This window comes from Protomyctophum parallelum (assembly GCF_964188405.1).
Source record: "Protomyctophum parallelum genome assembly, chromosome: 3".
In the NCBI taxonomy this organism is placed as follows: domain Eukaryota; kingdom Metazoa; phylum Chordata; class Actinopteri; order Myctophiformes; family Myctophidae; genus Protomyctophum; species Protomyctophum parallelum.
In genome coordinates this window covers 26664664-26808842 of record NC_139698.1, presented here as the reverse complement: position 1 = coordinate 26808842, position 144179 = coordinate 26664664, and the positions used below count along the sequence as shown (strand labels likewise).

The 144179-nt window shown below is 43.2% G+C and overlaps 9 protein-coding genes across 10 annotated transcripts in view; 2 read left to right on the top strand and 7 right to left on the bottom strand.

Moving 5' to 3' along the window:
* The window catches only part of LOC310855673 (vesicle-associated membrane protein 1-like), a 12530-nt gene extending 11940 nt beyond the window's left edge, over window positions 1–590 (bottom strand). Inside the window, exon 1 of the mRNA XM_083760774.1 lies at window positions 1–590. This exon is cut by the window's left edge and continues 107 nt beyond it. The gene's annotated coding sequence lies outside the window, so the exon portion shown is untranslated.
* A 1089-nt stretch (window positions 591–1679) lies between these two features.
* Window positions 1680–10447, bottom strand: mrpl51 (mitochondrial ribosomal protein L51). The gene is made up of 4 exons (XM_083760763.1): window positions 10319–10447; window positions 5961–6056; window positions 5516–5623; window positions 1680–2191 (listed from the first exon to the last, which is right to left on the bottom strand). The coding sequence occupies exons 2-4, from the start codon at window positions 6049–6051 to the stop codon at window positions 1995–1997; spliced, it is 396 nt and encodes a 131-aa protein (XP_083616889.1). The 5' UTR covers window positions 6052–6056; window positions 10319–10447; the 3' UTR covers window positions 1680–1994.
* Window positions 10448–13528: 3081 nt separating this feature from the next.
* plekhg6 (pleckstrin homology domain containing, family G (with RhoGef domain) member 6) lies at window positions 13529–31591 on the bottom strand. 2 transcript variants are annotated; one of them, XM_083760887.1, is made up of 15 exons: window positions 31450–31591; window positions 25282–25510; window positions 24730–24864; window positions 24135–24272; window positions 23847–23942; window positions 23701–23751; window positions 22204–22353; window positions 21270–21380; window positions 20304–20453; window positions 18838–18972; window positions 18376–18495; window positions 18015–18150; window positions 17606–17721; window positions 15654–17203; window positions 13529–14521 (listed from the first exon to the last, which is right to left on the bottom strand). In XM_083760887.1, the coding sequence occupies exons 1-15, from the start codon at window positions 31491–31493 to the stop codon at window positions 14323–14325; spliced, it is 3360 nt and encodes a 1119-aa protein (XP_083617013.1). In that variant the 5' UTR covers window positions 31494–31591; the 3' UTR covers window positions 13529–14322. The 2 variants fall into 2 exon arrangements, with proteins under 2 accessions (XP_083617013.1, XP_083617014.1); XM_083760888.1 differs by lacking the exon at window positions 31450–31591 and adding an exon at window positions 31051–31120.
* A 1841-nt stretch (window positions 31592–33432) lies between these two features.
* Window positions 33433–41138, bottom strand: tnfrsf1a (tumor necrosis factor receptor superfamily, member 1a). Its single transcript, XM_083760890.1, has 10 exons — window positions 41099–41138; window positions 40270–40372; window positions 40006–40117; window positions 39207–39335; window positions 38939–39094; window positions 38535–38613; window positions 37014–37075; window positions 36267–36463; window positions 36013–36124; window positions 33433–35292 (listed from the first exon to the last, which is right to left on the bottom strand). Exons 2-10 carry the CDS (start codon window positions 40333–40335, stop codon window positions 34976–34978), a joined length of 1230 nt encoding a protein of 409 aa, XP_083617016.1. The 5' UTR covers window positions 40336–40372; window positions 41099–41138; the 3' UTR covers window positions 33433–34975.
* Window positions 41139–71357: 30219 nt separating this feature from the next.
* LOC310855992 (uncharacterized protein) lies at window positions 71358–80697 on the bottom strand (the record flags this gene model as incomplete). The annotated part of the gene is made up of 4 exons (XM_083761207.1): window positions 71358–71371; window positions 71982–72134; window positions 75131–75226; window positions 80511–80697. The coding sequence occupies 4 exons, from the start codon at window positions 80695–80697 to the stop codon at window positions 71358–71360; spliced, it is 450 nt and encodes a 149-aa protein (XP_083617333.1).
* A 5184-nt stretch (window positions 80698–85881) lies between these two features.
* On the top strand, window positions 85882–90373 carry LOC310855991 (ubiquitin-like modifier-activating enzyme 1; the record flags this gene model as incomplete). Its single annotated transcript, XM_083761206.1, has 2 exons — window positions 85882–86745; window positions 87956–90373. 2 exons carry the CDS (start codon window positions 85882–85884, stop codon window positions 90371–90373), a joined length of 3282 nt encoding a protein of 1093 aa, XP_083617332.1.
* A 3443-nt stretch (window positions 90374–93816) lies between these two features.
* On the top strand, window positions 93817–99215 carry LOC310855804 (uncharacterized protein). Its single transcript, XM_083760953.1, has 6 exons — window positions 93817–93895; window positions 94630–94764; window positions 98062–98199; window positions 98479–98580; window positions 98775–98876; window positions 99053–99215. The coding sequence occupies exons 2-6, from the start codon at window positions 94701–94703 to the stop codon at window positions 99190–99192; spliced, it is 546 nt and encodes a 181-aa protein (XP_083617079.1). The 5' UTR covers window positions 93817–93895; window positions 94630–94700; the 3' UTR covers window positions 99193–99215.
* Window positions 99216–105066: 5851 nt separating this feature from the next.
* LOC310856373 (tumor necrosis factor receptor superfamily member 5) lies at window positions 105067–112042 on the bottom strand. The gene is made up of 11 exons (XM_083761755.1): window positions 112013–112042; window positions 111814–111920; window positions 110486–110525; window positions 108666–108782; window positions 108226–108384; window positions 108020–108113; window positions 107130–107188; window positions 106823–106939; window positions 105997–106019; window positions 105818–105905; window positions 105067–105603 (listed from the first exon to the last, which is right to left on the bottom strand). Exons 1-11 carry the CDS (start codon window positions 112029–112031, stop codon window positions 105305–105307), a joined length of 1122 nt encoding a protein of 373 aa, XP_083617881.1. The 5' UTR covers window positions 112032–112042; the 3' UTR covers window positions 105067–105304.
* A 3164-nt stretch (window positions 112043–115206) lies between these two features.
* Window positions 115207–139755, bottom strand: iffo1b (intermediate filament family orphan 1b). Its single transcript, XM_083760889.1, has 9 exons — window positions 138277–139755; window positions 131468–131528; window positions 127383–127478; window positions 126500–126637; window positions 125308–125489; window positions 124455–124581; window positions 122391–122483; window positions 121919–122052; window positions 115207–118524 (listed from the first exon to the last, which is right to left on the bottom strand). Exons 1-9 carry the CDS (start codon window positions 139362–139364, stop codon window positions 118422–118424), a joined length of 2022 nt encoding a protein of 673 aa, XP_083617015.1. The 5' UTR covers window positions 139365–139755; the 3' UTR covers window positions 115207–118421.
* Between the last annotated feature and the right edge of the window lie 4424 nt (window positions 139756–144179).

The window sequence follows — 144179 nt, the reverse complement described above, 5'->3', positions numbered from 1 at the left end:
GAGAGGAAGATCACAGATGACAGAGACAGGAGGTTTGTAGGTTGTGGTCCAAACAAAGTCCAAAATGTTCAATTGGGAAAGTAGCCTATAATTAAAAGTGGTGGAGGGTCTTTGGTGCAACGGAGCTTTTTATAGCGACGCGCTTATTGCAGCCCAAGTCATCACACTGACTGAAGTAGGCTACCGCAATACCGAGGCGCGCACTGGGCAATAACTCAATCGCACACACAACCACAGGAGCGGAACAAACGAGCAAACAGCAATCTCAAGCGAAAAAGCACTTCTCTCCTATAATCCGTTAGAGAATGAAAACCCCCAGGATGTTTGTAATATTGCGAGACCGTTATTCCAAAGGATGCGTAGACTAGACTGAGAGATGCTCAAGAAAGTGGGTGCAAAAGAAATCACACAAAAACGCACAGCTGTCTGTGGTCGTTTTGAGCACTATACCAAAGCGCTTGCAGAAATGTCCAGTCAGGAAAAAAATATTTTTTGTTGTTTAACACAAGACACCTCTGTGATTTGTATCGCCGGCTGTCTATCACCCCTCTCCCGGATGGACAAGTGCACGCACGGCGTCTTGTGGCGAAGTGCGGTAGTTGCGCTCGAGTGTGCGATACTGCAATAATGCGTCGTTCCCGTTCCCTTCTCCAGTTGGACTCGTAACGACGGTGCGGTACAGCCTACCTCCTTCCTACATCCCCTCCCTTCCTCTCTTCGCCTTCTCCCTCCCCCTCCCCTCTCGTTTCTCCCTACACTTCGCAGTACTGCAGCTTTCTGTGTCGGATGGGATGGGGCCGCAGGACGACACTGCGGTACAGTGGTGGTGGTTTGGTTGACTACAGAGTACAGAATGTTGACTCGGCGAACAGCCCCCCCCCCCCCCCCCCCCCCCCCATAACCAGTCGTGGACCTCGCTGGGTCTGAATGGGAGTACTATTGTATTATTGTAGTCTCCCTCCCAATTACCTCCATCCTCACGTTTGAATCATTTGCCATAAAACATAGCGTCGCTCTTTTTATTTAGCGTCCCAGCCCCCATGCCATATGAATGTAACTCCATGATGGAATGCATGAATAAGCGACCGTGAGACATGTGCACGTTACTGCATAGGCATCCATGAGTATAGGCTACAGAAGTGTCAGGTCTGTTTTGTCTGCAGGGCAGGCATATAGATGAAATGCACCTTTAATCAAAATGTTCTATTGGAGAAATCCATAAAAAAGGGACCAAGTGAAATATCAGTTGCTTGTGAATTTTTGTCTAATTGATAGTGTGTGACAGCCACCCACCACCCCAAGGCTAGTTAAACAGCTTTGCTGACACCAAAATTACCACACATCTAAAACAATACATCCCTCTACATTCCTGTGGGAAGCACAGATAAACTAATCAGAAAGAATATCACTGACCTGAAGTGACTTCCAAGTAGTTTTAAAATTGGTTTCCAGATTTGGCCGATTACTGGTCTCACCCATGGCTACATCTCATGCTTTTAATCCTCTCTGTGCTGGAGAGATACCAGAGAGCAGGGCTAGTAGCAGATCCAAAGCATCAAATATTTGGATCATGTCATCCTAAAAATCAGTGTCATTCTTCTTAAGACAATTTTACAGACAGTAAAACAGTGTCTGGTTAAATTAAACTTGTAGGGACAGAAACAAAACCACAGTAACATATCGAAGGAATTTCATTTAATTCAAATCGAATGCTTTATAAATAATATACATACAAAAGAAAACGTACAACATTGTGTCAGCTCGGCATACTGGTCTTATATATAGTCTCCGTCGGGTGGAAAGGAAACCTCATGATGTCCAAAAAATGTCAGGATTCGAATTCAAAAATTGGAAAAGTGGCAGATCGATAAGTGCAACATTTTCTGCATTTCGAGCTTGCGGATCTGCAACTTGTGATGCTTGTGTGTGACGCTGTGTAGAGTGATCAAGTATAGGTCATCCATTTGAGGATGACCAGCTCGGTTCAGCCCACATCAGCGGTGTTTGCCGTAACGGTTGAATCGTCGGTAGAGGAATTTGATTCTCTTCTGCAGGTTGTGTCTCTCCAGTGTCATCATCCTGTCGCCCACCAGCTTCTTCTTCCTGATCAGACGCTCTAGCTCGTTACCTTGGAAACCCTTCAGCCAGCAGGGGGCTTTGATGAGGTCTCGCGGGTGGGCTTTGAAATCACCTGCAGGCACACACAGCAAGAGGGTCAGGTCTGTGTGAGTGTGCGTGTGTAGTTTTTTCTCTTTTTTTTAATGTTTTTTGTGGCTTTCGCCTTTATTTTATATTTCTTTATAGAGGAACAGACAGGCCGACAGGAAATGGGGAGAGAGATGGGGGGTGACATGCAGTAAATAGTACAGCAGATAATAGGAACGATCTTTCACTTGGTGATACAAGCGTGACATTTGGCATGAACATGCCTCTGGGTCACATCTTTAACTTTTTTAACCGAGCCAACGAAAAATCCAATATGGCGGTCATTTTTCAAGATGGCCGCCAAATAAAAAAGGCCTTTTGTGGCGGTTCTGGACAACCATGGGTGCCGACTCGAGACCGGGCACTGCACTCCCTGTGGGTGTGTGGAACGTGTGTGTCGAATTTGAAGTCGGTGGGGCGAACGGTTCTCGAGTTACGTGGATTACAGATGTACACACGCACACAAAATTCGTGACAATATAGCAGATCATTGGAACGGTTGTTCGCTTGGTGATACAAGCGTGACATTTGTCATGAACCTTCCTTTGGGTCAACATTTTTAACCGAGCCATCCAATAATGCAATATGGCGGTGCTATTTCAAGATGGCCGCCACATCTAATTGTTAGCCTATGTCTACATTTCTTACAAATTTTAGGAAAAATTTCACCATTATAGATAGATAGTTTTTTTATTTCTTTTTATATTCTTTATATTATTTCTTTTATTTTTGTTATTATTTTTAGTTTTCATACTGAAAATGGTAGCATGCTAATGCTAAGTTAATGCTAACATGGTAGCATGCTAATGCTAACATAATAATGCTAACATGGTAATATGCTAGCATGCTAACATGATAATGCTAACATGCTAATTAGCATTAGAAAATGGTAGCATTAGCATGCTACCATTTTCAGTATGAAAACTAAAAATAATTAAAAGAAAAAAAATATATATAAAGAATATATATATATTTTTTAATTTAAATAAATCTATCTATCTATCTATAATGGTGAAATTTTTCCTAAAATTTGTAAGAAATGTAGACATAGGCTAACATTTAGATGTGGCGGCCATCTTGAAATAGAACCGCCATATTGGATTCTTGGATGGCTCGGTTAAAAAAGTTAAAGAGGTGACCCAGAGGCATGTTCATGCCAAATTTCACGCTTGTATCACCAAGCGAACAACCGTTCCAATGATCTGCTATATTGCACGAATTTTGTGTGCATGTGTACATCTGTAATCCACGTAACTCGAGAACCGTTCGACTTCAAATTCGACACACACGTTCCACACACCCACAGGGAGTGCAGTGCCCGGTCTCGAGTCGGCCGCACCCATGGTTGTCCAGAACCGCCACAAAAGGCCTTTTTTATTTGGCGGCCATCTTGAAAAATGACCGCCATATTGGATTTTTCGCTGGCTCGGTTAAAAAAGTTAAAGAGGTGACCCAGAGGCATGTTCATGCCAAATTTCACGCTTGTATCACCAAGTGAAAGGTTCTCTCACAATATGGCTGTTAGCCGCTGTACTAAAAGGCCACCGAGATCGGGAGTCGAACCAGCGGCACACTGCCAGACTGGATTACCAGCCAAGGTGCCTGGACCGCTGAGCCACGGCCCAGGCCGTGTATCGTTTTTTTAGTCTTTTCAAAGATGAAACACTTTGAAAATACACCCGAGACCCACAAACACAATAGATAGAAACACAAAACATTCAAAGAGAAAGCGAGTGACGTGAGAGGAAGTGAGTGAAAATAAGATGGGGACGGGGACAGAGCACAAAAGAAAAGCAAGAGAGAGCAAGAATACATGCGGGTGGGTGGTGCAGCGGTCAAAGACAATAAGAAAATAGGGAAGGGTTGACACATCCAAACAGGAGCCAGGATGTTGAAACTGGTACTGGCACACATTTTATCTACATACACTGCTGATGCAGCGCTGAGAACGGTCAAGAACCGTCCCATTCCATATATATTACCCAAAGAAACAACAAAGCAATGATTGCAACACTATTGAATTGTGGAAGTCCAAGTCATTGGGTGCATGCACACAGCTAGTGGATTATTTTTGAGTGAGCAAAATGTGAACCCAGGCAGCACTTCAGCCGTTCCTTTGATATCTTCCGGGACTTTGAGCAGCTGGTTGTGTAGTAGATGTATCCATCCCAATGGTTAGTGCCCATCACTGCCGTGTGATAGTTCACCAATGCTGAACCCGACGCGTCATTCTTCACGCTAATGAGCTGCTTCAACTTGTCGTGCTTCTTTCCGGTTTTCCCCCTTATAATGGGAGTGGGTGGAACTTGGTGCCACTTTAAGCGTATGTCTGCCCGTGCGCATTTAGCAACATTTAGTTATTATTGGTATACTCTTAATGATTGAGTGTGTATTAAGAGCTCGGGCAACTACTTTGATTGTGGTACTTAAGATTTCATATTGTTTTTATTGGTCATATTTTACGGGTAACAAAATCAGCTCCACCCACTCTGTTGCAACGTGAACCATGGCGAATTATGAGGTTGTTGGATGCCGCCATCGAATGCGGCGCAATGCAATGCAACGTCAGCAGTGAAGCATCCATCATTAATTAAAAATCAGACCGTCTGAAGTGAGTTGTGCTGTACGTACTGTACTGTACTAGCCCTCCTCCCTGGCCTGTGTGTGTCTGTGTTAGGCTGTGCAACAGTGACACTTGGTGGTGAACAAATGCTATAACGCTATTTTCGTGCTCGGACACAGCGTTGACGCTGATGTGACGCCTGATGGCTGCAGTGGAGCTTTGGCCTTAGGGATGTCTGACCAAATAATGTTCGGGAAATCCACTGCTATGATAACTTGTCCCCCCAAATATCCGCTTTGGCACTGCACAGCTTGCATTTAACCTGGTTATTTTCTCCTATTCTCCATTCTCCTAATAGTTACACACATCTTCATAATGCGATGTGAAAGTGTACCTGTGACGAGTGACTGAGAAAGTGAGTGAGCATTTTGCTTCTGGCTCCACTGTAGCACCCTCTCTTCCTCACTCACAGTTTAAATTTAATATCCAGCCAGCAGTGTGAACATGAATAAATAAATTGGCATTTACAGTACAAAAGTATTATCCTAAACATATATATATATATATATATATATATATATATATATATATATATATATATATATATATATATATATATAATATATATATAGGCCTAGGAAATTAAGATATTTGGAGATTGAAAGGAACAAATGATCTAGTCTTCACATCCAAAGCCAGTACATAGCCAGCTATACTTTCATGCTTTGTCGGGTTGAAGAAACTCACCAAGGATCCCTATGTTGTCATAAACCCCAAACATACTCCTCTTCTCTGTCCATCTATCCACAACCTTCGGAGTAGGGATGGAATGCATCCGGACTCTGCAGCAGACACCTGAGCACAACACATTGATTTGTTATGATCGATGAGATAAGGTCAGAATTTCAGAACTGAATTGATGTTTAAATACCCATTCACACTTTAAAGCTACATACTAACTAGCGGACAGGCCGGATTGATGAGAACATGTTAAACTTAATTTATGCATCGCAGAGCCTTTGGCAAAACACAAACTTATAGATATGGCTAGAAACAAAGCCAGCCATACATGATCCCAGTAAATATGTTAAGAAACTGACACACATTATGTGTCCAGAAACACAGCCATCACTAGATGTATCTACAAACACAGCTATATGTATGTATGTGTTTAGTACAAGTCCATACATACCAGTAGATATGTGTCTAGCGGTCTGTAACAGAGTCAAAGAAGACTGACAGAGAGAGGCTCCAGCTCTCAGAAACCCTCCCAACACCGACATGACACCTGGAACAGAAGTCAAGAGCAACAAAAGGAAAATGTTGGCTTTCTCAACAAGGCCACACAATGAAATGAAAATATGCTTGGCTGCATGCTGCTTGTCACGATGACGATGCCAAGTCGTCTATATCCATATATTATGGAGTTCTACATTGGCATGATGTCAGCACTAAGTGTCTGTCATTTCCATATATAGAAGTCTAGATGAGCCTGGTCCAAATATGGGGTTTGTGATGTCAGACTTGGATATGCTAGTAACATTATATCGGATATATCCATATGGAATACCAATATTCACTGGGGTAACTCTGGCGATCGACCAATCGAATTCCCATATATGACGTGAAGGTGAGTGAAAGCCTTCGTTACAGTCCTGATATACACTCAAGGTTGTGGGTTCGAACCCTGCTTGGGGTCAACGTCAGCAATGGGCATTTGGTTATAGAAGTGTATATTTGTACATCTCTAAATGTTATGGTTTACAATGGTGGACCCTAGCCCCTCTCGGAACCCTCCATAAAGCTTTTCTGAAATGTTGATGTCGCTTTGTGTAGGGTCCCTGTTCATATTTATATTTTCGTATGGGAATTTTGGACATAACGCGGACATAAATATGCCCGCTAACATCGTATCTGCGGCGTTTGACTGCCTTTTTTTGTTTGAGTTATTCTGAATTCGTGAACTATAAGTACCTATACATCCCGATATGACAAAATCTCATATCACGATATAGAATTTATTTTATCACGATAACGATATACTCACGATATAGCATATTTTTTACGATACCTATTTTTTTATCTAAAAGAATTGATTTTTGTTCAGGTCGAGAACTTTACTGTACTTGGGCTGTACTGTACTGTACTGTACTGTACTGTACTGTACTGTAATGTACTGTACTGTACTGTACTGTACAAGCTCTCCTCCCTGGCCTCTGTCTGTGTTAGGCTGCACAACAGTGACACTTGGTGGTGACAATAGTTATGCTATTTCGTGCTCGGATACAGGGACAGGGACACACATAGCTGTCTATAATGGTTGCACCACTCAAAAAACAATTAAATTCACATTATCTAGTCTACTTATATGAATATAATACTGATGCCCTTCCCATGCACAGACAGGCCCAAAGCAAGTACAAAAATATTACAAAATAAAATGTATATAATAATAATTAGAGGCTGAACTCAATTGTTCAGCCTCTGTAGACATTTTTAAAGCACAGCTCAAGACCCACTTCTACAACATTGCTTTTAATTGATCTTTTATTTTTTGTTATTCATGTCCTCACTGTATTGCATCACTGCTTGTTTTTTAATGTCGTTGCCTTGCTTTTCTTTTTTTCTCCATTGCTCTGTAAAGCACTTTGAGAGCTGCATTTCATGTCATGAAAGGTGCTATACAAATAAAGTTTTATTAGTATTATTAATAATAATTATTATGACAATTAAAAAGAAAAAAGAAAGAAATAAGACGTTGCCATTCAGACACAGAAGTACAGGCCTGTGTCTGCATTAAATTGGCTTAAGGAAAAAATAAATATCTCATGTCACAGTTTGTCACTACAGTTGTTTCAGTTCATTTAAGCTCTGTATAGGGAATCAACATGTTCTGTTGTAGTTATAGTTTAGTTTGTTAAAGACGTTGGGCAGCTTAACGATGTTTAATTGACTACAGGCGATAGAGTGAGAGAGAACGCGATCTTGTCGTCAACTCTCCATGCCCACAGCTGTGCGTATATGGGAGTCTGGGACGAGTGGGGCTTTTTCTTTTCCTTTTTTTTTGATGATCACAACAAAGTCAGCGTCTTGTGTTGTTGTTGTAAGCTGTTGCTGAATTAAGGACTTTTCAAATGGAATAATTTATTTGGAACAATAAAACAAGACAGACGCAGCAGGAGGACTGCACAGGTAAGAGGAACGTCTTCGTCTTGGAAGAAGTTTGCAGTGCACCCGACGACGGACAAGCTTATTGTTCAACTGTGTAAAACATGCGTGGCTCACGCAATTTATCAATTTGACCCAACATGAAACCTGCATTTATAACAGTGAATGACCGGTTACTTTAGGGCGCGTTCGGAAATAGCGCACTAGGCGCACTGTGCAATGCAAACTGATAGATGAGTTCGCTCCGGTGTGGTATTTCCGAACGTGCCCCTTACACCACTCTGAATCTCGTCAGCCATCATCATCATCTCCCTCTTTTAGGTGCAAGCACCACCTCGGCTTGTGTTGTGGTCGTGTTGGCCTTAGAGTATATAATAGAGAAGACATCCGAAAGGTGTTGGCTCACTGTTTTCAGTGCGCGCGGTGGGCTGCTGGGCATGCCGTATATAAGCGCTGTGACGTAAAATACTGCCGTAAAGCGAAACGGCGATATAAGCGATATAGCTTTTTTTTCGTGATAGACATTTTCTATCGAAAATACGATATATATCGTCATATCGCCCAGCCCTAATCCCGCTGCGAATATCTCCTGTGGCGCGGAAGCCGTTAAGTATTTTTAATCTTTGTTTGACCGATTTGGTCGCTTTATTTCTTCTTGTTTGTTTACCGTTTATTGTACCGCCTCCCGGTGTGCGGTTGGCTTGTGCGGCTACGTCCCTGCCTCTGATCTGCTGTCATAGCTATAGCGCCACTAGCTAGCCAGATAGGCGGTACAATGAGGTGTCAATAAACAAGGAAGGAAGAGAAGAATCAAAGCGACCAAATCGGTCAAACAAAGATTAAAAATACTTAACGGCTTCCGCGCCACAGGAGATATTCGCAGCGGTATGTATAGGTACTTAAAGTTCACAGATTCAGAAGCCCTCAGAGGAAAAAAAGCCGTAAAAGAGCACAGACAGGCCGTATTCACGGTGTTTATGTTTTATTTATGTCCGCGTACCAGGTGGCACGGTACTGCTGGAACAGGACCCCATGGTCTGGGTCGTCAAAAATGTCAGAAACTTCAGTACCATTGGGTTCTGCTTGGAGGGCTAGGTGGACCCTATTGTAAACCTATCGTCAACAGTTAACAGTTTTGTATTGAGTTGTGCTTGTAACTGTAATTCTCCAATCTGTTAATAAATACTTCAATCAATGCGGGTTGCAACGGGTTCCTATAACGCCAAATCAAATTGGTTAAGATCTGAGCAAAGTCTCCTGAGGAGGCCAGTCTGGAGCCTGTCCTGGACGATCGAGGTATCCGGCCGTAAATACAAATCCAGACTGAAGTGTATAAAAATATGTTGTGTGTGACGAGACAGAGATAAAGCAACATTTGCAGTGCAATTATGAGCAGGAAGCTGGGACTCCTGGGAGACAGTGAGGACTCCACGGATACGTATGGATGATGACAATGTAGCCCCTCTCGGAACCCTACATAAAGCTTTTCTGAAATTTTTATGAGTTTTATGTAGGGTCCCTGTTCATGACTATATTTCCGTATGGGAATTCTGGAACGCGGACATTAATATTCTCTCTAAGCTCATATCTGCGGCGTCTGACGGCCTTTTTTAGTTTAAGTTATTCTGAATTCGTGAACTTTAAGTACCTATACATTCCGCTGCGAAAATCTCCTGTGGCGCGGAAGCCGTTAAGTTTGTTTGACCGATTTGGTCGCTTTATTTCTTCTTGTTTGTTTACCGTTATTGTACCGCCTCCCGGTGTGCGGTTGGCTTGTGCCGGCTACGTCCCTGCCTCTGATCTGCTCTGTCATAGCTATAGCGCCACTAGCTAGCCAGATAGGCGGTACAATGAGGTGTCAATAAACAAGGAAGGAAGAGAAGAATCAAAGCGACCAAATCGGTCAAACAAAGATTAAAAATACTTAACGGCTTCCGCGCCACAGGAGATATTCGCAGCGGCATGTATGGGTACTTATACTTCACATATTCAGAAACCCTCACACGAAAAAAATTCGTCAAAGAGCACAGACAGGCGTTATCCACGTTGTTTATGTTTTATGTATGTCCGCGTACCAGGTGGCATGGTACTGATGCAACAGGACCCAATGCACTGGGTCTAACAAATGTCAGAAACTTCAGTAGCATTGGGTTCTGCTTGGAGGGCTAATGACAATGGTGTGTTGGTGTCGTCTTGAGGTGATATTTCACTAATTACAGAACAAGCTTTAGCAGGCTGTGTGTGTAGTTAAATTGCAGTGTACTAGTCTGAAATGAATTGACCCCTACTGTTAGCCTATTAGCCTATCGGATTGTCCAGCAATATATTGAGTATCTTACCCGTTTTTAAGTCTGAACATAGCCTATATAATCGTACACTCACCGAATCGCTCGTGGCGGTCGCCAAGGCCACAGAAGACACAATAAAGCAATACAGTTCTGAATTAAAATAAGTTATTAACAATCTGACACGCTCGCTGTGGTCGCTTCCATTTTACAAGATATCCCAGAAAGCATAGCGCCGTTACCGTAAACGACAGAAGAAGCGAAGGAAAAAACTGACATATATTATTCATGTTGCGTGAAGCTTTAACACACGGATTTGTGTAATGCATAGAAATGCGTATGGTTGTGTTTCTAGTAGAAACAGACAAAAAAAAAACGCATTTGTGAAAATGTAATATCAATCGTCTAGCGGCCCCACGGTCAGTTCGAAATACCACTGGGATGGGATGTCTATCTCTATTCTTGAGATCAAACGCCTTGGATGTTTGTGTTTTTCACATGATTGAATGCAAACTGCAGCATTTGCGAATGGTAATTTTGAACCGCCAGGGGGAGCCAGTGGGATGACTTGATCTGTACACACAGGCCTAGCCCCTAGCTACAGACTGTATCAGATGAGTATACTGTATACTGTATTATACAGTATACTCATCATTGATACAGTTTGTAGGGTGACCAGATAGGGTGTAGGGTGACCAGATTTGTACTGTAGGGTGACCAGATGTCCCCCTTTGTGTGGGACAGTCCCTCATTGCCAGGACTTTTCAGGCGTCCCACAAATTGAGACCATGTCCTACATTGTGACTGGCAGGCCTCACTGCTGAAATGCCTTAATAGTTAGTCCCCTAATAGTTGGCTCTCTTGCCTCTTTCCTGCAAGATGTGTTATGTCTGTTAAAATAACATGAGAAATATCCCCTAGGCTATGGTACCAAGTCGGCCATACCACCCATGACCAAAATTTGCATTTAAAACAAAACGTGAGACATCAGTTAGGATCAATTCTGGTCACTAAAAGGGCATCGAGGGCTTTCCTGTTGTTCTGTAGCTGCTGTCTATGAGGTCTATAGTGGCTCAGTGCAGGGTGACAGGTTTGAACTGCATGGCCAAAGTGTGTCTCTTTATAGACAGCTTGAAACAGAACCTGTATTCTCAGTTGAGATTCTGGTTGGTTTACATTACTGGTCAGGTCAGTGGTCAGGTTGCATTCAGGTGTTAAAATACCAACATAAATCAGAAGTCCATGAGCCAGAGCTCCAAATGTGGGCTATGATTACCTAATCTGGGTTCCCAGGAGGTTGAGATTACCAAATGAGTAGGCAAAGCCATAGAAGACATTTTTAAAATTTCGACGTCAGGCCTAAATGGGTTAATATAGATTAAACTGTTTCAAGTAAAGTACTGTATGATATTTACATGTTATTTTCACCTAGGTGAATTGGATGGCACATTTTAAGAAATTGTTATCACCATGAAACTTCCCCAGTTTTCCGAAATTGTACATTTAAATATGTAAATTAGGCATTATATAGGAAAACATGCCAGATTTTGCATAACTGATGCTCTTCTAATGCAGATTCACATACGGTAGGCTGTAATCTAAATATTCGTAAACTCTGCATCTCTCTCGTCTGCCTGCCTGCGCTTTCTCTCTCTTGCTATAAAACTTGCTAAACAAACTGCTGCAGCACGTTCTAATTTTGAATTAGAATATAGCTAATCTGAACTGTATTGCCAGTCTTCTTGATTCGTACAAAAGGGCACAGTCTTCTATGAAAGTCGTCTGTCAGGAGCTTAGCAATCGATCCATGAAGCAAACAACATAACTCTAGATGTGACATCAGCAAGGTGTGCTGAGCCGTTATAATCACAGTGCTCTGAAAATGGACCTAGGAAAATGCGTGAAACGAAACGGGAGAGGATGATTCAGTCAGTCTCATGATGAATCTACTTCAAATCAACATACAGTAATAATACTGTTAACCAGAATGGCCTATAATTCTATTTATCAACTTCAATGAAAGCTGTGAACACTTCTGACTGACAGCGAGGAAAGAAGGACAAGATAGTTTCAAATTGTTCTTCACATTTCCAAAAACGCTCTTCCAAACATCATGCGTTTCCTGTAAATAATGCAAAAGTAAATGAAGATGCACTACACATTGGAAGTTGCAATAACACTCAAGTTTGAATAAAATGGAGGGGTCTCATGGCATACACAGACAGATCATGTTTTTTTGGTTGCTTAACTTTTTAAACTTCAATAAATTCACTCTGTTAATTCCAATATACAGTAACATGACTTCTCATTACAGTTGAGAGCAAAACTCCATCCACCAGAGGAGGCTCAGAGACATTGACCTGTCACCATAGTGATCCTAGCGAGGTCACTGACTAGGAGTGGGCCCACATGACCTTTACGGTAAAGGGGAAGGTTTTACAAGAGCAACACAAGATGATTCTGGGGAATAGATCTGTCATTTCTACAGGGAAAAAGTCTTGCTGGAACAGTAACGTACCACATTCAACAGACAAGTAAGCTCACAAATATTGATGAGTCAGAGAAAGGTTGGTATTTGTGTTTTGCTCAAGGACACATCGAAAAGAGCCTATACATGTACAGTAGCTGTTGATTGAATGTTTGTCTGCTCTAACCACTGCTGTCATTTCAAATGCATGCAAAGTCTATTACGGCATATATTTTCATGTATATGAAAATGTACACTTTGAGCCTTTTTCTGGGGCGGTAATTATGGAAATCTAACTTCTGGAAATTAAGCCATCTTGAAAATGATGCCTTTTGCCAGCTTACCGGTAGGCTATAGGCATTTTAAACCACCGCAGATGCCATTTTGAAAATGATGCCTTTCTAGAACTTACATTTTCTTACATTGTTATGTTATTTAGTATACCCAATAGTAACAGAATCCATTGAAATACCTCTTCTATAAATTATTTGGTGTTTCAACCATATACTAATATTGGATTCATCGCAAACAGACCACTAGGGGGCAGCCCAACTCGTTTGCGATGGTGCCAAACACCATACCCAAAATCTAAAACTTGTGACCAAGTGCATAATTGTTATGATTTTGTACATATTAAATCCCAGTTTACAGGCGTTTTAAGCTTGGCATAATGGTCTCCTTCTGTGCAGAGGAAAAGGCTCTTGCGATACCCTGCACTGGAGCCTATTGTTCACTCAAATGAAAGAGAAGAGAGAGAACCCAGAACCAAGTTAAACACAGCTGTTGCAGCCAAATGTCACAACACTGTTGAATAAAGATAACGACCGTCCTAAACTCATATTGCCAGCAAAAACCTTTATAGATGTACAGTACATATGAATTGTAAACATGCCCAGCAGACATTTGTAGCAATATGCTGTATTTAGAAAAAATATATATCTGACATTTTGTGTATATATCATTAATTTCAAATTTCTTCCAGCCTTTTGTGTATATATCTGTACAGCCTGTAGTAGATATATCTTTTGAGAATAAGTTAATAAAAATAAAAAAATATATGTTCACAGGATTTAAACTGCTTTTCATTATTATATACAAAATGTACAATCTGGAATTTCTAAGTGAAATGAATAAGACAAAAGCGAAATTATTATACATATAAATAAAATAAAAGAAACTCAAATGAAAGTCACTGACTTTAAGTGTATTGGCATTTCATAGAAAAAAATAAAGCAATGAATATGTTACATTATTTGACATAGTGATGCATATTTACAGAGGCAGTGTTAGAGCGTTAGTTTGTCAACATTTCCCTTTTGATTATATACTGTACAGTAGGCTATATCGTCTGTCGGGTGGAAACCTCATGCGTCCAAAACCGTTACTTTTCAGGATTCAAATTCAAAAGTAGCAGATCAAGCTCACAGATTGAACTTTGGCACAGTGTGTAGACTTTAAACTGTCTCAGTGGACCTCATCAGTTGCATGACAGTGTGTATCCCAGAACACATATTTGAATCCACTGTGGGTGCACTAGCTGAGTCCCACAAGTAAAATCCTCATTTTTACACTCTTGTGCAGGTTAGTGCCCTTGCGAGAGAGTTCCCATTTGTCTCAGTATAGCCTCATCGGAACTAGACTTGGCTACACTCTCCTTCCTCTTGCTCTGTGAATCGTTTCATGTCCCATGCGGTCAGAGTTCTGCTGATGCCCTCCAATAGCCCCTCACCTCCTCCGAAGGTGTAATCGCCAGGGTTCAGGTGATCCATGACCTCTTCATCGTCAAAGCACCACCCTGACCAGTCCACATTTACGCCATCCGCAAAGACAGCGCTACAGAAAGGAGGGACATAAATGATATTCATGAAGATATTTATTCATACAATGGTTGAATATATCGTCGCTGTCAGGCAGACAGACAAACCTCTTATCTCCATATTCTAACTTTTGGTGTTAAATTTAATGTTCAAATGTGTTAAATGATGATCTAAATAGTTATTTCAAAGGCCTTGCCACCAATATCATTGTCTAGGATGTGTACATACAATGCATTGAGAATGTAAAATATGTTCTGAAGATAACAAATGTCACCTGAAGAAATATATCAAGTGTATTAAGTGTCAAGATTTTGGGGAAGAAAAACTTCTGTCTGTGTATTTGTCTTCATTAGACTTTACTACTATAGGTTACAGGTCTCCCGAAATAAATCTATCAGAAACCTGCAGTTGATTTAAAACGATGCTGCTCAAGTCCTTAATAGGAAAGTGGATTATATCACTTCAGTTCTCTACACTGGCTTACGATGTCTATTTTCTATACATTTTAATAACAGTTTTTATTATATTTAAATGACTGTGTATAATGTTTCTTTGGCACTGTGTTAAATGCTTTTAATGTTTTGAGTAAATCACTTTAATTGCATTGTTGAAATGTGCTATACAAATAAACTAGCCTTGCCTTCTTGCCAGAACACATCCGCCTCAGTAATCACATGCTGCACTGTACTTCAAATTAATTATTGTGTTACAAATGGCAAAACATGATTGAAAAACATGAAAAAAAACTTCTATTTAACTAATTAAAATCCAATTAATGTCTGTGATCCACAGTTATTCATCACTATGTGATGTAATGTGAAATGAAAATCCAAACCTGAGCAATATTAACAGAATATGTTTGGGAAATCGAGAATCAGATTACCTAGAAACAGGCAGTGCCACCAAGCAACTAAGATAGAAACTGTTTTGTTTCCATTCAAACAGAACGTGATAGCCTTATTGTCCACCCAATCATAACTCATTGCAAAAAACAAGATTTTACAGCTGACAACTGTTTTGTTCTACCAAAAATAAATGCATACACACTACACAGATGTACCATTATCCACTAAATTCATATATTGTTCTATTGAATAGAATAGAAAATGCCTTCCAAAAAAAAAAAAAGATCAGCGTCTCATCCTTACCTGCTCCTCTTCTCATCTTCATCCCCATCCCCGTCCACCAGCTGCTCTCTCCAACCTTTACTCACGGTGGGAGCTCTGCATCTCATGACCTCCACCTCCTCCCACTCTGTATCCCGCTCTCCTTCACTGGGTGACTGTGACGGAGTGGTGGAGAAAGAAGGGGACGGAGGCGGATTCCATGTTTTGACGTTGGCGTGCAGTTTCCCGTTTGTTTGGGCCCTCTCTTTGGCTCGTTCTAGAAAGCCCACCAGAGTGGAGGTGCGTGCTCGTGGATCCAACCCTAGGGCAGAATAAGGCCGGGCGTCCATTCTCGGCAGACTGTTCTTACGAGACTCGAGACGAAGTCCCTGTCCACCGCGAGTGACCAGGTCCGGAATGGAGGAGCTCCTCTGCGGCGTTAATTTGGGCCTCCTTGTTGTTTGTACGTTTTGCTCAGGCACTTCATTGGGCTCGGGAACGTTTTGGAGGTCTGGGGAAGCCCTCTGACCACCAACCGCGTCCCACAACGCCCTGTGGTCCAGCTGCTTCAAGGATCCCAGCTTGAGCACCAGGTGCGAGTCTGTTTTCTGGCTAGAGGAAGAAACGGAGTGTCCCTTGAGCTTGTGGTTGCAATCTGAGTCAGAGTTGGAGGAAGAGTTCCTATGAGCTCCTGACACTCTCGACTGCTGCTGGCTGGACGTCTGAGGAGGAACACCATGATGGCCGCTGTTTGGTCTCCTCCGCCGTAATTTGGGAGACCTCAGCTTGCCCGAGAAGCCCCATGAGTCCGATGGCGGAGCCTCTTCCGCAGAATGGCTGTGCCACGAGTCTCTCCTGGGCTCCTGGTACACTGGCGGTGTCTCTGAATGCCTCCGCAATGACCTCCCTCCTGCTCCCGCGGGGAACCCTTGAAACCCAGACGTCCCCACAGAGCTCACTGTTTGGTGCTCTCTGTGAGGAGGAAGTGAAGTGCCAGACTGGGGCATTGGGTAGTCTACGTCAGGGTACACTCCACCAATCAATAGAGAGTGCGGCCCACTGGGTTTGCCTCTGAAAGGCTTTGCCACGTCCGTAGGCAGGACGCCATTGCTCAAGTCAGGGGAGGATTGTCTGTTGAGGTTCCAGGTTGCCTTCTGCTCTTTCATCCCCCGATATTCAACCACAAACTCCTCTGGCTCCCATTGTTGATCCCTTCTCACGCCCATTTCTATCCATTCTCTGCCTTCCGTTTCTTGTCTCTTTTTGAGTGCTTGACGGGCAAAGCTCCCGTGTGCCGATTTGCGCTGAGCGTCACTGAACTTATGTTGTAACCCAGGACCGTTACTGGTGACCTGTAACGAGTGCCGATGTGCTGCCTCTGTCACTCTGGATGTCAACATCCCACTAACTGATTGGGCAAGAACGGTTTCTTCAATGAGGTTATCTACAAATGTTTCATTTCCAGATTTTTTAAGTGGGTGTTTAATTTGATCTATTTTGGTTTCCGTACTGAGCATGGTCTCAGATTGTTGGAGTTTATGGCTGTCCAGCTGTCTGTTGTTCTCTGTCTCTCTGAGTCCCTTCAGCGTCTCCTGTCAATTAACAAGACGCACAATACAATTTACAGCACGTAGACTTCAATTAGGCCTAATCTTTAATAAACAGCCCACCCATGTCCCCGCTTTCATCTAGTTTTGTATTAATGTGTTAATTTGATATAATTTAAGTGAATATTTTCAAGATGTAAATGTTGATTTCTGAACTTGAGCGACAATAATGCCACAATAGTTGATTGCCAAATAAAAAGGAGGATAAGGATTGTGTGTGATCACCCGTGCCGGGGACCGCACGTAATTCTGACGGAGCATTAGTCTGACATGCGTCTCGCATGTCGGACTAATGCTCCCGTGCTTGCGGTTATGGTCAGGTTAAGGTTTGAGGTAGGTTGTCGTTTGTCGGACCAATGACTAGTCTGAACTAAGTACTGCACCCACCTGTGCCTGGTGAATGGCGGAAACCCACGTGGAGCAGCTCTCTGGCGCGGCTGTCAAGAATATGTAGACGTTCATGGCACAGCCAAGGTCACTGACCTCCACGAGAACAAAGGAACCTGAGAGAACAAAACGAGGAGGTAGAGGAGAAAGGTTGAAAACATTTATGTGAGATAATAGGACTGATTTCTGGATTCCTGGATTCTCAAGATTAAGATGAGATAAAAATGGGCAAATGGTACATTTATACAGCACCTTTCTCCAAAACACTTTACAATGCATTTTCATACAGTATACTGTGCATGGATGCATATACTGTATGAGTGTGAAGAGGAGTGGTTTTGTGAAAGAATAATCTGTATTCCCCCCCCCCCCCCAGGATAGAAAAAGGTTAAATAAAAGAGTTTTATACTGCCGTCTCTGAGCGCTGAACAATGACTTCTGTCCAAGGCCAACGGGGGGCGCACTACCTTCAGCCTCTCCGCCTTCTTCTGAACTTTGGTTATCAAGAGGACATCTGAGAAGAGTAGAGCCACCACCACCTCCAGCTACATTATGCCACCGTGACAGAGTAAACACAGAATTATTACAGAGATTTAAGGTCTTAATTCATCCTGAATATATAGAACAGTATATAGAAACAGCAACAGCACGTTATCTGATCTGGGAGATCGGTTATCCTTTATAAGACATGTCCGATATAAAACGTTGTTAATTTCTGAATGTTTCCAATTTATCGAACAGTTATTAATTAGCAATTGAGTACATCATACCTTACTGTCCTTCCTAGCACGGACCTTTAGGTTTTCCTCTAGAAGCAGTTTGCGTACAATCCCAGGACCCACCCCTTTCATTGGGCACGTTAAGTCAAACTGACACAGCTCTCTGACATGCTGTGGAATGATGAAAATTGTATTACATCAATGATAAATAATTACCATTAGTGCAACATGGTGCAGTCATTATTTGCCCATTTTCTTATTCTATTTGTGCTTTCATCTTCTATTAATGATATTTATTGTGCCTGGCTGTCATTAGTTGCATGGTTAAGATGCCTTAACCATGTATGTGTCTATCTGCCATCAGATACACATACATGTACTGCAAGTACAGAAAGTGCATAACCCTTTCAAAATAACATATTGTTTTAGACTTGTCTTGTCTTGAAATTCTCATGTTCTCACCCCCCAATCCCACAAAGAACAAGGTGGGATGTTCTTCCTGAAATGTCTTACCTTGTCAATGTCCTCATTTATCCCTTCAACCACATATCCCTCCACTCTCTGGGCAGAAATAGAGAGAGCCAGCTCTTCATCTTTCAGCCTCAGGTCATCATTGATGCTCTCCAGAAAGCCATTAACACTGGACAACTGGAGGACAGACAAAGGAAGATGTGTTGTCAAGAAGGTGCTTCCCTGTCACTTAATTTCATCACACTTCAAACATTGCTTATTTGTTGTCGTTTTTATTTGCAGACTACATTTGCAAAGTACCTGTTCTCCGCCCTACGTACTTAACCCAAGCTCCCCAACTGAAGCAGTGGGGACTGGGGAGCTACTGAGCAGAGGACCAGCTCCAGATCAAAGGCTGATGCCTTACCCAAGGGCCCTGACAGGTATACAGTATCAGTATGTGTATCTTAGGGCTGTCCCCGACTAAGGATTTTTATAGTCTAAATTAATATGAATAAATTTGCTGTTAGTCAACTGATAGTCGACTGAGCACCGACTATGCTATGTACAAGTTGGATTTGTACATAGCAGAAACTACAGATAGGTAACGTAAGTGTTCTTATTATTGTCCGTCTACTCCGGGTTTTATAATGCAGCGTGATAGCCGATCTACAAGCTCACAACACGTTGCGACAGTGCACGTGCAGCAGTTACTGTATAAAACTATAATTAAGTAGGCTACTTTTTAGTGTGATGTCTGTGTGTTGCTGACTTCTTGTTCCTTAATGTGGGTTTTTCAGAGCGCCAGATAGTGCAGCTGTGAGTGAGTAGCTGCTGCTGCGTCCATGCACCAATAGAGCGACCCATGCTTGAAATATTAAATAAAAATATGTCTGGCTTCTCGGGCCGTTTCTGAACTTTACCAACGGGCTTAGGTCCTGGCCGACTGAGACCCGTTCCGAACGATTAGTCGACTATTCGACTAATCGAGGTCAGGAAAAGAGGGTGCTGTTTTGTGAGCTTGTAGATCTGCTATTTTCAGCATGCAACCAAGTGTAAAATGACTTATACTGGATCTCTTGTCCACTAGTCCCTTCCTAACATTTTAGTCTAGTTTTTATTTGTCGACGAAATCGTCAGTATATTTAGTCTTAGTTTTAGTCATCATAGCATAGTTTTCATTTAGTTTCGATTTAGTTTTCTTCAGTGGAAAAAGGTAGTCGACGAAAACAACACTGGTCCCTAGACCCTAACATGCACTGTATGTAATTTGGTGTGGGAGGAAACCAATATGGACACATGGAGAACATGCAGCCACACAGAGAAAGGCCCCATGCAGTTGGGTTGGAACCCAGGACACGTAGCAGGCACTATGCCACCCCTATTCCCTCTTGAAATGATGGCTTCTAGAAGTATGAGGTCAGTCCGTTGCTCTCCCCAGGTTGACAGACGGAGTGTAGCGCCCAGGATTAGACGCACGGGCGAACAAAATGGGTTACAAAGTCGTTGGATAAAAAGTGGCTTCTCACCATGTGTCGTATTGTGTGTTGTGCATGTGGGTCCTGGGTGGCTTTGAGCACAGCCTTCAACAGCAAGGGGTACTTGGTGATTCTCTGGTGGGGTTTGGCCTGCATGTCTCCCAGACGCATCCGCTCACACTGAGGGTGTGTCTCCACCCACTGAGGATAATCACATACTGTAAGCAAGTCCAGAGAAACCCTGAAGTTGCATCTGGTTGTCAGTGGCAGTAGCTACCTTAGATGTTCGTTCATTCATTCATTCATTCATTCATTCATTCATTCATTCATTCATTCATTCATTCATTCATTCATTCATTCATTCATTCATTCATTCATCCATCCATCCATTCATTCATTCATTCATTCATTCATTCATTCATTCATTCATCCATCCATCCATCCATCCATCCATCCATCCATCCATTTGGTCATTCAGTCATTAAAGCATTGCAAATTAAATCCACCATTCAAAAATACAGTTGAATACAGAATGATAATGAGTAATGACACCTGTTCTGACAGTGGTTAAAACAAGAGTTAATTGTTCACGGTTGTCAAAGTGATATCACCATTAGGTGCTAGATAAAAATAATATATACAGTATATACCAGACAATGTACTTCAGTTAAATAAAATGATTCAAGAGCTTGCCGGTGGCCCTTTGTCATCTGAGCGAAAGATGAAGCCACTAAAGAAACAGCCTGTTCAAAGAAAGTATTGTGTGGGTGCTTGCCTCACACTTTGTCCCTAAACTGCATAACTCTTGAATCTTTGTTTACAGAAATTATGCCTATTACCAAAGCAAGCTGAGTCATTGTGAGAGAATGTTGGTGTGACAAGCAGCTGTCCTTAAGGGACTGAATGGCTGACTCATATTTATGTAACCCATGGTTATGAACAAGTTGAATAATTATGCTTTTTTTTTTGTGTACTACTATTTTTGAATGCATGCAGATTGAATGCATATACTGTTACCTGGACGTATGTAAAGAAGTGAGGTTTGGTATCCATCTCTCTTCGTGTAAACTCTAGAGTGTCCTCCTCCTCCCAACAATATGGCAAATAGGATGAGAAACGTTTGTGGAACTAGAGGAAAAGAAGAGGAAGAATATCGAAATGTATTATGTACAGAAGCACATAAAATGACAGTATGTTTGGTTTAGTTTAGTTTAGTTTAGTTTCAAAGAAATAATAATATATTTGTGCAGGTGAGGATCTCTCGATATTCCAGTAAAAAACATCGTAATAGCCATGGTTTTGTATAGGTGAGATTAGGAAGAAAGAGGGGCATATTGTATTCTATTCAGAACTTCTATTATAATTTATATATATATATATATATATATATATATATATATATATAAAATTAAAAAAAAATTGTCCCACGATTTTGTAACCCATTTTTCACCCCTGTGTCAATCATCCTGTGATATGATCCTGGGCTCTACACACCCTCCGCCAACCTAGGGAGAGCAACGGACTTAACTCATGCTTCCTTCATGCTTGAGTGTCCAAGTTGCTCCTTTACACCTGACAGGGGGGAGTTTCCCTGGTTGGACGTAGCGCGTGGAAGGAACACGTTATTCCAACCAGTTCCTTTCCCCTCCATCAGGCGTCCCGGCTGGCCAGGGGGAGGCAGTTTAGAGACCAGGATTACTGCATGTTTTTTGTGAGGGTACCTACCCTAGGGGACACGGGGAGAACATGCAAACTCCACACAGAAAGGCCCTTTCGCCAACCCCGCCTTCGGGTATGGGCACTGATGACGCGGAGGAGGAAACACGCCGCCAGCACCCACAGCGCCCCGAGCGGGAATCGAACCCAGGACCTTCTAGCTGTGAGGCGACAGCACTACCAACTGTGCCACCGTGCCCATATTCAGAACTTCTAACAAACAACCAACTGTTACCTGCAGACACCCAGCTTCTAACATCAGGGGGTTGAAGGGTCTCCCAGTCGTCCGAACTTCCCTTAACATGGGATACATCACTTCCTGCCAGAAGAGGCGGTGGGCACTGAGAATGGAGGGGAGGTTGGAGAAGAGCAGCTCAGGAGTCACCTGACAGGAAGAACAGAGAAGGAAACTCATTTAATAATGTACTGTACTCTCGCCCTACCAACAGCCATTAATAAATGTGAATCCCTAGACACCTTCAAAACCGCTCTCAAAGAGCAGCTGAAATTCGAAACTGACCCCTGTAAAAAACGGAAAGAGTCCCCCCCCCCCCCCACAACTTTTTGAAAACTTTCTTTATATGATGATTTCGTGTTTTTCATAGAAGTGTATATTCGTACGTCTTTAAATGTTCTGATTAATTGACAATGGAGGACCCTGATGTAATCAAGTCTCAGTGCTTTTCCTGGTTTCGTCTTGGTAGCAGTTTTTGTATTGACTCAGACTTTCGTCTGAAATGTCCCCATTTGACATACTGTGAATAAAATTAATCAATCAATGACATTAAAACGTCTGTTGATGTTATAATGTTATTGTTCTTGAGCTCAATGTTCCACTGCTAACTGTGTGCTTTTGTTACAACGGATGACCTCAGTGTGTTAGAATGTAAGCGGTATGTAGAGCAGTGGAAAGTAAACCTGCAGGTTTGATTTTGGCCTCATTTGCAGGGCTATAAGAAGAACAATCACTTTATTGTCCATTAACACTAGCAACCAGCTTGAGCATGCTGCCAAGTAGGCCAAGGAAGTAGATTCCTGAATATTTCTCACAAATTGTGCATTTATTTCTCTTTTTTTTTATTCCACGATTTTGTAACCCATTTTTCACCCCTGTGTCAATTATCTAATGTGATCCTGGGCTCTACACACCTAGTCCCCATATATGGGGGACATGGGGAGACTTGAACTCATGCTTCCTTCATGCCTGAGTGTCCAAGTTGCTCCTTTGCACCTGACAGGGGGGAGTTTCCCTGGTTGGACGTAGCGCGTGGAAGGAACACGTTATTCCAATTTCCAACCAGTTCCTTTCTCCTCCATCAGGCGCCCGGCTGGCCAGGGGGAGGCATTTTAGAGCCCAGGATTACTGCATGTTTTTTTGTGAGGGTACATGCAAACTCCACACAGAGGGGCCCTTTCGCCAACAGTTATGGGTACTGATGCGGAGGAGGAAGCACGCCGCAAGCACCGAACCCAGGACTTTCTAGATGTGCATTTCTTTTTTTTCATTATTTTTATACTCTTGTGGTCGAATCAGGCTGAAACCTTGAAGCCCAATTGGTGGAGATGACTAACATTCCATAATTCCGACAAATTGCTGATTTTACAGGCATTAAGTTTGAGACCCAGAACCACGCTGTTATAAGTTCCCGTCTTGTTTATTTAATTCTGTATCTTAATGTGTTCTATGTAATTTGTTCACAGTCTGAACAAAGCAGAGATACTGCATACTGACCTCCAGGAGAAATCCATGCTGATGCAAGTTGACCAGGGCAGCAATAACCAACTGAAAGAGACAACAACTGTATTGTTCAAATAAAAAAATACTTTAGTTTCCACACAATGTAATGTAGGATGCAGTGTGGTCGGGCACTATCTTACATCTTTGATGACAGTGAGCTTGTTGATGTAAGTGAGCTCAGTATGGAGAAACTCCCATAGCGCCTCCTGCTGGTGTCTCTGCATCTTAGACATTGTCTGGTCATGAGAAGAGAAGAGGACAATCACGCTTACAGAAAGCACAAGCACAAGCACACTAACAGTCATTCTCAAACATTTTTATTTCAAGGACCCCCATAACTCTGAGAGTGTACAAATGGAACCAAATGGACCCGGATTTGGAACCCCCACTTTGAGACCCGTCTATAGGGTTTGGTAGCTCCGCTGTACCGAATGGGAGTGCACGAGTTCGGTCCAGCCTTTCTCCAGCGTGGTTCCATGAAGATTCTCTTCCCATCTCCACCTCAGATTGACGGGCACGGGGAAGGCCTGCAGCGACTGCTTCAACAAGTCCAACTGACCCCGCTCCTGATGGGTGGTGAGTGACACACAGAGAGGAACACAATGAGAGGGAAAGAGAGAACAAAGGAGCAACAGAATGAAAGAAACACACCGAAGCAGAAAATTACACACAGGTCCAATGGCGAAGGGAGAGAATGATACAGGCCCAGTTGAAACGAGGCGACGGATGGAAACAGAACTATGCAGAGAGAATAACATGAATAATTAGCTAACAGAAAAAAAACTTCACACCGTATCCTCAGTATGGATACAACTCTTAAAGTTAAACTCATGGATCTTGCTGTATATGTCTATTGCTGCAGGACAGCCAAGACAGTGGTTGTGTGAGCTGGACAGCAGGTCTGTATATGTGCATTAATAGTTTTGTGTCGTTGTGTGTCAGTTATTAGTGTGCATTCAGATAGTTGTGTTGTGTCAGTGACTGTGCATTCAGACTGTGTACGGTATGTCACGTGAACAGTACCTCAGGCGTAGGGTTCTTCTCCGACACTCCCTGGCTGAACAGGACCTGTCTCAGAGCAGCTCTGGGTTTGACTCCTGCAGATGCTGCCTTGCTCACCGTGGCGATATCTGTCACCACCTTCTGCTTTGTGCGCCTCTGGAATGTTCACGCATACAGGCAAGTTCAAAAGAAAGTTATACACAAAAAAAAACCTTTTGAAGGACGGCAGCTAGATATGGCACTTAAGTCTCATTAGGTAGGCTAATGATGGAACTGATAAGCGGCCAACAATAGCACAGCACAGTAGTACAGTACGTCTAATTGATGCATATTCTGCCTGACACACACATGCATTGCACGCATTTTTATGTAACTAGTCAGTTACATAAATGTTTCATGGAACTGTTGCCGTTCCAGGCTGTCAATCTGTTCCAGTGTGTTATATAAAAGTTTTGTAATTGTTGCGCGCACACAGTCTCACACACACACACACACACACACACACACACACACACACACACACACACACACACACACACACACACACACACACAGCTAGACTACTTCACTTGCCTGGTAGCGCCCCAGAGTACTGAACCTGTTTCTGCTGTCTGCTGACCCCTTGCGGTGGACGAGAGTCTCTGCAGGCGGAGGTGGGCCGTCCACATGGAGCTCCGTCTCTTTGGTTTGGGTTTCTCTCTGCCTCTCCCCCTCACACGCGTCTCTCCACGGCACTCCTGGTTCATCCACTGCCGTTTCATTTTCCCCGCCATTGTTTACATACGGCGCTCTATAGGAGAGGCTGAGGATAAACACACAGGGGTTACTCATTGCCTAATGAGAGAATAGGTAGTTAAAGGGCGTATTCCAACGATAATCCCTCGTCTGGGCTGTATTTTTACAGTACAAGCTGTTACTGAAGCCACTTTATAGACTACCTGGCATTCACTGCACTGGCCTAGTGATGTCAATAATCTATACTTTCTGTTTATCCTATATTTTGAACCCATTGACATTTGACAGAGATCTTTTTTGGTTTTTGATTTGTTAAGCCTATAGGCTATGTTTGAACTTTGACCCGGCCGGGTTAACAGTCACTCAGACTTGTCAAAGAGAGGTTTGGTTGTTGACCTGTTCAAAACCATGGGCTTTAGGCAATGTTCTACAGATACATTAACTGATGAGTTCTAATAATAATTTGAATGTGATAATTGTCTCCACCAGGCCGAAGGCATGTGGGGAGAGTATGTTTTGCACTCCGTCCGTCCGCGTGTCCGTCCGTTTGTGTGTCCGTGTGTCCGTGAACAGCTAATCTCGGCCACCGTTAACCCGGTCGATGCCATATTTTGCACACACACTCCCTGGATGCCAACCTTGAACCTCTGCCCCAAACTTTCCAGAACGGCCTGTTATAGCGCCACCAGGAGGCCGCTTTGTGCAAAACAAGTTTTTCGATGCCATATTTTGCACACACACTCCCTGGATGCCAACCATGAACCTCTGCCCCAAACTTTCCAGAACGGCCTGTTATAGCGCCACCAGGAGCCCGCTTTGTGCAAAACAAGTTTTTGCACAGTACACCTACAGATTTTGTCCAAACATCACGCAAATTGGTACACAGTCTCTCTAGAGCCATTCAACGAAACGGGTCTTTCAGATTTATCAGACTCCATCCTGATTGGTTAAGATTGGCTTCCAAAGTTCACAGGAGTGCTCAGTTTCAAACAAAATGCTGCAAATCATGAACACATCACGTGATTTCCGTGAAATTGTGCACCCACATTCCCACTAGGCCGAGGACGAAATGCCACATGAACAATTTCAACTCAGCCTCAAGGTGGCGCTATAACTGGCCGAAAAGTGTTTTTACCTCTAACTGCACGGATCTGTGGATAACCTGGTGGAGACCTGTGCCCGGAAGGGCACTTTTTCTAGTTCAATATGATTTGTCTCAAGCTAGGATTTCCTTAGCCAGTAGCCACACATAGCACAGGTATATTAAATATATAGTAGGCTACTACATAGCCTACAGTATAGGCTATCGAAAGCTGAATTAACTCTTTAAGTTTATCAATACTTGATATTTCAAAATATGAAATCATGAATGTATAAAAGCTGTAATAAAAAATGTAAAACACTAATAAAACGGTGTTATTACAAAATAACTGTAATGAAACATAAGCGGTATGTTAAAGTCAACAACCTTTTCAAAGTTTTAAAATGTGTGGCCAGAGGCAGAGAGAATGCAATAACATCTCCTTCAATTTGAGCTGAGGAAGTTCTTTTCAAACATCTTCCTACTAAATAGTACGGTAAAATAAATGAATTATGGAACAAAAGGAAATGCAAAGCACAATGCCAGGCATCAAAGCAGAAGAAAACAAATTGGGGAAGTAGGCTCACTTTTAGTGTGTGTGTGTGTGTGTGTGTGTGTGTGTGTGTGTGTGTGTGTGTGTGTGTGTGTGGCGCAATAGTGGAAAAACATGCACCACTCACACACCACTGACTGCCTACAATGACTCACGTCAGTGTGGACTCTGCCCATGGTAGTGATACTTTGTGAAAGTATAGCCTACTGAAACTAGTGAAAGTATAGCCTACTCAAATGTTTTATTAGGTAGAAGTATCAAATACTGCAACATAGGAAAACTCTGTTAGAAGTAAACGCCAAGTACAAAAGTATTGATAAATGTATTTAAAAGTTCCAAAAGTAGAAAGTAGGCCCACTCATTGTGCAGAATGATCGTGCCAAGAAACCCCAAAATTATATGTATTTGGCCGTGGAGCTGGTGCTGCGAGCTTATACACATGCTATTTTTGAGAACCACTGTTCTAAATCCTTTTTTTTTTTAATTATGTTGCTAATCTTGCTATACCGGTATATACAGTATATAGGCTAGCTAAAATCTAAGATGACACAGCATGCTTTCCCGGTTTTAATGGGTTTTTAGCAGCGGTTCTCAAACTTGCACAGGACGAGGAGAGTGTGGAAATCAGATATGGGAGAAGACCGTAAGAGGCGGCTGTTCATAGCTACTGTGGAGTCAGTACTGCTGTATGGACCCTACAACAGGAAAAAGCCCTGGATGGAGTCTACACAAGAACGCTACGAATGGCACTAGGTGTCACATGGACGGACCGCATCAGAAATGGAGGACCTCTATGGGGACCTACCACGGGTCATGGACAAAGTCAGAGAGAGAAGGATGAGGCTGACAGGGCACCCAGAAATTGAGGCAAGTAAATTGACTCTATGGGAGCCAACCCAGGGCAAAGCCAGGAGGGGAAAGAAGCGGACGACCCATGTAGACGTGCTGCGGCGCGACAGCTTGGCTGACAACACTGCAGAGCTCAAGAACCCGGAATTGTGGAGGGCAGCGATCCAGGAATCACTCTCGCAGCAACTAACTAACAAACCTTTTTATTTCAAGGATGCCCAAATGGGCGGAGGCGGAGGCCGCCGATCTGAATACATTTACAAGATTTGCCTTATATTCAAAAACTATATCGCTATAAAAGTGAATAAATAAAGACGTGCGTGGTGTAACTGCATATTATTATTGTATGTAATCATACTTTACATAGTTGTGTAATAGTTTTGTGCGGGCCACATCCTTGAATGTGAGGACGACATTTAGTTTATTAAAAAGTGTGTGTGTGTGGGGGGATATTTTATCTGCATGGAGACAGCAGACACACAGCCATACTCCCTTTTGAACAGAGATAAACAGGAGCATTTTAACAGAACAGGAGCTTCTGTGATTGTTCAAGGTCTCTTCGGAGAGAGACAGTGCAAGGCTCAAATAGGGGTATGTATGTGTACTGTCTCCTGGAGGTACACGGTGGTACGATAGAGGGTACGCGAAAGAAAGTTAAGAATTACATTTATTGTAATGTTGAATTAACCTTGTGTGATCCTGCCAATATGTAAGGTATTAAACGTTTATGAAATATTAACCAATACTTATGTGTTTATGCTGTCTCAAACATAGACATAAAAACTGGACTTACTAAAAGGTTATGGCGAGAGATGAAATTAAATCTGTTCAGGAGGCCCTAATTCTCTTTCACTTCATTTATTATTTGTAATGTTCTAATGTTGTAATGTTCTATCATTGCTTCATAGAATCATATGTTAGTTTTAGTTGCAGTCAGGGAAACGGATGTACCCTTGGAAAACTGGGGGAAGAAACTTTTGAGAGCCCATCGAGGCATGTGAAACACATCACCTCATCCAACAGGAAAGTAGTCCGTGAAAACAGAGAAGAATGGAAAGAGTTTCCGAATTCATGTGCCTGTGATTTACTCTCAAAATGTATAATAAGCATTCTTCTGATATATCCTATGTCAGTCAGATAATGTAAATTATTTACAAACTAATATGTTTTTTTTGTTTTTTTTAAGATATTCTTTTGCGGCTTACGCCTTTTATTGATTTTTTAAGGGACAGATAGTAGGCTGACAGGAAACGGGAGAGAGATGGGGGGATGACATGCGGTAAAGGCCGTGTCGGGTTCGGGAGTCGAACCCGCGGCACACCGCGACTGGATCACCAGTCCGGTGCCCAGACCGTTACGCTACGGCCTGGGCACAAACTAATATGTTGAGCCAAATTTTATCATGTGTGACTTGTTTCCCCAATGTTTCCAACCAGACAGTGGCCTTGTGGTTAGTGTCCACCCTGAAACTGGTTCGATCCCCGGCCGGGTCATACCAAAGACTGTAAAAATGGGACCCTGCTTGGCACTCAGCATCAAAGGGTTGGATTGAGGGGTCAAATCAACTAATCAAATGATTCCCGAGCGGCATGGCTGCAGCACACCGCTCCTTGGCTGTGGCTTACCACTCCAAGAGATGGGTCAAATGCAGAGAACAAATTAAACTGATGTAAGAATTTAATGTACTGATGTGACAAATCGTATGACTTTGACTTTTGAATGCAATAAACCAACCCATACTGACAGTGAAACATCTCTGCCATAAAAGCAGAGAGGTGACGTAAACACTACAGAGTTTTCAAAACAGTGAATATGATACAGATATTTGCATGTTATAGAACCTCACAGGCTCAGAGCAGCCTTCTCATCCGTTCCTGCATACCAACAATAGCGTCACGGTCACAATGTCCGACTGAAGCGTTTGGTTACACAGAGAGGAATGCATGTGATTCACAGCAAACATCTATTGATCATTTGAAAGATATTTATGGCATGGTATTTAAGAAGACACAGCACTGTGGAGACAGACAAATGAGAGGGAATGACGTGGTTTAGGTCATATGTTAGTTTTAACCCGATTTTGCCACTATGTCTGGGTTCATGAAGAACATGCTCCATCTAGGACTTATTTTTTATGAAAGATTCCTGCTATGATGCTAGCTACTGCCTCCACAACAAGAATCCAATCCAAATATATCAGCTAATTATTGTTCTTACAAGCTAATTTATGTTGAGAAAGACTTAATATTTTACACGTACACACACACACAATCTCAGTAAGTGATATTAGCCAGGCCTACCGCCTATACACTGTTTCTGTGGCTCTGATTCTGTAGATGAATAGAACTGAGGCTGTGTGGACTGTGGAATTAAATCAACAATGTGACTGTATCAACAACATGCATGCATTTACGTGCCCAGCACTGCCCGCATGTACACCTGTACACCCAGTTCTTTTCTCCAATTTGATGTGTATTCGGCCATCGATAAGATCTTATTTTGTTAGACATGAATTGGCCCAATATAGTCTGTAATTTTCTCCAGAATTCCTTTAGAGATATCAGTGAAACTCAAAAAATCAAAATAGACATTCTTGCATGTTCTCCAGTTGTATTTACTGTACATGTAACCATACTAATGACAAAGATAAACTATCAGTCATTTAGCTTGGGGGTCCCTCACTCCCCCTGAAACCCCTGGCCCTCAAGGACCCCTGGGGGTTCCCTGATCGTACACACTGAGAACCACTGCTGTAGGCTATAGTATATTCCAGCCATTCCCGCTATTAAACTTACCCTATGAAACTGCCAGGCTGCAAAGCACAATCTGACTCAGTAGAAATATCTGTCACTGCAACACTGGACATGTCTGAACTTAGAGAACATTGGAATTCTAACTCCTCGACTCTTTCCGACTACTAGATTCTAGTTTCATTTAATTCATGTACATTGAGAAAATCACAAGCCAATACACAAGCCCCACAGAGCAGTACAACACCACAAACATATGGATCAACAAGTGAAGACATACTGTAACTTAAAAGGCAAAACATCACAAATATAAATACGGTCTCATGTTCAACATTAATACATAGGTTTATAATTAATAAATAACAACACTTCACCTGGGCTTAGTTAGATCCATCTTGTTTCACACAGTCATCTTTGGTTTCTGCCAGTTTTCCGCTCTCTCCCTCTCTTTCTGTCCCCTCCCTCCCACCCTCCCTCCCACTCTCTCGCTCTCTCGCTCCCTCTCTCTCTCTCACCTCCACCCCTGCCCTTTGCAACTGGCCCAACAAGAACAACTGGATTAGAGAGCCAACAAATCAGTGCTCAGTCCTGGTTAATGTGTTGTTACTGAGTGTTTACCTGGCTGGGTGATAATTGACTACTGAGACGTTGGACGTCAATCAGGCTTATTGATCAGCGAGAACAAACAGGTGATCACTTCAGGAGGAGATACCTTGTGTCGTGTGTGTGCAATTTTCATTTCAGGTCTGTTGCATAACAGGGCAAAGACATACCGTAGAGGGTCATGTGCAGAGAAAGAACGAGGGCTGATTGACATCAGAGCGGAGACGGTTCGCAGGTACGCAGTTATGGGGAAGTGATTAAGGTCAGTGCCAGGGCGGAAAGCAAACTGAGATATTGGGTTGGATGAAGAAAGCCAATAAAATAGCAGTACGCCTACGAGAGGGAAAGTGAAGGATGGGGTTAGAGGAGGTGCTGTTTAAGTGATATTGCTACCTGGGAGGGAATGTAGAGAGACAGCATGCCAGAGGATATACAGTACACACACAGTTACAGTACATGCTCATAAACGCACAAATTATTATTCACGGTCAATACACACACACACACACACACACACACACACCTTAAGGCTTAATGAATACCTCGATGCCAGGTTGTGTCTTTTCCTGACAACAATTACAACTGCTTTCAAATATATATAGTATTTATTTATTTAAAAGTTCAAAGTCAAAACAATGAAACTCAATATACAGTACATTACATAACTTTAGTTTGCTCACCAAAATATAATTCTATGAAAATTTTAAAACACATGCTTGTTTTCTGTTTCCGTTTTTCAAATATATATTTTTCAGTCATAAATGGAAAAAATAAAAAAGTGCTTAAAAGCAATGATAGAAAACTAAATACAAACACATGCCCTTAAGCTAAAAACCTGTTAGACATTAGATTAGATCTGCAGCCTTCAGGTAAACTTTGGATAATAGTTACAGTATTAGTTTAGTTTATAATCTACAAAATCAGACATTTTAACCAATCACACCTTCATTGACCATATTTACCTAGAGGCCATTTTGCTAAGTGCCAAGATTGGAGTAAATGGCAACCCTCTTGAACAAACAATAGTATAATGATGGTCCTTAGATGGATCGCAAAGAAAACAATTCAGTGCCTCAAAGAAACTAGAATAGCATCCCTAACAAAATGCTACCTAAATAACATTCTTAGCATTTTATGGTAAAGAGGACTTGTGAGTATGGTGCAAGAGCAACTTGGTCACCGTGTGAATGTGGTCAAAGTGTACAACAACCTTTCAGCTGTTGCTGCAAGCCGAGACTGGCATGGTGAAACCCTCTTTGGCTGAGACAGGGTGACTGAGAGACAGGGTGTGTCCCGCTGTCTGCCTCGGAGAATAATGCTAGCATGATGACGCTTTAAGCCATGCTAATGACACTGACTGTGCAAAAACAAGAGCTGGGGTCTGAGCTCTTCCTGGGCGGTGGAGAACACCTGCGCAGGATCATTCATGCAGTATGAATCTATAAAATACACAAACTATACAAAAATCTGTTTGAATTTATGTTACTTTCTTAGCTTACGCATGTTTCATGATAAATGTTTTTATGTGATGTATTCCCATGCTTTTGTTCTTGCTTAAATGTAAATCGCTCTGGATTAAGAGCGTCTGCTAAATGCCTAAATTGTAAATTGTAAAGAAAATGTGGCAAGCTATACACGTGGCAAGCAATTTTTTTTAATATTTGCTAGATGTATTATTCATTTTCGTTACGCGAGCAATAATTCCCCTAAACTTCCTCTTCCAGTAGAAATTATGTTGCCGGTGTGAATACAAATGTGACTGCAATAATGGCATGTGTGTGATTCTTCACATGGGTTTGCATTTTGTACTTTGCAAACTACTTTATTCCTCGTTTGCTGCTGTTGTTATAGCACGTTAAGGCTCATTCATAGTCTTGATTTTCGGCGGTGAGGTGACCACCGCTCCGGTGGTGAGGTGACCGGAGCTGAAATAACGTTGAGCGGTGGTGAGTAAAAACAGAGAGAAGGGCTGGGGTGGTGGTGGTCGTGGTTTGCTCTTCACCGGCCTATGACATTTTAAATGTAGCTTGCCATGTTGTATCCTATATACACACAGGATAAATAATAATAAAAAACTCATATCTTAAAACATGTCTCAACCAATTCCATGGATAAAGTATACAGTATATCTGACAAATGACAATTAAAAAATACAACTGGCCTATATTGTTCAGTAACAAAAACTACACTGCTGAGACAGCACTGTGGATCAGAAATGCATACACCAGTTTGGCTCATTAAAATAATGTGAACCGTCACCTCCCTGTAGAAGGAACACAGCCTGTCAAACATGGTTGCTGTGTTAATCACAACTATATACTGTATATATCTCCACCCCATGTTTGTGACTAAATAAGTCTACATTTATGAAGATCAAGGTGCCCACCTTGATAAAACCTTTAACAATCAAACTATAGTGTTGATGTTGTCACTGGCTTTCCTGGGTCGCTTGTAAAGATACACTCACAAGCCATTCAACTCGGCAACATTATAGCTCCGCTACCACACTGGTTCCATCACACTTACTTTCTGTCCAAGCTTAACTGTTTGAATAATAGACGTTTGACTGCAAAACTAATTATAACTATGTATTTGAAAATATTCACCATGTATGCAAATGGTGCAATAAAATCTAATCTATTTTCTTTCTTCCGAATTATCAAGACAAATCCACAGTCAATGATCGTATCACGCGCTTTAGCAAAAGATAATTTGAATGATCATTGGAACCATAACCTCAGTAGTTTGATCATGATGCCCAGTGGCTCAGTGTCTGGTGCGCAGGACAAGGGGGGGGGGGGGGGGTTGAGGTGTTCTTTGTTGACACTGCTTACAGAACAAACAATGTTTTCTGGTAACTTTTAGATGACTGCTCACAGTGTAGCACCATGTCCCTCATGTGCTTGAGGCCGTTTGGTAGTTCAATGAATGCAATACTTGGTCTCAAGAGTCCACTGTTCCATTTTCTGCGAGCAGAGTGCTAGTGTGTGACGTGTGTGTGTGTGTGTGTGTGTGTGTTTGAGAGAGAGTGAGAGTGAGAGTGAGAGTGAGAGTGAGAGAGAGAGAGAGAGAGAGAGAGAGCAAGCGAGAGAGCGAATCGCCAGCATACGTCAAAAGTCAAACAGTGGAACAGTGATTTCACCACCTGGATCTCCACTCTTTGTTTTCGTCACGCCACGTCTCAGTGGACAAAGTGTGTGCTACGTGTATCTCTCTCCATGAATGAAGTGTCATTCGGTTGTGTGTTTAACACCTTCAGCCAACCGTGCTTCAAAACTGTCCATTGGTATGTTATGATCGTTATCGTCGGATACCGGAAACGGAGGCACCACACTAGCACCTCGACTTTCTGACCAATCACTGCCCGAACTTGCATTCATTAGTTATCTCCACAATTACGTTATTTTGTTCTTATGACCTCGCCAAACCTTTTTTTAACGCCAAAAAGAGATTAGACGTTTACCTGAGGCTGGGACCCAAACTAGTGAAAATAGAACAAAACACGTTGCTTTGCCCAAGATTTGTTGCTTTGTTTGCTTTAAAAGTCATTCAAACAGTGCACTAACGTATGCTGCAGCCTTAAGTCAACAGGAATAAAGCAGAAGAAATACAGAGACGGAAGAAGAAAAGAGTATTAGCAGTATGCAGTATGCACAGACATATGTACACGTGTCTGCACGTTTCAAACACGTCCTCTCATTGGCAGCTGTACTTTTTCTCCAGCTCCTGGGCGGCCAGGCCCAGATTCATGTCCTCCAGTTTAGCTAGCAGCTCCTGCAGCCAGGGCTGCTGCTGCTGCTGCTGAACATCACCTCTGCCGACCAAAGCTGCTCCACCCGCCCTCAAACCCCTGTCTGCCCACACCTTCAGCATCTGGTAGTGGGCCTCCTTGCTCAGCCGATGGTCAGCCTCCGCCCGCTCGATCTCAATGTCCGGCACGTCCAGTTTACGCGCCAGCTCTTTGACCCGCGCCACGGGCACCAGATGCAGCACTGTGTATATCAACTCGGAGACTGCAGGGGGAGGAGAGTGTTGAGTGAGAGAGAAAGATGAGAGGGCAGTTCCACACAAAGGGCTGCTGTGAGATCCGACTGTGTGCGTGGCTGCATGCACATGCCAGCGGACGGATGGGCACACTTGCACTTACACTCATACAGTACAGTACACAACAAGTGTGCCTATAAATAAACCCAAATATTGGAATGCATTCACAAACATGTACATACTGTACATTACACAGTATAAAATAAATACATTACGGTATCGATATATGTATACCCAAGTATGTATAAATATAGTACACACAAAAGTGATGGGTGACCACCCTTAACACATCTCGCGGGACAATCCCGAAATTGGACCTTCTGTACCTCTTCCCGCACAAACTGAACAATGTCCTGCGAATAACACTACTGTAGCTATTCAACATGAACACATATGCACGTGCAATATTAAGTATTAACATTATCCAGCAATATGTCATTGCATTAATATCATTAATGAACCTTGACAAAATGTGAAAACATCATTACAGTATTGTGAATTGCATTAACAACATGAACCCCAGCATGCCTATTCTTGTGGTCAGGGAACATAAGCCTAAAACTGTCCCGCATTTCCCGCCAAACGGGAACACCCGTCTCCCACACACGTACGCACGCGCGCACAAGAGTGCGTCGAGTAGTGATGGGGATCCATAATTAACAATAAATACAAACAAGCAAGTAACATACTCTTTGGGATGCAGTCAGGTAGGTTGCTGGGGTCCTGCATGCACACAGAGCTTGGAGGAAATGCCTTGTCGCACACATTGTCTGGATGCTCCTCGAAGCTGTCTATCAGGACCTGTAGGGGGGGGGGGGGGGGGGGATGGGCACAAAAAGCACATTGCAGATTGCATTTTTATGCACCTATTATTATATTGAATTATCTCAGAATAACAGACAAAACATGCCAAAAAGTTCAGTTTCTCCTGGCTTTGGCATACCTCGGTGCAGTCCGCGGAGTCTGGAGGGACGGAGGTGGCGTTCGTGTCGGTCGAGGTGCTGCTTACGAGCTTCCTGGTAGTCGTGTGTTTAGTCACTTTGTACGTGATGAAGCCGACCACCACCAGTAACACTGTCGTCGCACTGACTCCAATTAGCAAAGCTGTCGAAAAGCTGTTGCCGTCCTGGCAACCCGGAGCTTCACGGAAGGAAGGATCGGAAGGAGTCAAAATGGACATGAAATATGATGCAAACAAAGAGCAGCCATAAAGTGAATTTCATTACAGGCCTGTTCAAGTTCCAGTATATCATTACTTACATAGCCTGCCCTACAGTAGTAAAGTAGAAACATTCTACAGAGGGAAGCCTGTACTCTTCCTGCTTATTACTACAATTGCTTTTACTACTACTGTACTAGGTACTAATGCCAATAACAAGACAAGAAGTGATAATTTATTGATATTATAGGAGTTTAATGCCGTTTAATGCAATCAGATAGGACTTTTCTGTTTATATGTATGGGCTGCCCAGTCCAGAAAGTAGTTTTTTGCCACTCATTACTGCATAACTTCCGGGTATGATGATGATGATGTCGTCACACACATAGCTGCTGTATCCTATTGCTTACAGGAGGAAGTCAAAATGAAAAAATAACCAAAGTTATTAACAACCTAACGAATTCTCTTCTGTCCCTTCCCCTGCTTAATTGTGACGTAGTGACGTAGGCATCATAAATGTGATGAACTCACAGTTTGGATCCTTACAGGTAGGAGGTAATGGACAGAGATGATTACATTCGGAGGCTGTACAGCTGTGGAGAACATACAGGAGGTTTCAGTTTACTGTTGAGGAAGTAACATGTCCAGAGAGGAAGTATTTGAGACAGAGACTGCACTCTCTCAACAGGATGGCGTGACACATCTAAAGTGCCTGTTGTGACAGAAATGGCTACTTGTCAAAATTCAGGCATCATCTAGATTTTGCTATTTAGTCACGGTTAATCTTGGCACTGGCATGTGGACAAAGTTGGAACATTTATTTTCCTTATTTAATCTAGAATTAAGAGTCAACATGTTTGGACAATTTACTAAACTTATTTGTCCGCCAAACTGCTAATTATTCATAATTAATACAACATTTAGGAAAATTATCAGTTTATAATTTCAAGTAAAATAAGGCCTGCAACAGGACTGCTATATTATAAATGTGTATAAAAGTGTTGATAAAACCACATCTGAGCAAACTTTGGACCTTGTGCTCGCTCTCTGTGTGTGTGTCTGTCTGTCTGTGTGTGTCTCTCAGAGAGACGGAGAATTATTTCATGAAAATTTAAATTTAACGTCCTGTGACTCCTGTCTCGCGGCAGCCCACGTAGGCTACACGCTATCACAAACATTTCACCCTGTGTAGCCTGGCTTTTCTGTGTGTGTGGCGTGCACGCAGAGAGAGAGAGAGAGAGAGAGAGAGACGTCATGTGTCGGTCTCCCGTTTGTATCACGGCATCCTGCACGTGCTTGAGATGTCAAAATGAATTGGAATAAAAAACAAATTATGTGTATACTGTATAGCCTATATCGGGTCTGGATCGCATCTTGGTGAACTCTTGCAGTGTGTGATGCCTAGTCGGCGACCAGTTTAGTGTGAAAGCCACAAAGATATAATGACAGACGATTTTTTATAAAAAGACTCCTGCAGTGTGAAATACATAACGATCTGATGACTCGCAGACAACTTTAAAACTCCTACAGTGTGTAGGGGCCATTACACCGGGGCTCCACCGGGCGTGTCGCGTCTCCGTCACAGTCAGGGAATGTTCCTTTTTAATCAATGAAGGGTGGCTCCACTGCCCGTGTTGCGTTGCGTGACTGCATTAAAATGGCCCCGTTTTGTTTTTTTTACGCACGCGGCGGAGACGCAACGTGCCCCGGTGGAGCCCCGGTGTTAGTCATCAATGAGACCTCTGTTGGCATCATGCCATGGAAAGATTGAACAAGTTCGGAAGTTGTGTTGAAAGACATGCAGCTTCAGCTCAACTTCCCCTTAAAAGTACTTTAACAAATTGCCCAAGCAAGTCAAAGATGTGATGAAAAGCTTAAATTCTATGGGTATCTATGGGTATATGTGGAATGGGTAGCATGTGGGCACATACATAGTTACATTACGGCATCATGAGTTTGCGCATTACTTTATACTGCGTGTCATTCCCCGCTCCAACCCTACAGTTATATTAAGCAGATCTGTTTTAGACGTCTAATATTTTAATCACTCACAGCTCGCATGGTAGGCATTTGCTTTTGTCTGCGTAGTGGCCGTCCGCACATCTACAAACAGTGTTGTGTTCTTGTGTACCTATGGACAGCAATAATAACACAATGATTATTACAGACTATAAAAACATATAAAAAAATATGTCAATAGTACAATGGTGACATGAAATAAATGAAAAAACTAAATGAATAATGTAGTATGTGAATATACAGTATGCATATTTACAGTAGGTACAGCAAATCACAGAAAATTAGGATAACAAAGTAGTCAGATACTAACAAAAAATAAATCGTGAAGGAAGTTTGATCTTTGACAAATAATATTTTTTTGTCAAAGATCAAATCCAAATTGGTTTGATATATCAAACCGATTTGGTTTGGAGTTTTATTATCACTCAGATACTTACAATTCTGTTCTCGTTTCTGTCCCACTCCACACTCAGTACATTTGAGACACTGAAATGTCTCAGAGTCTATTTTTTCTTTGTAAAAGCCATTTTTGCAGCGACAGACAGTATCTTTGTCCATGGTACATTTTGATTCCTCCTCCTCATTATCTCTCTCTGTAGGGGAGGAGAATGAGAGAAGCCATTACTATTAATTACAATGACAACAAAAGAGGACAAAATGTGTATTTCATTTGTGATAGACGATCACTGCTTGATAACAATTTACCTTTGCATTTCGTGCAGCTTCTGCAGTTGGGAGAGTAGTTTATGAATGCATTGTATGATTTCCCTTTTTCACAGGGCTCACATGTGCTTTGACGGCCGTCTCCTTGACACTCTTTCGTTAGTTTATATCCTGTAAAGCAGCAGTTGAATAGAGTTAGACCTCACAGAATCTCTCCAATAGTCCTAACTCAAATGTATTTAGAAGTAATGCATTTAAGCAGGGTTTTACTTAAGTGCAGACTAGAGGTGGACGGTAATTCTGGGTTTACGGGGTCTCTTGGCAATGCTATGGTTTATCAATCATTTGTATTGCTGGATAAAGATCCAGTGTGATATGATTTCATGGGATCTATAATTCCAATGTGTATCTCCCCTGGGTCAGCACAAGAATGGCTTTGATGATAACTCTTGAAATGACTAGAGGCTGTGATTGTACATTTCCCTCAGGCATGGGTGCTGTTCAGTAGCCACCCATTGCATCCAGTTACAGTAGAGGGGTTACATTACATGCAGGTATGTGTGTTGATTTGGAAGATTTAGCATTTTACATCAACTTTTCAGTGTAGTCTTCTATGTGAAATTAAGCATTTGGATATTGCCAAGTTCAATGATGAAATGTGCAACTTAAAATTGAGATTTGCATGATTTTACACATTTCATTGTGCAACCAAAATCATTACGTTTGTAAAAGATACTAATCCGTGTTGATAAAGTGCATGCTTGCATACATACTAATATGAATAATTTGTGCTGCTTGTGGAGATATGGACAGCAACATGCAGTAGAATACATCACAGTACCTTGATGGCACTTGTTGCAACAGATCCCATTGTCAGTCTTATAAAGCCCAGAACTGCAGGTCTTCTCTAAAGGTTGTGATGTAGGTGTGCCAGATGCAAGGATTAACATGCACTACAGAACAAACAGACAGAAATACCAGCAATGAGAATTTATAACCATTCATCATCCAGTGAGGACACTGAATGTCCTGCTTGAGTGTTAACCTAAAATAATAATATCAGAATTGTTTTGTTTTTTTTACCAAATAGAAGTGTGGATCTCACCAAGAAAGCCAATGCGTCAATAGGGCATTTTTTCTTCCATTTCCCTCGAGTGCCAATTCCATCCATCCTCTTGACAGCTGTCAGTCAAGCCATCTGAACACCCCTGCAAAGTGTTTTGTGGCGGTTAAATACGAATAATCAAGCTAGTATTTTAATCACATATTGACACACAGTTGGCAAGTTTTTTGTGCCGTTGCAAAAACTTATGAACCATTTCAACCCTGATTGTTGCCAAGTGTGCAAGTTCAAGAATGTTTGCTTGCCAGGAAGTTGTATACACAGCATAAATCTGATTGACCAATGTTTATTCAGGTGTTTTGTTAACAGCTGAACTGAGCTGAGCTATACATGTTGTATTTCATTGCAGATGCTCATGTCCATTTCCACAATGTCAAAAAAAAAAAAGCAGCAATCATTATGCTGCAGCGGACAGCGGTCACAACCTTTTCAACTTTTTACATTGTATTTTGTAACCATGTTTTGTTGCTGCAAGACAACTTATATCAAAGTAGTCGTATACTGTAACGTTTTAAAATAGTGTTTATAGCGAAATGTATTGTAGAGCATCAAATTCTCAAAGTCACCACTACAGCCACTCAATCATGCGATCAAAAGTATTTGGTTTCCACATCAACCATAACGCCCGGGCCGGGGCTCACCAGTCTGACTCTGATATGAATCTGTCCCCACAATAATAACACGCGAGGTTTACCACCATCACCTTTAACTTGATCGCCGCGATATGTCGTTTTGTTTGGCTCCATATAACAATCTTAAATCACAGTTTGACGTGGTTTTACAAAAGAGACAGAGAGTGTTAGTTACCTACCGTGTTGTTTCCTGTGACTTGGCTGCCGACTTTCCGGGAGAGGAGGCGGTCGCATACGGGAAATGGCTGGGCCCGTCACGCCTTCATTTCAAGGAAATTCTCTAGTAGGCCTATAGGATATTATTAGTGTGACGTAACATTGGGGTCTATTACGATAAACCACAGCAAGCCACATGTAAGCACAGGTAAGATCAGGTATAAGCGGGCATCTTCTGACTCAGTGGTTTAAGAGAGGTTTAAAAGACATAGAGACCGAGCACACATCACACCCATTTTAAAATCCCTTCACTGGTTGCCTGTTTTATCTAGAATAGATTTTAAGGTCCTTCTGCTGGTTTTTAAATCTATCCATGGTAATGCACCTACATATTTGTCCGAAATGCTCCCTGGGTACGTGCCTGGAAGAGCTCTTAGATCCTCGGGAACTGCTCTCTTAGAGGTTCCTAAGACTAGACCTGACTAAAAGGCATGGAGAAGCAGCCTTTAGCCATTATGGTCCTGTAATGTGGAACACCCTGTCAGTTAACCTGCGGCTCTCTGAATCCACGGACATTTTTAAAAGAAACCTTAAGAAATACCTTTTTAACATTGCGTTTAATTAGCTCATAGGCCTATCATTATCCTTGTTTATGTTTATCTATAATGTTTTTCTTAAATGTTTTTTGTTTTGTTTTCCATCTCCTTTAATGTTTTTATATTTGTAAACTGTGTGAAGCACATTGAGTTGCACTTGCTGTATGAAATGTGCTATACAAATAAAGTTTTTTTACTGCTGTTTATTAACACCATGCTGTAAAACACCGTAGAACCGACATACAAAAACAAGACAACAAGCAAAACATTAACTTGGACGTATAATACATGACTTTCACAATAAGGCTTAGCCTACAAACAAACAATACTGACCACTTTGCCTGCTTGCACATGAATGGGGGGAGGGGGGGTCGACTTGGAACCTTCAATCTTTCTTGAAAAACCTTTTTGTTTTCTCTTCTTTTCTCTATTTTACTTTACTTCATTTCGTGTACTTAACTTTCTTCTGCTTTACATTTTATAGTTCACTTTACTTTGCTTTCTTCCTTCTGCACAGAGCTCTCTCTCTCTCTCATGTGATCTGCACAGTGCACTCTCCTTCAATGTAATGAGACTTCTGCCCCCTCTCACTCACAACAGGTGAAACCAACAAGCTTAATTAGCAGAACACAGACGCAACAAAGACACATAATTGAGAACCCTCAACACATAGATTAGAACACATTAGAGCGCCCCCAAAAGGACAAATAGGGGAGAGCAGGGTCGGTTGATGCGCATTTTACTAATCCCTCCCTACACAGAGATTAATTAATTTCAAGTAACCAAACTTTTTTGTGAACAAGATACACTTGTCCTCTCCCATTACCCCGAGTGTTTTTTAATTTTGGTGAAACGAGTCGGACGCAATCGGCAAAGCAAAGTGATCTCGCGCTCAGGAGGACGAAAGGGGGACGCAGGACGAAAGATGAGGAAGTGGGTTCCTGAAAACCTTCCTGAAAATGGGTGGGTGGGTTCCTGAAAATGAAAACCTTAACATGGCTGCAGTAACATATGCACATAATTGCATTGCCATTCCCTTTCAAATGTTTTTTAAACAAGTCCCAAAGGCCAAAACTAACAAAAACTATTATTTAACAGCATTTATCTGCTGTTATGTTTAGAGTAGACTTATGCTTAGAATATGTGTTCCAATTTTAGGTACCATAATCACAAAGAAAAAAATGTTGATTATACCACATGCATGCAGCCAGTAGGTCGATATTATATTATGGTAATTGTGTGCAAATAAATAAAGTAAATGTAGTACTAATGTAGTATTATAGGAGCTCATTCAGCAGAGCATAGACAAGTACTTCCTCAGGAAACCACATGCACTCTTCCTTTTAATTGGCTGGTTATCACACACACACACACACACACACACACACACACACACACACACACACACACACACACACACACACACACACACACACACACACACACACACACACACACACACACACACACACACACACACACACACACACACACACACACACACACACCCTAAAATAAATATGTTCACAACTTCACATAGGCCCACCTAACCAGACTGCAGCTGTTTTTTTACCCTGGAGACAGGACGCCATCTAGAGCTTGCGTTTTGTCATGTGTTCAGTTTATCTATGCAAGTTTTCATGTCCATCTCGGCTTGGCCTATTAATATTACGTCTATTTTAGTATTTAAGCTTTTTATTATTAGTTTTGTAAATACACTTTCCTGTGTGATAGGGGTTGAAATATTTGATTATACATTGCATTTCCATATTCTTTTAGTTTGCTCATTAGTCATTTCTCATCATGTTTACCTAATTATTATTATTATTATTATTATTATTATTCAATAGTATCCTGTAGTCCCAGGCTCCCCAGAGGGCTCCTGGAGCGTCCCGGGCCCCCCAGAGGGCTCCTGGAGCGTCCCGGGCCCCCCGGAGGGCTCCTGGAGCGTCCCGGGCCCCCCGGAGGGCTCCTGGAGCGTCCCGGGCCCCCAGGGGGGCTCCTGGAGCGTCCCGGGCCCCCCGGGGGGCTCCTGGAGCGTCCCGGGCCCCCCGGGGGGCTCCTGGAGCGTCCCGGGCCCCCCAGAGGGCTCCTGGAGTCCCGGGCCCCCCAGAGGGCTCCTGGGGTCATCGATGGGGAATAGAAACTGCAGGCTTTCTAGTCCTGAAAAGTTGCAATGTGAAAATGGAAGCCATCGTTCTCACGATAATGAAAATCTAAACATTTGTAAAAAAAATCTTGTTTAAAAAGTCTGCCTAATGATGTCACTGGAAGACGGTTTCTAAACTGCCCACAGCCCTCCTACAGTATGAGACACAGACTGAGTAGGAAAGAAATCGTGCCATTTTATCATGATTATTAGTGAGGACCTATTATATGAAGATAGGTTGAAAAGGGGTGAAGTGGTCCTTTAAAGCAATGTACACAATTTAAGGAAATGTTGTCCTTGGAATACGAGTCAATCAATAAATAGTGAATAAATACATAAGCTTAAGCAACAAAATATAGTTTATTGTTTTATCAAGGTGGTACTGAACAGATCAGTGCAATTTTGTAGCAACAATTATAGGAATATATTCAGGATAGGTAGCCTATAAAGGACCTTCTGTATAAAAAAAAAAAACAATACTTACAAACTACACAATACTTCAGAACAGTGGAATGTACATTGTGGTGCGCGAGTAAAATGTGTACATTTGCGTTCTTTTTTTCTATAATTAATGAATTTGAAATGAAACAGTAAAGATCCCTGCCCTAAATAAAGAGATATTTTTTGGGGGTGAACTATCCCTTTAAGATCTGCTCTGCTTATCTTGGCCATGTCGTTCTGGCTGAACATCTGAACAACATTATTCATGAATATTCATACATTTTAAACATATTCATGAATATTCATACACTAAACACATATTACTCCAGAAATATAAAAATGTTCAAAAAGATCAAAAATAGCATATTATGTACAAACTCAGAACACCCTGTTAGGTATTTTTCTTTTGTAGATCTGTTATTTTGGTGGATGACGGTTCTTATGTGATCTATGACCCGGTGTTCCCTATGGTCTTGCAGAATCATGGATTATGATTGCCCTGTGACTGACATTTGATGTCCCTCTGTCCCACTGACTTTAAAATAGTAACACCTCTCCCCTAGCCAGTGTCTTGATATGAATTGTTTTGTTTCCCGATTGCCATAACATAACATGTTTTTACAGGCTTGTATTATACTAACTGCACTCATAGTGACTGTAATGATTCTGTTCTAAGTATTGGACCCTCGTCTGGTTCTGGTGTGTGACGACCCGGTTGACATTTCCATGGTTCGGACAGACAGACATACGGGCAGGCCTGCTCCGGGAGAACGAGATTAACATGACATGAAGACTTGTTCACATTAATTCATTCACAAGGTTTATTACACTTACAGGATCATATATATGCTTGTTTTAATTCAACATGCATCTGCTGTGTTATCAGTCTAGTTTGACCCTGGCCTAGTAACTCAGTGCAGGAAAAGACTTTATCTACAGTTTGCCTGGCAACGCCTGCCTAAGCGCTCTCCAGGCCTCAATGGACATTCATGTGCTGGTCCAATGAGCACTCGACAATCAGTGCTACAGCCAATGAATGTCATGTCATCCATGTTTATGCCATAATATGTTTTCATCTGTCCCTTTGTAAACAAATATGTTTTTTGACCTTGTTGTTCAACACATTTTCCGGTGTATTGATTACGGTATGCTATATCAACCATGTTCAATTGAACATGGTTAGAGTTCGTTGTGAAACGGATGGCATGTCTTCTTCTCTCCCGAAACAATGGTGAATATATCTGATTGAACCTCCCTCTAAGTTCTGCTTGTCTGAGTTCTCTTCATTGTGTCCGTCAATTCATTCTAAGGTATATTGGTTAACTCTGTTATACTGACTTTTACTCATTATAGCCTAAAAGGTTTTTACATCCATTTCTGTAAAGTTACAAGCCCTCTGCTTCTATTCTGGTAAAGAGTATTTATGGTACTTAGATTACTTTCTAAAGTATTTATTCAGTTCCGGTGCTCCGGAGCTCTCTCTAGCTCCAAGCTCTCTGCTATCGAAGCTTTTCCTTATTTATCATAGTCTTTATAGACTATAGACTATAAAAAAGATGCTTAGAGCATCTTTTTTATAGGGACTCAAGTAGTTAAAGTTGTTCCCAACCTGTGGGTCAGGATCCCCTGGGTCCTACCGTCCACAGATGAATGAATGAATGAATGAATGAATTAATTAATTTTATATGTATAGCACCATTCCAAACATAGTTACAATGTGCTTTACAGACAGGTTATAAAACAGTAATCATAAAAACATAAAAACAACGAAGCATCAAAACATCAGAGACAATAAAACATAACAGGTCAATAAGACCCAGGATCACATTAGATGATTGACACAGGGGTGAAAAATGGGTTACAAAATTGTGGGATAAAAAATATATTAAAAAAAAACAGGTCAATAAGACAATTTTAAAACAATATTTGGAAAAACACTTGGCATACAGATGTGTTTTTAAAAGCGTTTTAAAAGAAGGCACTGATTCTGCTAATCTAAGAGCCAAGGGCCAGGGAGTTCCAGAGCAAAGGTGCCCGAGCCGCAGATGACAGCAAATTGAAAAATACCAATAAAATAATTACAAAAAAAGCACTTACTGCATCAAAACTAATGCAACAAACTATACTATAGATAGGAGGAGCCAAAAGGAAGCACGCACATCTCCAGAAATTCTACAGGTGCTGAACAAGACATATACGTACAATGAAAAGGAAGGGATGTCCGTACAGTTGTGCGGACAACCCTTCCTTTTCAACAAACCATACTATATCATAAGAAAGAGGCAACACTTGTGAAAATCACTGATGTACAAGCTCACTTGTATAGCAGATGTACAAGGTCACTTGTATAGCAGATGTACAAGCTCACTTGTATAGCAGATGTACAAGCTCACGTAGCGTCAGCGTGCATGGCACCGAGTGACGTGCTGTGAGGGCTTGAATATCTAGGGGTTACGTATGTAACCTAGGTTCTATAATGGCGAGCAAGGCTGCTCACTATGGGAGTTGACGCCCCCTGGCGTAAACACAGAAGCACTACAAATAAACTCACAGACTTTTAGGCTGGGACTTTAGACGTGATGACGTTGAAGACCCCGCCCGCCGGGTGCACCTTATAAGCGTGCCTCAGCGTCACGTCTCCATTCGATAACAATTGTTCTCTTCTCAAGCAATCAAGAAGGGAATCTTGGTGAGCAGCCTTGCTCGCCATTATAGAACCTAGGTTACATACGTAACCCCTAGTTCTATTAATTGGCTTCGCAAGGCTGCTCACTATGGGAGACTTCATTAACTCCCTTATTGTCATCACGAAGTCTGGACCCCTAGGGCCCGTACCTTTATCTGTGAGCAAAGGACCACAGTACGTCCCTCAACAGGACTACTGTACCCCAACGGGAAGGCCAATCAGCCTTAAGTCTGCAAATGTGCCTAAGAGGGGCCGACAGAACAACCGTCTTAACGCCCTGGAGAAGACCAACGTCCCCCGCGGGGAACCAAGTCTCTCCACCTAACTGGAGGCCACGCCCAGGACCGCATGCGCCACTGGCGCTGCTGTCACATCCAGTCTATAGAAGGTGGCAAAGGTGGAAGACGACGCCCAACTTGCAGCGGAACAAACATCCTGAACAGAGACCCCCCTACAGAGGGCCCAGGATGATGCCATACCTCTCGTGGAATGTGCTCTCAACCCTACGGGAGGCACCATATCCCTACCAGAGTAGGCCCGCTCTATAGCCTCCACGATCCACTGGGAAAGCCTAACCTTTGAGATAGGCAGTCCCACAGTCTTGGGATCCCAGGAGACAAACAGTTGTGTAGTCTTCCTCGTCACCTGAGTCCTGTCCAAATACAACCTCAATGCCCTTATCGGACAGAGGTTATGCCTCCTCCTATCCTCCTCAGAGGCAAAGGGGGGCGGACAGAACGCCGCCAAGTCCACCGGAACCGGGGCAGCTAGGCGGTTCTTAGGTAAAAATGCCGGATTGGTCTTAATGACCACCCTTGCATCCCCATTGAACCTCATGCATTCCGCACTCGTGGACAAAGCATGGATATCACTGACCCTTTTAGCGGTCACCAAAGCTAATAACAACGCTGTCTTCAGCGACAATAGCTTCATACTCAAACCCTCCAAGGGCTCAAACGGTGGCCGGGACAGAGAGTCCAAAACCAAAGCAAGGTCCCACGAGGGGACCAGAGACTTGGTCACCGGATGAAGGTGGCTAGCCCCCTTCATGAACTGGCGCACCAGCGGGAGCTGGCCCACCGTCTTGTCCTCAAACCCGATGTGGCAGGCTGAGATAGCAGCCAGATACACCTTGACAGTACTAAAGGCCCTGCCTTTGTCCAAGAGATCCTGGAGGAACGACAGAACGACCCTTACTGGTGCTTGAAATGGCACAACCTGAGCCGGTGAACACCAGTCTTCAAACAACCGCCACCTCATATCATAAGCATCCCTGGTCGACTGCGCCCTCGCACACTGAATAGTGTCGATGACGCTCTGGGGAAGACCCTCCGCGCCAAGATTCAACCTCTCACGGGCCAAGCCCAGAGGTCTAGATCTTCTGGCCGTGGGTGGAATATCTCGCCTTCCGCCTGGGTCAATAGGTCCCTGCGCAACGGAAGCTGCCAGGGCCGACCGTACAGGAGAGGGACTATGTCTGACCTCCAAGAGCCCCATCCTGGGGCCACCAGGATTACTGACAGGCGCTGTGTCCTCACCCTCTCCAACGTGGGAAGGATGAGAGACAACGGGGGAAACGCATAAAGTAGGCCCTGGGGCCAACGATGCGCCAAGGCATCCAAACCTAGCGGAGCCGTCCCTGCTATGGAGAAGAACAGAGGACACTTGCTGTTCTCTTCCGACGCAAACAGATCCACTCGTGGCTCGCCGAACCTCTCCCACAACTGTCTGGCCACTGTTTTGTGCAGTGACCAAGCCGCATAGAGGTATCGGCCCCTGGACAACAGATCCGCTCCCGTGTTCTGGAGTCCCGGAACGTGGGAGGCTCTGACTGAAAGGAGGTGCTCGTCGCACCATAACGTCAGTCTGTGTGCTAGCGCATGCAGTTTGGTGGACCGTAGGCCCCCCTGCTTGTTGATATAGCACATCGTTGTTGTGTTGTCCGTCCTGCCCAGGACATGGGAACCGCTGATGAAACGTTCGAAATGTTGTAACGCCAACATTACCGCCATCAGCTCCAGGTAATTTATGTGGGCAGACCTGATGCTGCCACTCCATACCCCCCTGGCCGTCCTGCCTTCGTGGGTGGCACCCCACCCAGACAGGCTGGCGTCCGTCGTGAGTACTTTCCGGGATACGACCATCCCCATACTCACGCCTTCCGAGAGGAATTGAGCGCCTCTCCACTGGCGTAATGCCTCGAAGCAACCCACCGACACGTTCACAAGATGATGACAACGGTGTTGTCTTACACCCAGTGACTGCATCATGCGCAGCAGAGCCTTGCTCGTGAGCATTTTGAAGCGAAACGCTCTCAAATAGCCGTTCAGAGCCCGTAGGTCTAGAATGGGCCGCATGCCCCCCCCTTTCTTCTTCACGAGAAAGTAGCGGGGGTAAAACCCGGTGTTGCTCTGCTCCATGGGCACCACACGTATAGCCTTCTTCTCCAAGAGAGACGTTATCTCGCCCTGGAGAACCTCGGCTGCCTGACCACTCGCTTGCGAGAACAGAACGTTCCCACAAGTGGGAGGTCTTCTGGCAAACTGTAGTTTGTAACCCTTCGAGATGGTGTTCAACACCCACGGATGAACACCACAACGATTCCACTCCTGTAGACACAGTGCCAGAGGGGTTGAAGCCAGCTCCGCACCTTTTTGTGGTGGAGCGGCGCCTCCTTCGGTCAGAACCCGGGCCTGGGGCCTCTGTCCTGCAGTATGGACCTGGGGCTCTGGGGCTGTGTCCACGGCAGTTACACTTGTATTTCGGCCGACAGCCCTGGGCCCCCTCGGGGGCCCGGGCTGCTGGCCCATCCCCTTGAGTTTCGAGTGACGATTCAAAAGACCGGTTCTCAGTAGAGAACACTGCTTTATTAAGAAAAGTGGTGGCACGGAAAAAACTGGAGAGACATTTGTTCCCAAGAAACAAGTCCTCTTTCCGCCTACACCAAGCGCTTCCGGCATGAGGCCCGTGGCCACTATGCTGCGCTTCAGAGAAACTCGGGGAAGGGTGGGGGAGACAGTGTCCGATGTCTCCCCGTGGGGCAGGTCTGGTTATTTCGCCTTCCCGCCAGGTGGCCCTCTTGCCGTGGCCCCTTTGCGGGGGCCGCCGGCCGGAGAAGCCGAGGGGCGCTTGGGCCTGTCGGTCTTCTTGCGGCTGCGAGGTGGGCGGGAAGCTGAGGACGCCGCTGACGGAGCCCTCTGAGCAGCGGGGACCTTGAAGGCGCTCCTCCTGGACCTGGAACGATTGTCCCTGTCCATGGTGCGCTCGTAGGTCGGCCTGTAGGGCTGAGCCTGCTTGGGTCGTGCTCCAGACGCCGGGAGACAGGCGCCGATGACCTCCGTGTCATTCTTCGTCTGTCCGTCGCGGGAGCGCATCTCCTCGAGCATGGACGCGAAGAGTGTCGATGTGGAAACTTTCTGTTTCAGAGGGGTACGTCCCACTTTGGGGGACAGCTCCAGCCACCTGGCCCTCTCGAGGACCAGGAGTCTCGCCATAGTTCCGCCCACCATCTCTGTCTGGGCCTGAGTGAGACAGAGGAGCTCAAGGTGCAGGCGCCTCAATTCAGCCATGTCGTCGGGGGTAGGCTCGTCTCCCGCTTCCAGCAGGACATGAGACGCGGACCCTTGCAGAAGGGTCGCGGCGTTCAGTGCTCTGGCCGCAGTTGAGGCGCACTTATAGGCAGCCTTATTAATTTTGGAGTCGTCCTTGTCCGAAGGCAAGGAGAAGTCCGGGTCCTCGTGGAAGACATTGGGGTTGACACCCATGAGCCACCCGGCAAAGGACTTGTCCATCGGCGGCATGGCCTCGAGGCCAAGCTGCCGTTGTCCCGCGCAGTCCAGCAGCTTCATGCCTCCGCCCAGGGAGGCGGAAGCCGAGTAAGGCTGTCCCCAGGACAGCATGAGGGATTTCAGGAACCCGTCATCGAGGGGGATCTCAGCCTTGGCCTGGGACTTCGCTGGGTTGCCTTGAATCTTCTTGCGAAACTGTTCGCATATGGTGTCCTTAGCCACCGGAGGTTCAAGACTGGCCGGCCAGGCCAGACCACAGCGGATCGTGGCCTTCTTGAACAGATCGACTATGTCAGTGTTGTCATAGTGGAGCTGCGGTTCAGCCGGAGCAGCTGGAGCCGTCGGAGCTGCAACGGTGTCGGCCGATGCAACTCCAGCAGCAACTGGCGCTGCAATGGGGGCGGCGACAACGGCCGCTTGAGCGGCCGTGACGACCGGAGGCGGCTCTGCCACCTCGGCGTCGCTCTCTTCGCTGCTCTCCCCATCATCCTCCCCCTTGTCGGAGGTGTAGGAGGATGCTGAGTCCTGAGGTGAGGACTCCCCAGAGTCCATCTCAGCGTTGTCCACTCTTGGAGCCTGCACCACGTCCGCGTTGTCATCCGCGAGAATGACAACGTCGGGGGCGTCGGGGAGTGGAGCGTCCATGTCGGCGGACCACTGCCTGGCTCCTTGTCTCAGAGCGTTGTTGTAGGCCCTCCGTGCAATAGATGTTGCAACGGCGTGGGCCGCGTCCGCTAGGGCGCGACGGCGTCGACGACGGGCCTTGGTCGGAGACTCAGACATCTTAGAAGCTAAGATGCACGTGGAAGCAAAAAACAAGGCAAGAGGGGCCGAGTTTAGCAGGCAGCCACGAAATCCGTGAACAAAACAAGCTACAAACAAGGCTCGCCGGTTTAAGAACCCAGGTTACGTACGTAACCTTCAATTCTAATAACCAGTCCTACAAGGCTGCGTGCCTGTAGGCGCCGAGTTGGTAGGTTGTCACGTTACAGTGATGCAGTGGGTGTTGCCACTCACTGCATAAGACGCCACGTGCGTGTGGAAGCTGAGAATAGAGCTATTGTTAGCTTCTATCAGAGACGTCACACAGCGTGGAAACCAAACAGTATTATCACTAAGTGCTGTTCAGGTTAGTAGGCAGCCACGTAAAGTGGAAGCTAGGACAGGGCTATCACTAGCTGCTGCGAATGGATCGTCACTTTTTTCTTGTAAAGCCAAGAAATACGTGGACAAACAAGCCACAAACAAGGCTCGCCGGTTTACGAACCTGGGTTACGTAAGTAACCTCAAATTCTAATAACCAGTCCTACGAGGCTGCGTGCCTGTAGGCGCCGAGTTGGTAGGTTGTCACGTTACAGTGATGCAGTGGGTGTTGCCACTCACCGCATAAGACGCCTCGTGCGTGTGGAAGCTGAGAATAGAGCTATTGTTAGCTTCTATCAGAGACGTCACACATCAGAGACGTCACACAAAGTGGTAGCCAAACAGAAATATTACTATATCCTGCCTAGGTTACCCCTCCGTCGCGGGCTTGAAAAGCCGCGAGACGTACGTGTGTCGGCAAGGGCGTGCTATTAATAGCCGCCGCTAACGCCGCCGCACGTGTGGAGGCTAACAAAGGGTTGCACCGCTCGTAGCTCTTCACACGCACACACGTTCGAGGGCCACGCGGTCGCGGGCTTGTGAAAGCCACAGGACGTATGTGTGGAAGCTGAAAGAAAGCTAAGATAGCTTTATCAGACCGTCACACAGCGTGGAAGCTTAAACAGAATAAAATTATGCTGCTCAAATCACCGTCGCGGGCTTGGAAGAGCCACGGGACGTATGTGTGGAAGCTGAAAGAAAGCTAAGATAGCTTATCAGACCGTCACACAGCGTGGAAGCTTAAACAGAATAAAATTATGCTGCTCAAATCACCGTCGCGGGCTTGGAAGAGCCGCGAGACGTAGTGTGTGGCTGGAGCGGGCTGTTAGTAATCACCGCTAAAGCCGCCACACGTGTGGAAGCCAAGGAAGGGTCGCGTACCGCTCCTGGCTCTTCACACGTTCGAGACAGAATAACTTATGCTGCTCAAGTCACCGTCGCGGGCTTGGAAGAGCCGCGGGACGTTGTGTGTGGCTGGAGCGGGCTGTAGTAGTCACCGCTAAAGCCGCCACACGTGTGGAAGCCAAGGAAGGGCGCGTACCGCTCCTGGCACTTCACACGTTCGGGACCTTTAGGTCCGCGAAAGTTTGTGTGGAAGCAGAAACCTGGCTGTTGCTAGCCACGGTACAGACCGTCACACAGGTAATAAAGAATTACCTCCAAGTTAGTGTTAACTTAGTTAAAGAAAGCGGACTCACCGACTTTCTTCTTCTTGAAGCCTCTGGGATAAGCAGTTTCCGCGGTACCGAGAAGGCTTCTCGTCCTTGTGGAAATAAATCAGATACTCATCCGTGAGGGAGACTTCGTAGCGCCGTGTTATACACGTGAGAAGAGAATAACGAATGGAGACGTGACGCTGAGGCACGCTTATAAGGTGCACCCGGCGGGCGGGGTCTTCAACGTCATCACGTCTAAAGTCCCAGCCTAAAAGTCTGTGAGTTTATTTGTAGTGCTTCTGTGTTTACGCCAGGGGGCGTCAACTCCCATAGTGAGCAGCCTTGCGAAGCCAATTAATAGAACTTCTATTTTTGAATGCTTGAAACTAAAATGACACATGCTTTCCTGGTGTTAATGCGTTAAAGTGGTTAAGGCTACAACAGTTTGTACTCGTGGTCTAAAGTAATTGAGACTCCACTACATCTCACATCCTAATATTGTACTTTTACTCCACTACATTTTTTTTTAAACTTTAGTTACTAGTTACTTTGTACATTTTTATTATTATTACAGTAACAAGTAACTTCAGCCCAATATACATTTCGATCATTTGATCTTACTAGATAACATTATTGTGACTCTGACGCATTGAGAGCTTGTAGATCTGCTATTTTCAAAAAGATTTTGAGACATTTGAAAACTTGAAATGATAGACATTCTACATAATGAGTACTTTTACTTTAGGTACTTTAAGTAAATCTTAATGCCAGAACCTTTGTAGGCCTACTTTTGAATTCCGGTCTTTTACTTTACAGAGTATTTTAATTCTGCAGTATTGATACTTTTACTTAAGTAGAAAGTACTTTTCCCACCACCGTTTGTACTTAAATGTTTGGGTTTATATGATCTTCACTACTGATTAGTGATTACTACTGGAGCAGAAACACTGAGCTGCAGTTTGATCAATGAAGTGAAAACCATCACTTCTCACAGATTGAGGCCCTTTTATTTGAACAGAACCAATTATACCATGTTCCAGGGTCAGGCCTGTGTTCGTACGCTGCACAGTTTCCATCGCCATTGGGAAATCCACTGTACCAGTACCTGCACAATAAACAACAATGTATTGAACCACATGCACTCAGTCGCTCACATACAGTACCAGTACCTGCACAATAAACAACAATGTATTGAACCACATGCACTCAGTCGCTCACATACAGTGACTTTGATAGAATTACAATATAAAAACATGTGAAATGTCTCACTGTGTTGTCAGTGGTGTTCCATCCACCCACTTCCAGCTGCCCCGAGTCCTGGTCAGACCAATCCATGACTGATAATAACCACCAGTCAATCCATTATTATTATTACATTGTTTTTATTGATTTTTCAACACCAACATATATACATACATACACAACTAGACTACACATAAGCATACAGAACATTAAATAGATAAAAAATAAAATAAAATAAATAAATAAAAAGACTGAAATACAGGACCAAAACAGACAATAAAATAAGACAAAATAAATTGAAAGGTAACAAGGTCATGTCCTATTGCATTACACTACAATGTTCTCAATCAGATCATCACTTGCCAGACAAGAATAATTAAACCTTTAGACAGCAGTCCTACACCTGAGCATCCTCAGCCGGGAATTTTTGTTTAAAGTAGTCCAAAAATGGCTGCCAGACCTTATAGAATTTCTGGGCGGAGCCCCTGGTAGAATATTTGAGCTTTTCAAGTTTTAGGTGTGCCATCACATCTCCGACCCAGCGTCGATGCGATGGGGGAGTAGCTGATTTCCAATTGAACAGAATAAGGCGTCGGGCCAATAGGGAGGAGAAGGCTATGGCGTCGGATTGGACAACTGATGCAGTCATTTTACCAGGGACCACCCCAAACACAGCAATGAACGGGTTAGGACTGATCTCTCTGTCACAGATGTAAGAGAAGGTCTCAAAAACAGAAAGCCAGAATTGTGATAGTGATGGGCACGACCAGAACATATGACAGAGAGTGGCTGGAGCCTGGTGGCATCTGGAGCAAATCGGATCTACATCTGGATAAATCTCCGCAAGTCTGCTCTTGGAGAAGTGTAACCTATGAAGCACTTTGAACTGAAGTAGCCCATGTCTGATGCAGACAGAAGAAGAATGAATCCTTCTAATTGCCATTTGCCAAGAATCGTCAGGGATCTCCTCAAGTCCCATGTCGTTACACCATGCCTGCCTAATACGTTCCAGAGACGGGGATGCCATCTCTTGAATGTCGCTATACAACAAGCTCACCATTCCCTTCTGGTGTGGGTCTCCCTCCAACCACTCGTCAAGCCACTTATCTGCCCGAAGTAGAGGAAATGAAGCAACATATTTCTTAACAAAATCTCGTGCTTGTAAGTACCTGAAAAAATGTGAGGGGGGAATATCGTATTCCTCCCTCAACTGTTCAAAGGTCATAAACGACCCATTTTTAAACATATCCTTCAACCGCTTTAACCCCTTCCTGGCCCATAATTGAAATGCTGTATCCATAAGTGAATGTGGAAAAAGCGCATTAGACACTAGTGGGAGACAAGGTGAGGCTTCCTTATACTTAAAGTGTGTCCTAAACTGCGCCCATATACGGAGTGAGCCAATCACCAAATGGTTATTCGTAAGGCGTTTTTTGCTGAGTGGAAGTGGAGCACAAATCAGTGAGGATAGTGACGCAGGGTGAGCGGAATGTTGCTCCATGTCAACCCATACCATTCCCCCTCCCCCATATAATGCTGCCATCCAATATGTCAACTTCTGAATATTTGCTGCCCAATAGTATTGTATGAAATTTGGAAGTGCTAGTCCTCCATCCTCTTTCTGTCTTTCTAAAAATGCCTTTCTAATACGTGGGGTGGTCTTATTCCAGATAAAGGCTGAGATGGATTTGTCTAGCTCTTTAAAGAAGGATTTAGGGATAAAAACGGGCACAGTTTGAAATAAAAATAGGAACCTAGGCATGATTGTCATCTTAACTGAGTTAACCCTGCCGGCCAGTGATAGAGGCAATGTTGACCAACGAGCAAGGTCCTGTTTAGCCTTTTCCAGGGCTGGCCTGAAGTTTGACTTAAATAAGTCCCCATATTTACACGTCACAGTCACCCCCAGATATGTGAAAGAATCAGAAACTACCTTCAGTGGATATGACCCGAACGACATCTTCCGAGATAAATCATTAGCGGGGAATAACAAACTCTTAGAGAGGTTGATTTTGTAGCCTGAGAACCTGCCAAATTTTGAGATAATATCCAAGGCTTTCGGAATAGAAGTATGAGGGTCAGACAGATACAGAATCAGATCGTCTGCATAGAGTGATAGTTTATGCACTTGACCGCCCCTAGCAATACCGGTGAGGTCCAAGTCACCCCTCAGAGCGACCGCCAGTGGTTCAATGGCGAGATCGAACAGTAAGGGGCTCAGTCCACAACCCTGTCTGGTGCCCCTCCCTATTTGAAAATAGTTAGAGATCATCTTATTAGTGCGAACAGAGGCCTGTGGTGAAGCATACAAAACCTTAATCCAGGTTAGAAAAGTGGGCCCGAACCCAAACCTCTCCAAGGTCGTGAAAAGATATTTGTATTCAATCCGGTCAAAGGCTTTTTGAGCATCGAGTGACAACAGGACCTCCGCCGTGGGCGGGGCATCTGGGGAGTAAATGATGTTGAACAGCCTGCGTACGTTACCAAAGAGCTGACGCTCCAAAATAAAACCTGTTTGGTCTGGATGTACCACCGTATGAATAACCGACTCCAATCTACTAGCCAAGGCCCTAGTTAAAATCTTATAGTCACAACAGAGTAAACTGACCGGCCGATACGATTCACACTTCAGAGAGTCTTTTCCTTTTTTGAGGAGAACTGAGATTGTGGCCTGCGTCATTGTGGGTGGAAGTGACTCCCGTTCCAATGCCTCTGCATATACACATTTCAAGATAGGAATTAGCTTGGAAGCAAATGTTTTATAAAACTCAGTTGGGAAGCCATCCGGCCCCGGAGCCTTTCCACCCTTCATCTTCTTAATGGCACGGTCAATTTCAGCCACAGACAAGTTACGATCAAGGTCAGATCTGTCCTGATTGCTTAGGGTCTGTAACTCAAGGTTATCAAAAAACTGAGACATCTGTACCTCCTCACACCCCTCCGAGGTGTAGAGGTCCTCATAGAACTTCTTAAATTGGTTGTTTATGACTTTCTGATCTGTGGTTATTCCATCCGAGGTGTCAATCTCAGCAATAAGTCCGGCCTCAGCAGATTGTCTTAGCTGGTGACAAAGCAATTTGCTGGCTCGTTCACCATGTTCATAGAACTCCTGGCGAGATCTAAGGTGGAGCTCCTCCACTACCCCAGAAGATAAAATGTCAAACTCTGTCTGCAAAGTAACTCTCTCCTTATATAGGTCGGTGGATGGTGAGGCTGAGTGTCTCTTGTCAAGGTCTTTTAATAGAGATGTCAATTCATTAAGGCGTGTAGACCGCCTCTTGTTCATACCGGAATTAAAGGCAATTATCTGGCCCCGCAAATATGCTTTCATCGCTTCCCAAAAGATACCGTGGCTTATGTCCGGATGTCTATTTGTTTCTGTGAAAAAGTCTATTTGGGAGTTGATAAAAACAACAAATTCTTCATTTGACAATAAACGCGAGTTCAGCCGCCATATTCGTTGCGGGGGTTCATTGTTTGGAAAGCCCAATGTCATAGTGACGGGACCGTGGTCTGAAATAACAATGCTCTCACACTCGCTTGACCTTAGAAAAGGGAGAAGCCTCCTGTCCAGCAGAAGATAATCGATCCTGCTGTAAGACTGATGTGCTGCAGAGAAGAAGCTATATTGCCTAGACCCTGGGTGTTTATACCTCCATGCGTCAATCACTCCATATGTCTGGAGAAAAGCATTAATTGCCTACACTGATTTACTCAATGTTCCAGGTGTTGTCCTGGATCTGTCCAGTAGTGGACATAGAACCGCATTCAGATCTCCCCCCAGTACCAAACTGTGGCTATTCAAGCCTGGAAGCAGAGAAAACAAGTCACTGAAGAATTTAGCATTATCCCAGTTGGGGGCGTAAACACATGCCAGTATCACCGGTATATAAAACAGGTGTCCCTGCACAATAATATAACGGCCATCACTGCCCGATATCACCCTTGATTGTACAAACTGCACATCCCTATGTATAAGAATGGCTGTACCGCGGAACTTGGCATCGAATTTGGAGTGGAAAATCTGGGAGAAGCCCCCCCCTCTTCAGCATGTTATGGTTCTTATTAAGCAAATGTGTTTCAGTCAGGAAGGCTATATCAGTTTTCAATTTTGATAGATGTGCAAATACTTTGCTGCGTTTCACTGGGTGGTTAACTCCTTTAGTGTTCCATGTTGTAAATTTCGTATTGGCCCCCCCAAATATATTAGAATTAGGTACAGCCATATCTGACCTCCCCGTCAGAAGCAGCACAGGTACAGAACCATTTAGTTAGCCGTAACTCTCCGTAAGAACAATGCAACCTTGTATAGACATGAGCAAAAAACATGAAGAAAAACAAAAGTGCAAACACATAACACAAAACATCCAAAAAACCCACTGCCGGCCCCTCCCCCATTGAGAGACTGCAAAAAACCCTCTGCTCTGTCCTCCGACAAAACCATCCTAAACTGCTTACCATGTAAATCCCGTCTAGAAACAAACAAAACAATAGTAATGAAACATGTAATTTCAAATGCTTTACTTCAAGGTATATTCAGTGAATTCACTTAATTCAAATATCACTTATTTTTTTGTTTTGTTGTGATAATCCTCCCTACTATAGAGTGTGCTGGCCATATAAGGAGTTCCTCCCTGTCCCCAGTTAACCCCTGGGGGTCAAAAAACCTTAGGTTTCGTTTTTGACTCTCTATCCTGATTGGACGAAAGGCTGGGTCCCACAGCCAAAAACGAAACCTAAGGTTTTTTGAGTGAAATCACTGAATATACCTTTCAGTTATGTATTCTACAAAATCACATCATAGCCCACCCAATGTCCTTACTACTGAATGCAATGCCACCCTCTGAAAAGGGGGAACATTAGATGAACGTGTTTAGTCCGTTTATGGGTGCAAAGTAACCTTATCCATCATTGTGGAACAGAACCAGTCAACCATATAACAACAAAAGCCATGTAGTGAAATCAAGATATAATTGAATCTAAGATATAATACTGTCTGAGCCATGACACAATACACTTCCTCAACCTAGCCTATTACTAATGTAATCAAACCTTAGTCAATAACCAAAAACAATCCTAAACACATCTCTCATGCATTTAAACAAAGATATGTAAATCATAATTAAGGACCACAGCCTACTGAACAAAAACTCTCGACTACCTCCATTTTGTTGTCCTCCCGGCCGCCGGCAGTAACATCGTGATGGTCATTGTAGTATTTACTAGTTGTAGTCAACCGCACTGCCGTCAGCCAACATAATGTAGTTTTTTAAACTGTAGTTCCCGAAACCGAACGGCATGACTACCGCCATTTTACTTGTAGTCAAGCTAGTCTTTCGCGCCGTCAACAGCCGCCATCTTGTAATGTAGTTTATACACAGTAGTTCAGAGTTCAACGGTGGTGGCCATGTTAACTGTAGTCCTTATACACTGTTGTGGCTAAACTTAGCAAGATAGCTGCTAACAGCTAAGATAGCTGCCAACCGCTAGCCCGCTGAAACTCTTGTCAAACTAAACCACTATGTATTTTTACGCACCACGTTCTTCATGACGAACTCCTTGGCTGCTCTCGGGTCGTTGAAGGTTGATTCCCGGCCATCTTCCGTCGTTATTCTGAACGTAGCAGGGAATTTTATCCCGTACCGTATTCCTTCATAGCCTCGAAGTAGGCCGCGGACTTCGGAAAAGGCAGCGCGCCGCCTGGCCACGGCCTGTGTGAAGTCCTGCTGAAGGCGGATTTTATCCCCGTCGGCTGTCGTCAGGTCCCTCTTCTCCGCGGCTTTCTTTAGCATCAGTTCCTTCTCGTGGAGGTAGTGGCATCTCACCATGAACGCCCGCGGTGGGACGTCCTCCTGCGTCGGCTTGCTGCGCAGCGTTCTGTGGGCAATATCTAGCGTCGGTGCTTTATCGAGACCCAAAGCTAGCTTCAGCATGTTAGCCACAAACTGTGAGGGTTGTTGGCCAGATTCCCGGCCTTCACGGATTCCCCAGACACGCACATTAAATCGACACGATCTTAATTCGGCATCTTCACAGCGGTCCCGCAGGGTAGCCAGTTATTTTTTCATGGTGCTTATTTCTGACTGCATGGTGTAGAGCAGGTCGGAGTTAGCACTCACCCCCACCTCTAGCTCGGTAACGCGGCCGTCTGCTGCCGTGACTTTCTCCTCAATCTGTTTCACCGCTGTGCGGAATTCTGAGCACATCTGCGAGGTCTGGTTCTTAAATTCTACGGTTTGGGCTGTCACTTTCGCCTCTATTTTCTCCAACAGCTCTCGTTTCAAGGCCTCTATAGCCCGCAACACAGCATTCTGCTCCACGTCTGGGACTGGGACCATGGCATCGGCTACCGTAGTAGCCTCAGTGTAGCCGGCGGAGGCTACACTGACGATCTTAGCCGACGGAGGCGATCCTCCTGTCTTCTTGGAGCGTTTTTTAGACATTATGACCGCCAACAGTTTCAAGAATAGTGGACTAACTAATTACGATATTACAAGAAATTTATGAAATGTTTGTAAAAGAGCAAATAACGATATTTAGTTTGTTTCTTTCGGGAGCTCCGCAACCTGCGTCTTTACATGGCGCCGCTCTCCACCAGTCAATCCATTCAATAATGTACAAATAATCAGGTAGTCAATCCATTGATGAATACCTGATTATTTGTACATTATTGAATAATCATTAATTGTATCCAGTACATTCACTTCTTCACTATAATCATGGAATTAGATCACATGCAACTATGTGGACAATCTGAGAACCCATTGTCAAAAAAAATAAATAGCACCCTATTTCCTTGAGTCGTATCTGGATGATGATGACACACACACATACACACACAGACGGACACGGGGACACACACCGGGACACACACGGGGACACACGGACACAACTAACCCGTTCTTCTCCAATGTTAATGACCACCAGATCAGCTCCCAGACTCCGACATTCGTCTCTACCTTCCAGACAGGTTTTCCCGTCAGTAGTTCTGTTGTAACAGCTGCATCCAAACTTCTTCCATCCACTGGGACACGACTTGTCTAAAAACATCAAACAGGAGATTTACTGATGGATTTTCAATGTACTGATAATGAATTCTAACACATAGTTGTAATAACAGTAGTCAGAGATGTAGTGGAGTCACTGGAGTGGAGACAAAACTATTCATCTATTATATCAATGGTGTTTTCTACTCACACACATTTACTCAAGTAAACTTTTCTGGTATTTGTACTTATTTGTACTTAGTTAATTAAGTATTTCAATTTTGTGGTAGGACTATGTAGCATTACGCGGAAGCGTGGATTGAACCCGGGGGCGGGGCTCCGTGCAGCCTACCGTGCCAACAGGGCTGAGCCCGATTAGCAGGACTGTTGCAGGCTGGGTCTCGGCTGCATGGAGGCTACACCTACTTCCTACTACTACAAATATTGTAGTTTTTACTCCACTACAGTTATTTGACAGATTTAGTTATACTTTATAGATTTAGATTATTAATATTAAATCTATTTCAGCAGCAGCCATCCCCCTTGATGATGTCATTGGTAGGCAGGTTTCTGAACTGTCCACATAGACAAATTATGCCATGTTATAATGAGCATTAGTGACGCGGCTGACGCCGATATATTATATAAAGATGAGATTGAAAACAGGTGACGTGCATCTGAAGAATAATGATTGTTCTATGCTAGTTGTCATACACCAGCAGTGATGAGCTTACTCAGAATCTCTACCTCTATATCCCAGATAATAATTAAAATATTGCACTAAACCAGTGGTATACGAGGCTTAAAAGGTCTTTGAATAAATACTTTTTGAAATGTCTATGAGGAAAATTAATGGGGAATTGGGCCCTGGTAGGGGGCGGGACTGCAACGCTCTATAGACTGTACTATAACGGTGAGGACCATGGCCTCACCATAGGACAGTACTTATATTGCTCTTTGAACTTTGAACATTACAATCCGTTCTCTCTCTCTGTCTTCTGACAGAGAGAGGCAATTGCTGTCTGTGTCCCACATGGAGATCTCTGCCTGTGCCTGAAGAGGGCAAACTGACTGACTGACTGAAAAGTGGACTGGTTAAGTAATTAATTGTCAGGTGTGGGGGTTGCCATGGCAATCAATTGGCTGAGGCAGAGACTGGAAATTGCACAGGTGAGGGGACTTCACGGCCTCATTAGGCCCACTGGCACTGGCACCGAGTGGCGCGCTACGAGCTTGTAGGTATTGTATTGTATTTTTGAGAAAACTCGAAGAACGACTGACATAGAAACATAGGCTTTTTCAGAAAACTGTCATTTTCAAACAGACATTTTTAGAATCTGATCTCAGGTCAGAACGGGTTAAGGAATTTAGCAGACGTTCTTTATCCAGAGCGACTTACAGTTAGCAAGGTAAACAGACAGAGACAGAGAGACAGTGTAGTGCCTCACTGATCTACAGCAGTGGTTTAACAAGGTAAACAGACAGAGACAGTGTAGTGCCTCACTCAGTGATCTACATCAGTGGTTTAAACAGACAGAGACAGTGTAGTGCCTCAGTGATCTACAGCAGTGGTTTAGACAGACAGAGACAGTGTAGTGCCTCAGTGATCTACTGCAGTGGTTTAGGCAGACAGAGACAGTGTAGTGCCTCACTGCCTCAGTGATCTACAGCAGTGGTTTAAGCAGACAGCGACAGTGTAGTGCCTCAGTGATCTACAGCAGTGGTTTAAACAGACAGAGACAGTGTAGTGCCTCAGTGATCTACAGCAGTGGTTTAAACAGACAGAGACAGTGTAGTGCCTCAGTGATCTACAGCAGTGGTTTAAACAGACAGAGACAGTGTAGTGCCTCAGTGATCTACAGCAGTGGTTTAAACAGACGGAGACAGTGTAGTGCCTCAGTTGTCTATGTTACACACTTGGATAAAAATGATGATTTTCCAGTGTGCAGGAATTGAAGGTTTATTTATCTGTAAACACACAGACAGAAGGCACACAATAAGCAACACTGCTCACGTTGTTGCAAACTCTGGTCCTAGGTAACATATCACAAAGATCACAATACTAGTCAATAAGGTGCATTCAGTTGGTATACATTAAATAGCAGTAATACTCTTATATTTGTTTAGTGTACAGAAACCACAAAATGACTTCTCTTGTTATCCAAAATAATCACAATTATCAAATACATAAAATGTCACATTACTATCAATAGCAAAACGTTTTCACCTTGTAAACAAACTACTAAAGTGTCTGCAATATAACTCTCACAGTATTATTTACTAACTCTCAAAAACGGAAATATATCAGCTGCATTACATTACTCTGGCTACCATAATGAAATCATCTTACACAACACACATCCACATCATTCATTCCAGGCTACATATGAGCTTCTTAACCCAACCCAACACGTCATGTTCAGTATATCAAGGTAAGCATTTCTAATGACAACTCATGTGCATTCCACACACACATATGCTTCACAGATACCCTTCTCCGTTTATACCTTCCTTTAACATGTTCACTATCACATTTCTACACTTTATCTCATCGTTTCTCACCTGTAAACACACAGACAGAAGGCACACAATAAGCAACACTGCTCACGTTGTTGCAAACTCTGGTCCTAACTGATCAGGACCCCTGCTGTCCAAGTAGTGCCTTGCACAGTGTGTTTAGCTGCCCAAACGATTGCCCGTCCACAAATGAGCATCACTCATTCATTGTAGTGCAAACCAAGAATGATAAACTGTTTCACAGCTTTAGTAAATGTATAATCATGCAAAATGTCTTAACCACAGTTCACAGTATAATGTAACCAACTAATTAAATTAAATAAAACACAATCATGTATTGGAACAATCAAATGAAATAATATGATGGGGGTATTCCCGTTGCCTGTATTAATCATATACTTCAGAACCCCAATATAATCATGTATCTCACACTCTCCCCTCCAAAACAAATGTCGTCCCGACATTCAGTATGTCCCAGAACACTCATGTCTTCAACAGCTAGGTGAGTAACAGCAACAGGTAACAGGAGTCAGTGTTCATATTCCAGGATACAGTTCTCAACCTCACAAGCATCTCCCAGTTCCATGTAAAGTGTCCATAGCTGATATCATTGTGCACTATGAATATCTGCTGTTGTTCTCCGCCAAGTAGCGGGAAAAGTGTATCCCCACTGATAGGTTATTACCTTTTTCCTGTGCTAAAACTCAGTATAGTGACCAACATTTATATGTTCTATTACCATGTACGCAAAACATGTATAAAATGTCACTGATCTTAAGTGTCTGGTATTTAAATCAAAACAAAACAAAATACTTTCACACCCTGAAAACTGAACTTGTTCTCTTACTTAAGTAAACTGTAAACAAACTTCTAGACTACAATCTGAACCTCACTAGTGTCTAGGAGTGATGCTGGGCTGTCCCAGTGAGTCATAGGTGAGTGTCTTAGTGGGGTGTCTGTCTCTGCAAGGATACTTCCTGACAGCAGGAGACGATGGCTCTGCGTCGCTGTGGTCATCTGCTTCACCCGACTCTCCAGCCTCTGACTCCGCTGACTCTGCATTCTCCCCCTCTGGCTCCACTTCCTCTGGCTCCTCACGTTCGGCCTCTGGCTCCAACCCGTCATCCTCCTCATCCCGACGCTCGTCTCTCTCGTCTGGATGTGGCGCTGGATCTGCTGTCGCTGGCTGTGGCACAAACTCCTCTGCTTCCACTCTCATCTTGCTGCTGGACCTTCCATAATGTCCTGTTGATGGAGCGCTGATGACTCTCCAGTTCTCTTCCTCCTCATCAGAGCTGCTTTGCTGGTCTTGTTGTTGTGACTGCTCTTGGTGTCTGTGCTTCTTTTTGAGCTTCTTCTTTGATGTTTTCGGTGTCTCAGGTTGGCTTTGCTCGACTGGGAGAAAGTCACAAGGCAGCAGAAGGTTTCTGTGGAGGACTCTTGTTCGACCTGAGCCTCTCTCTGGCTTCACCTCGTAGACTGGACTGTCTTGGTGCTTTCTCTCTGTCACTACATGGACCTGATCCTCCCAGAAGGATCTCAGCTTCCCTGGGCCACCTCTCTCAGAGAAGTTGCGTATGAGGACTCTACAACCGGGATACAGCTCTGCTCCGTAGCTCTTCTGGTTATAATGCTCCTGTGATCTGTCTCTCTCTCCTTGTGCAGTCTCTGACGCCAGGCGGTATGCCTCCTCCATGCGTTTTCTCCACTTGCTGGCATACTCACTGTGTGATGCACTCTGGTGACTCGGCTTGAGACCAAACATGATGTCCACAGGGAGCCTTGGGTTCCTGCCGAACAGAAGATAATACGGTGCATAACCAGTAGCTTCACTGCGCGTGCAGTTATATGCATGAACGACCTTCGCCAGGGAGCTCTTCCAGTCAGCTTTTGCATCTTCTGTCAGGTTTCTCAGCATGGAGAGCAATGTTCGGTTAAATCGCTCCACCTGACCATTCCCTTGCGGGTGATACGGTGTGGTGCGTGAGCCTTGGATACCACAGTATGCTTCCATGTTGGTGAACAGCTTGTTCTGGAACTCCTTACCCTGGTCATGGTGGAGTTTGGCAAAGAATCCGAACTTGAGCACGAAGTCACCCCAAATCTTTTCAGCCGCTGTCTTTGCCGATTTGTTGGTACAGGCATAGGCTTGAGCAAAGCGAGTATAGTGGTCCATAACCACTAAAATGTACTCGTATCCTCCTTTGCATTTCTCAAGGTGAAGATAGTCAATTGAAACCATCTCAAAAGGATATGTAGTAACTATGCTCTTCAGTGGTGCTCTGGTTTGCCTATTGGGTCGCTTACTTTTTATGCAGCTACAGACCTTGGTGATGTAATGCTCAATGTCTCGTTGCATGTGTGGCCAGTAGAAGCGGTTGCGGACCAGATGCAGGGTCCGTTCCACACCAAGATGCCCCATTTCCTCATGCAGTTCTTTGTATATCAATGGGTAGAACTTACTGGGTAGCACTAGTTGAGATCTTGTGGCTGTTCTTCTGAACAGGATGCCGTCTTCATCTATGTAGAGTCTGCTCTTCTCTCTCATTAGTGCTGCCACATCGTCTTGATGTTCTTGACGCTTTACAGTCGGCCACTGTTTAGTCATGATGCATTCTCTTACTTTTTTAATGACGGTGTCCTCCTCTTGTGCCTTTCTCATCTCGCTGTGGGAGATCTCGGTGATCGGAGATGGCACTTGATCCTCTTCCTCTGCACACGCGGTGGCGATGGTGAGTGGGCACATCCATGGTTGTTGCTCTTCGACCTGTATGGATACTGCATGTGTGACACTGCTTATCACCTCAGGCTGCATTTCCTGTGAGCACTCTTGCATGTACTTATCCATGTCTAGTGGCATTCGTGACAGGCCATCTGCATCGCCGTTGAGCTTTCCGGGACGATAGCGAATGCAGAAGTTGAAGTCGGCCAGCTCTGCCACCCAGCGGTGTGTCGTTGCATTCAACTTTGCTGTTGTCAAAACATACGTCAACGGATTGTTATCTGTGTAGACGACAAAAGATGGTGCATATATTCTCTAAACCGTTCACATATCGCCCACTTCATGGCCAAGAATTCAAGTTTTCCTGAGTGGAGATGGTAATTCCTCTCAGGTTCTGTCAGGGTTCTTGAGCCATATGCAATGACAACAAGCTTGCCTTGCTGTCTCTGGTACAGTACGGCACCCAGTCCTTCTTGTGACGCATCACAGTGCATTACGAATGGGTCTTCGAACTGTGGGTAGCCTAGGATAGGCGGATGTAAGAGGAACTCCATCAGTCTACACAGGACCTCTTGGTGCTCTGCCATCCAAGTGATGGATTTACTGGATGGCGCCTGATCTGATTTCTTCCATCCTCCCGTCTTGCTCTTTTGTTTTCCCTTGGCCTTTCCTTCTGGTGTTCTCTCAACCACTAGCAGGCTATACAGTGGCTTGGCAATGCGGGAGAAGTTGGGAATGTACTGTCGGTAGTAGGATAGAAATCCCAGTAGTTTTCTTAAGTCTCCCACAGTTGCAGGTGTCCTGTCCTTCAGAGCTTGCACTGGTGCTAACTCAGTAGGGTTCATCGTGTAGCCTTCTTTAGACACAATCTTGCCGAGAAACTTCACACTGTCTTTGAACACGTCACACTTCCGCGGTGTCAGCTTGACTCCATGTTGCTGGTAGCGCTGTAAGACTGCTCGCAGATCTTGCAGGTGATCATCGAAGGTGCGACTGTGGACCAGATTATCATCAAGGTAGGGCTGGCATGACTCGTCCCTGAGTCCCACCAGGCATTCTTCCATGCTTCGTTGGAATTCTGCTGGGGCGGAGGACAGTCCGAAGGGGATCCGCACCCATTCATATAGGCCCCAGGGTGTAATAAAAGCTGTCAGTGGTTGACTGCTCTCGTCCATGTGGCCCTGGTGGTATGCCTTCCCCTGGTCGAGGACAGAGAACCATGCACTTCCTGTTAAACTGTTCAGCATGTCCTGCACACGAGGGATGGGGTGACGGTCAGGGATGGACTTCCGGTTCAGCTCCCGATAATCACAGCATAGACGGAGGCTGCCATCCTTCTTACGCACACAGACGATGGGCGAGGAGTAAGGGGATCTAGATTTCTTTATCCATCCTTTGTTCAATAAGTCCTCCAGATACTCCTTGACTTCTTTGTGTAATGGCTTGGGCACTGATGTGTAGGTGCGCTTGACAGGGGTGGTGTCGTTCAGTCTGATTTTGAGCTTGAGGGAGGGGATACTCCCCACATCATCATCATTGCGGGAAAACGCACCACTCTCTTCTCTCAGCAGTTGTTTCACCATCCTCTGCTTTTCTGGTGACAGGTGGTCGACAGACACCAGGGGGTCCCACCCGCTTCCATCTTGGTACGCCGCAGCCACTTCACCTCTCTTCTCATCTGTCTGTGTCTGTGTAGTCTTTTCCATCAGCACATCCCCTGCACTTTGTTTCACATCAACTGGTCTCGCGTCTGCAGGATATATGGCTTTGATCCTCTGTACCTGGCCCAACACTGTGCGCGGGTTGACAGTGATGTCATAACAGGTGTCATTTGTCACTGGGATGCTGACTCGGGACCATGTCCCTCTCTGCAGGCTCATGATGGATTCTGTGATGTTCAGACCATCTGGCCATGTTGGACTCTCATCAGGCTCGAATACTACTTCCTGTTTGGTGGAAAGGGGGCTTGTTCGCACGCAGCACTTGACCTCCTTTGTCTTGCCAGCTGGTATGACTGCATGACGTCGTCCGACTCTGACCACTCCTTCTTTCGTGTCAATGTCACTGGTTTGGAGTAGCTGTGTCAGCACTTCTATTCTGTTGCAGTCAAAGGAGAAGGCTTCCCTCAACGCCTTGGTGGTGACGTCAGGCTGTTTTTCCATTCCACACTTTACTAGCTCTTCGATCACATTGTAGCCAATTATTGGCTCGGCTGGTACTCTTGGGTCACGGGCAATGAGCACAGGTACATGGAGTTCAGGGTTTAAGGTGTCACCTGATTTAAGCTGGAACTTCACTTCCACCCAGCCTGCGAAAGGTATGGCCGTCTGGTTCACTGCCTTTCCCAGCACGGTGCCTGATTCTAGGAGTTCTTGTATGCTGCGTACTGTCGTGTGTGGCAGGTGATTTCTTCTCCATTTCTCACTCATCATGCTCACCTGCGACCCGGTGTCCCAAATGGCTTGTGTTTTCACTCCATTAAAGGAACAGTCGACCATACACTTCTTCCCAATGAGGCTCAGCAACTTTGATTGGCGCTGTGTGGATAGGTGACTCACATGGATGGCGCCTTCCCCTTCTGCTGACCCCCATGGCTCTGACTCCGATGACTCCATCTCCTCTAGCTGTCTGATCCGTTCACACAGCAGCTTCTGCACATTTTCACTCTGTTCACTTTGACTTGGGGAGGGTGCATTTAGTGACATGACAGTGTGGCCTGAGATCGCTGCTTCATCAGGGTTGCCCAGTGGCCTCCGTGGACCTCTGCAGCCTCTCGAGACGTGTCCTGATTGGCCACATTTGAAACAATGTTCACAGTGATCACCCACCCCATTGTCTTGACAGGCTTTACATCCTCTCCTTGTATTCCATCTGGGTGTGCGGGGAGCCACTGGAGTGTTGTGCATGCTTTTTCTCATTTCCTCCACTTCTTGTTTTAGTTGTTTTACCACTTCATACAGCTCAGTGTCCTTTTGACTCGTCGGTACTCCTTTACGCCCCTTGGTGTTCTTCGCTGCAGCTGCGTGATCTGGCCGAGCTTCTTCGTTGTCATGACACTGTTGATGAATTCCCACTTCTGTCTGCATCTCGTGCACTCTTGTTATTTTACTGCTTGTATTCTTTTTCAGCTTATTCTGTCGTTCCAGATCAGCACTCGATGCTTCATTCATCTTTTCAATGAGAATTTCATCTGTGACGGTCAAATCATCAAGAAAAGTCTTTAGTTGAAACTTGATATTGTCACTGATGAGCCCTGTGCTGACAGACCTCAGGAATCTGCGGTGTATGAGTTCTGGGCTGTATTGTTCATCTGTCCCTGGCTCCTTAGCAGCAAGCAGTAGTCTTTCTTTTAACTCCATGGCCCTGAAGAGAAAGTTTTGTGGCGACTCACGGCTGTCCTGTGTGATATTCACCAGCCGGTGGTACAGGTCAGTGGAACTCTCTTCCTTGAAGTGGCCTTTGAGTATGGTTTTAAGTTGAGAGAGAGTGAGGTCACTTTTAATTTCCAGCATGTCCCTGATGCTAAGGCCTGGGCTGATTGCTTTTACTACGGCTTCAGTAATTTCAGCTTCATCGTGTCCCTTGCTCAGTCCCACATCAATTTGATGCATCAGGTTTGTGAATGAGAGCTTTTCTCTTTGACCCCTCTCCCCAATCTGTCCATGAATCTTAAATTCTCTCCGTATTGTCACTTCAGCCAGTCTGTTTTGTGGTGGCTGCTGTGTCACATCTTGCTGGTCTGGAGGCCGACTTGTTTTCTTTTTTACTACTCCACTCAGGCGTTTTATTTCTTCACTGAGAGCTTGTGTAGATGACTGAAAACTCAACTGAAGGCTGTCATATTTTTTTTTTAGAATGTCAAGTTCTTCAGCTTCTCTCTCCGTGTTCGGTTCACTTTCTGCTCCTTGCTCCAGCGCCTCTGTTAATTTCAGCAGCTTGTTTAGATGTTGTTCTGCTACATCTGGATCTTCTTTCTCAATCACAGTCTCAATTGATTCATTGATAAGGCGGAGCAACACGTGCCTCTTTGTTTCCTTTTCAGCTGACACTTTAATTTCAAGGCACACTGTCTTTAATTGCTCCACAGTCAGGTCCAGTAGCTTCTCACCCAACTGGTCTTGCAATTCTTCCAGCGCCATTTTCTTTAAGTGTCCAGCCTCTCATCCACGTGAAGGCACTTCTCCGCTCCTGGGCTGGTTCGCCATATTTTGTTACACACTTGGATAAAAATGATGATTTTCCAGTGTGCAGGAATTGAAGGTTTATTTATCTGTAAACACACAGACAGAAGGCACACAATAAGCAACACTGCTCACGTTGTTGCAAACTCTGGTCCTAGGTAACATATCACAAAGATCACAATACTAGTCAATAAGGTCCATTCAGTTGGTATACATTAAATAGCAGTAATACTCTTATATTTGTTTAGTGTACAGAAACCACAAAATGACTTCTCTTGTTATCCAAAATAATCACAATTATCAAATACATAAAATGTCACATTACTATCAATAGCAAAACGTTTTCACCTTGTAAACAAACTACTAAAGTGTCTGCAATATAACTCTCACAGTATTATTTAGGCTACTAACTCTCAAAAACGGAAATATATCAGCTGCATTACATTACTCTGGCTACCATAATGAAATCATCTTACACAACACACATCCACATCATTCATTCCAGGCTACATATGAGCTTCTTAACCCAACCCAACACGTCATGTTCAGTATATCAAGGTAAGCATTTCTAATGACAACTCATGTGCATTCCACACACACATATGCTTCACAGATACCCTTCTCCGTTTATACCTTCCTTTAACATGTTCACTATCACATTTCTACACTTTATCTCATCGTTTCTCACCTGTAAACACACAGACAGAAGGCACACAATAAGCAACACTGCTCACGTTGTTGCAAACTCTGGTCCTAACTGATCAGGACCCCTGCTGTCCAAGTAGTGCCTTGCACAGTGTGTTTAGCTGCCCAAACGATTGCCCGTCCACAAATGAGCATCACTCATTCATTGTAGTGCAAACCAAGAATGATAAACTGTTTCACAGCTTTAGTAAATGTATAATCATGCAAAATGTCTTAACCACAGTTCACAGTATAATGTAACCAACTAATTAAATTAAATAAAACACAATCATGTATTGGAACAATCAAATGAAATAATATGATGGGGGTATTCCCGTTGCCTGTATTAATCATATACTTCAGAACCCCAATATAATCATGTATCTCACATCTACAGCAGTGGTTTAAACAGACAGAGACAGTGTAGTGCCTCAGTGATCTACAGCAGTGGTTTAGACAGAGACAGTGTAGTGCCTCAGTGATCTACAGCAGTGGTTTAAACAGACAGAGACAGTGTAGTGCCTCAGTGGTCTACAGCAGTGGTTTAGACAGAGACAGTGTAGTGCCTCAGTGATCTACAGCAGTGGTACAAAGCCAGTGGTATCTTCTCTCACCTGCTGTCAGCTGGTTTACTTCACTTTGAAGCCGGTCCTTCTCCTGCGTCAGTTTGGTGTTCTCCAAGATCAGAGTTTGGTAGTTGGACTTCAGAGTGTTATGATCATGTACCAGGGTGTCGTTGGCCATGATGTTACTCCAGGGTGAACAATCTGCGAAGGACAGAAATGGATGATAAAGACAGTTATCGCTACTGTTCATGATGAGGTCAAGCATCTGCGGTGGAACACTCAACGTTGTTAATTATCCTTTTTTTCATGTGCATTGTCACTTGCCAACACTACTTTATTCATCATACTTTTCAGGTGCATATCATGCAATACAATAATACAAAAAGAAACGATGAATTTGATTACAAAAATAAATAAATAATAACATAACAATAACATTTTGGGTTAAAGCTGTGGTGGCCTTAATTGTTTCCTGTATGCATCTACCTTTGTCCAGCACCAGCGAGGAACTGGATGTGCGCAAGACTTGCATTTTGCATTGCATTTTAACACATTGATTGCTAACTTTTGAAATTCTACTCAGGATTGCTTCTGCTAAGCGATTAACATTGGACTTTTTAACTTTTTAGGGGCCCACAGCGAGGGGCCTCTTATAGCACATCGCACATTGCATAAATCAAAAGGAAGCCAAACTAGTCCACTTCAATTTAAAAAAAAAAATATGATTCTACCATCTTCCATTCTGGAGATATTGACCTTTTTCTAAAACCTGCTTTTCACTGCACGCTGCTCTTTTGAAAAAACAGCAGAGATATGGAAGGTTGAAGTTGACAGACATTGACAGACAGATATAAAAATGAACACAAATAATATCATATACATACTACACACTGAATGAAAGCCCTGAATGTCTACTTTTAGGACGAAAACAAATACACATGGTCCCATGTATAGTTTGTCAGTAATTGGCTGTTGAATGCAGCTTGCGCCCACCAGAGAGGATTTCAGAAAATGCATGGACCTGAAGAACCATTATTCACAAAATAAGGCCTATAGCGACATGTACATACTATATACCGTATGAAACAGAAGACTCTCTGCTTTCATAAGAAAAATACTTCTACTGTAATAATAATACAAATCACACCCCTGTGAAGTGAGCAGTGCAATGTTGCACAACATTGCACTGCTCACTTCACATGGGTGTGATTTTTATTATTATTACAGTAGAAGTATTTTTCTTATGAAAGCAGAGAGTCTTCTGTTTCATACGGTATATAGTATGTACATGTCGCTATAGGCCTTATTTTGTGAATAATGGTTCTTCAGGTCCATGCATTTTCTGAAATCCTCAGAGTATTTTAGACAAGACAAGGAACTGACAACTAAATATTCACAAAATAAGGCCTATACATACTATATACCGTATGAAACAGAAGACTCTCTGCTTTCATAAGAAAAATACTTCTACTGTAATAATAATGAAAATCACACCCCTGTGAAGTGAGCAGTGCAATGTTGCACTGCTCACTTCACAACATTGCACTGCTCACTTCACATGGGTGTGATTTTTATTATTATTACAGTATTAGTTTTTTTCTTATGAAAGCAGAGAGTCTTCTGTTTCATACGGTATATAGTATGTACATGTCGCTATATGCCTTATTTTGTGAATAATAGTTCTATAGGTCCATGCTTTCTCTAATCAGACCAGTGTGTGTCCAGTGGAAACCTCGTATGAATCTGATCTCAGGTCAGAATGGGCTAAAGTTCTCTCTGAAAAAGAGAATTTTATAAATGAAATGGATTCAATAGTCTAGTATTGACAAACAGTATATGGGATATGTGTATTTTATTTGTTTTCCTCCTAAAATTAGACATTTAGGGCTTTCATTCAGTGTGTAGTATGTATATGATAATTTATTTATGTTTATATCTGCCTGTCATGATAACGTCATGATGATGATGATTCTATGCACATATGTGATCATTGTCTCAGTAAACAAAATCAACAGATCGTTTGATAGCATAACAGTGACTTGAGAGGTTGACATGTCTGGACATGAACCACAGGAGCGACTCAACTCGCAGTGGGGGGGGGGGGTTCCACGACATGTCTGGACATGAACCACAGGAGCGATAAGCGTAGCCCGGCTGGCTGTGATTTCGACAAAATGACAGACAACACGATGGCTTCCGCAGCTTAGGATTGTATTAGTTATCCATTACAAACGGGTCGATTACGTCCCAGACGCCTTATCACTGCAATTGGCTGGCGAAGGCGCTATGGCGATTATGGTGATCAACTGCCGAGAATCTTTTTTCCGAGAATGAGAGTAGCATTGCAAACTGCAAAACGATCGATCGCAACTCGCAGTGTGGGGGGGGTTCCACGGTGTGATATCTGCTAGCCTAGTATACTGCTTCTTTGTCCAAACATGGCTGACGCGACGGCGAAAAAAAGACAGTTGGTCAGATGTATACTGCTTCTCCTATGGCGGTCCTTCGAGAATACGTCATTCGTTTCGCGTATACCTGTCCGTGTGCGTGAAATGGCGATCGACCGTTGGAGATTATTCTTGGTTTATATACGGGTTTATATTTCCGAGAATGAGGCGGCAGACCGGTGAGTTGTCGTTGGAAAGAATTAGAGAGGGCTGTGTCGAGTGGATCTGTGTGAATGAGTGGGGGGGGGGGAGAAACTGTAATGCGATGGAGAGATGCCTCGGGAGAAACCATGTAGAAACAGGAGGGGAAGGGTAATCGAGTGTATTCACAAATTTCACACACACTAGAAAATGGGTAGCTCCATTTTAGATCCCCTGATCTGCGTTGGTCTATGCCGTGTGCAGGACGGCGATGCCGCCTCCCCAGTACGTCGTAATGGATACGGCATGCCTGGAATGTGGTTAGACCAGGCCTCTTTTCAGGAGGTGGGGGGCTTTAAACTCCCGGATCTCACAGCGGATCTTTCTGGAGATGATCAGTGTTACATTATGTGTTGTCCGGGCGTCAGAGAAGTTGATGTACAGTATACAGTAAAAACACCAATAAAACGCTTTAGAGCGTGATGCGCAGACGGCGCTCGAGATTAATAAAACGCTTTAGAGCGTTTTGCGCAATCGATGAGTTAAACAAGGCCTTAATAGTTGGCACAGCTAGAAAATGTCAGGCAACAAACTCCATGCAATACTCACAGCTCACGCCCAGGCCTGTGATCACACCCGTCAGTATAAGACACAGCATCCCCAGACACCCAGCAACACCCACAACAACTCTGAAAGGACTTCTCCCTGTTAAGACAAAAACAAGATAAGAGTAAATGCCGTTAGCTAAACCCAACCGGAGCAAAGTACTTTGAAATGACCTCTAAAATACTTTTACACATAAGGTGAATCACTTCTATAACTGTCCTCGGCCTCAAATCTCCTCTCCTCTGTCTCACATTCTTTGTCAAGACTGGAAAAGCATAAATATATGTAGACAGCTTTCAAGGATGAGAGGCTTGAACTATTGACAAGTTAACAAATGGTAACTATCTTGATTATTACTTGCGCAAGCAGAGCGCGCAAGTAATGTTTTCGCCCGGTCTCCTTCGTCGTGACAGCTGTTCCGCCATTCGATGCTTACGCAGAAAAACATCAAATCTGTGCCTGTGTTGCTGGACCAAATGACCACAAATGACCATATCTCTTACGTCATCATTTAGAGCTAGTCATACGTATACTATATACATAATCAGTAAAAAATAAAATAGCAAATTGTGCCTGATCTGCTGGGACCAGAGTACGTGGTGTGTATGTGTATGACTAGCTCTTAATGATGACGTAAGAAATATGGTCATTTGTGGTCATTTGCTCCAGCAAACCAGGCACAGATTTGCTGTTTTCTTGCATAAACATCAAATGGCGGAACAGCTGTTATTGATAGTCAGAGGTTATCTAACACATTTAGAAGATATAAACTCAGATTCCCAAACTCGAAATGTTGGATCTAATAGCTTTTACTGAAACACACTTAAAGAAAAATAATAACATTACTTTTAAATTAAAAACAACGAACACGAATTACAATACAATGAGGAATGACAGAGAAAAAAAATATATGTGGGGGAGTTATGTTTGCTATAAAAGAAGATATTTCCATTGAAAAAATTCAAACTGAAAGCAGGATATTAGAGAAAGTAGAACATATATGTATACATGTAAAAGATAAAAATCTATATATCATTCTAATGTACAGATCACCTAAAACAGACCTTTCAAAATTAAACACATTTCTCGAAAACATGGTAAAGTATCTATCATCTCCGACTTCTGCAATTATGATAATAGGAGATTTCAATGAAGACCATAATACTGAGATAGAAAGAAGTATAAAGACCTACATGTCAAAATTAGGCTTTAAACAATTAAATACAAATCCAACTACAGATTACGGAAGTATTTTAGATCATGTATATTTTAACAAATGTGAAAGTATTATTAAAGAAATTGAAGTTAGAGACACATATTACTCTGATCATGATTTAGTATTAATATCACTATAGTCCAACATGAAATAGATTTAAAATAATTGACAATTTACAATAAATAATACTTTGTTAATACAATAATTATACTGTATAATATATTTTAATTCAGTTTATATACTTTTTTTTCCTAGGTGTTTACATGCATAAAGTAGATAGGTAGTAAATAGTTACACCTAATAATTAGACATTTCAAATGTTCCTTCACAGAGATATTGAGATTCCACCGTTTACAGAAAAATTATACTGTATAACATATTTTAATTCAGTTTATATACCTTTTTCTTTCAACACATATAAATGATTTATTTGTCTCTGAAAAACTAAAAAGGGATCCAGAATATATCTACAACGATAAAACAGTATTTCTTATATAGATAGAAACTTGAATCATACTTAATAATACTAGATGTTTATATGTATAAAGTAGGTAGCAAATAGTTACATCTAAACATTAATCATTTCAAACGTTCCTTCACAGAGATACTGAGATTTGACAGTTTACAGCGGTCGAAAGGACTTGCGCGCTCTGCTTGCGCACTAGTTGGCCATTTATGGCCTACTAGTGTGCAACAAGCAAGTATGTACTCGACAGAGTGCAGTTCTAGTTACTCTTAGGGTGCCATTAAGGACTTTAAATAATATTACTAATCATATTACAGTTTTATGAGCTGGGGGCGTGTGGTATGTCATATTGCAATTTTGGGCATGTTAAGAAGCGCTTTTGACACCCCGTGGAGTGCGCAAAACGGCCTTGAATTAGTCATGGGTGTGTTTAGGGCGTTTTCTCCTTCCAGCCAATTATGCCATTCCCTTTAAAAGTCAGCTGATCACCTGCGGTCTGTGCAATGCTATTATGATGGCGGACATAGAAGACGTCCCAAACCGGCGGAGGCTCTTCGGTTCTCCGCCGAAGAAGTTCGAGTGCTCGTGCATGAGGTCAAACAACGTCAACAGGCCATTTACAGGACTCCTTCCCTGCCTCCCCGCCTCGACCACATAAAGCAGGCGTGGGCTGAGGTGCAGGCGGCCGTCTGTGCGTCCTCCGGAGTCACCCGCAGTGTGGCACAAATAAAAAAAAGGTTTGCCGATCTCCGGAGGACGAGCAAACAGAAGGTATGTTGAGTACTTGAGTTGAATATTGACATTGACCAGAATGGCTTGGGGATTAATAGAGGTGGCTCTCCATGGCCTATTGCCTTATATTGAAATTGACAATAGATTATTCAATCCAAAGGTCGCACAAACCGACGGCAGCAGTCGGCCACGGGAGGAGGAACAGCTACGTTGGAGGTTCTCACACCAGCCGAGGACCTCGCTGCCTCTACCCTCTGCACCGAAAGCATAGAGGGGTTCGGTGGGGTTGAGGTCGGCGGGGTATCTGGTAATTAAATTTCCTTCCAATTCCACTTATTATTTGGGGTGGAACCGTGGAGAGCATTCTCCCAAATTAACACCACCTGGTTTATGATGGCCGAGTGTATAGGCGCATGCATGCCACGCAATAAAAATTAAAAAAAAATTGGTCAAGATAATAACCACATAGACTGCAATGTTTGTCAGCTTCAACAAGCTTGCAGCCAACTACCTGTCTAAATTCACGTGTAGTAAATTCTACACGTATATACGGTGGAAATGCCTATAGATATATTTTGAAATTAAATAATATCAAACGGGTTATTGGCTATAAGTCCAAAAAGAGTGGAAGGCATCAGTTTCTTTCAGGGTTTTTTATACGTTTACAGCTAAAGCTGTCATTATTATTTGAAATAAATATTTCTAAATACAAGCTTACCCGTTTTCTGTGCGAGTGAAACTCAAGTTCAAATGTGTTCAAGGAAAGAACAGGTCATCTGGTTTAAGTTCAACTGCAGACAGGAAGACAAGGGAGACGTTAATAGTCTGGCAAAATGGAACAGCTTTCTGTGCATTTATTTTATTTCAGAATAAACACACCTCTGCATGTGAGTTGCAATTGCAAGTGTTTCCAAACTTAAATGTCACTCTTATTCCCGAAATCCAAATAAAGTCACCTTAAACAAGCTAACCACTTTTAATCTATTCCAAAAAAATGTTGCCAAATATAAAAACGAAAAATTACAAAATGAGTGAATAAAAAGTGCAATAAAGACCTGAATGCTTGTTGAAGTTCCTCGATCAGCTCCTCTGCTCTGCAGGAATGAGTGTAGGCCTAAAGGGCCATATACGCACGGAATGCGTGCCAGTATGTGGAGGCTGTGAGCTGGCGTCTCCCGTCTGAAATAAATCAAAATTACGATAGGCTAAGAAAAATAATTATTAATAATAATAATCTGTTTGTAGTTTGCTTACCAGGCAACTAACGGCGACCGCGTCGCACCAGATTATCTGCCACCTGGTCCCTCGCTGCCTTTGCGTTTGCCCGCTGCACTATATTCTCAACCCCATCATTTGGAGCTGCAGGTACATGCAGCTCTGCTTGCTCTCTCCGGTAATGTTCCAACCACCTCTCCTCATCAAAGCCTTCTAGCACCAGTCTATGACGCAGGCATATGTTGTGCAATACACAGCATACGGCAAAGAAAGATGCTACTGAGGGGTGTATTGCAAGACCCCACCTGACCTGTCCAAGCAGCCGAATCGCTTTTTGAGCACGCCAAATGTTCGCTCGATTACCACACGTGCCCGTGAGTGTTTTCTATTAAAAGAAAACTCACGCACCGTTGTTGGCCCCTGATATGGCACCATCAGCCAGGTTTTTTGAGGATAACCATTGTCGCCTAACAACCACCCGTCAGGAGGGGGGTCCCTCCCGAAGATTGTAGGTATGACAGAGTTATCCATGATGTAGGTGTCATGGCTTGATCCAGGAAATTTTGCACATACACTTGTGATGTATTGAAATACATCGCAAACTACCTGGACATTGATGGAATGGGTTCCCTTACGGTTCACATAGGCTACACTATTCACATCCGGAGCCCGAATCTGGATGTGCGTGCAATCTATGGCACCCAGAACTCCAGGGAACCCATACTTGTCCAGGAATTCCTGTTTCACCCTATGTTGGCTTTCAGGTGTTGTGGGAAACGTGATGAACTCACGGGCGTGTCGGAGGAGGCTTTTAGTGACCGCATGTATAGCCAGACTTACGGAAGGTTGTGACATTCCTCCAAGTGAGCTGAGGTGACTTTGGAATGAACCACCAGCATAAAAATATAGTGCAACACTGACTTTAACAGCAACTGGCAAAGCAAAGGGACAGGTGACATCGGGCTCGATGTCGTTGCTGACCAAATGGCAAATGTTGGTTACTGCCTGACGGGAGAGGCGCAGCTCAGCTCTGCATTGCGTCTCTGTGAGATAACAATATAGGCCTATTATTTTTTTTATAATATATATATATATATATATATATATATATATACACACACACATGTGCGCACACACAGCCTTCATGAAGTTGGATTACCAAATAACAAAGAAGAAAAAAGAAGAAGGAGGCTATGGCCTTATACCTGTCAATCCTAAGTAATTCCTTCGTTGTCTGTAGACTCTCTCAGAACGGCGGCGGCGTCTCTCGTACTCTCTGCCGAGTATATACTCCATTGTTCTCTCTCAGGCTGGACATGTGAGAGTGGTGGTATTTATACTGTGACCGTGATTGACTGACGTCAGGACGTGGAGTAGCGTGTGTGTTCATGTGTTCCCAAACTTCACATGCACGTGCATGTGTACCAACTGCGCGCTCGTGTGAAATCAAACATTGCTCTTTGCGTTTATGAGGTGGTCAGACCCACGTCTAATCGTTATGAGTGTTTTTAGGTCAAGGGGCTTAATGGCAAATTGCGCAAAGCGAAAATAATTAACATATGGACACTCCCACAATGCTAAAATATTCAGGAAAGCCGTATGCCATATGTGCGTGTCACACATGCGCACACACAAACATATACATATTGTGGGAGAAGGAGGGAGGGAGATCATTTAAAATCGTTGACCCTATGGTTTTAAAAGGTTTAAACGTGTTTGTATTGGTGATTGTTAGTCTTAGTAATATCTCTTACCAGACGGCTTCTTCTTGGTCCGTAGATCTCCATAGACGGCATCGCCTATCTTGTGCAGATCAAGACTCTCATAATGTCCTTCTTCAGTAGTTCTTCTTGCAGTGACGGTGGTGTCATTCTCGTAGTCTGCATCATCTTGGTCTCCATCTTGGACCTCGATGTTTTCAGAATGCCTCGCTACAGCCATCTTTACCGTTATGGCTTCATATTCTTCCTGCAGGTTTTTGACCTCTTCACAACACACTGAGTATAATTATATACTATCTTCACTACCCTAAACGATGACAGCGCTGTTATTATGACAGCTCACACTGTATGCACACACACACCCACCCACACACACGCACACGCACACGCTCACACACACACACGCTCACACACACACCCACCCACACACACGCACACGCTCACACACCCACCCATCCACCCACACACACGCACACGCTCAAACACACACACGCTTATGCAGTTTCCCTGCTATCATGTCATGATCTCTCTAAAGTTACACAACACACAACTGTCCAGTTTTAAGAACACCAACACCAACGATGTTAAATAAAAGTTCAATGACAAATAAGGACACATTGTATTGCGCTGACAGGTTTTAGTCAAAATGATGTAGCAGGTACATATAAGATATACAAGTGAATGAATGCATGATTCCACCAAAGATCCCTCACGTATTATTTATTGACACTTTTATTTTGTAATGTTTTGTGCAATAGATCGTTTTGGGAGTCCTCACTCCTTCCTGCTGTGACGTCATCCACCTGCGTTTGCTTCCACCTCTCTCTCGTGCTTGAAGCCAGACATATCATTGATCCGATATCTCAAACCCTCACCCTAACCCTAACCTCCCACGGGGCAGCAGCACACCTAAACCCAACCTTAACCCTCTCCCAACCCTTAACGCACCCCTCACCAACCTTAATAGGCCTATCTCACAGCCCTTCCCTTTCCAGACCTAGTGGTGTTGACGTGACTTTACATGTTAAAAGACCTACATTCAGAAGCCATAAACAACACATAAACGTTATTCTATTTGGTTTAGAGGTCTTAACATCTTGTTCTCTTCATCATAATATTGGTCTTTTACATTTTAACATTTGGAAACGGCCTTAAATGGTGCAGAGAAAGCAGGTAGGGATGTAGCTTTGGTCCATAGCCTTACTCACGGCCATTCCTCCTCCTACAGATTTTGTCCAAATCTCACAATAATCGGCACACATGATCTCCGGACCTGTCCGACTAAAACACCAACTTGCAGAATCTTGGTAGTGCGCATCGTTCGGCCGTAATCGTCGTCCGAAGATATAGTAGGAGGGGCCTATTTTACAAAGAAAATGCCATAAATCACGACCGGAATGTCCGATGCATTCCAAATTTTAATCGCATGTCGCGTGTGGTTCAATCAACAGAGTTCGAAAAGCAATTCCATTTTCATCCATAGGGGGCGCCGCAAATGCGAGAAATGTAACCGTTTGTCGCAAAAACATGATTTTTGGGAGATAAATCCACTCCGAAGTAGTTATTCATGATCACAGGGGTGACGTGACATTGTAATTGGCTGGCAAAATGAGTGGGAGGGGCCTATGTAAGCGACTGCGGCAACCACACTTTGCATTTCTTCAAAATTGCGACCTTTCTAGTTTTTAGGCTGTACTACTGCTTAGATTTCCAGATGGTCTGGGGGAATGCAAATGTGTGCTGCCTGTAGAGTGCTCGCAGGAAATGTTGTTGTAGACTGCCACTGTGGCTCTCCATCATGCTGAGGTCTGAGGTCACATGACATGACCTGCCTTGTGCGGTAAAGCTGAGTGTGGGTGCACCATAGAGTTATAAAAGGATAGAGGCCGAACCAGACCCCTCCCCCCCCCCCCCCCTTTCAGTGGAAGTTGCTCAGTGGCGTTTTGAACATAGAGTATTAAAAGGATAGAGACTGAACTGGCGCGAAGCTCCGCCCCCTCCGCTATTCATGTCAGTGGAAGTTGCTCAGTGGCGTTTTGAAGCACCCGGAAGGCTGCCGGAAGGACCGTCTATTTCCGCACTTTTTCGCTGATTCAGCATTTGGGCACCAAATTTTGGTGCCCAAATGCGGAAGTGCAGCTGGGCTTTAACATTGAGCGCTCGGTTGCACGGGGTTTCCTCGTCAAGAATCCATGGGTCCGCCTGCAGTCCTTCCTCTTACCACTAGGGCCCAGCGCTTCAACATTGGAATGCCTAGCTGGCCCCTTGGTTTTGAAGCACCTGGAAGAACGGTCTACTTCCGGTTGCACTTCCACTTCCGGTTGCACTTCCACATTTGACCACCAAACTTTGGTGGTCAAATGCGGAAGTGCAGGGTCTCCTCGTCCTAAATACACGGGTCCGCCTGCAGTTCACGCTCTAACCACTAGGGCCAAGTGCTTCAACATTGGAGAGCCTCCCTGGGGGCTTGGGGTGCACGAACACACACACACCCACACACACTCTGGTTATAAATATTCTTATCCGGTTCTCTTAACACATCATAATTTCCACTGAGATGAAAGAAGCACATCTAGGCCTGTTTTATCTAAACTGCAAATAATCCATCTGATTGACTGGTATAATATTACTGGTAGATCTCTCAGCAGGTGACAGTACACAGCTACTGTACAATTACAACAGATGGTAGATGTTTTCAGGTGGTCAGGACTCCAGGCGCCTTAGATAGACAAAATAAAGTAAACACAGACATGCAGCAGTCAGTTCTTCGCCAGGTTGTTTTTGGCCTGCCTTGTTTCCTGTTTCCAGTTGGGGTCCATCTGAATGTTACATGCTTAAGCAATTATTTAGACTAGAAAGAAAGATATACAGTGTACACACACACACACACACACACACACACACACACACACACACACACACACACACACACACACACACACACACACACACACACACACACACACACACACACACACACACACACACACACACACACACACACACACGTCCCATTAGTTGTCAGAGATTCGCATGCAATGACCAATGCAGCACTGATGCTATCTAACTATAAATGCACCAAGTCTGTACGTCTGGACCTGATCACCCCTATATCTCCATATATGGAGCTGGTCTGTTCTGTCATCACAATGTTGTTCTAACATCTGCATAGACTCCATATGTGGGCATGCCTGACAAAGAACATGCATATGTGGGCATAAAAGAGACACAGAAAGGAGAGAGGAGATCCGCAGAGAGGAGATCCGCACACCGTTTTAAAAGCTCCCAAATAATTGATTGACAACAGAGCGGAAAACAATACATTATTTGGGAGCTTTTAAAAACGGTGTGGATCTCCTCTCTCCTTTCTTAGTTACTTTTTTGGATCCTGCACCCGTTACACATGGGTGGGGCATTCATTTCCAACTTGCATCGTTCCAAGTAGGCCAGTGCCCAACAGGCACCGCTCTATAGTCTATCTAGCTATAAATACATGTCTCTGTATGTCTGTATGTACATGTGTACGGCTTTAATGCACGTACCTCGAGAAGCGAGTACTTCTCCCACAGGGAGAAGTACTTTTCACAAAGGACACAATAAAGCCCCATTTGTAAACAATGTTAAATACGCATAAATATACTGTAGAACATAACAGTTTTAGGTATTACCCAGGCCTGGCCCTTTAGTTGAATGGTTCATGCAGCTTATTACTTGCGCAAGCAGAGCGCGCAAGTAATGTTTTCGCCCGGTCTCCTTCGTCGTGACAGCTGTTCCGCCATTCGATGCTTACGCAGAAAAACATCAAATCTGTGCCTGTGTTGCTGGACCAAATGACCATATCTCTTACGTCATCATTTAGAGCTAGTCATACGTATACTATATACATAATCAGTAAAAAATAAAATAGCAAATTGTGCCTGATCTGCTGGGACCAGAGTACGTGGTGTGTATGTGTATGACTAGCTCTTAATGATGACGTAAGAAATATGGTCATTTGTGGTCATTTGGTCCAGCAACACAGGCACAGATTTGATGTTTTTCTGCGTAAGCATCAAATGGCGGAACAGCTGTCACGGTTTTTGGCGCAAAGTAACCACAGTATACCGCTAATCAACTTACAACTACACACTTTATACAGTATAGAGTAGCCTATAGAGTAGATATGTATACGTATATAGTATATGCCTACTATATATATACTATATATATTTCTTACGTCATCATTTAGAGCTAGTCATACGTATACTATATACATAATCAGTAAAAATAAAATAGCAAATCGTGCCTGATCTGTTGGGACCAGAGTACGTGGTGTGTATGTGTATGACTAGCTCTTAATGATGACATAAGAAATATGGTAATTTGTGGTCATTTGGTCCAGCAACACAGGCACAGATTTGATGTTTTTCTGCGTAAGCATCAAATGGCGGAACAGCTGTCACGGTTTTTGGCGCAAAGTAACCACAGTATACCGCTAATCAACTTACAACTACACACTTTATACAGTATAGAGTATATATGTATACGTATATAGTATATGCCTATATACTATATATATACTATATATATTTCTTACGTCATCATTTAGAGTTAGTCATACGTATACTATATACATAATCAGTAAAAATAAAATAGCAAATTGTGCCTGATCTGCTGGGACCAGAGTACGTGGTGTGTATGTGTATGACTAGCTCTTAATGATGACGTAAGAAATATGGTCATTTGTGGTCATTTGCTCCAGCAAACCAGGCACAGATTTGCTGTTTTCTTGCATAAACATCAAATGGCGGAACAGCTGTCACGGTTTTTGGCGCAAAGTAACCACAGTATACCGCTAATCAGGCACAGAGTGTTTACATGCATAAAGTAGATGGGTAGTAAATAGTTACACCTAATAATTAGACATTTCAAATGTTCCTTCACAGAGATATTGAGATTCCACCGTTTACAGAAAAATTATACTGTATAACATATTTAAATTCAGTTTATATACCTTTTTTTTCAACACATATAAATGATTTATTTGTCTCTGAAAAACTAAAAAGGGATCCAGAATATATCTACAACGATAAAACAGTATTTCTTATATAGATAGAAACTTGAATCATACTTAATAATACTAGATGTTTATTATGTATAAAGTAGGTAGAAAATAGTTACATCTAAACATTAATCATTTCAAACGTTCCTTCACAGAGATACTGAGATTTGACAGTTTACAGCGGTCGAAAGGAATTGCACGCTCTGCTTGCGCACTTCTTTATTTGTCTCCACTAAAGTACAATTTTACGTATTTCTATTGTGGTATTGCTTGTTGATGTCACACTACATCACATCACGAACCTCTCTATATAAAGTACCGGGATGGCACTGCTTTGCTTTGAACGGACCCGGTGAGTGTGTCATGAAACGTGCTGCAGATAACATCCGGCCAGCTCTTCACCACAGACCTCTTCAGGCATCATCAATCTCATCGTCCAAGAAGCGTAGCTTGTCAGGAACAGAGACCGAAACGGTTTTCCACTGCTCCCCCTCTAACTCTGTCACAACCGGACTGTCCCACACCAACGGCATGGCTAAGAAGGACAGTGATGAGATCGATGAAGGCCTGTACTCCAGACAGCTCTACGTGCTGGGCCACGATGCCATGAAGCGTATGCAGAACTCCAATGTCCTCATCTCTGGCATGAGAGGGCTGGGAGTGGAGATCGCCAAGAATGTCATCCTGGGAGGACTCAAATCTGTCACTGTGCACGACCAGGGTTCTGCAGAGTGGAGAGACCTCTCGTCACAGTTCTACCTGCGGGAAGAGGACCTGGGTAAGAACAGGGCAGAGGTGAGTCAGTCTCGTCTGGCTGAGCTCAACAGCTACGTCCCTGTGGCAGCCTACACTGGGCCACTCACAGAGGACTACCTGACTCAATTCCAGGTGGTAGTGCTGACTAACTCCACTCTAGAGGAGCAGCAGCATGTAGGTGAACTCTGCCACAGTAAAGGAATCAAGCTGGTCATCGCAGACACACGGGGACTGTTTGGCCAGTTGTTCTGTGACTTTGGTGAGGACATGGTGGTGTATGACACCAACGGAGAGCAGCCTCTGAGTGCAATGATCTCCTTGATCTCAAAGGATACGGCTGGTCTTGTGATATGTCTGGATGGAGCTCGTCATGGGTTTGAGAGCGGAGACTATGTCACCTTCACAGAGATTCAGGGTATGAAGGAGCTCAACAACTGCCAGCCCAGAGCTGCCATGTCTCACCCTTTGAGTGTGACAGTCACGCAATTTAACCCTTTACCACGCACCACGCCACACGTGCCATTTCACACGCATTATAATGATAAATAACAATTTTCTCTGCGGCTCCGCCGCGTAATAACGCACGCTCCTCACAAACGGTAAAATAGCCGATCTGCATGCAGCACTGATATATGCAGGAGGGTAAACAGTGGACCAAAATCGTCAGCAGGGTCCCTGACTGTGTGACGCATGGAAATGAGCCATGCAGAGTTTAACATCGCTTCGAAATATTTTTCATGGAAGACAATATAGCCCCCACAAGTTACAACAAGTGAGTAAGTGACCTGTGACTATCTCTCTTCTATACTGGTGTGTGGCGTCTCTTGCGTGATATGAGGAAGTGGAACGGTGCCATAGCCCGTGCACATTATAGGGACAAAGTCGTGTGTGTGTGTGTGTGTGTGTGTGTGAAGTGAAGTGAAGGGGGAGGGGCCGCATCGCGACTTGTTTCTGTTCATAGAGAGAGAGAGCCCACAGATGTGTTTGAACTAAGAAAATGTAAAAATAAGGAATTTTAACACATTCCAGTTTTCTGACATATTCCCCAATTTCCACTGAGATTATGGGGTGAATGAATGTGGCCAGACCCATCTTCTCTTTCTGTCATAGTGACATTGTCCTGCATCAGATCATGTCCAAATCAGGTTCTCCAATCTCCAGTAGCCTCTTCAGTTTTTTGAAGATTTTTGACTCCCTTACGGAGCTATGTGTGTGGCTGGCTGGGTCTGAGCACTATGTGTGTGGCTTGCTGGCTGGCTGGGTCTGAGCACTATGTGTGTGGCTTGCTGGCTGGCTGGGTCTGAGCACTACGTATGTGTGTGGCTGGCTGGCTGGCTGGGTCTGAGTACTATGTGTGTGGCTTGCTGGCTGGCTGGGTCTGAGCACTATGTGTGGCTTGCTGGCTGGCTGGGTCTGAGCACTATGTGTATGGCTGGCTGGCTGGCTGGCTGGGTCTGAGGAGCATAGATCGATAGATATCTTTTTCATTTCTACTTTAAGCATGAGGAGGCTGTCAGTGCAGGGAGAGCAGCTGGCATGGAGGTGAAGACATCAGTGTTAAGGTTAAATATCAACGTTAAAACGGGCCAAATCGACATAAAAAAGCCAATTTTTTTGGCACACATTAAGACACTAGAGTCTCACTCTTGACATTTTCTGAAATATGGCAGCCCTGTGCCAGCCCATGAAAATCGATTGTCTAGGTCCCTACACCTTCAGTGTCTGTGACACGACTGACTTTTCTGATTACGTTAGAGGGGGTATTGTCTCCCAGGTCAAGATGCCCAAAAATATTTCCTTCAAATCTTTCTCATCCTCCATGGCCGAGCCAGAGTTCATAATGACAGACCTTGCTAAGTTTGATCGTCCAAGACAGCTGCACATGGCCTTCCAGGCTCTCCACGCCTTCCAGAAGAAAAACAGCCGCCTCCCAAAGCCCTGGAACCAGAATGATGGTGATGAGCTAGTGACATTGGCTAAAGATGTGAATTCTGCCCAGACGGGCTCAGCCAAAGTGGAGGAGCTGAATGAAGCTCTCATCAGGAAAATGGCCTTTGTCTCTGCCGGTGACCTGGCACCCGTCAACGCTTTCATTGGTGGACTGGCTGCACAGGAAGTGATGAAGGCATGCACAGGAAAGTTTACGGCCATTATGCAGTGGCTGTACTTTGATGCCTTGGAGTGCCTGCCGGAAGAGGAAAACCTAGTGCTCCCAGAAGAGGAATGTGCTCCTAGGAATTGTCGTTATGATGGCCAGATTGCAGTGTTTGGCACCAAGCTGCAGGATGCGCTTGCCAAGCGGCGCTACTTCTTGGTTGGGGCCGGCGCCATTGGCTGTGAGCTGATGAAAAACTTTGCCATGATGGGACTAGCTGTTGGGGACGGTGAGGTCATTGTGACAGACATGGACACCATAGAGAAATCCAACCTCAACCGACAGTTCCTCTTCAGACCCCGTGATGTCACGAAAATGAAGAGCGAGACAGCGGCAGCAGCGGTAAAGCAGATGAACCCATCCATGAAAATCACCGCGCACCAGAACAGGGTGGGTCCAGACACAGATAGTATATATGATGATGTCTTCTTTGAGGGCCTTGACGGCGTGGCCAATGCACTGGACAATGTTGAAGCCCGTCAGCATATGGACAAACGATGTGTGTACTACCAGAAGCCCCTGCTGGAGTCTGGTACCATGGGCACCAAGGGCAACGTCCAGGTGATCATCCCCTTCCTCACAGAATGCTACAGGACCAGCAATGACCCCCCGGAGAAGTCCATCCCCATGTGCACCCTGAAGAATTTCCCCAATGCCATTGAACACACGCTCCAGTGGGCCCGTGTGCAGTTTGATGAACTATTCAAGCTGCCACCAGAAAATGCCATCCAATACATAACAGATCCCAATTTCAGAGCCACTACACTATCTGGAGATCAGGCTTTGGATTTGCTGGAATCTGTGTACAAGAGCCTTGTCACAGACTGTCCTCGCAACTGGGATGACTGTGTAGCCTGGGCACGCAACCAATGGCAGTGTCAATACAGAAACAACATCCGTCAACTACTACACAACTTCGGCCCAGATCAGCTCAACAGCTCTGGCGCCCCCTTCTGGTCTGGGCCCAAAATATGTCCTCATGCCCTAGACTTCAGCACTAGCAATGACCTGTACATGGACTATGTAATGGCAGCAGCCAACCTGTTTGCCCAGACATATGGTTGTCTTGGCAGCACTGACCGTGCAGCAGTGGCCAAGATCCTGCAGGAGGAGGTCAGTGTACCGACCTTCACTCCTTGCTCTGGAGTTAGAATCGACGTTTCTGAAAGTTCAGAGAATGAGTCGCAGAGTTCTATTGCCTCTGTTGACGACTCCCGACTGGAGGAGCTGAAGACTCTTCTTCTCCCATTCACCAAGTCTTCCTCCCAGTTCAAGCTCAAACCCGTCTACTTTGAGAAGGATGACGACACAAACTTCCATATGGACTTCATTGTGGCAGCATCCAACCTGAGGGCAGAGAACTATGATATTCCCGCTGCAGACAGGCATAAGAGCAAACTGATCGCTGGCAAGATCATCCCTGCCATTGCTACCACCACAGCCTCTGTGGTAGGCCTGGTATGTCTGGAGCTCATTAAGATCGTGCAGGGACACAGGAAGTTGGAGTCCTTCAAGAACAGCTTCATGAACATGGCACTCCCTTTCTTCATCTTCTCCGATCCCATTGCTGCTGCCAGCAAAAAGTACTATGAGATTGACTGGACGATATGGGATCGATTTGAGGTCAATGGAATGCAGCCCACCGGTGAAGAGATGACACTCAACCAGTTGCTGGACTATTTCAGGAATGAGCATAGGTTGGAGATCACCATGCTTATTCAGGGAGTCTCTAGTCTCTACACAGACTTTCCTGCTATTCCAGCTGCCCAACTTACAGAGAGACTGGGGCAGCCGATGACCCAGATTGTGTCTCAAGTGTCCAGAAGGAGGTTGGGTAAGCACGTGAAAAGCCTGGCATTTGACGTTCATTGCAACAACCTTGAGGATGTTGAGGTTGAAGTGCCCCAAATCAGATACACCTTTTGCCACCGAGCCCCACAGTGAACTCGTACACCTGTGAGAGGAGACCTGAAGAGAGGGGAATGAGGTACATCCACACCAGCTGTAATCATTTGCATGCATTTACTTTTTCACGTTTTATATATTCTTTAAAAACAACTACTAAATCTGGGATTATGAGGGAGACAATTCATTTTTCCATTTGGGTTAGAACTCATGGCTTCGTTATTCATTTATGTTTTTTTATTTTGAATGATACATGCTACTGTATATGCCCACCCTTGGGAAATCTCAATAAAAAGATCCTGAAAATAAAAGAAAATGGAATGAGAAATATAATGTAGCCTATATATTTCCAAGCCACCACAAAAATAGTAATCAATTCTTTGAGACACTAAATGTCGCAGCCGCTGAGAAGTTCAACAGACAACATGTATTGTCGAGCGGCAGCTCAGGATACATGTTTTCCTGAACATACAGGATCATGGATGGACAGGATACACGGCCACATGTGGATGTGAGAAAGCAAAATTAGAACTGCATGACCAAACTACTAGATTGGCTTGGGCTAAAGAAGAGAAATGGCACAGATGGCCTTATGTCCTAAAACATCATACCGAAACGATCCGGAAATATAAAACACGTGAGATAGTCTATGCAAATTCAATCAGGATTTCAACAGAGGCCATTACAGAAACAAAACAAGAAGGAACACGACACAGAGGACCGTATACCGAAGTCATCACCAATGAGACTTGTCTGCACAGTGCACACCCTCCCACAGACATGTAGTCAGGAGATGCTGCATTTTCTTTTTCTTTTTTTAACCTTCATTTAACCAGTAAAAACACATTGAGTCTCTTTTACAAGTGGGAAATGACCAAGAGGCAGAAATGAAATTACACTTCAAAGCTACATCGTACATGTCAAATTACAAAACAAAACAACAGAATATCCACAGGCACAGGGGGCCACGCATTAAAAGTAAATTAATCCACAAAACTAATGTCATTTGTATTGTTGACCTATTTCTAAAATATTAGTGCAACTTTCATAATTTTTTACCCCTCTATCACACAGAACTATGTTTTTTGTGTCCATATCACAGGGGGGCAGTCAGACAGATATTTTGTGAAGCCACTGAGGAAATCGGGATTTCCTGAAAGTTCATATAATGGCCTGTTGTGGCGCTGTCATTGGACCCAGAAAAACCCATAGCCCCATAGAAGTCCATGTATTTGGGCCCAACTTCACCTAGACTGTATTACCTTAATAAACATGGTCATGAATACTTTCTGCTTCCAGTCACTAGTTTAAAGTCTCATTTCTAATGTCATAATATTCTTTTTGGAAAATTATGGTCCCATTTATTAAAAAAATTACCATAAAGTCGCGCATGTTCTGAGGGGTGTGGCTACCGTTACAGTCTATGATTGGGATTCCCCTCCCACTCGAGTCAAAATAAAAACCAACGGAGAAGAAGGGGGGAAGTCCCGCCTCGTTGTCTGGGCCAGCCAATGGCCAGCTGGGCTAAAACGGATCTAGAAAGATGGCGACTTACAATACAAGGACTGACAGGCTTCATTTTACGTTCATGTTAGACCCAGAGAACGCTTTGTCCATATTTTTTACAGTCTATGCCATATCACTAGGCCCAAAAATAATTCCATGTGACAGAGGGTTGAACGCAAGTTTCGCTAATATTTTAGAAATGGGTCAACAATACAAAACGTTATTTTTGTGAATTCATTTACTTAACACAATGACCGGAACTACTTAATATTGACCAAAACCTGAGCAGAACTCCCACCACGCGACTCGGGCAATCGATTATTTCATACAGCTTAAGTTAAAAAATCTGAACTATCCCTTTAAAGCATGAGGACATTTTGCCTTAATTGGTTGTCTATGGTGGGGTATACAAAAATGGCCATAACTTTTATTTTCTCTATGTTTCTGGCAGAGCAGACCTCTCATTCTGTGGACATTAATGACCAAATGAATAGGAAAAAAAACACAAATAAAAAGTATGTCATGACATCACAGGTTAATTCTTAACCGTTGAGCTTTTTGAAAACTACAGACTAAACATGAAGGTACTCAACTCAATTCTTTCACGGTTGTCTCACTGTATTTCAAGCAATACTACCACATATGTTGATGCCCAGCCTGTGCACATTTTGTGTACTTATAGAGGGCCTTAGTCCTACTCCTCCCAGCCAACACTCCCCACTGACAGGTTACAGGTTTTAAGATGTTGATATTCATTTTGTATTCATCCTTAGGACCCCAAATCAAACCTTGGAAAGCATTAGTGTCTATTTCAAACAAAGTGTTTTTTGACTGGGGGGGGGGGGTCATATTTTGACAGCAGGAATTGCTAATTTGCTAATTTGACCCCCCAGTATCAGGATGTAGATATTCATTCATCAGCCAACACTCCCCACTCACAGGTAGTGGGTTTGGGGTTAACGACAGCAAGCAGTGGAAAGATAGCATGTGGTGGAGGTTAGGATGCCGCAAATATAGGAACATTAAGGGGGTCATTGATACAGAACAGCAAGAGAGAGTGTGTGAGTGAGACAGATAAAAAGTGAGATGAGTCACTGATTGATTAAAGCCGACACTTTTCTGTTTCGACACACTCAACTCACATCTTGACATCATTGAACTTACATCCTCTCTAAACCATGGTAAGTCATGATACATTTGACTAAAATATAAAATTTTACATTTTCTCAAACACATCTCAAAGAAGTTGTCATCTCACTTGTGGTTAGAAGTAATATGCTTAGGATATTTTTTAGGTTTGGTGTCATTCGGGTAGATTGACATTTTCAGTACAGTTTATTTATCTCAGTCATGTTTAAACAATGCAGTTGAACATACAGAATGAGGGTTACAAAGTTACAGTTTGACTGAAAAGGTTTGGGCTGAAGCCGAAGCTTATATTATGCCCACGTAGTGGTTATGTTCACACGGCTATAGTCTGTACTGTCACTGTGTGGTTAATGGTTATGTACTCAAATCAAGTACAGTGGTTCCCAAATGTTTTAGCCTGTGACCCAAAAGATACATTTGATGTTTCCCTGTGACCCAAACTAATGACAATAGCAGATCTACAATTGCAATGTGAGCATTTCGGAGCAACGTGAGCCGTTTTCATTGTGGGCTATCTTCACTTCCGCTTAAATGTTACATTTGTGGAATATATATATTTTTTAAATTGTTCTTTCATGAGATTCTTTTGAAAAAAAGTTTGAATTTCTCTTTAATGTACATTGAAAACATTTTTATTTTTTCTATTAAATCTTTTGAAAAAGAAAGAAAAAAGAGATAAGGGGGAGGGGAAACAGAGCTCTAGTCCATCAAATTATTATCTTCCTTTCACCTTCCTCTTCCACCTCCTTATCTTTTCACAGGAAATTCAACAGCTCTTCATCTTCCTTTTTCTACATCTATCTTTCTACATCGTTCTTTCTGTCAGATCTCCTCCATGCAATAGTGAAAACGAGTATGGCTGGCCAATAAACAATCCCACACGCTGCTGTAACAAGTGCAAACCAGGTGATCACTGATGGCTCGAAAAGTATACAGCTTGACCGGCACAGGATAAACTTTTGCCATTGTCTTACTGTCTTAGTATGCGGTCAGGTATAACTGTCTAATGTTCTATTTGTACAAAGCAGCCGTTGAAACAAACATAGATGCTAGTATAGTAATAGGCTATGCTGCCACTTCATGATGACAGTACATAGCATAAACATACTATGGGGTTATTATTACACAACTGCACCACTCTACGGTAGTACGTTAGTTACTGCATTGACACAAATGTATAAAACATTGGGTCCAAACAATATTCGAAAACCCATTAATAAAAACTTTTAAAAATACATTAAAATATACAATACACAACACAAAGTCCCTTTACAACGGGAGCTTTCTATTGCTCCACTATGGCAGGCCATGTAGCATACGCAGAATCCCTCTGTTAGTGCCCCCATGTGTATTATATTCACTCTGATGTCTTGTGTGAGGGGGCACACCAGTATGTGCTGTTCGTTTTGTATAATAGTCTCACATTGACAAATACACTGCTCAGGTGGTATGCGACTCCATCTTCCCATTTCCACACGCAGTCTAACCGTGTAAAGGTTATCCTAAAATAGTCCTCAATTTAAGCCAGGTGTACTGCTGGTGCTGTGGACGAACAGATAGATACAATAGACTCAGACTGCTATTCATTTATGACACCCCATCGTTAAACGTACAGTCAGTGACCATTGTGTGTATTCCAGGTGAGTACCGGGTTAAGCGCTGCTCAACCAGAACCACTGAGGACACTCAGTGTAAAAGATGTGAAGGTGGAATGTACACAGAGACCTTCAATGTTGAGCCCAGCTGTGAATACTGTGACAACTGCAACATGACCAGTAAGTGTGTGAATCTGTGCGTGTGCGATATATTGATGGCTTCTCCACAATAATCAAATTCCTGTGTATACCCACCCGACCCTTACGGGGGATGGTATGAATTGCAATACCCTCCATTGACAGCCCGGACAGGGGGGGGCATGGGGGGCGGGTTCAAACAGCAAAAGAGATAAACATTGGCAATTATAAAGATAGAAATGTCACAATTGTATTGCTTGGTGGTATTGCTCACTATACTTATAGGGCTCTGCTTTTGCTAGCCCCACAAGTCAGAACCCAATGGTAGTAAAGTTTCTGAAATTTTTTAGACCCACACCATGGGGTCCTATTCCACCGCTAACCTGCTACCTGGTACACAAACATAAATAAACATAAATACCTTTGGAAACGTCGTTTCTGCAGCGTTTGAGTGATTCTGATCGTTTGAGTGATTCTGATTCTGAGAACTATAGGATACAACGGATACCGCGAATTTTCCTGTGCCGTGTCAGTCGTTAAGTATTTTTAATCTGTGTTTGACCGATTTGGAAGCTTTGATTCCTCTCTTCCTTCCTTGTTTATTGACACCACATTGTACCGCCTATCTGGCTAGCTAGTGGCTATAGCTATGACAGAGCAGATCAGAGGCAGGAACGTAGGGACGCACAAGCCAACCCCGCAGTGGGAGGCGGTACAATAGTATGTCAATAAACAAGGAAGGAAGAGAGGAATCAAAGCGACCAAATCGGTCAAACACAGTACTTAACGGCTTCTGCGGCACAGGAAAATTCGCAGCGGTATCCGTTGTATCTTATAGTTATAGCACTCAAACGATCAGAATCACTCAAACGCCGCAGAGACGACATTTCCGACTATATTTATGTCTGCGTTCTATTATTTGCATACGAAAACACATTAACGAACAGGGACCCCATGGTTCGGTTCGGCACGATAGATCGAGCTGACCCAGGGGGTTCCGAGAGGGGCTATGCTTTTGCTACAGGGGAGCAATACAAATAAGTGTAAAGGTCAGGAAGGAACCGGGGAAATACACACTGTATGACAGATGAAAATGTTTTGGTCTGCTTTGATTAGCCATTAGTCATGACTTCATCATATATGACTAATCATCTGTAGCTAAATGTCAGGTGTCTGCTAGTACCGGTATGTAGCTGAATGAGGTGTTTAATTATTATATAATTATCATATTATATAATTAATTTAATTATTACCACAAGACATTGTCAACAAAGTTTGCACTCAGTTAAAACAACACTGAAGATTTCACTCATGCTGCTTGTTGCCACAATTTGCCACAATCTACCCCCAATTTGCATGACTTGATCTTCTAGTTTCCGAAAAAATCAAGTAACCCATAAAGTCATAAAGAATAAAAAATCAATCCATTTCTCAAAACAGGAGAAAGAATTTATATTTCTCACCCAAGCTTCAAGTCAGGAGGCCTCAGATTCCTGTTTGCCCAAAAGCTCTGAATGAATTCAGAGCTATAAACCCTCAGAAAGGGATCCTTGATCAAACTTTTCTTCTTCAGATCTCAAAGTTTACTACTGATTCTGGTTTAGTATTAGACTTAAAAGAGTCTCTTCCACCAAGTACTTTTTTTAATACCTAAAATGGAACCCCTGGGAGCCTCACTTCCTGTACTTTTATAGATGTTCCTGGTACCTCACTTCCTGGAACTATTGCTATGCTTTTCCCCCACAGCTCCCCCTATGATCAAACCTTGTCAACAGAAAATGAATGACCATGGTTTAATTATATACACAAAACAAAACATATTTTCCGTACACTACATTTGGAGGTCTCAGGAGCTCCCTCAATTGCCTTTCCAGCAACCCTTGTTCTCCCCATTGCCAGTTCTGCTGGTGTACTGTTCATCGTGTGGACTCGAGTCGTGCTTTGGGGTGTTAATTGCACAGAATTCCTAGCCAGAGGGAGTGCAACAAACCATGTACAACCCAGATTCGGCACAAACAAGGGACTAAATTCTTTTCGCTCCTATGCCACCAAAATGTGGAACGCCATACCAACAGTCATTAAGACATGTGAATCCCTTGACTCCTTCAAAACCGCTCTCAAAGGGCACCTACGGATGGCTGCAATTCGAAACTGGCCTCTGTAAAATCTGAATCCCCCCCACCCCCCACCCCATTTTCCCTCACTGTATATTGTATCTTTTCCCTTTTTTGCTTCCCATTATGATGAATTACTGTTCTGTTCTTTAGCTACATAGAAATGTCTATTTGTATGACTCTAAATGTTTGTATGTCTTTAAATGTTTTGATGAATTGAACAATGTGGACCCTGTTGTAAACAAGTGTAATGCTTAATTGGGTCGTCCACTCACAGTTGACAGTCTTTGTATTGAGTTTGTGCTTAAAATGTACTGTACATTCTACAAACTGTTAATAAATATTTCAATCAATCAATCAAAGCCTGGATCCAGCCCAAAGTCTGATAATCAGGCTACAGAATTCCGGCAGCCAGCCGGTTCTCTCCAACGAATGAGGCCATCATTGTTTTGAGGGTTCTGTTCACCTTTCAATGAGTTTAGTCTGAGGGGGCATTGGAGTTCATGTTCATCTAGGTCCTTTTTGAGCAAAATGACTCCACATGGATCTGCTACTATTTTTTATTGAGTGGTGCAACCACTCCTACATCCAGCAAAGTCTGTGTACCTGTGTGTGTACCTGTTTGTTTGTTTGTATGTATAAGTGAGCATGAGTATGTTACATATTTATACCAGTAGGGGGCACCAGAGATACAGAGAAGAAATTGGAACGATACAAATTGGAATGATACAGAGAACCAACGGGAGTTGCACCACTCGGTTCACACTGGTGTGATTTTTTTTTCAATATATTGACAGAGTAACTTTGTTTTCTTTTCTAAAAATGGCATGGCAGCATCTTTGAAATGAGCTATGCAAATTGGATGGAGACAGAATGAAACTATTTGTGATTTGCTAAAGTTCCCCGGTACAGGTGATATCTGACTGTTCTTGAGTTTCTGTTTTAGAGTTAATGCTGAAATGTTCTATCAAACTGAAATACAGATGGTAATATAAACGTCTTTGTGATATAAAACCAGGCTCCCTGTACGTCATGTCCATATTGTGTGACTCAGCTGCCATGTGCATTTATGTTAAGAAAATATATTTTTAAGAAATACGTGCATACATTTGTGTGCTTGAAGGAACTTTGATTTGTGTGTCTTGATCACACACCTTCAACAATCTACTACATTACTAATACGGTAATATATTTAAATGACTGTTGTGTGTTTTTGTTCTTGCAGATATGGAATATAGGACACAGTGTGATATCAATCGTAACTCAAAGTGCCAATGTAAGACTGGCTATCGATGCACAGGAGAACCTTGTTTGGATTGTGAGCCAATGCCCGCCACACCCAGACCCACTGACACCACTACAGGTACAGTTTTACATATTCGGCTCATGATCTTACCCAAAGTAAATCAGTGACACCAGTGAGAAGGTACAGGTGTAGTAGCTAGACTCTAACTACTACAACAACTAACTACTACAACGCTAACTGTTAGAGGGAGGGAATGAGGAATTTGTACACACTTTAGCATAATAATATAATTTGATATGAAATTGTCTCACTCAATGTCACCCTAGTCAACACATGAAAGAGTTGGCTGGCCATTTATTTGCTCCACTTAACAAGCCTCCATCTTTCACCCTGCAGTCACCAAGTCCAAACCTACACGCAGAGAGGTCGACAGAAAGGTCACAACACTTGAAAAACTCACCACAACTGAACAAGTCACCACACCCACTGCACCCACAGGTATGATAAAAAAGCAACATAAATGTTTAATCTTATCTTAATCTTTCCAAAGTGGAAACAACTGTCTTCCTTGCTCAATGATGCACTCACTCTCTTATAACTTCTTATATTCCATATTAAACATTGTGCAAGTTAAACATATCAGCCCAAACGTTACAATGTATGACATTTCACTCATTTTCGGACTCCTGTAGACATTATATGGATAGTGGTGTCTGGTGGAGTCCTTACTATGACCATAGTACTTATTGTCATCACAACGAGCAAGTCCTTTCTACGTTGGATCAGGTCAAATGGTCAGTCCTACTGTTTATTATCTCTCTATCCACCCAACTGTCTGTCATGTGTTATTGCATACTGTCCTAATGTGCTCGATATACATTTACATTTAAAATCATCGCTATATCAAATATCAGTATATCAATGATTTTGATCTAATACCGCCAAACACCTTCTCTCCCCCCCCCAACAGGCTTCTGTTCTCCCGAGAAGACATATGCCATTTCACTCACAGATGATGAAGAAGACGTACCCATGCCTGTTCAGGAAATGTGCGGCAAAATGGCAAATGTGACCAACCCATTGCCATTGACGTCGATGCCACATAACTGAACAGCTGTGACTTGGAGATCATGATAGCGTGAGAAGTAGAGCACAGGAAGCAGTGAGCACAGAGAAAATGAGAGACGTTACTAAAGAGTACTTTGGTATCTCATACATTATCCTTATCCTGATATCCTATGGTACATAATAATGTTGAAAATGTTATAGGCTACTTTGTTACAGCGTATGTGTATGTTATCCTTCTAAATGTCACCCATTCTTGAGATAAGGGACAAAACCTTTTTCAAACTAGATTTTTTATTTTTTTAAGATACATTCAAATCAAATAGATGTATTTGTAGACACAGGTCTCAACTACCAATCTTGAGAAGGAACAGGTTTTTAGCATAACATTTCTTTCTAAAATGGGACATTTATGCACTTAATACCTGATTCATGTCAACTCTGTCAGACACACTAAAATCCCTTTTAATTGAATTTGATAATTTCAACAATAATATAAAGTCCTCAGTTATCTTATAATGGCTTTCAGTAATCAAGTTAAGTAATACAATTATTTTAATATTGTTTTGTTCCAATATCACACTATTATGAAATATCCAATTTCTCAAATCCGTCATTTCAACCTTTATTTTCAATATCATAACATAAAATAAAAAAAACATCATTACGTATCATTTCAGTTGGTGTTTCAATACATAAGCACAAAAGATTTAACATCGAATTATCTATTTCTTTGGAAATTAACAAAAACATCACGGGACGAACATCTGACGGAGTTGACGAACATCTGACGGAGTTGACAAGTTTAACTGATTTAGGTTCTAGACCACCTAGGATCTTGATTCTGGTGACTAATCCCACATTTTCAAGGATGAGGAATACAGTGGTACTATTTATATTGGCCCTGTGACCATGGCAGCCATTTTCAAAATGGCCGCCACCTGCTGTTATTTTACAATAACTCAAGTTCTACACCACCTAGGAACTTGATTCTGGTGACTAATCATACATTTTCAAGGATGTGGGATACATTGGTACTATTTAGATTTGTCCTGTGACCATGGTAGACATTTTTCAAAATGGCCACCAACTTTCTGTTATTTCCCAATAACTCAAGTTCTACACCACCTAGGATCTTGATTCTGGTTACTAATCCTACATTTTCAAGGAGGAATACAGTTGTACTATTTCGATTTATCCTGTGACAATGGCAGCCATTTAAAGAAATGGTGGACCTGCTATTATTTTACCAATTTAGTCAGGGAATATTATCAGAATAATGTCAAATCTGTGAATACATTTCTTACCAAGAATTTTTTCACCAATGTGTTTGTAAAGGTGTCTACTAACATATCCCACATTGGTTTCTATTGAACCACCCTAGGGGCATTTTTGACAGCTGCTGAAAGTTGGGTACCATACCAAGTGGCTATGGCCAAACTAGGGAGTCTATGGCCAAACTAGGGGTCAAACCCCTTGGGCTAAATTCGGCCAAATATCCACTTGACCAAATGTGCTGACCTCATTTTGTGATGATGGCTATGGCCGTTTTCAGCCCAAGGAGTGTTCTTCGTGCATAGCTAATGCTTGGAATGCATTCAGAATCATGAAAACTCCCTAGTTTGACATGTCACATGCTACTTAAAGCATAATGAACATATAGGTTGTTGATGGTACCCCAACTTTCAGCAGCTGTCAAAAGTTCCCCTAGGGTGGTTGAATATAAAGCAATGTGGGATATGTTAGTAGACACCCTTCCAAACACATTGGTGAAGAAAATTCTTGATAAGGAATTTATTACCAGATTGTATTAATATCCCCTGACTAACTCGTCTTCTAGACCACCTAGACCCGACTTCACCAACAGAGACCCGATTGACACCTAAACAACAAGTTTGGACAGCCCCACCAATTAGTGTTACGGAAAATAGCAAGTGTCTACCCTAGGCCCAGAGGGAGACACAGAACTTAGATGCCACGACTCCTCAACAAGCTGCCACCAGAGATGAGAGCTGAATTCTGCCGCACAATGCTCTGCGGCCCAGGAGCAACCAACACCATGTTGGAGTTCTCTAAGTGGTTGAAGCATGAGTCCTAGCCATATAGCCTGTGCAAAGGCAAACACCTTGAAGACCTGCTTGAGGTGAACAGTGAGTAGTGAACAGTGAGCGAAAGACTGAAGACAGAAGATCTGCCTTCAGGACTATCAGGCAGGATGTGCAGACACTGAAGGCATCAGTGTCGTTCTGTGTCCCCAGCATGTCAACCAAAGCAATGTTACCAAATCAAAGGAGCCTTCACCTCAAGTCACCTGGGGCTGGGTGAGCAATCGTATCCTGTATCTAGCCTCACAACTAAATACAGACACTTGGCCAGACTGCCGTTTGAAAGGGTCAAACCCTTCATCCTGATTGGGGAAGACCACCCCACCTAATCACACCAACCGAACAAGTGAGGTTGGGGCCTCCAGGTGGGCCAGCAGCCATCTGCACAAGACTGGGCTGGACCCTGCAGGAAAGCAATCTCCAGCCAAGACAATGTAAGTTGACTATAACAGAGCCCCAGAACACAGAGCTCATGAGAAGGATGGAGAAACACTGGCAGGAGGCCACCAAGATACAACGCCACACTGCAGTGGCCAGTGAAGTCAAACTGTGCGTCTGTACCTGGAAGGGACAAGTCAAAGGCCAGAAAGCCCACCTCCTTTTAATGTCCTGTCAGTAGCAACTCAACCTGCACCTGAAATAAGCCCTGACCCCTCCCAGAGAAAGTTCATCCTTGAAAATGTAATGATTAGTCACCAGAATCAAGATCCTTGGTGGTCTAAAACTTGAGTTATTGGTAAAATAACAGCAGTTTGGTGGTCATTTTGAAAAACAATGGCTGCCATGGTCACAGGGACAAATCTAAATAGTACCACTGTATTCCTCATCTTTTAAAATGTATTATTAGTCGCCAGAATCAAGATCCTAGGTGGTCTAAAACTTGAGTTATTGTAAAATAACAGCAGGTGGCGGCCATTTTGAAAAACAATGGCTGCCATGGTCACAGGACAAATCTAAATAGTACCACAATTTACAATTTACAATTTAGGCATTTAGCAGACGCTCTTAATCCAGAGCGACTTACATTAAGCAAGAACAAAAAAGCATGGGAATACATCACATAAAAACATTTATCAAGAAACATGCGTAAGCTAAGAAAGTAACAGTGGAATATCTATATAATGAAGCTATACATATAAACTATACATCTATACTACTATGCTATACATATGTACTATGACGTGCTATGACTACATACAATGCAATTATAGTGCTGTCTACATAATATGCTATAAGTCTGTATCAAATGCTATCTAAGGCTACAGAAATGCTATCTAAGGGGGTGGGGTAAGTGCTATGGGCCATGATGGAGTCTGAAAAGGTGGGTTTTCAGACTGTATCAAATGCTATCTAAGCCTACAGAAATGCTATCTAAGGGGGTGGGGTAAGTGCTATGGGCCATGATGGAGTCTGAAAAGGTGGGTTTTCAGACTACGGCGGAAGATTGGGAGTGATGCTGCAGTTCTGACTGCAATGGGAAGTGCATTCCACAGTTTTGGAGCCAGAAGGGAGAAGAGTTTGGGACGTGTGGAGCGTTGTCCCGGCGTTTTTAGTGAGGGTACTTCCAGCTTCCCTGCGTTGGCTGATCTGAGTGTGCGGGAGGGTTTGTAGGGTTCGATCATACTTGCAAGATATGGGGGAGCCATACCTTTGGTTGCTTTGAATGCCAGCATCAGAGTTTTGTATTCTGTGCGGGCAGCGACCGGGAGCCAGTGGAGGGAGCGGAGCAGGGGGGAGACATGTGAGAATTTTGGCTGGTTGAAGACCAAGCGAGCTGCGGCATTTTGGATCAGCTGGAGAGGCTTAAGTGCACATGCTGGTAGGCCAGTAAGGAGGGAGTTACAATAGTCGAGTTTTGACAAGACTGTTGTCTGGATTAGGAGCTGGGCTGATTCCTGGGTGAGGAACGGTCTAATCCGTCGTATGTTATAGAGTGTGAACCTACAGGATCGAGTGACAGCTGTGATGTGAGTTTTGAACGAGAGCTGACTGTCCAGGACAACACCAAGATTCCTGGCTGTTGGGACAGACGTTACCAGGGCGTTGTCTACCACTGTATCCCTCATCCTTGAAAATGTAGTCTTAGTCACCAGAATCAAGATCCTAGGTGGTGTAGAACTTGAGTTATTGTAAAATAACATCAGGTGGCGGCAATTTTGGAAAATGGCCGCCATGGTCACCACGAGACAAATCTGTGATGGCCCTATAGCCAAAAATGTTCCTTAAGGCATGCTCTAACTGTGTGCCAAATTAGAATGCGTCCCATTATTCAAAAACTATAATTTTATTGTTTTAGGAACACTTTTGTCAACTCCGTCAGATACATGTCAACTCCGTCAGACACAAAACCTGACGGAGTTGACAAAATCATTTTTTTCATCTTAACCCTCTGTAGTACAATGTAGCCATTTTGTTTTTGCTTCATTTGTTAGCTAAACCTAACCCTAAACTAAAATAATAAACATTATTTTGGAATTCTTAACAAAGATCATAATAATGTCCTGACGGAGTTGACATGTAAAAGCTGTGACCTCATTGATATCAACATTGTTTGTTTAAAATATCAAACAATTGAATGCTTGTCAGACCAGGTGCTCCACTGTTGCAACAAATATAAACGGGACTTGGAAAAGGAGTCTTCAGGCTAAATCTGTCGACAATATTTTCTGATTAATTTAAGACTTTTAAAAAACCTGACGGAGTTGACGTATATTGTTTGCTATGTTGTTGACAATCTACTTTAATTTAGTATGTATATTTATGTGATTGTGACAGTATTAGACACTTTTTTAGCAGTTTGAAATTGTGACCACTTGCTGGGGACAGGCTAAATACAGGCGTTTTTGGGTACAGTGCCTGCTTTTAATTAATTCAGATGGCATATGAAAACAATTATAATAATAAATTATAATCAGCTATGTTAAAAAGAATATATTACATTTTCAGGAAATACTACTATTATATTCTTCTTGGTAAATTAGCATGCTGAAGCATGTGCATATAATATGTATGATTATGTGATACACTGTATTGTATTGGGTCATTGCAGACACAGTGGCATACACACATACTGTATACACATACATCCTTATTACAATAGTTGTTCTTGCTTACTGTAAATCGCTCTGGATTAAGAGCGTCTGCTAAACACCAACATTTAACATTTAAATAATCACTTTGCAACTCAACTATAGTAGGCCTAATGTTTGTTTGTACGGTATCTCTTTCACTCCGTCCTTGTGCATACGTTTGCGTTTCAGGCACTCAGGTGACACTCTCATCTGAAGTGCCTCAAAATGAATGAGGGTTTCAGTATCTGTACAAATGTGACACTTGAACGGGATAATGGGCTGGCTGATGATGATGCAGGAATTGGACCTGTGAACGTCGCGTTACCGAGCCTCTCCTGCAGGGGTCATTATATATGTCCGTGCATGGACAATGGTGACTTGTCCTTGGCAAAAAGAAAATTGCCTATTGTGTTCTTACATACCATTATAATGTTCTCATTTTGATCATGAGACCTTAGTTAATGTCAAATCAGTGATTTGCTACAGCACAACACATTAGGAGTCCACTAATACTGTGGTTCTCAAAATGTTTATTTTCAATGACCCCCATAACTACGTACATCTTTTTAACACTATTTTACACACCTGTAATGGTCTATTTGGACTACACCTTCAAGGAACCCCAAAGGTCCCTTTTGACCCACTTTTAGAAGCAGTGCACACTAGTGCACTGCTTCTAAAAGTGGGTAAAATACATTAAGGGCAGGCTCGTTGTGTGTTTCTGGTAAACAAACAAAAAATAACAGGGAAAAAATACATTTGTATGTCCATGCCAAAAATATAATGTTGACAAATGTCCACCGCAAGCCAGCATGGTGATAAACCCTGCTCCCCTGTCCTGGCCACCCTGCCCCAGTCCTTCTATATGTTGCCTATACCTGGGATCCTTGTTTAGGACAACCCTGGCTATCTGAGCCTTGTTCAGCTGCTATAAGGAACATAACACCAGTACTGTATGTCTCCTGGGATCCTTTGTGTTCCTCACAGCACCTCCTCTTTAGACATGTGGCAGTCCTTCCCCTGCTCCTGGGAGGGGAAGAACGCGCTGTCTGTCCCTCCGCTCCCGGCTTCTTCCTGGGAGAGATGGACGACGCTAGGGGAGGTGCAGGGTGCTGGATGAAATACTGGGCCTCTTCTTCCCCCTCCCTCCTCCTCCTCCTCCTGTTTCATGTGTTCCCCATGCCCTCTCGTCTGGCTCTCTCTCGTCCCTTCGCCCTTGCCAGGAAACTGACTGAGCAAGCTGAAGACGACCGTCTCTGCATTATGGACATGGATGGAACCTGAGGGAGAGAAAGAATGAATAGAGAGAAAGAATTAGAGGGAGGGAGAGAGGGATAGTACAGACAATACATGAATAAAGCTAATATACTTGCGTCACAAAACATTGTGAGCTTGTAAATCATCTATCAACGACTGAATAAAATAGCAATTAAATGGTTAACTAATAAAGAGTAATACATTTAAAAAAAAATCCTATATTTTAGTCATCAGTACCCATATTTGTTGCAAAAGGGAATGGCTGCTGCTTAACACCGGAGGTATCCCTGAGGTGTGTTTTCCGAGTGGAACCATCTCTCTCTCCCTAAACGAAAGGTTGATGAATCAGTTTGGGGCAGGTAACTAACTAATACACGAATGTAATGTGCTAGAAATACACAGATTCATTCACTTACCTTATTACATAGCTTCACAATAGCTGAAAAAGAGAAAAGAATATTCAGTGTTATAAGGAAATTCCATTACGGCCGGATGCGAGGGATTATGTTTTCACTTCTGTGAATCCGCCTGTCTGTCCGTCAGTCCGTCTGTCTGTGAACAGCTAATCTCAGGCAATCAGGGTGGCAGTGGCTCAGGCCAGGGTACAGTTGCCGGTTGGGAACCGGAAGGTTCCCAGTTCGATCCCCCTGAGTTTGTGTCGAAGTGTCCTTGAGCAAGACTCTGAACCCCTAATTGCTCCCGATGAGCAGCTTGGTGCCTTGCATGGTTTCCTCTGCCATCAGTGTATGAATGTGTGTGTGAATGGGTGAATGTAATGCACTCTGCAGCTATGTAAAACGCCTTGGATAAAGGTGCTATATGAATGCACCATATACCATACCATTTAGGCACCACTGGATCAATTGGTGTGAAACTATGCGCACATACTCCAACCCTAGATTTTTTTAATGGGTCTCATAGTGGCATAACATAAATCCTGGTGGAAATTACAAAAGAGGTGCTCAGTGGGAGAATTTCTGAAATAAGATGCCGTGTGGATCTCCAGGTTTCAGAGATTACGGAATTCACTTTTTCTTTGCTGTGGATAAATTTGAATATTTCAGTTCCTTGAGGCCTATTCATGAGGCAATTCTGCTTTGATGGACAGTGAATAACAATACAGGCCATATACTACGCAGAATAACAACACAGGCCATATACTACACCGGAGCCATTTGGACCAGGCCTTTGCACTGTAACTGGCTCATAGCCACCAGGGTGGCCTTGGAAACAGTTGTTTACCTCGCTTGAAGCACATTTCGTCTCCTGGGTGACAGACACAGTACAGGATAAACAGGGCTATGAATCCCAAAGCCACGACGGGACATAAAATGACTGCCAGTTGGCCACTAGTGTTATCTGAGGGACAGAGAGAGAGAGAGACATACGTACAGAGGGGGAGGGTATATTTAAACCTTACTGACATTTATTTTCATTTTATGTTCATGGCATCATACTCATTAATGTGCACTAATACAAAATACAATGTACATATAATAATGTACTGTATGTTCTCACACATATATACACACACACACAGCACGCTCACCTGTGTTGTGTTGTGTATTATTCTTCGCCATTATTTCTGCCACTGGTTTAGATGTACATCTGTGTGAGAGATTGATATTAAAGTAAACTTCTGCTTAAATACACATTAAGACCTAAGAACGAAACGTGTATAAGATGAATTAATTAAATATACTGTACATATTCTGAATGCAACGTTTTGTTTGTCCCAAGTAAAATCCCTTTAATTACAGAAGCTTTATTGTGCAGGGATAGAGTGACACCCATTTTTGCTACAAAAGACACAGTTTACTGTAACACATTTAGAAAAATGCAGCACAGGAACATACAATAGGCCTACAATTAACCTACATTGCACATGCAAACATTCAGATTACTGAGAGGATAAGGTATGTACTCAAAAGCAGGGCGGGATTTCATTCCACAACGCAACTGTGTAAACTGTATGAGCCCTAAGCGCCCTGATTCTGGGGTTGAACATCTAACATGTCACAACGTATATCACTCTAGTGCATTCTGTGCTTGTAGGTGTGCTATTTATATCTAAGAGAATTTATTGTAGAGGGGAAATAGGAGTGGGCCGAGTATACTATAGCCGGTCCCAGGTCAACTATGGGATTAAGTGATATGAAACTATACACAAACTACACCAACACACTGGGCAACAATAATGATTGATGAATGACTTGCTCTGAGACTTCTTTTTTTTTAGCTCAGAAATGCTCGGCTTTGAACAACTGATAGTTTTGTCAAAAGGAGGGTATTAAAAAGTGGACATTAAAAATATCTGTGTGGAAGAAATATAGTATGGGAAGCTCTCAAAAATAGGGGGCCTAATATTGACACCTGGGGGACTGCGGTCAACACAGTACATAGTGTTATAAGTGGGAAAGTAGTAAGTACAGGACTCACTGTGGAGGTTGGCAGCGTTTGGTGGAAGTGCTTGAATGTTCTGTGGAAAGTGAAACTCTAGTCTGGAGGACTGTGATCCCAATCCCATCCGGTGCTAGTAGAAAACAGGAAAACCAACAGTCAGTCACATGACTCACTGTGTCCGTTAGAACAAAAGAACATTGATCATCTCCTCATAAAACTTCCTTATTCTCTTGAATCCTCACCGGATGTGATTGTCTTTGTCTCAGGGACCTTTTGCGCTCTCTTGCATTCTCGACAGTTTCCTGTATGCGAGTCGGTGTCAATACAACTGAAACCTGCTTCACAGACACACCTGAGGTTGGATGTTCTGTTGCATTCCTGCACCACCATCAGATGGAAATCTGAGAGAGACAGAACAAAGAAGTATTCAGTCTATGGGTGCAACAGGTAATTGAATGAATCAAATGAATCGATTATAAAAAAGAATGCATTTGAATAACAATCACACAGCAAATATAAAGACAAGCTAATATAAAGACAAAGACTAACGTTTTTTTGTGGCTGGTTAATAATGAATACTACACAGCGCTGTATAGCATGTATTCATTATTAAGTAATTCACACTTAAGTCATTCACACTTGGTAGACACCAGTGGAGGTAATGAGAATAAAGTCGTTTTACCCGGTGTACAGTCTCTGGAGGCTGAGCAGTAGTGACAACTAGTTTCACGATTCCACAATGCAGTGTAGGTATTATCACCACAGGGTGCACACACCCCACAAGATGTCTGGTACTCACCTGAAGGAAAACATATACATTCTTCAGAGTATGAATATGTAACACTTCATTCACATTCACTTGTACAACACTAGTACAGTGATTGATATTTGTGACATCATGGCTTTTGATTCAAAACACTTACTGTAAAGGGCTACTTCAACTATTTTCATATGATAGGTCCTCCTCACTATGATAAGGTACCGTTTTGGCCAGTCTCAGAGGAGGGCTATGGACAGTAACTCGACTACCAGTGACATCATCGATGGGGAATCCAAGCTGATTGAAACGGCAATTTTTATATTCCTGGAAGGTTAGCATGCTATAATAAAAGCCAGTTCTCCCATTAATAAAACAACATTGAAATGTCCAAACCTGCCTAGTGCCTACCAGTGATGTCACTGGTAGGTATCTGAACTGTCCACAGCCCTCCTCTGAGACACAGACTGAGTAGACATAAATGGTACCATATTATATTATAATGAGCAGTAGTGAGGACCAATCATATGAAGATAGGTTGAAAATGGGTGAAGTGGTCCTTTAACCACATGAACCCTAGTTTAGGCCGGCGAACATTCAGTAAAAATAGCCGGTCTACAAGCTCACAACACATCGCAATGTGAGCTTGCAAATCGGCTATTCTGCCTTTATTGATAGATACAAGTGGAGAATGACAGGAAAGAGACTCGAACGCGTGACACGCTGTCAGGCCTATATGTGGCATGTGCCTGGACCACTGGGCCAGCGGGCGCCTGCAAATCGGCTATTTCTTTATGAAGATATTTGGTTTAAAGGGGAAAAAGGCTGGGGCCTAATATAGCTCCCTTGTACTGTTTACTTAATAACTCATAAGGGAAGCGGGTGAAGAGTTCAGTGTCACGCATCATTTGGCTGCAGGAAACTGTGACTTTTCGGTTAAACAGGGTTCTCTGGCAGTAAGTAGCCACCTGGCCGTCCTTCCACCTGCACAGTACAATCCTCAGTGTCAACAGTTCAACTGTGCATGCATTAGTGTGGGCATGCATTTAACACGGCTCTCAACCTATTGCTTTGTATTTTCTCTTATTTACTCTTCCCGACACATTTTAGCAGTGTTCAAACATATTTTTGTGGCACTTTTATGATCTAGTATCAATAACTATACTATACTATATGAATATAAATAGGAGTATTGTGGTAGATCCATTCAGTCACATAGGCAGTGTGAGTTGAGAGCAATGCTTGGAACTGCAGCAGGCTGCATATACTACTAATCAAGGATGTGGTTATTATTACAGTATGGAGCGCTGTGTGCAGCTTTCATCAAGACTGTGTGTGTGTGTGTGTGTGTGTGTGTGTGTTTGTGTGTGTGTGTGTGTGTGTGTGTGTGTGTGTGTGTGTGTGTGTGTGTGTGTGTGTGTGTGTGTGTGTGTGTGTGTGTGTGTGCATGCTCAAAGAACATACTGTAAGAGGTTCCTACGATGAGACATCCTTGAAACAACTATAGTCAAGCAACAGAAACTCTTGCAAACACTGAAATAGTAGACGGAGGCAGAGAGGACAAGAGGCAAACAAAAACAGCTATTTCCATTTTGCGTTTAGTCATACTTCTTTCCTGAAAAATCTGCATTATTCACTAACCGTTGATTCAGAATAACCTACGTCAAGGAAGTGAGTCAGGCCAAGAAGAAAAATAGTCAGAAAAACAAGTTAGCCAGCAGATGGGTGATGGTGTTATTTCTTACCTGGTGGGCACAGTTTACACTCCCTGGAGTTCCTCTTAATCTGTAAACCCGCTCAAACGGTTTCCGTATAATGTCAATGTCAGTACAATGGCCTGTAGAACTCATGATACACAGCTCACCCTTAACCCATTAAATGTCGTTTTAGATTGTAGGGTTGGCTATTCAAAAATAGCAGATATACAAGCTCATCTGCTATTTTTGAGCATTATTGAAAAATCGTGTGTGAGAAAAAGTGTGAGAACTACTGATATAGAAGGCATTTGTAGAATCGGCCTCAGGTCTTAATGGGTTAAAGGTTTTATGACATTCATTTTCATTTATTTTTCTTTTTTCTTTTAGGTTTTATGACCTCAATTACACCCAAAGAATTTGGGTTTGGAAGCCTTTTGAGCTACAATGAAAACAGGCAACACAGTGAAAACAGTGACATCTGCTGGCAAATCCCATTGACATATATGGGATTTGCAGGGTCTTACATCACTTACTAAATCAGAGCACCTGTTTGAGCCAGAAAACCCCAGATCACAGAAAATCTACTGAATGTTAAAAGTTCATGTTTTTTGGGTGCAATTGAGATTAGAAAACCTAAAAAAAATAAGAACAATTCCAAAACCTTTTTTTTAATGTCACAATCCCTTTAAATAAACAAAAATACTTCTAAACTGGTGGAACTACAATTACAATAGAATGCTTGCCAAATATCCATCTGTTATCTATCCATCTATCTAGTAGCCATCCATCCACTGCCCTCTCTCTCTCATTGCGAACGCAGTGATTGCGAACCAGTCAGCACTAACTATGAGACCCTGCAGATCATGTCTGTGTGTGTGTGTGTGTGTGTGTGTGTGTGTGTGTGTGTGTGTGTGTCTGTGTCTGTCCCGCTGTGACACCACCCGCCCGCCACCAGAGGGCGCAGCTGTAGCACACACACACACACACACACACACACACACACACACACACACACACACACACACACACACACACACACACACACACACACACACACACACACACACACACACACACACACACACACACACACACAGTAGAAAACTTAAAAAAATTACTAACTAAAAAGAAAAAAAAAGTACGTAATTTATTCTAATTGTTGTTATTGCAATTTACGAGCTGCGTTCGCTTCCCGCGTCTTACTTGTATACTACAGTATATATTGTAATTTGTATACTAGAGTCAATGTCTATACAAGTATAAGGGTGTGTGTGTGTGTGTGTGTGTATTGCATACACATATACTGCATATATCCTATGCTATCCATTCGTGGTAAAGTAATTGTGTCAAAATACACAACAAGGGGAAAAGATTACCAGAGAAGAGGTGAGCCCCAGCTGTGCAGATAAAGTCAGGATAAGCACAATGCATTGCACTGCAGCGCCCATTACAGAAGACTGCACTGCATAGCCTATATACACTCCTGTGAAAACAGTAAGTGGCAATGAATGGCTACACGATCTTCTAGTATGCAATTTTGTGTGAGGAAACATACATAAGAAAGTGTTGTTTTACCTTGAGCTCCTGAAAACATGCAACAAGTTATTCTGCTTGTATTGTTCAACTGTAATAAGTACATGTGTTCAAAGTGTGGCCCACTGTATCTCTCTCTCAACACCTCCTGTGTCACTCTTCCTTCAGCTGTTCAGGTAACCGCTTCCTCTAAACATGTCCCATCCACCCACGCTACCATCGCTCTGGTGCCCTTAGAGGTTCAGAGCCTAGAGCTTCTGACATGCCACTCCGTCAGACTCGAAACTCTTCTCAATCCACTGCAGAATCATGTGTTCACTTAATATAAGTGCAAAAATGTACCCTCACAATGTCATTTTGAAGCTGTCCGACTTTAATTAAAGGACCACTTCACCACTTTTCAACCTATCTTCATATAATAGGTCCTCACTAATAATCTTGAAAAAATGGTGCAATCTTTTTCTACTCGGTCTGTGTCTCATAGGAGGGCTGTGGGCAGTTCAGAAACCGTCTTCCAGTGACATCATCGATGGGGAATACAAGCTAATAAAAACTTCAGGCTTTCGAGTCCTGAAAAGTTGCAATGCAAAAATGGAAGCCATCTTTCTCACGATAATGAAAATCTAAACATTTTTGTAAAAAAATCTTGTTTAAAAAATAATCTGCCTAATGATGATGTCACTGGAAGACGGTTTCTAAACTGCCCACAGCCGTCCTATGAGACACAGACTGTGTAGAAAAGAATCGTGCCATTTTATCATGATTATTAGTGAGGACCTATTATATGAAGATAGGTTGAAAAGTGGTGAAGTGGTCCTTTAACACTCAGAAATTTGCAGTGGACTTCCTGTGGTAGCATACGTACTGTAAAACCTGAGTCAGACATGACTTCAGAGTCTGTCTGCGCAGAAATAGTGTAAGATTATCACATCGCATACTGCAGCTGTTTTTCTCTTTTGAAAGCAGTGGGATGAGAGTCAGAGAGACCAAATAGTGAGTTATATTTTGTTTGACTTTCACACAAAACACGAATCTCCAAAATCCACTACTCACCATCAATAGTTTTATGACTGAAATGCATTTGCGGGTCCATTTAGCTAGTTATGGAAAAAGAGATAAACAAAGCCCATGTATTTCAGTAAAACTCTGCGGGCTTTAGAAATATTTGTTTAGTTAATTATAAACAGACTTCCTTTTCGCCCCTTTGCTATAGGCCTATGGTTGAAGTGTGTGTGTGTGTGTGTGTGTGTGTGTGTGTGTGTGTGTGTGTGCGCGCGCATGTGTGTGCGTGCGTGCATGGGCCTACGTTAATTTGTGTTCAGTTGTGCATGTGGGGGGAGTGCGATACTATACAAACTACTGAAACTAAACTAGTATGTCAAATAAGCAGTTACACAGATGACGGTATTGCTCAGCTCCATGTTTTATTCCTCCCCTCTCTTCCACACGACACATCTCTGCAGTGAAGCTTTAGCCAAACCCGCTTTCATTTTGACATGTTCAGGGATGCTGTCCAGTCACCATGGGGTTGGGTAGTCACTAAACACATGGTTGTACTGTACAGTATCCCCATTACATTAAGTTGCTTATTGTCATCAGTCATTTATTTTAAATATAATTTCTTGAATGTTGTTCAATTATGCATTATTCTTGTATTATAGATCATTTTACATTGGTTGACATCACAGTCTAAATTACAATACATTTCACATTCTCCTTGATATATTGATTTGTTGCAAAATAGTCCAACGGTAACTGAAAGTAATCCAATCACTTTAATGAACTTGAATCTTCTAGTGAATTACACTACTAATATTTCTCAGCAGATAAGCAGTAACTTGTGACAGGTTAACTTTCTTTTCTTTTGTTTAAAAAATAATTATCCTACGATTTGTACAACCCATTTTTTTTCACCCACTGTCAATTATTGTCTAATCTAATGTAATCCTGGGCGCTACACTCTTTCTGCCAACCTGGGAGAGCAACGGACTGACCTCATGCTTCCTTCAATGAGGAGTCCAAGCCGCTTCTTTTCACCTGACAGGGGGGCATTTCCCTGGTTGGACGTAGCGCGCCGTGGAAGGAAAACGTTATTCCAACCAGTTCCTTCCCCCTCCATCAGGCGCCCTGGTTGGCCAGGGGGAGGCAGTATAGAGACCAGGATTACTGCATGTTTTTTTGCGGGGGTACCTACCCTAGGAGATAAGGGGAGAACATTCAAACTCCACACAGAAAGGCCCTTTTGCCGGGAATTGAACCTAGCTAGGACCTTCTAGCTGTGAGGAGACAGCGGCACAGACTGCGCCACCGTGCCCCCAGTTAACTTTCAAAAGTAATCCTACCCAACCCTATACCAGCCACACACAACAAAGCAATATTCCACATTCTATGCCAGGTCAAAGGCCTTGAATGTTGTAGAACTAAAAGCAATATACACTTAAACAATGTTGAAACAAGGTGTTATCTCTTTTCAGTTGTGTGGAAGTAAAGTAAAAAGAAACAAACAAAAACAAAAAATCACCCATCATTTGTGTAAGATCATGTACACACCAACTTAGTGTGTGACTGTGGAAGTACTTGTATTGCAGTCTTATTGCAGTCTATATACCCACAACCACATTGTTTACGCTCACATTTTCAAAAGCTGTCATAGTAATTTTGCTAAGCATTTGCATGTCAATTTTCTTTTTACATGTTAGAGCTGTTTTTAAAAAGACTTTACTTTGCAGCCACATACAGTATACAGTACCCATGAAGAAATGACTTTTTGAAAGAGAGTTACCATGATTTAAGTGGATCCAGTTTTGAAGGCAACAATTGGCGCTCAAACACATTACATAACGGACAAGAGTCCCAGACTATAACAATCATATACTTTTAACTTTTGTATTCCTCACTTCATGTTGGACGGGCTTGCAAAGCAAAAAAATCTTTTCAAAAAGCGCTCACTTTATAGAACACCCAGAAACATACACACTGGCACATGCATACATACACTTTCTCTCAGCGCATGAAAATAAAACCGAAACAGGATGCACCGTATTTCGCACTCTCCAACACCCTCCAGTTCATTCACAAGCAAAAAGCAGCACCAGCAATTCCAGCATGGCACCTAGCTGACATGCACGCCATTTTAAGTAATCTTCAAAACCGCTGACCTCGTTTCTGCACCTAACGCTGTTCATTTGATATGCGGTGATGTGTTTATCGGACCTGGCTCACATTATTGTTTTGCGACGAGTGTGAATTGTGATTTGTGCCCTGTTCAGGATGCATCAAGTTTTAAGCAATCAGGTCCTTTGTTTTCTACACTAAAGTAATTACACAAAGCACTGAAGTGGTAACAGCAGCTGAAGCAACAGTAATACAGTTCACCTGAGCCAACCACAAAGACAAACAAACAAAATGTGGACCAGCCTACACTGAGACATTGTTAAAGAATAATTATAGTTCTGATGAGGGTATTCCTCTCTTAGTGAAATAGCGTTCACCGTTCACCAGCAGTATGTGTGGTAGTAATTAAAATAATATATCATACTAGCCATAGTAATGAGACAGGTTTGATGGTTAATAATTGAAGTAAAGCATCTCTAAGAATGTTAATGTAGTAAGTAAAAATGAGGTATATGTATCGTTCTCCTCCCCCTGTGACATGAAAGAGTTGAGGACATTGAAATATCGTAATAAATTAAAATATCGTTAAACATTTTATTTAGTGTTAACATTATCATTATCAGTGCTGATTGTTTAGTAGGCCTATATGCTTTAGCTCTGCCTTCCCTTTATATGTGCAAACGTTCAGAAGCTCAAAAATAGGTGTAGTTACAGTATTATACAACGAGCACCATTGGTGAGATAGCGTTCGGCAGCACTATTTGTCATTGATTTTTAAGTTTTTGCACAATTCATGGTTAATTCAGACTGCTTTCATTCATTTTGGCACTCGGCTGCTAACATTGTCTTTTCATAGCACTGTTTCATCTTCACTATCAGTTTTATTATTTCATTTGTCCATGGTATGCTCAAAATTCACCTTCTTCTGCCCTGCTCAGCCACCCATGGTGACAGCTCCTGACAGCTGCCTGGTGCCTGCTGTCTTTATACGTGTATATGGCTGAGAATAAAACAACGTAAATTCATACACAGCAAAATCCTGAGCGTTGAATTAACTCTTACGACTACTAAAAAACGAATGTCTGACACCCTCTCACCCTGTGTCTAATTTTGGCTGGCCTTCAGTATGTTCACAGCAAAATCCAGAGGCTTAATTCAACTAGTGTAACAAGGGACTGACAAGCATCCATTTCTATATTTTCATTGTTAAATTAATACTCCAGATTTTGCTGTGGAGTACCGGTATCTATGATTGCCAAGTAAGTCTGTTACACAGAAAAGATAGGATAACTTACTTGGTGCTGGGGAGTACGCACCTATTGATTCTTAATCTTCACATCATTGAGCTTCACATGAGCAAGCACCAACACGACTAAAGACTTCTGATAATATTAAACTTGTTTGTCGTAACGCCAAGACGAGAAAATCTGACTTAACCACATTAACACTAGCACCTCTATTTTGGGGCAGAACATTCAGCGAAATTTGCAGATATACAAGCTCACAGCGCAATATTTGGTATAGAAGGAAAAGGAGAGGGGACAAAAGCATAGACCCCTGGTGGACCCGATCCAGTCAACTAAGTATATAGGGTTTAAGTGGTTAAAACAGCTTGGATTGAGTTTTAGGAGTTTCACCAAAACGATTGAGATGGCCGAGCATTAATGCGAGCACAATTGACCGCAGTGTTCACGGGAAGGAGTCCGCACGGGGAGGGAGTAGGGTCCTCCCCCTCAATGGCAGGTGAACTGGTAGAAGCAGCAGTGACAGGACTACACAGAAATGTGTGGGGAATTCGGGAACTGACATAAAGACTGAATTGGGAGAATATTTGGCTACTCAAGTCTAAACTGAAAAGAGGGGGGGGGGGTCACAACACTCAGGATTTGACTGTGCACAGCCCCTGAGGCTGACACTTGTCGGTGCCCTTTATCGTGTGTTTTTCTGCCCCTGTGTCAGAGGCAGTAAGACACAGAGGACAGAGCAAGGCCCCAAAGCTGAACCCATCAGCTTCAAGAGAGTACAGTACATTATTTACACTATTCACACTGCGCTTGAGGGCAGACAAAGACACTATGGCTGCATTCCAAGCTGAAAACACCTGCACACACCTCCCTCTTGATAACCCACACACTCTGCTGTCCAATGCTTTATTTCCAATCGTCACCATTGTCTAAGAGGCAAGCACCGTTAAGTTGTACTTGGTAGTTGGTGCCAGTTGTTTTACCTGCTCGGGTTGAACTGACATCGTGAATTAGGGGTCAGAGAATTATGTTATCACACTGGACTAAAGAAGGCCTTTCTTTTCACAGTTATATCTGATTGTGTTAATGGTGTTCTTGAGAGGGAGGCGAGCACGTTGCCTTTCTGAGATGAAACCCCACAGTTCTGAATTACATACAAAGCTAGCATACAACGGCTTACGTGATTCTGCGTTCCTTTCATATTTTTGGTCGTTTATTTCTTTTATTTTTTTTCCTTTTTATTTGTTTTCCTTTTTTTCTAACTTTTTATTTTATGTTTCCCATAATGAAGCACTGGTCTGAAGCACTAAGTTTCTATACAATTATTGCTCAGGATCTGCTGTGAATGTCTGATTGTGATGAGGCTAAACAGAAAGCTTGTTGTTGTTTTTTGGTGTGATGTAACAGAACAAGGAAGTAATGTGGTATTTAAATCATAACATTGTGACAGACTCAGATGTGCCTAGAAATCCAGTTCTATCAATCTCACCAGTACAGAGAGGAAGTGGTGAAAACCACTGATATAAGCACTATATGGTACAGAAGTACAAACAGTGGCATGATGAAGCATCTAGATCAAGATGCGACTTAACGTGTCTGTCTGTCACGTGTGTTGGTTGTTTGGACGGTAAGTCCACATGCTATACAACCAAATATATACCACGCTGCTTCATAAAAACAGTGGCCCATCACTCTCAAAGCTAGAATCCAACTACCAAAGTTTGCAAACAGCAAGTCAACCTCTCAGCTGCTATTAGTGGACACAACCTCGGCCTACACATATGAGCTGGGAAACACAGCCATAATAAGGCCTCGTCTCAAGCATGAGTGCTGGGCAGTGACATTTGCATGAAACGATAGTAATAACAACAACACTAATGACGGTGTGACCACAATTTCAACAGTTTGCGTGTCTTGTGTGAGGTCCTTTTAAAAAAACTCACACCCAGAGCCATGGAAAGCCGAAAAACATTAAACAATGTATGTAAACATGGTGTTTATGATGCTGTGGTAAGGTGTATAGCGTCTATGTGGTACTGTAGCTGGATGAAATGGAGGAGGCGGTCCTTCTCCTATCGGATGGGAGGGTGGTGTCAGGATTTGGAGGAGCCAGAGGATAGAGGAGGAGACGGAGAGGTGGAGGACTTCTCCCTCTCTCTCTCGCTGTCCTCACCGGGGCCAGGGACGGAAGAGTTACTGAAAGAGAGAGAGAGAGAGAGAGAGAGAGAGAGAGAGAGAGAGAGAGAGAGAGAGAGAGACAAGGAGAAGACAGAAGCAAGACCCGTGATTAACAAGGAAGGACAAAAAGGAATAGATATGACATTCGGTCACAGGCAGTGTGAATTGATTGAGGAGCAATGCCAACAGCTGCAGGCTGCATACTAATCAAGGATGTGGTCATTACAGTATGGAGCGCTGTGAGCAGAATGCGTCATTTTTCAAGAGTCCCAGAGGAGTGCTGGTAAAAGGAAGTGGTAGCAGCACAGAAAGCCTGTAGTAAGTAGGCAGCCTGCTGCAGCCACCTTGAAAAGTGACCGAAAGAATTACATGCTATTATCAAACCCCAAAACACATGGGTTCACATTCACACAAAGCCCTGAAAGTGAAGTGAAGCAGTGCTTCGTAAACAGCACTAATGGCTGAATCAGCAGCCACGCCCAAGCAAGCAGATGTACTCCCCATCACTGGAAGATGGGAGAAGACCTAGACCTGGGGCTCAGGGATATCATACGCAATCCCGGCGGCTGGATTCAACAGCACACGAGACAGTATATGCCATTTTTATGAACAAAATACAGCTATATCAACCTCGCTGTATGAGGGGAAACCATTCCGGTGGGAGCTGTAAGCATTTTGTCCTTGCCTGAGTGGGTCTAAGGGACGTTTACATTAATGGGGCCGATAAAACGCATATTGAGCTGAAATGGAATTTCATAAAAATGCTTGAAAGACAACAGTCATAGCCAAAATGCTGGTCTGCAATCAGCTACTAAATGCCCATGCTGACTTGACGAGGTAAAAAAAAAGAAGTCATCTGATGTCTTGTATTTGACAAATAAATCTAAAATAAGTGGGCTGAAAGAGCACAGCATGGAGAAATCATGTAATTTAGGGTCACTACTAGTGTGAACCTACATTGTCAATCATGTCTATATACTATAGGTCAGTAAGATGCTTTTTTATAATTTTTTTATTTTGAATTTTATTTTATTTTATTTTATTTTACTTTACTTATACCCAGTTGCATGGAAACCGCTGAAATGGCAACCTGGCCGAGTGGCCAACTGGCCGTTTAGTTCAAGCAATGCACTGCACTGCTGCTGCTGCTGGAGTTGTTGTTGGACAAAAACAACGTGGATGTATGTTTTTTAGCGAGGTGAAACTGAGACAACAAGCCTGGAAATGGAAAGATACAAGTTGGAATGTCATCTGTGTGGACTGTGGAGCATATTATGGACACTTTCTGAAAAGTCTAGTACCAGCCTTACTAAGCCTTGGCTTTAAGTGGTTGTGGATGTTAAACTACATGTGGGAGGGTAGGGAATTGATTAATACAAATAATAAATAATAAGAGAGTATTTCAGACTAGTATTCAGGTCCAGTTATCATTGTCAGCCACTGGAAACATGTGGGAAGGTATATTTGCAGACTTGACTCCTGCTTATTAGTTGGAATTAAGTATCATATTCTTTGGGCGGATCAATAATGGTACTGAGTGCCAAACCTCATATTAACAGTCAGTACGTTTGTATAATATCATTATCTCTGACAAAGAATGCAGTTTTGCACTTGTCTGGACACTGAATGCAGATAGTTCTTGCACACACAACAATGTATCTAATGCAAAGAATATATAGTATACAACTATACAGTATACACACATTCACACTTACATATTAAATCAGTATCCTCAGCTACCCATACTTATGTTTTCTATAATTGTGTGACAGAATTGTAACAGCTTGTTAGTGTCCGGGAGCACACATGAAGAATCAGTTTGACCGCCGAACGAAATTTATTTTGACACCTCTGGCGTAGAGGCCCATGGAGCAGAGGCTGGACCGAAGCCCCGTACCAGGCTACCCCGATGTGTGTATAGCAATTCAAACCAGCAGTGAAAGCGTTGGGAGCAGACAGCAGGGCTGAGGAGTTTATGCAAATACTTTCCCCCCAAGTGACCATGCATAAACACAAACTGTTAAATAGCACATCAGGATAACACATCCTACCTCTGTGACAAAATATCCCACCAAAGTCCGATATCCAGGTATTAAGATATACATGCTATAAGTACACAATAAACTTGCACCAGGCACCAGCTCTCTAGCCTGGCTAGCCAGGCTACCAGCTCTTGGGACCAAGCCCCCACGGAGGCTATCCAATTTTGAAGTGCTCTGCCCTACTGGTCATAGGTGGGACTGCAGGCGGACCCGTGGAGTTATGACGAGGAAATCCGAGCAGCTGGGCTTTAACATTGAGCACTCGTTTGCACTTCCGCAAATCGAAAAAATGCGGGAGTAGATCGTTCTTCCGGGTGCTTCAAAACGCCACTGAGCTACTTCCATCTAAATGGATAGCAGGGGTCTGGTCCTCCCTCTATCCTTTTATTACTCTATGCTCAGGACAGAGCAAGTTACACAGCTGTGATTAATTCCATCAGATTACTGTGTGTGCGGGAGGGAAATCAAATCAGTTTGGTTGGCAGTAAAATGAGTATGAAAGGTTATCTTGAAAATAAGGAACGTTTGGCGGATGACTCATGAGAACGTTCTGACCTTGGATAGGTAATTTTGGAGCATGCACGAGGCTTTTAGACTGTCTTTTGTGCCGTTAGCTATGAAGATATACAGTATTGATGCACACGATGGCCACTCTGGTCATTCAATAGCTTGAAAGTAATAACCGTCCATTACAGTAAGGTTATGGTTACTGTGTGTACTGTTATTATTACTTTGATCCTGCATTATGCATGCACTGCTGAGGGTGTATAGACTACCGAAGTCACTCACTCATCCCCTCGTTTGTGGAAGTCATTTCGGAACGTCCCTAATTTTTGGAACACAATGCTTATACCAGACGATTTTAAGATGCGCCAATGTTATTCTGAATAACATTGGCGCATCTTAAAATCGTCTGGTATAAGCATTGTGTTCCAAACATTAGGGACGTCCCGATTCCCATCATTTGAAAATGACGTGATCGGCCCCGATTTCCGATCACGTGATTGGATCAGGACAACCCTACCAAAAATAAACAAACTCTCTTTGGCGATATTGTCAGGGAGGTGTCTCTATATCGTTTACGACAGTCAGTCACTCAAATTTGATACAGTCTGTACCTCCCAGCCCTGGCAGAGTAGTTCTGGAGTACAACAGATTGTGTGACCCTGGTTTTGCCCTAGTGGGACTGATTGAGGGTAGCTACTGGGACGTAAGTCGGGACTTGATCACCCCGGCTGGGTGGCCTGAGTGAGGGGTATACTGTTGGTAGACCCGAAACCCCGTTGACCTCAGGATACATCACTGAGGATACGTCCCAGGTGCATCCATGCGACATGAAAACGTGTGAGAGCGACTGGTGTATAGGGTACCTGTCTCCACTCCCACACGTGATGAGTCTCCTGCAGGTCTCCATCTGAACATCCAGTCCTCTCTTCATAGAACACATCTCCATGTACTCATGCAGGTGACGGTTCATGTCACTCTTCGCTGTAGCCAGATCAACCTGTGGGGAGAGACCACATTATAACCACTTATTACATAGCTTGGTTGAATGCTCGATTCTGATTGGTCAATCGCAGAATTCAGCAGTGTGTTATTTCTTGATAAGTGCGAAACTGTAGTCAGGCTAGTTTTACAGTGTGAAAGAATGTGTGAACCATTCCCTGAAGATGGCATTTTGTGCTGAAACGTTGGTCTTATAATAAAAGTACTTTGCAACGTGTCAACGAGCTGTGCGACCTCTCCTTTGTCTCCCGTCGTCAGCACCCCCCCACTATTGGTGTGTGCTCCTTTGTTTGTTCTGAACACAAGTAGAAACACGCAGACGTATGAAAAGCTCACCTCGATCTGGTCAATGGTGGCCTGGTATTCCATCTCTCTGGACTTGAACAGACATTCTGTGTCATTAATCACCTGCTCCAGGCAGTCCTCCTGCTGGAGAGAAAGGACACAGCAAGGACACTTTGGTACAATCAATGAAGACAGTGGGTTTACAAAAATAAATCAACATCAAACGTTTAAATGTAGAGGTATGAGGTTTCTGTCCAACAGCCACAATATCAAAAGATAACACGTGTCAACCACTAAGGCACTATTTCAAAATAACAGATCTACAAGCTCTTGTCCATCTGCTATTCTGGAGACGTTTTGAAGATTTCTGCCTATAATAACCTATCCAAAATAAACACCAGGTTGAAAATGGTTATGGGGCCACACATTTCACCATTTACTTTACTTCATCGTACTATGGTGGCGACAAAAATAGCCAATCTAGAAGCTCACAACACACTGCATCACTATGCGTTGTGGGCTTGCCTTGTAGATCTGCAATTTTTGCTAAATTCTGGAAATGTTTAAACACTTTGACATTTTTGGAAAATGATCGCCTAGATATGCCCAAAATTGGGAAGTCTGGTTGAAAGTGGTTAATGACTCATAGTTTGCAGCCTTCATTGGAGCACGTTTCACCTGTCTAAAAATTGTGGCATGTGATATTATTTGCTGTGCTGTGGTGTGTTGGGGAGGCAATGCCAGACAGAGGGACACAGCCAGGCTGGAGACACAGCCAGACTGGAGAGACTGATAAGGGGTGGGCTGGCATAGCCTGGCAAGGTGATAGGGGACAGAGCTTGACTCTGTGGCATCGACGGCAGAGAGGAGGACTCTGGCCCAGACATTATCCAATCTGGATGATGTCAGCCACCCACTGCAGACATCACTTTACTCTCAGAAGAGCAAATTCAGTAAGAGGGTTTTTATCTCAGACATGTAGCACAGATACTGCTTTATCCCAAGGGCCATTAGACTGTACAATGAAGCACTGGGGCCGTGGTGGGGGGGAGACGAGGCGGTGTGTCTGTGTCTGTATTTATATTGTTACAACTTTTACCTATAGCTTTTTACTGCATTCTATTTTTCACAGATGTAATGTATTTTTTCTAGGTTCATGGTATGTATGTATGTAGCTGTTGAACAAAACAACATAAAGTATCTACGTATCCATCCATCTATCTATCTATCTATCTATCTATCTATCTATCTATCTATCTATTTTGAGCATTAACTTAACTACAAATTAACTTTCCAAATTACTTTATTGCCAAATAGAAATATATTAGAGCTTCTCCCCTTAGGGAGAATGATAAAGCAGTAGCACATAGTGCTAAACAACATGCGTTTGTGTGGAGAGCATCCAGTCGGTGATGAGACACCACGTAACAAATTTATGACTCTTAAAACATAGCAGACATTATTCGATAATCTAATCGAATTACACAGACTAATGCGTCCTCATCTGTGTCTCTCGGGGGACAGTGGAGGCTCAAATGGCACACAGTCGCTGACCGGAACCAAATACCTGCATGCATTTATCGGTATCAGTGCCCGATGAAGACTGTATCTGAGTGCAGGTGTACAGTACACGTGTGTATGTCTGCACGCCTTTTTAAATGTACTGTATGTGTGTGTTCATTGTTCATTAAGAAGTGCAGTGAAGGTCTTTAGACCTGTGCTGATAAATACTGGACAGACAACCCCACTAGCTGCCATTCACTCGCCGTACAAACCCAACACTTCTAAATCACTGGAAGGTGACGACATGTTTCAGTGGTTCTCAACCTGTGGGCTAGTGCCCACTGGCTGGCTGTGAAGATATTGCATTGCAAGTGGGCCCCCAAATAATTAGCAGCTGAAGAGCTGAGAACCGCTGATAAGTAGGACTTGAACACACTTGGATTGTGTGAACTCACTGAACTGCATGTATCACCATTTTATTTCACAGAACTAGAGGGTCAAATGAGGTTTGCATTACCACTCAGAGATCTGCATAGTGTTTGGAGTGTGTGTGGTTGCTATTTGTAGTACTTCCCAGAATTACAAAAAAAAAAAGAATCTGTGGCAACGTACCTCTCCTGGCTGGTGGGTGGGGTCAGGGGGCAGAGTGCATCCTGGGAAGTCCTCCCACAGGAGCAGGGTCTCCTCGGTCTCCTCCCAGGCCAGACTGTCACAATCATCCTCAAACTCACACTCCCTCCTGTGAGATACACACACAATATTGTGTGTGAGTATCACAATATTACGTTTTGTGATACTCCATCCTCAAAAACACTACATCGAGTTCTAATTAATTACAAATGTTTTACTGATATATAGGCAAATGTTAATTTCTCTGCTCAGATTGCACAGAATGTAGAGCCATGATGCTGGATGTAACATTGAGGGACTGGGATAAATACATGCAGATCCCACTGTCCCAAGTTACATTTACTTTCTCAGATTTCATTTGTTATATGTCTATAACAAATGTTATCTTTATAATTATGACAGTTGTTTTATCAAGATATATAGCTTTGCATACAGTATTACAATATATTTCAATATACTGAATTGCACGTATTGTGATATAGTATTGTGATATAGTATTGTGATATAGTATTGTGATAAGTATTGTATCGCCAAATTCCTGAATACAAAGCTCAGACAATCTCAAACATTATGCACAGACAGGATCACACACAGAAAATAAAAACCTATGTTTGACACGCCCACATCACACTCAGAGACACTATAATTATGAGCATTAGGGGCCCTATCTTGCCACCCCTTCCTTACCCCTTATCCCTAAACTTATTTGTCATTTTTTACTATTTGGAAAAGTATTTTAACATCCACCAGCTATTTGAACTATTTTAAAAGGTTTTTCAAAATAGTAAAAAATGCCACATAGGTTTAGGGATAAGGGTTAAGGGGTGCCACTCACAGGTGGTTCAGCATCCTCTGCATCTCCTCGTTGATCTGGTTGGTCGAGGAGCCACCCAGCTCCTCTTCTTTGGCTCCGTCACTCTCCGATGTGCTGACCAGCTCCTCCCCCTCGCTCCCATTAAAGGACGTGGGGTTTTGCTTCCGGGAGCGACTGTTGAGCGATGACTGTGTGTTGGGAACCTGAGAATCGAGGAGGAGGCTGATTCAGCATAGAGACGACACCAATACAAGCGTGTGTTGTTCACAGATCTGCAACTATTACTCCAATTGTGTCTGGCTGACATTTCACTTGCTACCTAGTGAAACACAAGAACTGGGCTGCACCATTGCTGACAAAATCGGGTTACTGGGTCCTACAATGTCCTCCTGGTATTCAACCCATGTGCAATGGTTGGTGAGTAGAACAATAGAATAGAATCGTCCTCACTCCTTGTTTAGTTTTTTCGTCACTGTATATTTGCACATACTGTACGTGAAATTTGTCCTCCACATTTACCCATCATAAAACAACTAGGAGCAATGAGTGCCATTCTACGGTGCTCTGGGAGCAATTAGGGGTCAAGAGTCTTGCTCAGGGAGGACACACATCGGCCAATCACAAGTCATGTTTTTATCCAAAAGCCTATCACATCGCAGCAATTTACAAGTAGGTTTAAGATGGCAACATCCTTTACTGAACCAAACAATTACAGTGCAGAGTAATAAACTGGTCCGTGGTGCATTCCCAGTTATGTTGTAATTTCTTGTGCAAGGAACTACCGGTATCCGGTATATCAAGTCTCACTTTTATAATATGATTAAGGCAAGATAACTTTATTTTGTATAGTTTATTTGTAAAGCGAATTCTATACAAATAAAGATGCTTTACATAAGGCATAAAAATGCATTTAAAAGCATAATCGTGTCTGTCGGATGGAAACCTCCCATGTCCAAAACTGTTGGGGGGGTGACATGCAGTAAATGCCATCGGGATCGGGAGTCGAACCCACGGCACACTGCCAGACTGGATTACCAGCCAAGGTGCCTGGACCGCCGAGCCACGGCCCAGGGCTCCGCTACTTACTTTTGATGCTTTTGTGTGACACTATAGCTCATTTACGAAATAACATCAAAAAGTAAAAATATGGATATAAGAGGTTTCTGCCCTACACAGACGATATGACGGTGAACGTGGTACTCTCTGTAGCTACCTGGTACATCTGGATATCCTCACAGTTCCTCTGCTGGGCCACGTCACAGAGACGAGCCGTTATGTCGATGCGTCGGCAAATGTCCATGTCCACTTTCATAGCCTTCTCCTGGATCTTACTGTCCAGCTCTGACAGGTTCTAGAAGGAGGTGGGGTGAGAGTGGAGAGAGAAGAGGCACATGAACATGGACTACACAATTACTGGTGTTTAACCGAAATGATAATAAGCAATAGTCTCCAACAATGTTTCACAGAATGGCTCATATATATTTCATCTTATGTATATGCTTCCTATTTAATGTACCTTTGTCTTTTTTCTCCCCTCTATATATACCAAATATCTTCGGAAATAGCCAATCTACAAGCTGACAATGCAGCACATTGCGATGCGCCAAGTGTTAGATAACCAAATTCCTTAGCTAGTACATACTGTGATTATGTAAGGATGAACAGCTTCTGATTCTGTGTGGGTGTTTTCCACAGATAGCTCTCCTGTCCTCGCCTCTGTTGTGTTGTGTGTTCATAGCTTGTCTGTGTGCACCAATAAAATAATGGTGGTGGGACAAAATGATAGTTTCTTTCTCCACTCCACTTCCATTATATATTACTGTTGACTGTTTCATAGCTGCACTCTGGTGGATGGTGGCTCCACAGTGTTACACTGGCTCAATTTCCGTCCATGCGAAACCTTTTATCCCTAAACTTCTTTGCCATAGTTCAAACATTCAAACATTTTTGAATAGTTCAACCAGCCGATCTACATCGACACGTTGAGAGCTTGTAGACTGGCTATTTTAACTATTCAAAAAGGCAAAGAAGTTTATGGATAAAGGATTTAGCATGGGCGAAAAATAGAGCCAAATGTATAATATATGTATACTCACATTGCTCATGAGACCTTTGAAGACGACCAATTCTGATTTGAGCTGCTGTACCCTGACAGCCAGCTCATCCTGACAACCCTCGCTCTCCTGCAGATCCTGTACACACAAACACACACACACAGAGAGAGTGAGAGAGAGAGAGAAGAACATAACAACTCAACTTTAATCTCACGTCACAGATGGGTGGGTGAAATTATTTGTCCTACATTATTGCAGAAAGAGAGAAAACAGAAATTGTCGTATATCAATATGTGAAATATGAAATATTTACAAAAGGTGCATCATATACTTACTTATACTTATCATATACATAAGGTGCATAGTTAAAGGTAGGGTAAGTGTCTTTTGTTTGGTTAAAATAAGTGTTAAATAACTCCATTCTGATATGTCTCTCCAGCTCTTTATTAATCAGAAAATCCATTTTCAGGTCAGGATACCGATTTAATCCAATCAGGATAGAGAGCTCAGGATACCGTTTCAACAAGTGAAATTGGAGGTCATGAAAGAGCTGGAGAGACAGGGAGACTCCTGTTGCTGAACAAACACTCTATAGCGATGATTATCAACAAAACCCTTTTTGTTTTAACCAAAGAATATCACTTACCCTACCTTTAAAGCTAGCAGTGGGGATGAGGCAGATGTAATGATGTATACTGTATGTACATAAGATGCATGGTTTTGGTTTAAGGCAGTGGTTTTCAACCAGTGGTCCGTGACCACCTGGAAGCGGTTCCAGGTGGTCCTCAGGTAAAACTCTTGAGAGCATATAATGAAAACAAATGGACCTGTACTATGTATGGGTCCATTTGGTTTCATTTTCCGCTCTCAAGAGTTATATTGTTAAACATCTGCATTACTTCATTTACAAGAAGTCTACACAATTAGAGAATGTAGAAGAATTGAATTTTGATCAAGCAAAACACAATATTCTTTAGCTTTGGGTCCGAGAGGCTAAATATCATCAAATGGTGGTCCGTGCCTCCGTGGCTCAAATGCCGAATACATAATGGAGCTTGAAATGAAAAGGGTTGAAAACCACTGGTTTAAGGCAAATATCAATGTAATGAGGAGCAGAGGTATGGACATGGAAACATCACAGCCACAACAGAAACACTCACAGAACCAAACTTTGTGCATGAACAGATGCAGTATACTACAGTATGCACAAACACGCAAGTTTAATATTTCAGAGTTCAGACATAGTTCAAAAGCAGACTGAGCAGAGATATGCTCTCTTTTAAAACATCCCAAATGCATGATTTATACTCTGTTGCGGCCAACACACCTTTTCTGTGAGTGACACTGCATAAACACACAAGCATACGTCTGGCTAACCTCTCCTGAGGATCTTTACACATGATTATTCTATTTGACAGATCACTGTTTATGTTGCTCTCTGCTGCTGCACTAAACAGGAGTTCACTGTTTATGTTGCTCTCTGCTGCTGCACTAAACAGGAGTTCACTGTTTATGTTGTTCTCTGCTGCTGCACTAAACAGGAGTTCACTGTTTATGTTGCTCTCTGCTGCTGCACTAAACAGGAGTTCACTGTTTATGTTGCTCTCTGCTGCTGCACTATACAGGAGTTCACTGTTTATGTTGTTCTCTGCTGCTGCACTATACAGGAGTTCACTGTTTATGTTGTTCTCTGCTGCTGCACTATACAGGAGTTCACTGTTTATGTTGTTCTCTGCTGCTGCACTATACAGGAGTTCACTGTTTATGTTGCTCTCTGCTGCTGCACTAAACAGGAGTTCACTGTTTATGTTGCTCTCTCTCTGCTGCACTAACCTCGCCTCACCAGGCTTTCCACCTCGGAGGAAAGCCTGGTCTCTGTTCCAAAAGTTCCGTGTGAACGGGTCTGGAACGGATGATATCGTTACGTCATGTTGTAGTATTATTGTATTGTATTGTATTATTGTTCATCAGGCAGGAACAATCAAAGTTTTCAAACGGAACTTCCTTTTCCCTCAAACGGGAAGAATAACAATAAAAGCTCTCGTAGCCTGTAGCTTTTATTGAGAAAATCGGTTTGAGGGAAAAGGAAGTTCCGGAAGATTGACGACTACAAAACAATACTACAACATGACATAGCGATATCATCCGCTCCCGACCGGTTCATAAACCCGAAATGGAATGGTGCCCAGGCTACTGCTGCACTACACAGGAGTTCACTGTTTATGTTGCTCTCTGCTGCTGCACTACACAGGAGTCAGTTTGCTGCATGTGGTCCCCTGTTGATAAGATAGATACCTGCAAAAGTGGGTCAGCACCAGCACATTACCGGCAGACACACACTCACGCGCACGAGAAATCACACACGTATGCATGCAAATTCCTGGAAAAGGTTTGCATGTACAGTATACAACATGTATGTATACACACACAGATACAACACACTCAGTCACTCTCATAGACAGATGCACCATGCAGATAGTCTTGCTCACGCACACGCACACACACACACACACACACACACACACACACACACACACACACACACACACACTTCTAAGAAATCTGAAACAGGAAGTACTAAAATAGTAATCCCATTAAGAGATGATGTCATATTTACTGACAGTGTGGCATTCTGCTATCAAAATGGTCGATTATCTTAAAGCTTAGACCATGACCTTTTTTCTGATATGAACATAATTCAAGGGGAAAGGACTCAAAAAAGGGGTTTTTTATGACACAGCATGAGTCAGGAGTTAAGCTATTGCAGTAATCAACTCATAACCACAAACAAAACAACTACGTTATGAGTACATACTGCATGTACATACCGTCTGTAATTTGTGCTTTCCAATACAGTCCAGTCTAAACCTAAAAGCTATTTACAAATACACTGATGTCTCATTTGTTTTGTTAAAAATCAATATCCCAAAAAACATCTACGAAGCGCCTTTCCCTGCTATGCCTATAGATAGGCCATAGAGACATCATTAGGTTGGCTAATAGTCTTAGGTTAAGCGCAGCATATGCACTAAAATTAGGTTCCCCTATCGCCCAGGAACTGAGTCAGTGAGTCAGGTGAAAGTGAAGGCTGTCAACCATCGAGTTGAGTCGCCAGACACAGCAGCCTAGCTCCACATCATTATAATATTGCACTGCTGGCCTGCCAGCCATCACAGTCTTGTCAGATTTTGTGAGAGAAATAAGCACTTACCAGATCTAGGAAAACAAGCCCAAAAGAAGCGACTATAGGCCACATGTATACTGTATATGTATCGGCTATTTGAAAACATTAGATCTACAAGCTCACAACTCATCACATTGGAAAAATAAATGGTAAATGGTGCGTTTATATGGCACTTTTATCCAAAGCGCTTTACATAGATTGTGCAATTACATTCACCCATTCACACTACATACATACATACATTCATACACCGATGGCGGAGGAAACCATGCAAGGCACCAACCTGCTCATCGGGAGCAATTAGGGGTTCAGAGTCTTGCCCAAGGACACTTCAACACTAACTCTGCAACGCATTGTGAGCTTGTAGATCTGCCATTTCCAAACAAATCTTTAAATAATATGTGGAATATTTGGAAGAAACATTCTAAAAACTAATCTGGTACAGTGCTCCCTGGCACAAGACATTTTCAGATGGGTGGTCCCGCACAGTAAGCTGTCTTCAAACAGAAGTTTTAAATATCTTTCAAACATACTTTTTGAATTTCCATATTTCTGCTAAGCCACATTAGAGGGAGCTGCCATGATCGGATACCACCCACATTCAGAGCAAACAACCAATCTACTGCTCTGACACCAAAATGTGGAATGCCCTGACATGATCCTCCATTAACCATCAGGAAACCACAATGGGGTTTTTTGTACATATAGTGTTTGTATTTGTTGATGTTATTGTGTTAATTTTGTATGCTATGTTGATTAATTGCATATACATAGGACCACAATGGAAAGTCCTCAGGATGTTTTGTGTTATCCTTTTAGCTTTATCCTTGTGGATGAACTCATGCACATACTGTAGTTTTTCTTGTGTTTTCCACGCGAGCGCACGCACACACACACACACACACACACACACACACACACACACACACACACACACACACACCTCCTGTAGGTCTGTCATCTTCTGCTGTAGATCCACCCTCATGGTGTATTCCAGCTCCCATCTAGAAGAACAGGGACAGACAAGGAAAAGACACTTTCAATTAATCTGAACATGAGTAAAGTTAGAGGTGGAGGATCCGTGGAATTAGTCAGGGTTTTCTCTATGTAACATAACTTCGGTTTTTCATATAATCTCGATTCATAAAATACCAAGATAGCCCTGTGATTGCATGGCAATATGAGCGGCTGAGTGGGTGAGTTAGTGGGTGAGTGGGCGAGTGGGTGAGCAAAGAATTGCTGCTATTTGTTTCAAAAAAGCTTTATACCCTGTTATAACATATATAACGATGCCATGTGACATAGCTCTGTTTACAAAATGCTGTACCCCCTCCAACTGTATATACTTTCCCCATTTTAAACTGTTTTTATTATTGTATTCAATGTATTGTATTTGTGACACTTGCTTTGGCAATGTAAACATTTGTTTCTCATGCCAATAAAGCTCCTTTGAATTGAGTGAGTGACTGAGTGACTGAGTGAGGGACAAGTGTGCAAGCTGCCATGTGTGTGGCAGCACTGGTGAGTGACAAAGTGATTGAGTGAGGGAGTGTGTGTGCACAAGTTAGTGAGTGACTGATTGCGTTTTCTGCCTTACAGCTCCTGAATTGCAGTCAGTTTGAACGCCTATATGCGATGGCCGTGTTAAGAGCCATCCATGACAGCAAACTGGGTGTGACTCTCTACCCAACTACAATCGTGGGGCCCGGGGGGGGGGGGGGAGCCGTGCTCACTGCGGAGACTATAGCACAGCACTCTTATATGATCGCCGTTTTAAAATGCAGAATGTTGCGGCACAGCCCTGGGACTACGAGGAAAAAAACAGTAACTGAACCCAAAAGGAACCGAGAGAGAGAGAGAGAGAGAGAGAGAGAGAGAGTGAAGCTTGGTGGTGTGATCGGGCAGGCTGAGAGAAGTGAGAGGGAGAAAGAGGAGAAGAACTCCTTCTGCACGCCAACCCTCGCTTTAGCAGCTATGACAGCCTGCAGCCCCGTGCTGCTGCATTGCAGATACTGTGTGGATCGTACAGAGGAGACTTACGCAGTGGAAGCAAGGAGAGTGGGGGGGAGGGGAGTGTAAGAGGTGTGTGTGACTGCGTATGTTCACGTGGGATACGCAGCATCACAGGGGCTCGGAGGGGTGTGTGTGTGTGCATGTGGAGGATGGGGGGGGCTGGACAGTGTATTCATGTGGGCATACGTGAGTGTGGGCATGTGAGCAAGAGCACGAGGGGGCGGGGTAGCGACACTAGCGTGTAGGACAAGGAGTCAGGGGAGGGACTGATGATGCTGACAACGGAGCAAGGTGGGGAGAGATTCTCTTGGCCAGAGAAGACATGACTGTGCAGGAAAAGAAGGGAGGGGGGGCAGAGAGAAGGAGAAAAGAGGGGTGGGGTTATGTGGTCCTAGCAGGGCAATGTTGAAAAGTAAATCCAAGAATCACTGCAAGCTTTGGAGTAAAATCTGTCTTGTTTGTTTTGTGCCCCTAAGGCCTTGGTCCTGACTGTAATTTCAAAGACATTATTCAAGAAAAGGGCTCATGGGAGCAATAACAGAGATTCCGCTGTTAATCACATGAACCCTGTGCAGGAGGATTGAAAAGACAAAAGGTGGCCGCACACACTCGTAGCCAAAGTGCTGATACTTTATTAGAATAGGATGCAGAAAATAAAAAACAACGTTTCGGCAGATGCAACTGCCTTCTTCAGGGTATGTGGCATGAACCCTAGCATCCCTATTCTGGGGTAAACCGCGAAAATAGCAGATATACAAGCTCACCATGCGCCGCTTGTAAATTGGCTATTTTCTGAGAGATTTTGTGTAGAGGGGGAAAGTATAAAGAATGTATGGTTTAAACTGTTAATTGAGAGACATATTTGACTGAGACAGAAGAGCATCAGATATAGATGTATAGTGTTTTGCATTGACCTAGTTAAGATGGGATAGCCGGATTTGAACGAAAATAAAAGCCTGGGTACCGAGGCTAGCCTTCTACTGACATGATACTAACCATGAACTCGGTCGATAACTTCTTTACTTTTGCCATTGTCCACCATGTTGGATTCAGTCTAGTGTTTAGTTGGTTGGTTGGTTTGTCCTATAGTTACTTAAGTAATTTAAGATGAATACCACAATTTGTTAAGACCTACAATTTTCTTTCATTCTACCCTTTCTTCCTTTTTTAGTTTTTGGGGTCATAACATTTTACAAGCTCCTTGGGGTTTTATGTGACCTGCACAAATGTGCTATTGTTTTTTTCTGACAGGACACCAGTGCTATTCATTTCTAATGGGAAATGACAGTAATGAGACAGGCTTGTATGTAAAGATGGACAACTTAGAAACAATGGAAAGAGCAGCTTCATTGTCTCCAACAGGCCGAAGGCATGGGGAGAGAGTATGTTTTGAACTCCGTCCGTCCGTGTGTGTGTGTGTGTGTGTGTGTGTGTGTGTGTGTGTGTGTGTGTGTGTGTGTGTGTGTGTGTGTGTGTGTAATAGTAAATAATAAGAATAACAATAATAAGAATAAAGAAAAGAAAAGGAAGACAGAGTAAATGGCATTGGTAAAAATCAAGAAATCAGTACAGCACTATGTTGCAAAGGCCTGTCTAAAAAGGTGGGTCTTTAAATGCTTTTTAAAAAGGTCCACAGAGGTCATTCCTGGGGGAGAAACTAGCAAAGGCTCAATCACCTTTAGTTATTAATTCTGTGGGTGGAACGACCAGCAGGGCTTGGGATGAGGATCTCAGAGACCTTCTGGGAACATATGGGTGGAGTTAAGGCCTATTCATAGTCTGGATTTTCGGTGGTGAGGTGACCACCGCTCCGGTGGTGAGTTGACCACCGGAGCTGAAATAACGTTGAGCGGTGGTGAGTAAAAACAGAGAGAAGGGCTGGAGCGGTGGTTTGCTCTTCACCGCGGCTCGTGACGTCATGTTGTAGTTCGGTGGTCACCCCACCACCGTAAATCCAGACTATGTATGAGCCTTAAGTCACAGATATATGGGGGTGCCTGGCCATGGAGGGTTCTGTGTGTGATGACAAGGATTTTAAAATGAATTCTATACTTTACTGGGAGCCAGTGCAAGGAAAGCAAGATGGCTGTGATGTGGCAGGATCTCCTGGAGCTGGTCAGCAATCTGGCAACAGCGTTCTGAACCAGTTCCAGGCGGTCTAATGAGGATTTGGAGAGACAGGTGAAAAGGGAATTACAGTAATCTAGACGTGATGATATAAATGCATGGATGATCATTTCTAACTCCATCTCCATGTGTGTTACCAGCTAATCTCGGGCACCATTAACCCGGTCGATGCCAAATTTTGCACACACACTTTTTTAATTTGCTCTCTGCTGATTTTTTTTATATAACTCCTCCAGATTCTGTCCAAAGATCCAGCAAATCGTTGCACAGTATCTCTATAGTCATGTGTTCAAGACGGATCTGTCCGATATTTCATATTCCATCCTAATTCCATCCTGTTGTATGTGGCGTTGTGAGTTTGTAGATATTTGTAGCCATTTCCCCCGCATGACACCATCATATGATGAAGTATACATTTAAAGACTTGAGCAAGACAGATTAGTAGATTTTGTGAAACATTATCTCACCTAACTAAAATGAAAAGTGCATTTTGCAAATCTGTTGTTGTACTGATGTTTATTATTGTTGTCTATATTATTGTTGCTGTACTTCCCACCGACCCAGTTTGAATCCATTGTTGTATATTAAAAGATAAAAATCAAAATGTAGGCAAGCTATGTATGTAATAAAACCCAGGATCGAGTGTGTGTCAGGGGAGACTCCGACTCATCAGTCCATCGCTTAAATATAAGCTGCTTCTAATATAAGCTGCTTCATATGTTTAAAAAAACATAATTGAAATTCCTAATCACAGTGAATTGGTCAGCCATTCAGTCTCTGTAAATTATTGTATGAAAGCCTTTTACAGAATCTATCCTCTCGTCTAGTACTAATTGACAATTTATTGATTGTTTGATTCAGGACCACAATAGAAACAACAAGTCCCCAGGACTTTTTGTGTTATCCTTTTAGGCCAAACTGTACCTCATGCTGTTAACACTTCTGTGAATAAAGTATTCAATCAATCAGTCAATCAATAAACATCACCCCCCATAGCATGTAACAGATGTCAGTATGTCTGTCAGTGTCTACATGAAGAGGCAGGATATTCTCAGTGTCTTCATGTGAAACAGCATGTTTACTTTTCACCCTGTTCCCTTCCTCATAAAGGGCCCACTGTCCTGTTGTCAGGACTCAGGAACACGGCTCTGACCAATGCATGCTCGCTCAATTACACATAATAGAGAGGAATTCAGTGGTGGCCTCTCTTGGTGTCCTGGGGCAGAAAGGCCAGCGATTATTTCGGGCCATAAATAATAGTACTTGTGGGAGGAACTTGAACTCCATCAGATTCTTGACACACTTGACAAGACACTGCCTGTGTGTAGGCTGTTAGCGATTTAATGTAAGGAACCCTGTATACTTTATCATGAATCGTGATGAGGTCCTTTGCCCCATATGGTTTCAACCTGAATTCCAAACCAGAATGATTGAGGGGTGCCAGCCCCTCCTACTCCTGGCTTTGTGTGGCCAGGTCAATGGCAAATAAATTACGTAAGTGGGCCACCACATGACTTCATCATCGTGATAAAAGGCTCCGTGATTTTTCTCCAATATTAGGGGCGAGGGAGGGGTAACACTTTTTATGCCATTCTGATTGACCACTCATTGATTGTAAAATACCAATAAAGAAAAATTGAACCAAAAGATATTTATTCTAGCACATGTTTTGATGTTTTGGAGATAAAGCCAGAGAGGCCAGACTGAGATGGTTTGGACACGTACAGACTACAGAGTGAGTATATCGGTAGAAGGATGTTGAGGTTGGAACAGCCAGGCATGAGGCCTAGAGGAAGACCAAAGAGAAGATGTATGGATATAGTGAAAGAGGACATGAAGTTAGTTGGCGTAAGAGAAGAGGAGGGGAGTGGACAGGTAGGGTGAGATGGAGGCAGATGATTCGCTGTGGCGACCCCTGCAGGGAAAAGCCCAAAGGAAAAGAAGAAGTCTACTCTACAGAGTCTACACAGGATTAATGTCATGCTTCTTTTGGTAAACATCAATGTGAAACTCTGTCCATGTATCTTCACTGTTTTCTTCTAGCATCTTGGCTGCTTTTAAATCTTCCACAGTGAACTTGCATACAAATACAGTACGACAGTAGGTATGTTTTACACACCATTCTATTCCATTCTATATCGGTCGACAGTGCTCGACACACACAGGAGGGCAAGTCTTACAATATCCCTAATGTGTTGACCTTTATTCTCCTTTTATATTTAGCACACAGGGACTTGACTGATAATGTTTGATACATGTCCAGCGATGCCATCTGTCGCTGTGGTCAGACGACCCTGACGTTGCGGACAGAGGGTCAGTGCCGGCGGTGATGGATGAAGGAGCTTTCTGCTGACTCTAGCCTACTTCTACCGGAGACAGCTGCTCTCATCACAGGTTTATGGCCTCGCTCACTCCTCCAACTTAGGAGGATAATGCAACCACTTTGCATTTCATGTACAGGCCTATTCAGCTGCCTTGACCATAACTCGGAACCTATGGTTCATCAAATATGCACAGTCTTGCCTATAGCATCATGATGTGCACTGCAGCTGATGTTGCCAATAACCAGGTTGTTTCATTTAGTTGTTTTCATTAGCAACACGGCCAGGGCCGGATCTACCATATGGGCACTTTGGGCATGTGCTCAGGGGCCCTTGGGCACCAGGGGGACCTACAAATAAATGTAAAAAAATCCCCCCACTAATCCAAATGAAATAAATCGTGTCTAAGCAAATTAGTGTTTTATTGTTGGTGAGAATGCAGCTGTGCAATTGTGTGTAAAGCAGCAACAATGTGCTAGATTGGCTGTTGTTCAAGGTGGGTAGGCCCACTGGGTTGTGTGATGTCAGGTTGAGAGGTGATTCTGGTGGAATAAAAGACACCATCCAGCATTGCTTTGTTTTCATTATGCATGCATAGTGTCAGGTGGCTCGACAAAAAAAGGTAAAAACATTGAAATACACCGGCAGTGGCAGATTCTCTCACCCATTTGCTTACTACATTGGTCAAACAAAAATAATGTGTTTGTTACTGCCTGACTGTCACTTTGGAGCGGGGCGGTAGGCGGTGTAACGGAATAAAACTGCCCCAAAATGACCAAAAACGGCCAAGATTTCGCACACTTTGGTCACACACAATGGTTCACACATGCATATGCACAGGGGCCCTTCGAGCTTCAGTGCCCAGGGGCCCTCAGAGGTGCTAATCCAGCCCTGAACCCAGCAAGTTAGCTAAAGACAGTTATAGAGGATATGCATGTGACATCATCATCATCAAACCAGGAGGTTATGCAGGACGCCTACTGAGTGGCAAAAAACGACTTTCTGGCCTTGACAGTCCATACATCCAAACAGAAAAGTCAGATTTCATTGCATGAAATGACTTTAAACAACATTAAATTCACTCACTTTGACACTCGATCTGCCATTCACTATATGCATGCACATAATACCCTCTATTGTGAGTTGTGTTGTTAGTTGTGTGTTGCATTATTATTAACTTTTAAATGTTCATGTTGTCTGCGGTATTAATGAAGGCCAAATGCAAGATAAAGGCATGACATTAAATTTCAGCAGCAGCAGAAATGGCAGCATAATAATAAATGTTATTTACCTGCGTTTATACTCATCTCTTTCCCTCTTCACTTTAGCCAGGACGTTGTACAGAGCTCTGATCTCTGGAGTGATGGTGTCAATCTGGACCCCGACTCCGTCCGGGTGCTGCCAGGACACGCCGGGGCTGGTCACGCGCTCCACGCCGGTGCCAAACTTGCGGGTGTGGTTGTAGGACCAAATGGTACCTGGGAGGAACCGCGGGGGAGGATTGGTTGATGGTCCTCCTGGGCCTGGAAGGAACCGTGGGGGGGTTGATGATGGGTTGATGCCAGAACCGGTGCTTGAGAAGGTTTTAGAGCCACCTCCACTGGGGGAGTCCACATTTGGAGTAGACAGGCTGATGGTGATTGTTGGGTTAGACCGGGCGTTCGGTTCGGTGGGGTTCGAAGCGGGGGTTTCACTCCAGCTGCTGCCGCCGGGAGACTGTGCATGTGTAGGCGTAAAGAGCGTGGTGGGCCTCCGGGCCGAGTTGTTCGTGTTGTGGAACGGAAGGGAACCGGGCCTGAGCGGGATCGAGCCCACGAACCCGGTCTGCACGCCCGCTTCTTGCGTGTGCTTGCCGCATTTCCCCTCGCAGCCTTTATTGGCGTCGAGCGCCTGTTGCAGCTGTTTCTCCAGAATCTTGTTCCTCCGCTCCAGCTCGTGCACTTTGGCCAGGAAGCATCGGAACCGCAGGTTGAGCGTCTTGAGGACGCTGATGTTGGAGCCCAGGTCGTTTCTCAGGGCCATGGCTGCGGGGGGCGGCGGGGCTGGCAGTGCGCCGCGGTGCAGGTGCAGGTGGTGGCCGTAGATGTTGTGATGGAGGTAATGGGATGCTTGTTGCTGCGACGAGGGCGCGCCGCCGGTAAACTCGAGCGCAGGCAGATCCGCAGCAGGGCCCAGGCCCACCTGTCCCTGATGCTCGCCCAGCAGAAAGTCCGGTCCGCCGAAGACGACGTCTGGCAGGAGGCCGGACGGAGAGTCCGGGTGGCTGGAGGCTGTGTTTTGGTGATGCTGCTGCTGTTGGTGGTGGTGGAGAAGCGCGTTGCTTCCCAACAAAGGATTCATGCTATGGTATGGAAAACTAAAGCGCTGCAGATCTGGCATGAACACGGACGGGGAAACTGGCCCGTTACAGTTGAATATACAGTGACGGGTTGAATAATATAAACAGCTGAAAAAGCCTACCGAGACTCAGCTAGACGTGTGCACACAAGGTCCGCAATTTGTCCGATGATGTAAGCGTTTCTAATTGAGAATCTTAAAGCCGTCAGCTCTAAACATAGGCTGGATCAGTCCTCTCTCCCTCGACTTAGCGGTTCCAGAGACAGCAAAACATAGGGAAACGACGAAGTAGCTCAAACAAAAGTAGCCTATATAAAATAAATAATAAATATAAATGCGACAAAGTACAAATCCGATATCTTCGCGCAAAAAAACCGGTTGGTCAAATAAATGTAATTAGTTTTAAGACGAGCGAATGCGGAGCTCTAATGAATAAAAGTGGAATCGGTGAAGTTCCCTTTCCAGCAATAAGAAGATGATGTGACAGCAGCAAGTGCTGCGGGATTTGGATAAGGAGTGTTACCGTAAATACTCTAATAGAGGACCTGCGCTCCATTCACTTCTCCTTCCATTGGCTGAAGACAGATATATGGCTCTGGTGGTATAGCCTAATGAAAGCCAATTTGTTATTGATATTTAAACACTTAATACAAGCTGGCTTGAAGTATCTTCTATATTTCTGCAGTGGTATAGGCCTATACATTTTTGTTTTAATATTATATTTAGTAGTATTTTATTGTGTTGAATACCTATTATTGTAGGCTATTGTTTGTATTTTTCTTTTCTCAGTTTCTGTCATTCTCTCTCCATCAGTGCCATTTCCAGGGGGTGGCGAGTGGTGCATCTCCATCTCCCCAAATATCCTTCCAGAAAATAGCTGATCTACAATTATACTACATTGTGAGCTTGAATGTAGATGTAAATTTTCACCAAATGTTTCCCCAGAATTATTTTCGCATGTATTTTGTTCTGGTGCAGGTCCTTTTCCTTAAAGTTATTATTTGGATAGGAGAGTGTACAGAAAGAAAGCTGTGGTTAGAGAGGTGGGAAAACATACCCCACATGTGGCCTGAATCAAACAGGGGACATTGCAATTGTAGTAAACTGGTATGACTGGAAGCGACGATGGAACGCTCGTCTGAGGACGACCTCCAGACGAGAGAGAGAGAGAGGTACACCCCATAAGGCATATCAGTTTTAATGTATGTAACAATTTGCTATGTGAGCAGGGCAAGCCATTTGATAGTGCAGCTAGTTCCTAATTGTGGTCCATATAGCTCCCAAAGTCAAAGGCAGGCAGGGAGGGAGGCCCAGAACAGCATGTATGCCCACACTACCTATGTCCAGAGACACATGGTGCCTCTCAGTCCATTGGCCTTGAAAAACAAAAGCAACATACATGATGTAACCACTTAAGTGTTGCATCAAATATTTATGCTGAGCCTGCATTTCTCGCAAGGGTCATAACACACATGCTCTACTCTGCAAAGATTCCATACTTCCTTTTCTTTCCGTGCAGAATCAGTTGATTAATTAGACCTGGTCATATTACCTATAAGTAGTCAATAAACGTGCCTTGAAGTCCTGATTAATTTGGTCGACATACACGATTTCAAGCAGAGCAGAAGGAATATTAGCCCCTCTCGGAACCCTACATAAAGCTTTTCTGAAATTTTGATGAGTTTTATGTAGGGTCCCTGTTCATGACTATATTTTCGTATGGGAATTCTGGAACGCGGACGTAAACATGCTCTCTAAGCTCGTATCTGCGGCGTGTGACGGCCTTTTTTTGCTTGAGTTATTCTGAATTCGGGAACTTTAAGTACCTATACATCCCGCTGCGAATATCTCCTGTGGAAGCCGTTAAGTATTTTTAATCTTTGTTTGACCGATTTGGTCGCTTTATTTCTTCTTGTTTGTTTACCGTTTATTGTACCGCCTCCCGGTGTGCGGTTGGCTTGTGCGGCTACGTCCCTGCCTCTGATCTGCTCTGTCATAGCTATAGCGCCACTAGCTAGCCAGATAGGCGGTACAATGAGGTGTCAATAAACAAGGAAGGAAGAGAAGAATCAAAGCGACCAAATCGGTCAAACAAAGATTAAAAATACTTAACGGCTTCCGCGCCACAGGAGATATTCGCAGCGGCATGTATGGGTACTTATACTTCACATATTCAGAAACCCTCACACAAAGAAATGTCGTCAAAGAGCGCAGACAGGCGTTATCCATGTTGTTTATGTTTTATGAATGTCCGCGTACCAGGTGGCAGGATACTGATGCAACAGGACCCAATGCACTGGGTCTAACAAATGTCAGAAACTTCAGTAGCATTGGGTTCTGCTTGGAGGGCTAAAGGAATATCAGACTCTGTGCTGATTGGAGTCATTACTCAAGAGCCTCATTGCCAGTTATGAAGATATGTCTAAATAACACAGTTGGAATGCCATAGAATTCTTTACTACAATTGTGCTAAATCATTTGCAAAATCATCAGCCGAAGTGTAAAATGTTTCATTTTTGTGTTTATCCTGCTTGAGCAAATTTGACATGTTATCTTAATCTTAAAAGTCTTCTTAATAAAGAAGGGAAAAGCAGGAGGAGATGAAAAAGAAGAAGGGAAGAAAGGATAATAATTGGTCTCTCAGCAGGCCCAGCACCACAGGGGTTCCAGAGGGGACCTGGCACCCTCACTTGCAAATTCTGTTTTATAAAAAAGTTTTATAGGCCAAAACAAATTTAATTAATATTAAAAAATTCCAACTGCCCCCTCAGTCATTTAATCCTGGAGCCGAGCCAGCATCTCAGTCAAAAGAGTTCATTCATCTTCATGAATTCAAGGTTTCATGGGGTGTGTAATTGATAGAAAATAAGTCACTTTTTTGTAAAGCAGAAGAGAAGGAGAGAAAAAAGGATGCTCTCTCCAGATAAAATAAGATGTTTGTAAATAACAACAAATTGGTAGGCTACATTTAGACTTAAATAAAAATGCATGAATAAATAGTTTAGGTTCTTTACGACCTCTGGGGGTATGCCTTTTCCGCTCCATCAGTTCCTCCCCTTTGATGTTATCGTAGGTACTGAAGAGACGCTGTTTGGCTTCGTTCAATATCCCATGTCTCTCGGCAGTTGGCTCTCGTACAAAGCAAAGCCATGCTTCCTCCACCCTAGCCCGAGCCGACCTCTGGGTGTCTGGACTGCAGGGAGGATCTATTTTGTCCAGTACGAGCACAGAAAGACTGATCGCCTCTTCATTTGCGACAACGAATCACCTGTATTCTTGGTTAGGCTACATTCCCTCATCCAGCAGCTGGAAGTGGCTCCTGACCTCCTCCGTATAGTTGGCTTGCAGGTCAGGGTCAGTGGAGATTGAGAATGCCTTCCACGCAGTGGTCAGAGCCCTCAGATCTGAACATGGGTCACGATTCAGAATAGAGTTCCTACTTCCTCCACTTTTGCCTCACAAGTATGCAGTCCAGCTGATGTACAACACCTGTGGCCCAGTCTTGGAATGTTCATCTCTTGCCTGTTCTTTTCTGGAGCAATGTGGAACATGGTCAGTAGTTAGTGTTTCATTAGCCTGACCTAAGCAGAGACATTTCTGGTCTAGAGGGGCGGGGCGGGTCGCGCCTCAGAAATGCGCACACCCTGATTGGATCTCATTGATCTGTCCGTCACCCCCGGCCCCTCCTCTCCCCCCTAGTGCAGCGCTACGTCACATCATTTAGAGCGACGCCCACCCAGAAGGGTTGACTCCCACTTTTAGACTGGTTCAGCCCACGGCTTTTTCCAGGCTTTCATCTTTCGCGCAGACGAAATGAAAGCCTGGGTATCGAGGCTAGTGTTCCATAAGATAACAAAGCAAACCCCTTTTTAATTGATTGGTCTATAGTTCCTCAGTAGGAACATACCATCTCAGTCATGGTTGTTGAAAGAGCAAATTTGACATATCTATCTTAAAAGAGTAGTTCACCCAAAAACATACTTATTTTCTAATCTACTCCTTTAATGAAAAAGCAGAAGAGAATATATTTATATTTTATATAATCACTTTTCCACAGTTATTATGTTTTACTTTTGTGCGTAGTGTCCACAATGTATTGTAGGTCAGTGTTGTGCAGCCAGCACCGTTAGTAGGATCTGTAGTTTGATAATTGAGATGGTTAGAGAGATCATATTTTCAGCAATGGAATTAAACTCTTTTAGTATTTATCCAGTAGGTTTCCAATAAATAGAAGCCCCCCAATCATGTTGAAAATAACACTTGTATTATGCATGAAATGTTACAGATGAGCTAATCATCACAGTGACTAGCAAAGACCAACTCTTGAGTAATATCTGGTCTGGATGGAGGGATGTGTTGGCTAGTAATGGCATTTTGTTGCAACTATACTAATCTCTATGCCAATCAACGGAGCTAGATTGGTGACTTTTTTTTATTATCTGTTTCATATCATGTCATGGTTGTCGAAAAGGTGTCATTTTCCTGTTTAACATGTATCTTTCTTGAGGCTAGTTCACAAATTATTTGTTTTACTTATTTTCTAATACATTTCCAATAATTCAAGGCTTTATGGGGTGTGTAATTGATAGAAAATAATTAATTTTTGGGGGTAAACTACTCCTTTAATAAATAAGAGGAATAGAAGGAGAGTAAATATGATGCTCTCTCCAGAGAAAATAAGATGGTTGTAACAAATTTAGGCCTATACAACACAACGCTATTTAATTATTTCACAGTTGATTTTGTGGTTGTCTCATATGAATAGATCTCACGTAAATTGTTTCTGTACTGTCTATTTCCTACTCTGCTCTGGATTGCCATCTGCTGGTCAAATCAGATATAGGCCTACTCACTGTG

Excerpts from the sequence above, each read along its gene's own strand:
- LOC310856373 (XM_083761755.1), bottom strand. Across the intron at positions 107,189-108,019 it reads AAACGCTGCCAACCTCCACA|ATGTACATCTAAACCAGTGG; the intron begins GTGAGTCCTGTA and ends TCTCTCACACAG. Across the intron at positions 106,940-107,129 it reads TAATACACAACACAACACAG|ATAACACTAGTGGCCAACTG; the intron begins GTGAGCGTGCTG and ends TCTGTCCCTCAG.
- iffo1b (XM_083760889.1), bottom strand. The coding sequence starts at position 139,364 with ATGCCAGATCTGCAGCGCTTTAGTTTTCCATACCATAGCATGAATCCT. Across the intron at positions 127,479-131,467 it reads AGATGACAGACCTACAGGAG|GATCTGCAGGAGAGCGAGGG; the intron begins GTGTGTGTGTGT and ends TTGTGTGTACAG. Across the intron at positions 122,484-124,454 it reads CCACCCACCAGCCAGGAGAG|CAGGAGGACTGCCTGGAGCA; the intron begins GTACGTTGCCAC and ends CTTTCTCTCCAG.
- tnfrsf1a (XM_083760890.1), bottom strand. The coding sequence starts at position 40,335 with ATGGATGGAATTGGCACTCGAGGGAAATGGAAGAAAAAATGCCCTATT. Across the intron at positions 39,095-39,206 it reads AAGCTGCACGAAATGCAAAG|AGAGAGATAATGAGGAGGAG; the intron begins GTAAATTGTTAT and ends CCTCCCCTACAG. Across the intron at positions 37,076-38,534 it reads AAATGCCTACCATGCGAGCT|CTGTACAGCCTCCGAATGTA; the intron begins GTGAGTGATTAA and ends TGTTCTCCACAG.
- mrpl51 (XM_083760763.1), bottom strand. The coding sequence starts at position 6,051 with ATGTCGGTGTTGGGAGGGTTTCTGAGAGCTGGAGCCTCTCTCTGTCAG. Across the intron at positions 5,624-5,960 it reads CGCTAGACACATATCTACTG|GTGTCTGCTGCAGAGTCCGG; the intron begins GTATGTATGGAC and ends TGTTGTGCTCAG. Across the intron at positions 2,192-5,515 it reads TGACAACATAGGGATCCTTG|GTGATTTCAAAGCCCACCCG; the intron begins GTGAGTTTCTTC and ends GTGTGCCTGCAG.
- plekhg6 (XM_083760887.1), bottom strand. The coding sequence starts at position 31,493 with ATGTCAATCAGCCCTCGTTCTTTCTCTGCACATGACCCTCTACG. Across the intron at positions 23,752-23,846 it reads AGCTCACTGTCATCAAAGAT|TTGGTTATTGCTGCCCTGGT; the intron begins GTAAGATAGTGC and ends TGTCTCTTTCAG. Across the intron at positions 14,522-15,653 it reads GAAGATGAGAAGAGGAGCAG|CGCTGTCTTTGCGGATGGCG; the intron begins GTAAGGATGAGA and ends TCCTTTCTGTAG.
- LOC310855804 (XM_083760953.1), top strand. The coding sequence starts at position 94,701 with ATGTACACAGAGACCTTCAATGTTGAGCCCAGCTGTGAATACTGTGAC. Across the intron at positions 98,200-98,478 it reads ACCCACTGACACCACTACAG|TCACCAAGTCCAAACCTACA; the intron begins GTACAGTTTTAC and ends TTCACCCTGCAG. Across the intron at positions 98,581-98,774 it reads CACACCCACTGCACCCACAG|ACATTATATGGATAGTGGTG; the intron begins GTATGATAAAAA and ends GGACTCCTGTAG.